At 33.5% G+C, this 144,179-nt stretch overlaps 1 long non-coding RNA gene across 1 annotated transcript; it reads right to left on the reverse strand.

Moving 5' to 3' along the window:
• Positions 1-48,269: 48,269 nt before the first annotated feature.
• On the reverse strand, positions 48,270-94,258 carry LOC129035523 (uncharacterized). The gene is made up of 3 exons (XR_008502210.1): positions 94,200-94,258; positions 49,127-49,196; positions 48,270-48,471 (listed from the first exon to the last, which is right to left on the reverse strand). It is a non-coding gene; the product is annotated as an uncharacterized LOC129035523 (long non-coding RNA).
• Between the last annotated feature and the right edge of the window lie 49,921 nt (positions 94,259-144,179).

Below are 144,179 nucleotides of genomic sequence, written 5' to 3' on the forward strand. Positions count from 1 at the left end.
ATGTCATTGTGATCAGAATTTTTAAAAAAGATGGGAAAAGTATTAAAGAAGTCATAATATGTTCAGTAACCACTTAACGTATTGACATACAGTTTAGAGTAAGAAGTCCATGTTTTATTCTAGAGAGTTTTGGGTAGCCATTGGAGGTTTTCTGGGGAAAAAAGTATATAATAAATGTCAGTTTTAAAGAATTGAACTTCTGTGTGAAGAACGTATTATGTGTGTGTGGAAGAATATAGTCATGTATCTCTTAACCACTGGGGTATGTTCTGAGAAATGAATCATTAGGTGATTTCTTTATTGAGCAAACATCAGAGAGTAATTACACAAACCATGATAGCATAGCCCCTCACACGTCTAGATCATATGGTATAGTCTATCACTCCTGGACTATAAACCTGTACAGCATATTACTGCACTGAGTACTATAGGCAATTTTAAGACAATGATGAGTATTTATGCATCTAAATATAGGAAGTTTACAGTAAAAATATGATTTTACAAGCTTATGGGACCACTCTCCTGTATGTTGTCTGTCCTTGACCAAAACATCATTTTGCAGTACATGACTGTACTTAAAATTGAAAGGAGAAGACGAACTGGAAATCAACTTCAATAGTCCACATGCAGATGTTGGTGGCTGGTGCTCTTGTGAAACGAGAGAATGAGGACAAATTTGTTTAGAGTTGAGGCATACTTTGAAGATTTCATTCGTGGGAACTGGGCATGATTTCATTTTGCTCAATGTTAGACATATAAGATACTGTTATTCATGCTTTGCTTTAAAAACTTAGAGAATAAATATTGTTGCTCAAGTTTACATTGTGCTGAACTCAGAACTAAATTTCCTTGTTTTCTCAATCTTTAGTAGATTTTTTGTCGATATTTCTTTTTCAGATTTTTAGAGATGACTGTCTTTACATTTTACTATACTTATTATGGTAAACTACAATAAAAGCTTGATAAAATTCAGTGAGACCCAAATGAATTTTGAAAAATGCAGTCATTTTTAACTTTGATGTTTGAAAGAACTATGATTAAATTTTGAGGCAAATTATCTACTCAGCAGACCCATCTACCAATTACAATGCTGAAGAAAATATACTTAAATAAATACCAACTGTTTGAGGTAGATTATATATCATTGAGCTATTATGTTTGTTCTGAATTTTTACTATATTTCGTACAAGGTTTTATGAATAACTAAAACAGAAATATTCAATTCCCAACTAAAATAAATGGCAACTCCTTTTGCAATTGAATTAACTTTTCTGATACGCCAAATGCTTTGTTCATTCACTGACAAAATAAAATTACCTGAAATTCTAGCTTTACTGTTAAAATGTCAATGGCAAATGGCAAAATTTTTATAAAAATGTGTTTATAAAGTATAATTCATTAACAAATTTTAAAATAAAATTATACTAATTTATCATTTCCATAAGAGTGGCCATTGTTTGCTGATTGCACTTTACCAATTTTATCTTCTTATTTTTGTACCACTGCTGTATATAAGATTATCACGTCATTTGTATACCATTAAAATGGAGAAGGTATGTGCAAATAAGTATATAACCATAACTATGACTTCATATTTGTGTCAACAGACATCCAGCAATAGATAATTTATTTTGCTTGAAGAAACAAGCTCTGGGAAACTTAATTTAATCATATGTTTCCTTATAAACATCTAAAATATAAAAGGCTATTATTCACTAAATCTGCTGTTCTGAATCTTGATGTCAAAGACATACAAAGTAACAGTGAAACATTTCAAGCACATTTTTCTCCACTGGTTTCATCTGACAGCAGATTAAAAATACTTATCTCTCCATATAAATGTTGCAATACAATCATCAATACACTGTCAAGATATCATTAAATACATATTGCTATCTCATCTGTCTGCAAAAGAGTTTGACATTACTAATGTTAATAGAAACTTCATGATATATTGTCAAATGAAACAACAATCAGTGGATGTTACTCTAAGCTTTTTAAGATGATTGTGATATCTTAATATTTATTCTTTGCCAATACAGATTGCTAAAAATTGCTGATAAACATACAAAATAATGAAACACTAAGAAAACATTACTGATAGACTTTTAATGTGTATCACTTTTCCATCAGCTACAGTAACAACTTATAATAGTGGAAAGTTTCTGATGTTTTTGTTAAGATGTTTTTCATCTACCCTTTTATCCATGTCTTATTCTATATCTTTACTAGATTAGAAAGATCTATCAAAATGCTCTTTTAAATACATTTTTATAGAATTACTCCTATTAACTTATTGATACTTTTGTTTAAGATTAACTTTAGAGCCATTTATAATGACCAGTAGTCTTTCAGCAGCTGTATACAATGTGTAAACTATTAATTATTTCCCAATTTGCCTTATAAATCTCTCATTCCAAAACACAGTCTTGCTGAGGTCTTCATCTATTCTTGCTTGATCAGTCTCTGCTTCCCAGGCTCTAATCTTTTCTTCAAACACCACAACTTCCACACTGAATGAGACTTATCAGTATAAATCCAGGTAGTTCCTGTCTCTCAACTCTTTTATTTATATTTCTGTCATTAACTCAGTATTATCTAAGTAAAAATGTTCAAACCATTGGGATCACTAAATTCAATGTCCATTAGAAATTGATTATAAATCAACTATTTGGCCTTTTATTTCCACCACTTTTTCATAAATTCTTTTATCTATTCACACTGCAACACTTTTTATGGATACAAACTATATCCACACAACTTAATACTTTTATTCAAATTATTTCTTATAACTCATATGCATTATATTTTTCGTGGGAGACATCTTACTATTTGTTGGATTTCGTTAAATTGACACTCTAAAGTTTGTTTGCGACCTTCAAAAATCTGTGGTTAAATTAATATTTGTTTTCTTTGTACCCTAAGGATATATTTTTCCAATCCAACTAACTTGTGCTAAAGTCAATTTTTAATAACTTATTTTCTTTCTATATTGAACTGCTTAGATTAAAACCATTAATTGGAAGAGCTAACTTAAGTATTTCCCTAAAATTTAGGACAATGGGAAGAAAAGACAACTATATGAGCAAAATATTAAGTGATAATAATAAATTACCCAGCAAGCATAATATCTTTCAATAGGAATTCTTACAGGAGAGAAGAAAAATAACAAAGGTTATTGATTATTAAATGAAAGAAGTTAATGATCCTGGATTATTGCACATTTTACTTAAATTCTTTCAATTCTGTATTTGGTATTTTACCAAAACTATTAATTGTTTTGCTATCCTCATCAATTGTGATGCTATCCTCATCAATCTGTGCACATAGTCTATGCAAAGCCTGAAAGATGTTCCCAAATATCCACCAATTTTCTTCTTCAGACTTAGCTATTAAGTGTTGCAATTTAGCTGATTACATTTTTGTATAGAGTAAAGACTGTATTTCCCAGAGTTCTTTGTCATAGGATTATCTCCCAAATAATGGAACCAACAGACTTTGGCAGATCTTTAAGAAATAATAGTGCTTTCACATCCTCTTTTCCTTCATTCTCATACATTTCACATTCTCATACATTTCACATTCTCATAGAATGTGAACATGGTGGTGAACCATTTTGGAGCAAGGCAGAAATTCAAAGTGAAGATATTGCAGTGATTTATAATTTTCGATTCTATTATTTTCCATTTTATTCCTATCTACTTATCTTACCTATTTATGCATATAATGACATTCAATGTAAAATATGTATAACCCAATTTAATGCAACTGATAAAGATAAAAAGTAAAAGGTCCATTTATAGGTGCTACAATTAAAAAGATGTTTTCAGATAGTGAGATATTATATATACAGTTATAAATTAAAATGTAACATCCAAATGATTATTTTCTTCTTTTGTAAATTTATTTCGGAATTAGCGTATTATATATAGGTTTGAGAAAAAAATAATTTTCTCATAACATACAGAAAATTAAATACTATACTAATAAATATGCATCTGATTTTAAAGTTTTAATTTTGGATCTCTAGTTTTATGATGAGCTGTTAACCCCGATACAATCAAACCAACCTCCTTATTTCAGATAGAGACAATGAAGCAAGTGACATGGCATCAGGGGTGACCAGCATGGCTGCTCAACTCAGCACTCTCACCACCCCAAAGTGACCTCAAATGCCCTTTCTCTCTTCCCATAATATCTGTGTATTTATATATTTTCTGTATGAACCTTCAGCCTTTATCACCTAGACATGTAATACTGTTTGGCACTCCACAGCATTTCACAAGATCCCTTGAGAAATTATATACGTTTCTAAAAGAGAACAGAATGGCAGGTATGTGGGTCACAACCATTTATTCCAAGACTCTGTAATAGAGTAAGCTCAGCTGTACTTGCTTTATGTAGACATGAACAATGTCTCTGAAGAAATAAACCCACAGTGGTTTTCAGTGAATTGGAAAGTGCAGCAGAGCCTGATTTCAAACCTGTCTTCCAAATTTCTGCATGAAACTGCTTCATAGATGAAGCCAAGCCATAATGATGACAATTTGTTTTATTAGTAACCAACCCTCCTAAATGTGATCTAAAAGGGGTCAACTTCATATTGTTCATTTTATAGTGAACTAGTATTAGAATCAGCTTCCAGGGGTACATATTTTCAACCCAGCATATTTAAAATGCACTTGATTTTAATCTAGTGTTTTCTCTAATATTCTTTAATTTATTTTAGTATTCAATTTGAACAAATATATACATAACTCTTAAAAGATAAAGAGATGTAAATGCATTATTATTTTTTTTTTGAGACTGAGTCTCGCTCTGTCGCCCAGACTGGAGTGCAGTGGCATGATCTTGGCTCACTGTGTAAACGTAATTCCAAATAGCATAAGCAAATAATTTTATAATTTTATACCTATCACATTAGAATATCTACACATCTGTATGTAATTAGATGCTTTAACATGATGCATCTATATGTAATGCACACTTTAATTTGTGCTAGCCAAAACCATTATAATATGCTTAACACATTTCATTCATGAACTTATATATTTCAACAAAAATAATAATTTAAATTAAGTGATTTATTTTATTATAATAGGTACTACCAGGGAAGGTATAGAGAGGGTTATAAAAGATTGTGAAATTATGCATGGAAAAGAAACATGAGCATTAATGATCTGACTTGGAACGTTCCCAATGCAAATAAATGACCAACTTTTGATGTGATGGGTATCCTTATTACCCTGATTCAATTATTATACATTGTATACTTGTATAAAAATAGTATATGTAATGTGTAAATATGTACAACTATTGTATATCCATAAAAACTAAAAATTAAAAAATTATAAATAGTGTGCTATTTAGGGTTTAGAGGGATTATTCTCTCTGCTGTTTCAAAAGTAAATGTGTGACAGAAAGCCCAGTTAGGTGCTTGTTAAATAGTAATTTAACCAGGAATTGTTGACCTGCACTAAGTTATTGGCATTGGGTATGTAGATAGTGTTCATCTATATTTATAAAATAGTTAAAAGATTACAGGAATGTCAAGTCAATCTCAGTCTTGAAAAGTATCCTTATCTTCCAAAATATTGGTATTGGGATAACCCACTCTAACAATGATAAACTTCATATGTGACTTTCTGTTTAAGTATAATAAGACACTTTGGAGTTTCATATTCTGTCACTTCTTGTAATTCTATATTTCAACCTAGAAATATAAAGCTTAATACTGAGCCATAAAAATTCAAAGTTTGTATGTGTATGTATATACATATATAAATATGTATATATATTTCTACATATATATTTATATATAAAATATATGTAAATATATATATTTCCAGTTATTTCTTTTGTACTGACATTTCAAACCTAGGTTATAATTTTTTTTCACATATTTTTTACCAAAAACTTGACAGAAATAGAGACCAGCACAGTGCCTGGCTAATCACCATGGTGCCCAACTAGCCACATTTTGCCTGCTACAGTGAACTTTCAACAGAGTACCCAGAGACAGCCATCATTCTCAGCAAACTAACACAGCAACAGAAAATCAAACACCACATATTCTCACTTATAAGTGGGAGTTGAACAATGAGAACACATGGACTCAGGGAAGAGAACATCACACACCGGGGCCTGTCAGCGGGTGGGAGCCAAGGTGAGGGAGAGCATTAAGACAAATACTTAATGCATGCGGGGTTTAAAACCTAGATGATGACTGGTTGATGGGTGCAGAAAACCACCATGGCATGTGTATACCTATGTAACAAACCTGCACGTTCTGCACATGTATCCCAGAACTTAAAGTAAAAATAAAAAAAAAGAGTTACAAAAGTCTCATATACCACTTTGACTGCTTTCATACAGTAAAAAGTAATTAATTAGTTAAATAAAGTCAGAACATATTGCCTGATCGAAATCAACAAATGATTTCCTATTTCACTGAGAGTTAAAAACTAGTCTTTACTTTGACATACAAGGCCCTGCTTGTGTTTTGCAGATCAATCTAGACTTCTGCTACTCTCCTCTTCTCTCTTCACATATGTTGTAACCACACAGCCCTCCAAACTGTTCCTCCAATACATCAGACATGCTTTAACTTCAGAGCCTTAGTCTTGCTGTTTTCTGACTGGAACTCTCTTCCTCCCAAATGTGGCTGATTGTTTTCCTCGTTGCCTTCAAGTCTTTTCCCAATTAACACTGTCTTAGGGAGGACTTTCTTAAACACTAATCTTTGAAGAGCGACCCTCCTCATCCCACGTTGATAACACTTTATCATTCTCTTCCTGCTTTCTTATCTATTTTCTACATATACTTACCCAAGCTCATGTTATACACACAGAGTTTATTTATTGTTTTCCCTCTTCTGCAGCCTCTGAAGGAATGAGATAAGCATTATTATTTTGGCCATAGTTTTTTACCTGTAGAGTAGGACAGTTCCTGTCATTATAAGTGGGGAATGTAGGGAGAGACAAAAACTTGCTGCTAGTGAGTTGAAGGTTTCCCCAATTGATGGACTATTACTTTTGTTCTTTTTGGTCTTTTCCTTTTTCTATGAAGTAGTAGACAAGGACAACTACAGACAGTGAAGGTTGTGAAAAGTTGAAAGAGAAGGAAAATCTATTTTTGCTTAAGTTTTAAATCAGAAGTAACCCTTTATGTTAAAATTCAAATGCATCGTAAATGTTCTCATTGTTTGAGCAGAAGAACAAAGCAGCAGGGCAGAAAACACAAGTAAATTAATTATTGCTTTTGTACACACACCATGGGCAAATCAAAGAAACAGGCCACAGCCATTCTCAGAATTTTCGAAAGTACATGCTGCCAGCTCTTTGCCAGCATATCTCAGTGTAATAATTGGTAAAAAAAAAAAAAAAAAAAAAAAAAAAAAAAAAAAAAAGAACGTTATACTTAAGAAACATAACTGGTCATCAACCATGTGAAGATTTAGATTGTAAATTCAGAAACGAAATATTAAACATTCTAAAAACAGAATGATGTTGGGCAAGAACCAGGGCATCTCTACATTGAGTGAGATCCAGGTTGAACCAGAACAAAAATTGTGCTCTCAGAGGTCTAAATAATAGCTATACATCCTATGAAAAAAATTTTGGCTTGGCCCACAATGTCTTAGGGAATTGTAGTAAGCAGAATTCTGATATAGCACCATTTTCCCAAGATTCCCCACCTAATTCTGGAATTAAAATATGTTGGATATTGGAGTTATGATTATACGTTACCTTGAATGACAAAAGGAATCTTTTCTATGTGAGGATTTTTTCAAAGGTAATTAAGGTTACTAGTATGTTAACTCTCTACTTTAATTAATAGGGTGATTAACTGAGTGGACATAATCAAATCACGGAAGCCCTCTAAAAGGAATGTTAAACTTTCTGGCTTTCTTTGGCCGGTAGCAAAAGAGAAAGTCAAAGAGACTCCAAGTGTGAGAGGTATTTTACCTGCTGTTGCTTGTTTATACATTGACGGGGCCATGTGATGAAAAATACAAGTGTCCTCTAGCAGCCAAGTGCAATCCCCAGCTGACAGTCAGCAAAGAAAGAGGGACTTCAGTACTATAAACATAAAACAATGAATTTTATCAACTTAACTGTGCCTTGCAGAAGATTCTTCCTCAACTCCTCTCTACATTAGTCTAGTCTTATCAGCAACTTCATTTCAGCCTTAGAAAAACTTAAGCAAATAACTTTGATGAACCAGTTAATTCTGACCTACAGAACTATTAGCTAAGAAATGAGTGTTGTTTAATTCACTAAGTAATTTGTTATACAGCCAGAGAAAATCAATCCAAGAATTTTGCTCAATTTTGAAATAGGAGTTATGGCTTTACTTGAAGAATAGAAAAATTTCGGAAAATCCAGACTTTTTCTGGATGGTACAAAATGCTGTTTACTTTAGATGAAGCACAATCACTGCTACTGTGACTGTTTCATTCTGGACACGCTATTCCTTTAGGTTCAACATATAAATATTTGAGTTTTGATCCCTGCTCTAAACCATACTGACAAGAGATTCTCACAGGGATTCTTTACAGATGGTAAAATATATTTTTCTGTAGTACTATGCTGTATATCTTATTAGTAGATGCATACGTATAGGCTTACTAATGAACATTTTAATGTATATGGTCTAGAAAATTCTGTTTCCAGAGTGTGATCCAAAATTTTAGCCTTTAGCCTTCACAATGTATCAAATTCTCTTGTAGTTCATATTTGAAACATAAACTAGTTGACTAACTCTCTTTCAATATAAAAGAAAGAGTCTGTCTTAGGATCTGCAAAGCTAGCTAAAAAACACCTCTTACGCAGCATTTATAATATTTAGCTTTAAAATAAGAGTTTACACTATTAAGTTTGGATGACAACATTACTTATATGATGAAAGGCTTAAACTTTATAACAATCCCATTTGAATATTTAAAAATCAGTGATACAGATCAATATTTTATAATGGCGTATATATTTACAGGAAAGTATAAAAGATTAACTCCCAATCAATGTATCCAACTCCACAAGTTGAGAAGGAAAGTTAAAGTTCATGCGCAAGAAAACAACACTGTCTGCAAATCTTAAATTAAATGTTGTACCACGGTTCCTAGTAATGAGATTCTGGTAAGTAGAGAAATAGTTGTCAAAGTTGTTCAGGTTGCATGATAACAAGGGTTCCAGTAACACTGAAAGTTTTTTGGGGGGATTGTTCAACCTACATAAAATTTTCAATGCTGAGCTCTTCATTTGGTAAGGAGAAAAAAATCTATGAATTTTAAACAGGCTTGACCATACCATCTTCAGGGCAAAATGCTTGTCAATGTGTGATCTGAAAATAGTACAATCAAGCACATTGAAAATTCAGCAGTTTTTCTCATAGGAATGGATGTCTTCCTGACAAGTGAACACAGGGTTTTATTTTGGCCTGGGGATTTGTTTTGATAGAAAAATTTATTTACTCCAGATAAATCTTATAAACTACGAAAACGAATCAAAACTTCAAAGTTATTTTCTATGCAAAATGCATAAATGAGCTGATTGTTTTTTATGATTGTGATCTTTGAACAAAGACATGATTACTCATCGATCAAATTAGGTTAAAACTCCTATGAGTCTAATTTTTTGGTTATACATAGTTTATGACAATACAGGTTACATTTTCTAATTTGAGTGCCATATGATTTATTGATAAGGAATTGTTTTCTTTTCCCTTTTAACATCTTGTTACATACATGTTAACTATTCAAAGAGCAAAGTATTGATTACTTTATAAAATCAAAAAATAAATATATTTAGTTTGTAGGTATTATCTGATGACAAACACATGCATTGACAGAGTTGCAACACAGGAATAGAGGTAAATTATTGTAAAACAGTGTAAAATACTTACTATTTGTATGTTGAGATGATAGTGCCAAAATATCATCTTTGTTGCATTATATTCGAGTGTTGAGAAGTATCAACATGTGAAATTTGAATTAAATATTTTAGAAGCTAAAAATAAGCACAAGTAATAACTAAAAATAATGAGGTGGGAGTGAGGAGAAACAAAAATGTTTCTTTTAAAGAAATATTCTCCAGAATGAACAAGTGATTAATGTAGGTGGCATATTTTGTATTTGTTTTGTAGTTCTGGATCTGGCCTGATGGGAATAACAATTTTACCCTTCCTGGTTACACCATGTTATTTCTCGGCTCAAATACTCCAAGAATGAATCTCATTCAGATTAAAAGCCAAAGCCCTACGATGTTCACAAGCTCTGATTTCTCTCGCATCTTTGAATTAATCCACTGTCTTTCGCTATTTGCTCACTCCAATCCAGCCATCCTGGCTTCCCAGCAGTCCCTCCAAACCCAGAGCTTTCCTTGAACTATTGCTCCTAGTTAGATAGCTCGTCTCTAGAGAACTGCATGGATTAACTCATTTCCTTCAAGGGTGAGCTAAAATGTCATCTTTTGAAAATACTTCTTTGGCACACTTTTAAAAGAAACGAACGTACCTGCCCTCACCTCCCATTTCACACCAGAACTCACTCTTCCTCTTACCTACTTTCTTCACTTCTGTAGCATGCATTCATATCTAAAATATTTTACACATATAACTTATGTGCATGTTAATTTTATTTGTTTCTTAAAGAGATTGCAGAATGTCAGCTCCAGAAATGCTTACTAAAGAGAAGTCAGCAACTAAATATTTGTTCAGTAAATCACATATATAGGTTGGTGCAAAAGCAATTCTGGTTTCTGCCATTATTTTCAATGGCAAAGATTGCAATTACTTTTGCACCAACCTGACATATATTTTATAAGGAGTTACATATGTATCACACCTCCTTTTCTGTTGTGTATGTGATATGTATATATCACTCTTTACAAAATGATATATATACATATCACTCCTTAAAAAATGCTCATCACTTTAAGAAGTATAGAAATTTCACTATTAAAAATAAATTTAAAGCAAAAGGTAATGAAGATGGTGGTACCGAAAACTAAGGGTGTAAATTAGACTCTATACCAAGATATGTTAAACTCAGATATACACGTAAATTTTCTTTTATGCCTGGATTATCTGGAAAAAGCTGACAGGCTTAGCCTGTCAAAAGTAAAACCGCAATTGCTATGGACTCACTGTTTATGTCCCTCCAAAATTTATATATGCATTCACGAATCCCCACTGCAGTGGAATTTGGAGATAGACCCATGGAAGTTAATCAGGTCACAAAAGCAGAAACTTCATGGTAGGATTAGTGCCCTTATATGAAGAGGCATTAGAGGACTTGCTTCCTCTCTGTCTCTCTGCTATGTGAGGACACAGCAAGAAGGCAGACCAGGAGAGGGTCCGCGCTAGGAATTGAATTGGCCAGCACTTTGATCTTGGGCTTCTCAGTCTCCGGAACTGTGAAGAAATATTTCGGTTGTTTAAATCACCCAGTCTCTGGTAGTTTTATTATAGCAGCCTGAACTGACTAAGATAACGTGCTTACTTATAGCTGACCAAGAATATACTTCAAACCCGAAGGATGAAATAAGCAGTAATTTATAGCTCTTGGTAGGTGTCTTTCAATTGGTGCAGTATGTCTTAGATGGCTATTCACAAATTCTTCTTCCCTGAGTCTCCCTGCCTTTTACTGTTTCTAATCATCTTCATACAGTGTCTCAGTTTGATGACTCTACTGTTCCCTGTTTTCCAGTGTATGCTGCTTCCATGCTTTATCTCGTTCATGTATTAGCATTCTGTTTTGCATTCTCACATTATTCAATCTGGGCAAGTCACAAGACAATCAATCTATTCACTTGATAATGCTAATTGCTTCCCAGCTAAATTATTCCTCCTCTGCCATCATTTTCAACTAGATTTTTAAAAACTTTTAGCTAGCTAAAGTATCATTGACAATGATAAGAATACTTGACTTTTTGAAACCTGTCCATGAAACACTTCCCATGGCAACCAAGCCTCATAATTTCTCCCTTGTCAGAATGGACCTAAGAATTGGGTTTCAAACTCTGAAATTTTACCCTTGATCTGCTGATTCTGGACTTTTCTGACTTGTGTTAGTGTATGCCTATTATAACGAAAGAGGTGCTCAGCTACTGTTAACTGTGTTAGCTAGATTTTGACTCTTGGTTACTATAGAATAAAATGTTACATACTTTATTAAAAAACAAGTTTCCTCTAACCAGCTGTCACCATTAGGCAGTGTTAGGTTCTCTGACTAGATCTCGTGAAAGAGCTTTGCTGTTTCTCTGTATCCACACTCTATGCCCAAATCTGCATTGGTTTCTAGAGGCTGTTACAACAAATTCCCGCAAACTGAGTGGCTTAAAAACAGCAGAAAGATTTTGTCTCACAGTTCTGGAGGCAAAAATCTGAAATCAATATCAATAGGCTGAAATTAAGGTGTTGGCTGGGGTGTACTTTCTCTGGAGTTTCCAGGTGAGAATCTGTTCTTGCCTTTTTAAACTCCTCCTGGCATTACTTGGTTTGTGACTGCCGCAGTCCAATTCCTGACTCTATCTTCACAAACACCTCCTCTTCTGTTGTGTATATTTATATTTATAATGTAGAATGCTACATTCTTCTACATAACACTTAATGGAATAGGCATAATTTCTTTTTATAGAGTAAGATTTTTCTCTGCTTACAGAGCACATTTGCATAAGTTGTTTCTGTACTTCTTTCATCAATATATCCAAAATAACCTCTGGGGTTGGAACACTTGAATTTTTATTTTTTATTATTATGAATAGGTAATAGTTGGACATATTTACAGGGTAGATGTGATATTTTGATACAGGCTATAGTGTACAATGTTTAAATCAAGGTAACTGGGATATCCCTCTCCTCAAGGATTTATCATTTCTTTGTGTTAGGAATATTCCAATTCTATTATTTTAGTTATTTTTAAGTACACGATAAATTGTTGTTAACAAAAGTCACCCTATTGTTCAATCAATCACTAGATTTTATGCATTCTAATGGTAAATTTTATCCCCATTAACCAGTCTCTCTTTATTTTCTCCTCCCTACTTCTGTTCTCATCCTCTGGTAATTATCACTCTACTCTATCTCAAAGAGTTTAATTTTTTTCCAGCTCCTGTATATGGTGGTAACATAGAATGCTTGTTTTTCTTCACTGGATAGCCAGTTTAGGGTTTCTGTAATTGCAAGTTGCTTGAATTCAACCACAACAGTTAACACTAGGCTGTTGTCTGTCCTACTCATTTTGAAGCCAGTGTTCTATTACCTGCAACCGGTATTTTCCCTTCTTTTACTAAATATGGTGTCATGAGAGCTAGGCTTGTAGGATATAACATTTTTATTTCTTTTGTTTAACCAAGATCTATATTTTGTACACAAATTATGGCCTAATAACACAGTAACTGTGCTGTCTTATAGCCTGTCTCTCATGGTTTACAGAATTATTAGTTTTCATCCATCAAAGTGTTTTCCATATATTTAAAAATTTTTGTTTATACTAGTTTACTTCAATTCCAAATCTGTGATCTTCAGATTTTAAAGAAATAATAGAATTATAGAGTTAGATTGGCAAATGCCATGACTCTTTCTACAGTAAGCTTCCTTTTGTATTACTTCATGAGGGTTTGGTAAACATGAAGCCTTTCTAAGATATTAATAACATTCCATTTCTTCAGCTAGAAGGTGAGTATATTATTATTTATTTTATTTGTATTATTTCCCTGTCCATATGCAGTGTGTATCTTATTATGTATGTATTATGCCATTCACAATGTAAGTAAAATAAAACTAATGCACGTTTTCCAAAGGTGCATTAACTAGCCTTATTGCCATGGGGAAATGCCCAACAATCTGGATCCGCCCAACACCATCACTGTTATTAGACATTCCTGAGGATGCAGTGCGCTATGGGGATTCTCAACACTGTCAGCCCTGACAGCTGAGACACTTTTTAACAGTAGTTCCTGTCAGATTTTTCTCCATGGCTTTTTCATCTTTTCCTATGCTGATTCTTTGTTTAAATTTTTTTTATGCCTCTTCTCTCATTTCTTTAAAGAAAAGTAAAGGACAAAAAACAAAACTCATCACCACCAAGATAGAGGAAAAATTTAATCAGTCATTATTTAAAAAGGGTAAAAAATATTCATGTACACCTGAAGTATAAAAGGAAAAGCTTCTGTGGGTTTTTTATCCATATAATAATGTCTCAATAATCCAGATTGCTATTTATTTTAGTGTTCTGATAATTATGGGTAGAAAAATTACTGCTAAGCTCTAAATGCTCATGTTGGCTGTGTTTATTTTTTAAATGTGTTAATCTTCCTAAAAAAGGATTAAAGACTTCAGAAATTATATAAAAATTATGAACTGTTGAATTTTGTTTAAAATCTATGAGAGTTTTAAAAATATATATCTCTCATGGTGTGTGTATAATCTGTTTCGAATTTTAGTCGTGATAACATTTTGAGATTAAAAGACACACAGAGTGAACACTGTTCAAGGAATGATGCCACTATTTGCAAAGAGAAAAGAACTCTTTTTAGAAGAATACATCAGTGGCATAAATGAGAAAAATTTTTCAAAAAGATTTCCTTACAAGGAAAAGGAAGAACATAGAAAAGTCATAGTATGTCATATAATTTGAAAATAAGGCCGGGCGTGATGGGTCCCGCCCACTTTGGGAATCCGAGGCAGGCAGATCACTTGAGGTAAGGAATTCCAGACCACCTTGTCCAACTTGGTGAAACCCCGTCTCTACTAAAAAGTACAAAAATAGCTGGGCGTGGTGGCAGGCATCTGTAATCCCAGCTACGCGGGAGACTGAGGCAGGAGAATCCCTTGAACCCGGGAGGTGGAGGTTGCAATGAGCCGAGATTGTGCCATTGCACTCCAGGTTGGGAGACAGAATGAGAGTCTGTCACAAAAAAAAAGAAAAAGAAAAAGAAAACGAAAAAGAATTTGATATTAAGTCTAATAAATCTTACTTATTGCTTTGCTTTTGGCTTCTTGTTTTATCTTCCACTCTTATTTGTAGATGTTTATTTGCCTTCTTGATGCTCTAAAATAATTGTTTTGAAAGAAAAAGCATCTGTTTAAAGTAATTTATATGTATATTTTTTGCAGATATGTAGGATTGAGATTTAGATTGGGTAAGAAAAAATCTCATGAGATTCTTGTCTGGGAGATCAATTACATAATTTAGGGATTATGGGGTGAGAATCAGCCTTCCTGAGTTAGATCCTAGCTCTTACCTTCTACTTATTTGGGGTATGGATTTGGAAAATATGAAAGTTGTCAGTACATCTGTTTCTTCATAATTAAAAAGTGACAGTAAAAGTAATATCCTCTAATTGAACAGTTGTCAAGAATCAGTGAACTAATATACTTTCTTTATTACTTTTATAGAGATTACTCATGAATAAATAATAGTTATTGGACTAAAGATTACAGTTAACACAGAATTGAATAGAAATTCACTAAAATGTCATCTTTAATTTTTATTACTTCAAAACAATATAATAAGTAATTTTTATTAGTATACCAAATTCCTTCTAAACAGGGGTGACATTGCCCACATGAGACAAAAAAAAATGCTTTTCGAAGTGTGAAAAATATTGCTCTTTTTGTGTATAAAGTACAGATACATAAACAGTACATAAAGAGATATATATTACATCTGTGGTATTAAAATTTTATGAGAGTATATGAAGAAAAAACTTTCTTAAAAGGCACCTTGGGGAAAGGGTTATAATGGCAAAAAGTTTAGAACCACTGGTTTAACACAAGGTAAAGTAAAGAAATAATAATTTTTTAGAAATGTACTCATAAAAGAAAAAATCTTTAATTTTTAATTTTTTTAGCATGAACAGTACACTGGTTGAATAAACAATGGTTGTTAGTTAACAGTTCTCTATGACTCTTTCACATTTCTGCACACCTTATGAGCAGAGGCTAACTTTTTTTTCTGGAATAGACACATCAAGGACGTCTATGTGTCTATGTGTCAACAGTCTTAAATATGGAGTGTCTCCCTTTGAAGCAATTGACCAACATACTTGCTGTGCAGAATAGTATCTCCAGGTTCTCTACAGCCTACTTTATGCATACATGTCACCTGACAATTTTAGCTTACTCAGTGGATATTGGGGATTAGGACCCTAGTGCCATTTAATAAATTGTTGATTCTCTGGCTACTGCTATTGCTGTGAGTAATAACACTGTTTTTCCTCTGGCCCAGGAATCTCATGCCTTCCACTAGCATCCAAGCATCAGGGGTGGACTAACTTGATAGCTTGAATATGGAGGAAAATTTCAAACTGTTTAATTCTTAACAGGTATAAGACTTTAATTCAAGCATTTTTATTTCTAATTGTTTACACTGTAAAAAAATTACGTACATTTTCTTTCTTACATGAACGTTAGATTTGAGCACGATGTTTTTCACTATCTTGAGTGTTACAATAATTGATAATTTTGGTTGCTGCTTAATTGTATCACAGACCAATTTTTTTCAATATTTAATTCATTCATATTCAAAAACAGCATTTGAACTAATATATAGATTCTATAAGGTTTATTTGTATCTTTATTATTACTAAAACTATTGTAAGCAATTGTTTCAGTGTTTACTGTTGTACAAGACATTATCCAGATATAGCTTCATAACTTTTGAATTTTTTCAATAAAGTTATTGTTTTTCCAACTCATTATCTTTTATCACACAAATGATTATTCCAGTAAACTGAAATAAAGATTTGAGTAGTCTAATAATAATTGCTCTTATATTTTTTTAAGTTGTTCAACATTAATGGAGATTGTTTCCTATCCCCTCCACCCTAGGGAGAATTATGCTCCGAGTTTACTGTCCCATCGACTTTCTCCAGCTGCCTAATTGGTAATCACCAAACTTAGATTTCTTATGTCAAGAAAAATAAATTTATTGCCATAGACTTTTCTGCTGCAATGATCCCACTTGTCTACACTTATGTCAAATTCTGTAATAGTTATTCCCATGACAGGGTTCATAGGGGATTTCCTATTAAGTTGAATTCAGAAGTCAAGTTTCCCCTAAGGATTACTGAATGCCAAGTTGACAAAGTAATAGAGAGTTTTTGTTTCTTTTTCTTTTTTTTCTAGTCTTCTTTTAACTCTGTTTGCCTTTAAACTAATGATAGTTGTTAAATATTAGGATTTTTTATAAAAAATGTTCAGTAGAAGTAATAATGAGTGAATATCATATTATCAGGAGTTCCTTTTTTCTATTTTGTTATTCTGATATAAAACACCACATATAAAATTTTTTTCAAATAAGTATGTAGTTACCAACTGTAAATTAGGCATTGCACTTAAAAGTGTCTGTATACAAAATGTTCTGAGGGCATCAAGTTCAGTGAGAGACCTGCATTCAATTTGCTCCAACATAGGTTTCTCCTTCTCTGGGAAAAATGTAATTGCATTTTCCTGCTTCAATTTCTTGCTATAATCTAGCCTTGTGTTTCTCTTTGCCTCCTTTAGCATGTCTTCAAAACTAAATGAGATTTTTATGCTCCTTCCACGCCCTAGTCTCTTCCATCTCTGTCTCAAAACTTCCGCTTGGAAGTCTTTGAGTGAGGTAGGTGGAATATTTTAAACCATAACTTTTACTTTTCTAGAACACAGAAATGCACATACAGTGTGAAATAGAATGCTTTAAGAAAAAGCTAGTCCTGTGCTTAATTGTGTGTGTTTTAGTAAAATCACCACAGGGAATATCTTGAAGCAGATACTTAGTAATGATTACATACATTGAGTAGTGCATAACTCCTCCAAATTACTTCCTCTCATCTCAAAAGAAACAAAAATATGGTAAAAGAAGTGAGTGAAACCTAGAGAAGAAAGTGAGATCTTTAATTGCTGTCATTAAGTAGTAAGAGGGACCAAGACGTGTTTTGTGTCTGTTTTTCTACATTGGAAGTCTAGGCTCATTGTCTAAAGAAAACAATGGGAAGCATTGTAGCTTTTACCTAATTTTATAGTGGCTGAGATTCAGAAATTTTTCAGAGAATGTAGAGTAGGTCACAGAAGGAATTCTCACTGGGAATTTATCACAAATGTCTTAGAGAATAAGAAAAGCAGACAGATTTTCAGATTCAAAATTAGCATTTTTCAAACATGTTTTAAGCGGATGTCAAGAATAAGAAAACAATTCCATAGGCTAGACCTTATGATGGGGCTGATTTGGGAAATCTAAATGCAATGGGAGTATTTGGATCTCATGGTGGCAGGCACTGACACTTGTATCAGCACTCATCCTACAAAAGCATGATGGGTATGGTTACCATAGAAACAGCAGAGTCACAGCAGCAGTCAGATTGGTGTGAGTCATGCAGCCCCATGCTGTTGGCTAGTTGATCATGGTGTTTGTAGAAGTGAAATAGATAGGAAGCCTCTTAAATCCTTACTTGACCTGTGTAAACAGAAAAGTTCCAGGTCAAGAGAACAAAAGTCTAATCTGAATCATAAAAACAGTCAAGGCCCCTCACTTGAGACAATTTACAGGCCCTGAACCTCTTGAATGAAGGGCAGCTCAGTCCCCTTAAGGAAAAATCCCAGTACATGGACAAAAATTTATATAGTGCATCTTTTTCCCAGTCTTTCACGAAGGGATCTACAGCCTTTTTTCCAGGATAACTGTGCATTGGGGAAAATGAAATAGCCAGACCTTTCAGGGACTACTGAAACTGCACTGGCTCTGAAGTGTACTCATTCCAGGAGACTCAAAACATTACTGTGGTCTACTAACCAGGGTGGGAGCATATGAAGGTCAGATGATGAAAAGAGTTTGGTTTGAGTAGTCCTTACTGTGGGATTTGTGGAATCCTGCATGTAATCTGTGGTTATTACTATAGTTCCAGAATGCAAAATTGAAATAGATATATTCAGTAGCTGGTAGAATGCCCACATTGTTTTCCTGACCTATGGAGTGAGAGCTATTATAATGGAAAAGACCAAGCAGTAGCCATCAGAACTGCCTTTTACCGGAAAAATAGCAAATCAAAAGCAATACCACATTTCTGGAGGAATTACAAAGATTAGTGCCAACATCAAAGCCTTGAAAGATGCAGAAATGGTTAGTGGCGTCGCATTCTCATTTCACTCACCTATTTGAGAAGTGCAGAAAACAGATAGATATTAGTGAATGACTGTGAATTATCACACATTTAACCAGACATGTCTCCTATTGCAGCTGCCATGTCAAATGTGTTTTCATTGCTTGAGCAAATTCACACATTTCCTGGTACCTGATATGCAGCTATTGATGTGGAAAATGCTTTTACTCCATATCTGTATACAAGGTCCACCAGAATCAGTTTGTTTTCAGCTGAATAGGTAAGCAATGGACCTTCACTGCTTAGCTGAAAGTATATGAACTCTCTAGCCCTATGTTATAATTTATTTCACAGGGGTCTTGATCACCTTTCTCTTCCAAAAGGTATCATACTGGTTCATTACATTGATGGCATTACAATTGATTGGACCCAGCGAGTAAAAACTAGTAACTACTCTGAGCATGTTGGTAAGATACTTTCATGTCAAAGGGTGGGGAATAAATCTGACAAGAATTCAGGGATCTGCTATCTTAGTGAAATAACTAGACATCCCATAGTTTGGGAAATATAAAGATATCACTTCTAAGATGAAAAACAAGTTGATGCATCTTGTCCCTCCTGCAACCAAAAAAGAGGTGCAAGGCCTAGTGGGCTTCTTCGTATTTTGAAAGCAACACATTCCTTGTTTGGGTATGTTACTCTAACCTATTTATTGAGTGAGCCCCAAAGCTACTAGTTTTGAAGAGAGCTCACAAAAAGGAAAGACTCTGCATCAGGTCCAAGCTATTGTAAAAGATTCTTCTGCCACTTGATTCTACAGATCCAATGAGGCTTAAAGTTTTGATATGAGATAGGAATGCAATTTGGAGCCTTTGGAAGACCCTTATATGTCTATTTCAGTGCAGGCCTTTAGCATTTTGGAACCTAGTGTTGTTATTCTCCAGATATCAACTTCAATATTTTATAACTAGCTCTTCATCTGACTGGACCTTCATGGAAATTAAATGCTTAACTATTGGCCACGAAGTTTGTATGCAACTCGAGCTGCCCATCATGAACTAACTCTTACCTAACTCACCAAGCCGTTAAGTTGGGCATGCTCAGCAGCATTCCATCATCAAACAGAAGTGGTATGTATGTGTCCAGGCCTAAGGAAGCCCTGCAGGCATAAGTAAGTTACATGAAGGAGACGCCAAATGTCTATAGCCTTCACTTCTCTTACACTGCCTTTTCTCTTCCAGCCTGCACTTACAACTTAAAATCAGTTGAGAAGAGGAAGAAATTAACCCTGATTTAGAAATGGTTCTGCACAAAATGCAAGCATCATCCAAAAGTAAAGAGCTGCAGCACTACAGTCCCTTTCTAGGACATCCTTGAAGGATAGTGATGAAAGAAAATCCTCCCAGTGGACAGAACTTTGAACAATGCACCTAGATGTTTAATTTGTTTAGAAACAAAAATGGCCAGATGTATGATTAGACACCAGTTCATGGGCAGTGGCCAATGGTTTGGCTGTGTGGTAACGAGTTTGGAAGAAAAACAATTGAAACATTGTTGATGAAAAAATTGGGAAAATGACATGTGAATAAGCCTCTGTGAACAGGTCAAAAACATGCAGATATTTGTGCCACATGTGAATATACACCAAAGTATGACTTCAGCAGAGAAGATTTTAATAAACAAAGCAGATGATATGGCCTGTTTTGTGGATAACAGTCAGCCTCTTTCTCCTGCCACTCATGTCATTGCATAAGGGCCCAAGAACAGATAGCCATAGTGGCAGTGATGGGGTTGATATATGTCCTTAGAAGCATGAATTTCTTCTCAGTAAGATTTACCTGCTTACAGCTACTGCTGAGTGCCCAATCTGCCAGCAAGAGACCAACACTGAATCCCAAATATGGCACACTATTCCCATGGATTATCAAACTGGTGACCTGGTGGCAGGTTGATTACATTAGACTACTTCCACCATGTAAAGGCCAGCATTATGTCTCTTCTGGAATAGAAACTCTGGATATAAATTTGCCTTCCCTGCATGTATTGCTTATGCTAAAACTACCATCTAAGGACTTAAGAATGTAATGCTTATGCCAAGGGCTTCCCTGCATATAATGCTTATGCTAAAATTACCATCCAAGGACTTATCCACTGTCATTGTATTCTGCACAGCATTGCTTCCGATCAAAGAACTCACTTCACAGCAACATCCACAAAAAAAAGTGTGACAAAGGACTGTGCTCACAGAATTTACTGGATTTACAATATTTTCTGCCACCTGAAGCAGCTATTCTGGAAGAACGGTAGAATGGCCGTTAGAAAATTCAGTTACTTTGTAGGGACATGGATGAAATTGGAAATCATCATTCTCAGTAAACTATCGCAAGAACAAAAAACCAAACACCGCATATTCTCACTCATAGGTGGGAATTGAACAATGAGAACACATGGACACAGGAAGGGGAACATCACACTTCGGGGACTGTTGTGGGGTGGGGGAGCGGGGAGGGATAGCATTCGGAGATATACCTAATGCTAGATGACGAGTTAGTGGGTGCAGCACACCAGCATGGCACATGTATACATATGTAACTCACCTGCACATTGCGCACATGTACCATAAAACCTAAAGTATAATAATAATAATAATAATAATAATAAAATAAAAATAAATAAAAAAAAAGAAAATTCAGTTACGGCACTAGCTAGGTGACAATAACTTCCAAGTACAGAGTGATATGAGGAGATTTCTTATGGGAATTGGCTCACAATTATGGAGATGAAGTATTCCCATAATATACTCTCTCTGAGCTGAAGAACCAGGAAAACCAGTGGTATAATTCAGTCTAAGTTCAAAGGTCTGAGAACAGGGAGCCAACTTCAAGTCTGAGGCTGAAGTCCTGAGAATTAGAAAGAGTAGGGGGAGTCCTAAGGGCCAAGGCCCAAGGCCCAGGAGCTTTGGTGTCATAGGCAGGAGAAATACATATCCCAGCTCAAAAGAGTGTGAGAGAATTTGTTCTTCTCCTATTTTTTTGTTTTATTTGGGTCCTCAATGTATTGGATGATGCCTGCCAACATTAGTAAGAGTTGATCGGCTTTACTCACTCTACCAATTCAAAGGCTAATCTCTTCCAGTTACACCTCACAGACACACACCCAACCAGTGTTTTACCAGTTTTCTGGGCATTTCTCAGACTAGTCAAGGTGATGCATAAAATTGATTATCACAAGTTATATATGCTCTGATTCTGTGTCTAATCTATAATGTTCTTTTTCCCATAGCTAGGATTAACAGCACCAGGAATCAAGCATTAGAAATTAGAATAGTATTACTAAAAATTACTTCACTGATCTTCCAGCCAAGTGTTTGATTCTTGTTCCCATGAGTTTATGCTTCCTGGCCTATAGAGGTCTCAGTTTTAGAGAAAGGAACGCTTTTACTAGGAGACATAGCATTGATTCTACTGAACTGGAAGTTAAGAGTGCTACCTGGCCACTTTGGACTCTTTATGTCTGTCTCAACATGCAAAAGAGAGTTATTTTTCTAGCTGAGGTGATTCAGCCTGATAACTAATTAGAAATTGAAATATTACTGCATTGTGGATGTAAGGAAGATTATGTCTGAAATTCAGGGTGCCTTTTAGTATTTCCACGCCCTGTGATTAAGGTCCGTGGACAGCTACAACAACCCAATACAGAAAGAAGTACTCTTGGCCCAGACTCTTCAGGAATGAAAGTTTGAGTAACCCTACAAGTAAAATAAACACAATTAGCTGAGGTGCTTATAGAAAGCAAAGGGAATACAGAATAGGAAGTGGAAGAAGATAGTTATAAATACCAGTTACAACTGCGTGACCAGTTACAGAAAGGATGACTTTAGTTGTTATGAGTATTTTCTTCATATTTTATTATGCATTTGTATGTGTGTATAAATACATATTTATTTATAAATATTTATGTACCATATATAGAAATATATTAAACAGATATATTTGTGTTTTCTTTTCTCTCATTTCTTCAAGTAATATAAAACAAATTGATTCTATATCATTGCATTTATGTGTTGTAATTTTCCATTGAAATATTTAAGTTATAGACTCTAATACTTTCTCTCTCTTAAAGGAGTTAGTGTGTTTTCTGTTGTATTCTGGATAGTTGAATTATATTAATCAGATTATGACTTTGCCATTTTCTTTATTTGCAGAATAAGTATCGTTTAAGGAATTGCATATGGGTTCCAAGTTGATAAGGAATAGACCTGTTATTGTTAATTTCATGTGTCAACTTGACTGGGCCATGAGGTGCCCAGTCACACTGTGAAAGTGTGTTTTTATGAGATTAACATTTAAATCAGTACCCTCAGTAAAGCATAGTATCTTCTTTAATATGAGTAGCACTTAACCAATCAGTTGAAGTCTAGAGCAAAAAGGTGACTCTTCCATTAACGCAAAAAAAAATCCTCTCTGCCTGACAGTTTTTGAGCTGGGACATTGAACTCTGACTTGGATTAGAATTTACAGTATTGGCTCTCCTTTTTCTCTGACTTGGATTAGAATTTATACCATCATTTTTCCTGGGGCTCCAATTTGCTGACTGTGTATCTTGGAAGTTCTCAGACTCCATAACCATGTGAAGTAATTCCTAAAATAAATATCTTTAGATATAGATATAGATATGTACAGATATCTGTCCAGATATTTGATCAAACTTTATTCTGGGTTATTGATCTATTGATTGATTATATCTACATATGTGTCTCCTATTAGTTCTGTTATCTGTAGAACCCAGATTAATACAACATTCTAACCCAGAACACAGAAACACATGTATAATCATGTCAAAGCCCAAAAATTAGAAAGTAGTACTTAAACTAACTCTGTGTTGTATTTTTGTATTTCTTCTTTTATTCACTTTAAATCTATATGATTGCCAACTAAATTGATTTTATTTTCTATGATTGGGGGCAACTCATAATTTGTAAAGCACTGTCATAAAACCCAGTGGGGTAGAAGAGGGTAGTGCTAAGATAGCAGAAGAAGGTAGAATTTTGCTAATAAATGTCTGGCCAACAATTATAAAGCAGACCTACGGTGCCAAAACTGCAGGAGATGGGTTTGATAAGTTGTGTATCTCTAGCAGAGAAAATATGAAATGGCTCTCATTATTGCGATAAGGCTAAAATCATTTTTGAATCATGTATTGCTGAGAGGCTCATGGAACAAATTGAAACAAGCCCCAGTTAGTGCAAAAGAGTGCTAGAACAAGCTATACTTAAGTTTATGCTGTGTGTAATGAGGTCCAGAAAAATCTCCCTCCACCTTTCCTTTGAGAAGGTGAAATTTGGAAGTCTTTGTACAACTTATTTCTCTATTACTTAAACTCTCCAATATGGGCCAAGTAATACAGTTTAACAGGTGAAAGTTTAAGTTTCACCTGATGGGGGAAGTTTTAATTTATCTCACTAGGCATTGTTATCAGGCATTTAAGGAATCTTGATTTTCTCTGAGCCTGTTTTCCCCTCCCCATCCAATAAGTTCAACTAAGTGAAGGGACAAAGAATACCTAGAGCAAGGCTAATCCCTGTGTGATTGCTGTGCTTGGCTCTGGGGAAGTGAGAAAAACATGCTGGCTCCAGAAGATAATCTCTCGTCATGTTTTCCAAAGCCATAGTCTAATCTCCGTTCTTAGCTCTTCCTTCAGAAAGAAGCAGGAGAACCTGAGATACCTCTTGCAAAAACAGCATAACTTCCCTTCGTGGCTTTGTGGAACTTATTTAATTGGCTTTGGATTCTCCATTATTGGCTGCTTATCTCTTTTAGATATGAATATGAAATTCAACCATTTTTAAAAGCAAAATCTTGGTAAATAAATCTCAAAGGATTATGCTAGTGACCTGAGTTGCTACTACTGGAATCATTCTTTATACTATAAAAAATTCAGTCATTTTGTAAACTTAGAAGATATGAAGGAATGTTAATGGCAACCTTCTGTGATCAGTTCTTTCTTCCATATGATGACTATTTTGTATTTGTCTCTGATTTTTTTAAATTTATGGCCTGTATATGATGAGCATCTACTTTTGGTGGAGAATGTGTTAATTAGACTGTGATAACCATATGCTACACCATATTCCATTTTACAAAATTTTAGTCATCAGTACTCCTTGAATGCACACAGTGCTTCTCATTTTGGCTTTGCTCCAATATTCTGAGTATTTTATTCTGTGATTTTTCTACTATAGCTGGACAGAACTTTCACATACATATAGAATCCTGCTCTCTATGGAACCCCTTGAACTTGATGAATCAAATGATCTATGTAGCAAAGTAGATTTCATGGAAATATGGAAAGACCAAGAAAAGAGGGCATAGTAGCAAAAGGTGCAGACTTGCAGTGCAGCTCTAGAAGTCTCAGCCAGGTTGATATTCAAAACAACACAAAATATTTCAATATCCAAAAACAAAACAAAAAATTTGAGTACCTGTATGCTGGTTCAAAGGTATTATGTGATATATCATTTTTCTTTTCATTAACGGATAATAATGTCTATTATTTTAAAGATTTCATTATGTTCAGACTAGATTTTTAAAACTCTATACCTTTAAAATTATCTAAAATATATACTGTCACATATCAAAATTAATCTATTTGCTTGTTACATATTTTAAAGCAACATTTTAAATTACATACACTTAAGTTGCGATAATCACATTTAAATTTTATTCATTTAACTTGTTATATCCTGTAGAAAAGTCATTATTTTGGGAAAAAAATAGTTCATATTAAGGAATAATTTATAAAGTTCTTCAAAAATTATGTTTTTGAACAATATTTTATGAGTGAGTTATAATTAGAACCCCCTCCAAAAACCCTGAATCTTTGTTTGCAAATAATTTCATTTGCATTCCTCCATATTATTGGTTATTATCTTTGAATAATGAATAATCAAGTTATTAAATTAATTTTGTCTTTATTTTATTTTTCTATGTTTTTCACCAAGGATACTGACTTAGCTTAAACGTACACTGTCGCTTTTAAAACAAATAAAACCAAAACCCTCAAACTATTCTTTGTTGTATGTAGGGATTTTATTCCTTAATAAAATTTCTAACTTTTGATAAATATTTTTGCAAATTTACCATCTGCATGCTACATTGAACAATTAATAATGCCTCCCCACAACAATAAATCAAGTCACAGGTGATAATGTGTGTCTTGACAGAGCATCACCCTTAATAGAATATCATAAAAGGAACTGTTTATGGCTGGAAGTAAGGAAAATATAGAACCAAAAAGAACTAGAGAAATAATCATAGGGCTAAATATATCCATTAAATTATGGGATAAACAATATTAAATTAACATTTTCAAAGCCTAATTTGATGTGATTATTAAATCCCTTTTTGTATTCAGCAATTAAACTGGAAAACCAATTTGTGTTCCCAGCTATTGCAGTTATAATAGAAGGTCTAGTAATTAGTGAAAAGCAGAAAAGTGTGGAAAAGATGGAAAGAAAAGAGAAACTACCAAGCAAATTCTTATAAACCTCACAGCATAAAAATAAAATACATTTGTTTTTGCAGAATTTAGACCTTATTTCGTGACTTTAGATTTAGATTATTTGCATTATTTTAATGTTTTATCATCTTATTTATGCTCTTTTTAGAGTGTTTTGTGTCCAGGAATTTATGCATTTCTTCTAGATTTTTTAGTTTATTTGCATATAGGTGTTTATAGTATTCTCCGATGGTAGTTTGTATTTCTGTGGGATCATTGGTGACATCCCTTTTATCATTTTTTATTGTGTCTATTTGTTTCTTCTCTCTTTTCTTCTTTATTAGTCTGGCTAGTGGTCTAAAGACTAAACCAGGAAGAAGTCAAATCCCTAAATAGACCAATAATAAGTTCTGAAATTGAGGCAGTAATTAAAAGCCTACCAACCAAAAAAAGTCCAGGATCAGACGAATTCACAGCTGAATTCTACCAGAGGTACAAAGAGGATCTGGTGCACTTCCTTCTGAAACTATTCCAAACAACAGAAAAAGAGGGACTCCCCCCTAACTCATTTTATGAGACCAGTATCATCCTGATACCAAAACCTGGCAGAGACACAACTACAACAAAAAAGAAAATTTCAGGCCAATATCTCTGATGAACATCAATGCAAAAATCCTCAATAAAATACTGGCAGACCGAATCCAGCAGCACATCAAAAAGCTTATCCACCAACATCAAGTCAGCTTCATCCCTGGGATGCAGTCTGGTTCAACATACACAAATCAATAAACATAATCCATAACATAAACAAAACCAGTGACAAAAACCCCATGATTATCTCAATAGACACAGAAAAGGCCTTTGATAAAGTTAAACACCACTTCATACTAAAAACTCTCAATAAACTAGGAATTGATGGAACTTAATTAATAGCTCAAAATAATAAGAGCTATGTATGACAAACTCACAGTCAATATCATACTGAATGGGCAAAAGCTGGAAACATTCCCTTTGAAAACTGGCACAAGACAAAGATGACCTCTCTCACCACTCCTATTCAACACAGTATTGGAAGTTCTGGCCGGGGCAATCAGGCAAGAGAAAGAAGTAAAGGGTATTCAACTAGGAAGAGGAAGTCAAACATTCTCAGTTTGCAGATGACATGATTGTATATTTAGAAAACCCCACTGTCTCAGCCCCAAATCTCCTTAAGATGATAAGCAACTTCAACAAAGTCTCAGCATACAAAAATCAATGTGCAAAAATCACAAGCATTCCTATACACCAATAGTAGACAAACAGAGAGCCAAATCATGAGTGAACTCCCATTCACAATTGCTATGAAGAGAATAAAATATCTAGGAATGCAACTTACAAAGGATTTGAAGAACCTCTTCAATGAGAACTATAAACCACTGTTCAAGGAAATAAGAGAGGACACAAACAAATGGAAAAACATTCCATGCTCAGCTATAGAAAGAATTGATACCGTGAAAATGACCATACTGCCCAAAGAAATTTATACATTAAATGCTATCCCCATCAAGCTGTGATTGATTTTCTTCAGAGAATTAGAAAACACTGCTTTAAATTTCATATGGAAGCAAAAAAGAGCCTGTATAGCCAAGACAATACTAAACAAAAAGAACAAAGCTGGAGGTATCACACTACTGACTTCAAACTATACTACAAGGCTACAGTAATCAAAAAAGCATGGTACTGGTACCAAAAACAGGTATATAGACTAATGGAACAGAATATGGCCCTCAGAAATAACACCACACATCTACAACAATCTGATGTTTGACAAACCTGACAAAAACAAGCAATGGGGAAATGATTCCCTATTTAATACATTGTGTTTGGAAAACTGGTTAGCCATATGCAGAAAACTGAAACTGGACCCCTTTCTTACATCTCATACAAAAACTAACTCATGATGGATTAGAGACTTAAATGTAAGACCTAAAACTATAAAAACCCTAGAAGAAACCTAAGCAGTTCCATTTAGGAGCTAGGCATGAGCAAGACTTCATGACTAAAACACCAAAAGCAATGGCAACAAAAGCCAAAATTGACAAATCGGATCTGATTAAACTAAAGAGCTTCTGGAGAGCAAAAGAAACTGTCGTCAGAGTGAACAGGCAACCTACAGAATGAGAGAAAATTTTTGCAATCTATCCACCTTACAAAGGGGAGATATCCAGAATCTACAAGGAACTTAAGCAAATTTACAATAAAAAACAACCCCATCAAAAAATGGGTGAAGGATATGAACAGACACTTCTCAAAATAAGACATTTAAGCCGCCAATAAACATATGCAAAAAAGCTCATCATCACTGGTCATTAGAGAAATGCAAATTAAAGCCCCAATGAGATACCATCTCATGCCAGTTAGAATGGTGATCATTAAAAAGTCAGGAAACAACAGATGATGGAGAGGATGTAGAGAAATAGGAACACATTTTGTGTGTGTGTGTGTGTGTGTGTGTGTGTGTGTTACAGCTCATAAAGGCGTCACAGACCCAAAGAGTGAGCAGCAGCAAGATTTATTGTGAAGAGCAAAAGAACAAAGCTTCCACAGTGTGGAAGGGGACCCAAGTGGGTTGCCCAGAAATAGGAACACTTTTACACTTGGTGGGAGTGTAAATTAGTTCAACTATTGTGGAAAACAGTGTGGTGATTCCTCAAGGATCTAGAACCAGAAGTACCATTTGACCCAGCAATCTTATTACTGGGTATATATCCAAAGGATTATAAGTCATACTACTTTAAAGACACATGCACACATATGTTTATTGCAGCACTGTTCACAATAGCAAAGACTTGGAACCAACCCAATGCCCATCAATGATAGACTGGATAAAGAGAATGTGGCATATATACACCATGGAATACTGTGCAGCCATAAAAAAGGATGAGTTCATGTCCTTTGTAGTGACATGGATGAAGCTGGAAACCATCATTCTCAGCAAACTAACACAGAAACAGAAAACCAAACACTGAATGTTCTCACTCATAGGTGGGAGTTGAACAATGAGAATAGAATGTACACAGGGAGGGGAACATCACACATCAGGGCCTGTTGGGGGGTGGGGGCTAGGGGATGGGTAGCATTAGGAGACATACCTAATGTACACAATGGCTTGATGGGTGCAGCAAACCACCATGGCACATGTATACCTAAGTAACAAACCTGCACATTCTGCACATGTGTCCCAGAACTTAAAGTATACTAATAATTTAAAAAGAATGTTTTGACCCTGTTGTTAAAAATAATGTTTTCCCAGTTGTCCAGTGGACAATAAAACCAGGTCATATTTAACACCTACTTACACTTGGGAGCTGTATGTCTCTGTCCCTCAGTTTTCTTATTTGCACATAGAATTTTTGTGAGAGAAAAAGACAGGTAATGTAGGTAACTTAGTGAACTTTGAAGATTTTCATTGAATAAACACTCTGTAAATGTTAGTTGCTTTTATGAAAATTATAATTAAAGAGACTTGTTAAAAATCACAGAACACAAACTTGGGCTCTAGTTTGAGCTCCACATTTCCTAGCAACATGACCTTCTTCACCAAGGTACATAAACTTCTTGTTTCCTAACTTTATTGTCAGTAAAGCAAGGCTAATAGAACCTGTTGTCTGCCTCACAGTCATTTGGAGAAAAACCTTGTATAAGTTTTGTAATAGCTTAATTATATCGTATCATAAAGGAATATAGAAGAACACAAAACCACTTTCTGAAGTCCTGTGGAGAAAAGATAACATGGAATCCTTTAAAGACTTGATTGGGAGAGAGAACATATTGGAAAGCAAAGAAGATAACGTTTTTTTTTAACAGATTCTGTTCAATTGCATCTTCCTGATGATTGATCTCTGCTTTCCCGTCATTTCCCTGCCTCTTTCTGTTATCGTAATTCATTGACTGAGTGGAACTATGTCACTCGGGCTCATTAGTATCTTTGATAAAAATTTTATTCAGTTTTATTAATGCTTTCATTCCTTTAGGCAATGCATATTTCACAGAAAGGTAAGTGACAGAATCTTTGGTATATTCAGTAATTTCATATTTCAATGTAAAGAACTTGAAGTTCCATTTCACATATGAGCTTTCTTCTAAATGTTCACATTATTTTTATTTTAAGGTGGAAGCAGTATTCTATCCAGAAACTAAACTCACTACTTATTAGGTATGTGTTGAGAATGGGGTTGTACTTACATTCATCTGTATTTCATAAATAAATAACCACAGTAAGTCTATGAAATTTGTTTTCTTAGGGTCATTTTGTTAAATGTATATAATTACCTATGGCAATATTCTTGAGAATATTAGCAAGCCCTTTTCTTTGGAAATTTTGATTAAATATTTTATGTAATTTATATAAATAGAAACCTCAATGAAAAGAGAAAGTTATTTTCATTACCACTATAGTTACTATTTTTCAATGCATTTATCTATTTTTCAAGTCACAATACTTAAAAAATTCATTGAGCCTTAGTCTGCTCTGATTGTATATACCTCATAGTTTTATTTCTTTCTTTTTTTCTTAAAATTTGAGAATAAGAAATCAGGAAATGCTCACAGCAGTCACCAATAATATTAAATTCCACTAGCATCTATGACAAACACATTGTAAATAAATTTAATCTCTACTGTAAGTTTTACTTGATATTAGGTCCAGTTAACAACTAGAAGCCTGCGGTAGAGACCACATACACAGCCAGCCAGCTCTAGTTATTCTTTGCTTTTGAAATGCAAGGTGGTAGGGGGCACTTCTTAAAATTTTTTCTTTGCAAACAAGTTATTCTTTGCCTTAACCCACCACGACTATGATCACCAACACTCAATGATTCACCAAAACTTGGGTAAATAATGATCTTACTTGTTTTTAATTAACTTTTCTTAAATATATGTATATCTCACACTGATGGTAATGTTTGATAATAGAAGTGTTTTGAGTCTCAATTTAGAAGTTTGCTAATGTTTTTGTGAGCAGAAATATGCCACAGGAATTTAATTCTTGTTTATATCAGTTAGCCCGTAGTAAAATTGATCTCCTTATATGTCGCTTCTCTTAAAGATGCGGTTTTCAAAAACTTATCAATAACATTAAGCGAAGACTTGCTATATATGTGTCTGTGGTTGTATGCTTTTGCATGTATAAATTTGGTGTAAGGGAAAACACAAGAACTCATTAGAGTCCTTAGAACTGGATCCTCTCTTATTTTTCCATAATATTTTTCAGCAAATAACAAAATGTTTCTTAGTTTAAGTCAATCTAATTAATGTATTTAAACTAAATTCAAATATCTATTATATTGGATAAGAATATTGACATTGTTTTCCATTCTCAATTTTAAACTTTTAAGTAAAATGGGTAACTTGCATTTTTTGACATTGCTTTCAATATGCCAAAAGTGATACTGACAGACAGTATTAGAATATAAATGTTATATAAGAACAATTGATTTGGAGAAATATATTGTAATGGAATATTTGTTTTTCTAAGAAAAAGAAGTGGCACTGAAATTAGAACTATAGAGTAATTCTACTTTCTTCTTTCTTTCTAGCATAGATTAATTCTGGTTTTATTAAACTTATCTTTGACTGTTGATTTCTATATATTTATGTCCAGTTAATGAGTAGACAGAAGATTTCTATTTTGAGTTAGAGCACTGATATTTATACAATGTTGTGATACTTCTAACCATAATTTATTTATAAAACAAGTGAATTTTTTTTCTAACATTATATTTTAAGGGATTTGGAAAAAAATCAATTCATTTAATTAATATTGGCTAATATATTTTCCATATATTACAAAAATAATACTATGATATTTCCTTTAAATTGCATGAAAAATATAGCATATATTTTCCATTACTATATTTATTCATGAAAACATTAATAAAATGACTGGGATGTAATAGAAAAGAAAATGGGTTTGTCTTTGTCTTTGGGTATTTTCTTGATCTAATGAATTTAGTGGTGTGTGCAAGTTTCTGAAATCTCTTGGTCCATTTCTCTTCCTACATAATGGGAGTAAAATTTACTTTATATCTTCCATCATGAATTATATATGATGAAACATTAAAAGGCATGAGGCAATTGTTGGCACATATTAAACATTGAATCGTTGTTAATAGCAATACTGGTTGTTAATGGTGCTGTTATACTGCTATCCCTTCTCTTTTTTCAACAAAAATGTGCTCTGGACTGGATATAACTGAAATTAATTCATTAAACTGAATTAGTTCAGCATTGTGATTAGAGTATGTCACAGTTTCTCTGGGTCTCTATTTCCCTGTGATAAAAGTGACAAACACATCTTATTCAGAATTATTGTGAGACAGTGCTTAGCATGATGACCTGAAAACCTCAGCACACAGAGAGAAACTCACACATGTCAGATGTTTACTTTTTTTATGTTTTAGGGAACTAATGGTCCAAGATTAGAGGAAAAATCTGTCCTTCAGGCTCTTCTATTCTAAGGTGGTTGAATGAGGGTTTGTTGGGGGAAGAAATTCTATACACACACACATGCGTGCGTGCACACATACACATACACACACACAGACAGCCCCCCACACACAATGCAAAAAAAATTGATGCATGTTGTCTTAATGTATACTGTCACAAAATCCAAAGTTATTTTCTATTTTTGGCATGATTCTGAGTAAAAATTCACTAATTCTCCTGCTGTCTTTCTTTGCATCATCTGATTCCTTGAGAGTGTGGGTATAAACTCAAATTGCAGTTAGTTGACTGCTAATCACAGCTGCTGTGCTTAAGGAGAGATAAAGTTTGTTGTCATACATATCCACAAAGCTTGAACAAGGTAAGAATCTCAGTGCCCCAGCTTATAATCTCATTTTTTAATTGAAAGCACTTTTTCATTTTTGATTAGACTTACTTCTGAGAGAGATGGTAACTTAACTTCAGCCATGCTTGACATTGTCCTCTCTCCACTGGGTACTGTGATACACATCTTATTTAATAACTGAAAATATTCCATTGTATGGATGTACCACAGTTTTTTATTCATTTTCTTATCGAAGGATATTTCGGTTGCTTCCAAGTTTTGGTAATTGTGAATAAAGCTACTATAAACATCAGTGTGTGGGGTCTTGTGTAAACATAAGTTTTTAATTCATTTGGGTAACTATCTATGGGCACATTTGGCCTGCCATTTACTGAAACTTCTTTTCTCAACAGTCACAATAATTTAATGGTGCACCAGGCAAGAATTTTTAACACTGGCCTTGGAAAAATCAAGGGAGAAGATTGGGCTCAGTGTCATTCTTATGACATAGCCATATATAATTCACTGCCACGTCCTTATCTTGTAGATTAAACCTTTGTGAATTACATATATGCAAAAATACTATTAGTATATGCAATTTTTGTTATGATTTGCTGTATGAACTATATGCATGCTCAATTACTGTACAACATATCCAAAGCTACTGGATTAATCTATAAAATATAGATTCTGAAAGTACGTATTAGATTTTTCAGATGTTTTAATATTACAGTGATATTCATTCTGTGATTCCTATAATTCACTTATAGATATATAGACTCATTCTACCTTTTTAATTTAGTTTAATTTAATTTAATTCTTGAGACAGGGTCTCACTCTATCACCCAGGCTGGAGTGCAGTGGCACAATCTAGACCCACTATTGCCTCAACCTCCTGGGCTCAAACCATCCTCCCACCTCAGCCTCCCATGTAGCTGGGACCACAGGCGCATACTACCATGCCCGGCTAGTTTTTGTGATTTTTATAGAGATGGGGTTTCACCATGTTTTCAAGGCTGGTCTTGCCACAGTTATAGTGTTATAATATTCTGTGTTTTTCTGTGTACTTGCTATTGCCAGTGACTATTTTGTATGTTCAGGTGATTATTTGTTGCTCATTAATGTCCTTTTCTTTCTGATCGAAGTACTCCCTTTAGCATTTCTTGTAGAACAGTTCCAATATTAATGAAATCCTTCATCTTTTGTTTGTCTCGGAGAGTCTTTATTTCTTCTTCATGTTTGAAGGATATTTTTGCAGAATATACTATTCTTAAAGTTTTTTTCCTTCAATACTTTAAATATGTCATGCTGTCTCTACTGGACTGCAATATTTCTATTGAATGGTCTGCTACCGGATGTATTGGAGCTCCAGTATATGTTGTTTGTTTCTTTTCTCTTGCTGCTTTTGGAATCCTTTCTCTATCCTTGACCTTTGGGAGTTTGATTACTAAATGCATTGAGGTAATACTCTTTCAGTTAAATATGCTTTGTGTTCTATAACATTCTTGTACTTGGATATTGGTATCTTTCTCTAGTTAAGTTCTAGATATTCAGAAAACTTTGGGAAGACATTCAGAGAACTTTGGGAAGACATTCAGAGGACTTTGGGAAGTTCTCTGTTATTTTCCCTTTGAAAAAAATGTTGCACCCATTTATCTTTCTCTACTTCTTCTTTAAGGCCAATAACTCTTAGATTTGCCCTTTTGATGCCATTTTCTACATACTGTAAGCATGCTTCATTGTTTTTTATTATTTTGTTTCCTCTGACTGTGTGTTTTCAACTAGTCTGTCTGCAAGGTTACTAATTCTTTCTTCTGCATGATCCCTTCTGCTATTAAAGGACTCAGACACATTCAGTGCACCAATTGCATTTTTCAGCTCCAGAGTTTCTGCTTGATTTGTTTTTAATTATTTCAATCTCTTTGTTAAATTTATCTGATAGAATTCCAGATTTCTTCTGTTATCTTGAATTTCTTTGCGTTTTCTCAATACAGCTCTTTGGAATTCTCTTTCTCAAAGGTCATATATTTCTGTTTGTCCAGGATTGGTCTCTGGTGCCTTACTTAGTTCATTTGGTGAGGTCATATTTTCCTGGATGGTGTTGGTGCTACTAGAGGTTCTTTGGAGTCTTAGCACTGAAGAGTTAGGTATTTAATGTAGTCTTAACTGTCTTGACTTATTTGTAGTCATCCTTCTTGGAGAGGCTTTCTGGATATTTGAAAAGACTTGTGTGTTGTGATCTAAGCTGTAGCTACTTTAGGGTGCACCCCAAGCCAAGTAATCCTGCAGTTCTTACAGACTTGTAGAGGTACTACCTTGATGGTCTTGGATAAGACCTGAGAGAGGCTGGGCACGGTGGCTCATGCCTGTAATCCTAGCATTTTGGGGGACCAAATCGGGCAGATCACGAGGTCAGGAGATCAAGACCATCCTGGCTAACATGGTGAAACCATGTCTCTACCAAAAATACAAAAAAAATAAAATAAAATAGCCAGGCATGGTGGCGGGTGCCTGCAGTCCCAGCTACTTGGGAGGCTGAGGCAGGAGAATGGGGTGAACCCAGGAGGCGGAGCTTGCAGTGAGCCGAGATCGTGCCACTGCACTCCATCCTGGGCGACAGAGCAAGACTCTGAAAAAAAAAAAAAAAAAAGGACCTATGTGGCAGAGACTCTTCTTTTACTTTCTCCCAAACAAGAGAGTCTCTCTCTCTCTCTCTCTCTCTGTTCTGAGCCACCTAAAGCTGGGGGTAGGGTGACACAAGCACCCTTGTGGCCACCACCACTATGACCGCGCTGGGTCAGACCTGATGTCGGTACAGCACTGGGTCTCATCTAAGTCCTGCTGTAACCACTCCCTGGTTACTGCCTGGGTTTGCTGAAGGTCCTGGGGCTCTACAGTCAGAAAGGGCAAAGCCAGCCATCCCTATGTCTTTCCTTTCAGGATGGTGAGGTCCCCCAGCCCCCAGGTGCCCCAGGTGGGTCCAGAAGTTCTGTCTAGGAGTCAGGGACTAGAGTCAAAAACTTTAGAAGTCTACCTGGTGTTCTATTTTATTTCAGCTGAGCTGGCACTAGAAACAAAAGATGCAGTCCTTCTCACTCTTTCCTCCTCTTTCCAGAGGCAGAGGTACCCACTGCAACCTCAGGCCATGAGGAGTTCTGCCAGACTACCACCAATGTTTCCTTAAGGCCCCAAAACTCTTAAGTCAATTTGTTGTGAAGCCGCCAGGCCTGGGCTCATCATTCAGGGCAGTGGGCTCCCCTCTGGCCCAGGGCAGGTCCAGAAACGCCATTCAAGAGTCATGTCCTGGAATCGGAGCCCCCAAGAGCTCACTGGGTGCTTTACCATTCTGTGATCATATGGATACCTAAGGTGCAAGACAAAGTCTTCTTTGCTTTTTCTCTATTTTTCTCAAGCAAAATGAGTTTTGCCCCTTAGCCACCACAGTTAGTAATGTGCTGAGTCTCACTTGAAGTCAGCAAGTTTCATAGGCTCATCCAAGGCCCTTGATGTAATTCCTGGGTATCACCGGTGGTTATTCAGGGCCCAAGGGCTCTTCAGTTAGCAGGTGATAGATGCTGCCAGGGCTGAGTCCTTTCCTTCAAGGCAGTGGGTTCCCTTCTGGCCAGGGTGTGTCTAGAAATGTCATCTGGGAGCTAGGGCCTCAAGATGCTGACGGGTGCCCTATCCTGCTATGGCTGAGCCGGCATCCAAAATGCAAGACAAAGTCCTCTCCACTCTTCCCTGTCCTCTCCTCAGGTGTAAGGAAGGGGTCTCTTTTAGAGATGCAAGCTATGCAGCCTGGAATTAGGGGAGGGGTGGCTGCCCCAGCTGGTGCCTCAGTATGTCACGAGCGCAACCCCCCCGCCCCCACTGCCACCGATTCCACTGTCCCTGGGCTTAGTTCAGCACTAGGACTTGACTAACAGTTGCAGTCCTTATGACCTAGACCGCCTTTCAAGTTTACTTGGAGGCACAGAGTGCTGTAGCCCTCACTGGTGAGACACATTTTATTTTTTTTAAAGTGCCTCATAATCTTGTTTGTTTGGGAGTGCTTACCCCTTTATATTGTCATAGTATTTTGAGTTTAAATTTAATTATCGTGGATTGTTCTAGGTGTACACTTGTTTCTTTCTTTTTGAAATCTTTGTATCATTCAGACTATGCCCAAGATTCTAGAAATCAGATTGTTACTTCTTTGAAGTCTCTAATATAAGAATAATTCCTGCATTTAAGATAATCAGTGTGTTTACAGTCATCCCTCTTTACAATTCTTTTCCTTGGGTATCTAAATGTTCTGGAAAACAATGACAGACTTTCTTTCTGTCTAATTTAATAGAAATACACAATTAGATTCCTACTTTCAGTTCAACATAGCCAGTGCAACTTAGAATCAGGGACAGAAAAGTGAAATAATTCAATATTGTTTGCTTTCATCCTGGGGCCTATCATTTTCTGAAGTTGTTCTGAGGGTATAATTTCAGTCACAGTCTGTGTCATTAGTGATCTTTTTACTATGGATTTCTCTTGTCTATACTGTCTGGTGACATTATGAACATTTTAATAAAAATGTAGAAAGAGGCATATTGGGAACATCAAATTTGCTAACCTGATGGTATAATGACTAAACACACTGTTTCCGTTTCATCTTCTACATTACACATAATTGATACTAAAGATTTTTTTAATGAAATAAATCAGCAACAAAGATTTTTTTTCTTTAAAAATTTAAACCCTTATATTCTCATGAGAGCAAAGGCCTACCTTAGTTTTTAATATTAAGATTCTATTTAAGATTTAATCAGATTTTTTTCTTATAGATATAAAATTTTTCGTGATGTAAATCTAAGGATGCTTCTAAGCCTCAATCCACTCATAAGAAATGCACTTTTCTCAAATGAACAAAGATATCATACAAATATAAAAGACTGTTTATAAAAAAGGAAAATGTCAAAAATATACATTATAAAAGGGAGACGATTTTAAATTTCACTAAAATACTAATTCTTTGCTAATTTTATTCTTCAGTCAAATGATTTATAATTAATTTACTGTAACACAGTGCTTCATAATCAATATTTAATAGATTATTATAGTAATACAGCAACTTTTCCAAATAATTAAAGATATTTATAAGTAATTTGGAAATGTATGTATATTTTAAAAATATTAAATTAAGAAATAACAATATACTTGTTTGCATGATTTTGATTATTATAATTACCTCGGTCTGAAAAATTTCTGTCTCTTGTCTTCTCTTTCTTTTAGATATGACTTGGCCAAAAAGAAAACTTGCAACTAGCGTTTTTGAATCACAGGTAGTGCAATGTGGTGGATAGGGACATAGCCTATAGAGCAATGCTGCATGTGTGCATAGTTGACCTCTGTCTCTTCTTATCTGTGAGATTTTTGAGTTACTTTAACTCTCTGTGCCTCAATTGCCTCAACACAGAATGGTTAAAAATACCCCCTACACTGGGATGACCCTATGAAGATTAAATATCCCAATATATGTAAAGTCCTTACAAACCATGCGGCTTCTTACCTTGGACTCACAATTTTTTAAATGGCCAACACGAACATAGGGCAATTGCATTTTACATTTGTTTCATGTAATATGGAACGTATTTAATTCATGTTGGTATAGCGAGTGCAAATTCATCAGGGTATGTAGCCTATAAAACCAAATAGATTAAAAAAAAAATCTCACACCCAAAGTCTTGTTTCCTGAGTTGATATGCCTAAAAAATAAATTTAAATTATACTTTCTTTCATATTTTTGCCAAAGAAACAGAAATGCTTTGTAATTCTGTGGTGAGCTGAACTCTGGGAGTAAAAGTGGGAGATGGCCATGAAGAAAGGGAATCTCTATGTTCGAAATATCTAATTTCCAACGAATCTCCAAGCACAATGTTTGATTTCAGGTAGAGAATGCATACACTATGGCTATGTTGAAAGATGTTTACAGAATTAAAATGTTATGAATTCTAAATTTGATTTAAAATGTAGTATCTATTACTCACCCAAATCATGCATGTTATAGGGAAGAAGTCTGCCTCCAGAGAAGGTTAGTCAGCTTCTTTCTTGTTCTTGCTTACTGCAGCTATTTTTTTCTTTTTTTTTTACTATACTATAAGTTCTAGGGTACGTGTGCACAACGTGCAGGTTTGTTACATATGTATACATGTGCCATGTTGGTGTGCTGCACCCATTAACTCATCATTTACATTAGATTTAATTAAAGCTTCTGACCATTCCTTGGTTTGCCTGTAGGAAGAACAATAGGAACTGAGCCAGTTATTTCCTTCCTGGCTGATACTGTCACAAACTGGTGGCACAGCTCTAGTATCAGTACTTGCTGGACTTAGGGCATATTTCAATTTGTCTCTCGTAGACGTGTTTCTGCTGCACAAGCTATTCCACATTGAGGCATTATTGATCTACTCCTTTTTGATGGAGATAAATGCATCTCTATTTTTGCTGGTCACTCATTAAGTCACCAACCTGTAGAATCCAGACATACCTCAGCTTCTACCTATTATGATTTGTTCACATTGAGAAGGCTTTATTGGAGAGGTTCTAATATATACTACAATGAATATTTTTGTGTGTTATCACCTACAGCTGTTACATGGGAAAAGCTCCCCATCTTTGCTCTGAATGAAAAGGTAGGTACCTCCTAAACTACAACCCTATTTTGTTCATCTCTTATGATTTTGATTATTATCCATGACTTAGACACCAATTTACTTTATCATACAAGCCTCAATGTATAAGTATTGAGCTTTTAAGTGACTGCTTTCAGAACCTTCCCTTTTGTGTTGAGTACGTATCTTGACAGTGAGAAAGGTAAAATTTCACAGTACTGCTATAGCCAAAAAATTATTCAAATCTTCCCTTCATATACACTCATTCTATTGTATTATAAAAATAAATTCAAGATTTTCAGAATAATATGAGAAGTCATCACTTTCTGTCATTTCTGGAATATCCTTACGGCCACACAAGTCAGCCCTAATAATTATGGTGGGAACTTCACAAGGCCCCTCAATACCCAGAAGCAGAAATCACTTGGGGCTGTTTCAGCAGCTGGCCAGCACAGTGTGTCCTCTGGCCACCAATGATTCCTGTTACCCCTACATGCAATATACACTCACCCTCCTCCTAGGCCGTGAAATGTGTCATCTTATTAAAATTGTAATATCTTATTATCCAAATTAAGTTTTATGAGCAAATTCTCAAGTAGTTTATCTCATTCTAGGTTCTGTGAGTTAAAGAAACAATTTGTCTCCTATTTACATACACACAGCTAACACAGTGAGGTGGTTCTAGGGTACTGCTATACACATTCCTTTCCAAAGAAGGGTGGCTGTGGGGAAGAACACAAAAATCACTGTTTCTCAGTATTTTTGAAACTATGACAGGCCAATTGAAAATTTTATTCTTTAAGACTAGTCATACACTTACCATGGACTGATTTTCCGTGATTCTTGTCTCTGCCCTCTGGATTTATGAATTCTTTGTTGCAAATACTTCAGCTGAGTATAGCTTACAGCCCACTCAGAAAGTGACTTTGTTTTTACTCTCTTTGTCTCTTTTAGTGAAAACTGGAACAGTTTATGCAAATATAATTCTCTTAAAAATGTGTTTATTTATTCCTATTGAACTCTTAAAAAATTAAATTGTATGTTTTTAAAATATATTCTGAGAACAAACTTCTACAACTTTTGTGTGTTACAAATATCTTCTTCAACTGCATGGCTTGCCTTTGAAATCACATATATGTATTAATTATATATTTATTTATTTACATACATAATATGCTCAATAATATATTTTATTATATTAATTATATATACACATTTACATATGTAAAATACATATATTAATCATAATATATGTGTTTTACTTACTTTTCTTCAATTTTTAATCATGATTAATAATTTTTAAGTTCTATTTATGAAATTTTAATCAGAGATCAAGTTGATATTTTCTTATATACTCCACAGAGCTTATTTTATTACATAGTGCTTTTAGAACTAAAATGTATTACAGGTCAGTGGTCTTTTTTCCACATATGCACTCCAACTCCATAAACAGAACATGTTCCTTGAAGATTACTCTCACCAGGCAAGTCTCAGCAGAGAAGGTGGTGGGAGGGTAATCTGAAGATTCTGAAAGTTCAGCTAGCTTTCAGCAAGTAAGTGAGATCCCAATACCTCTGTTTTCTATGAATTACTCTTCTGAGGGCCCCCTCACCTGTCTGCCTCTGAGTAGCCTTTACAATATGTTTCCAAAAATCTTACAAAGTCTATGTCAGCAGCTCTCAACTCTTTATCCCCAGTCATTGTTGCATAAAGTTTGGGGATAAGAGCTGGAGAGCTACCATTGTGGAAAAATGGCAATTACAGTAGGAATAAATTCCATTTTCTCTTTACTAATCCCTAAGGGTCTTCTTTAGAACTGGATACATATCATCTCTTGGTGGCAGCTGTGGGTCCTGATCTCCATGGCAGAAGTTTGCTAAGCCTCAATTACATGAGTGAAAATGAAGATCACCCTTGTTCCTGAACGTTTGTTTATCTGTTGAGTTTTCGATCAGAATACTATGTGATGGCACATACTGAATTCTAATGTATTATCTTTATTGTTTATGTTGAAGAATAAATTAACAAGGAAAATATTTTCAGGAAAATAATGCATTGAACTTTTGAAAAAAAAAATTATCTCAAACTGTAAAATTACCTGACATTACTTTCCAACAAAATGAGTGATCTACTGAAGTGTAGCATCTGTGATATAGAACTAATCTTCTAAGTGGGTGGGTAGGTAAAAAGAAAAGAATAATTTCTACCAGTATGACTCTTATTAATGTTTCAGCCCTACACACTAAGTTGAAAATTTATTCTTTATTATGTAGTCTTCTATTCAAAATCATTCAGTGAATCTTTCAGTTATTAATTGCACATGGGATTTGTTTTTGTGCTATGATAACTCCTCTGGAAATGAAGTTATAACACAGGCTATGTGAAAATTTACAAGGTGCTAATGAGCTTTCTTCAAGCACTACAAATTATTTAAGTAACTTAATGCTGTTGTTATTTTTACAGTGTCAGAGGAGTTTTCACACTAATGTGAAGCAGCCACACAATTTATTTCTCTGTTTTCAAACTTCCAAGTATAAATTGAAAACATAAGCATAATGTCAAACAGAATGGCATTAATTTATTTCTTTCAAATGCTTGTATGTTTAAAAGTATTTTTATTCCAGGGAAATATAATACATAATGATATAATTGATTTTGATCTTTAACAATCTGAAATGTTTAGTACAGTATTGAGGCAGGGAATGTGTAATAGAATGTTGATATATTTTAATAAAATATTTAATTTCTATTCATTTCAGTTGGATGCACTATATTATAATTTGATCCAGGTGTATGTTTACACCAAAACCTCTCAGTGATAATTGTGCTCATTCCATCACACTTGAAGTTCAATTTGATTCTTGTCTAATATGGGATGTAAACACTGGATAAGCATAATTCTCTATTGTTTTAAGGAACCTCAGAAGTGGAAAGCTAAGTCTAATTTGCAGTGGTATGCGGGGCTGAGGATTCTAGAGAAAGACAGAAAATTCCAAAGCATAAGTGAAAGCTGAGCTTTGAGCTCATGTAGGTTTACCACTAGCTTTGAGCTCTTGAGGAAATTCACTTGTATGGTTGTAAACTTAACAGCTGAGAAAATTGGAAGGGGTGGAGAGGTGGACAAGATTTTTAAGATCTCATTTAGTAAAGATGCCACCCAGTAGAAATTTTAAAACCTAGACACACTTACTTTCTATTTCTTCAGTTACCTATGGTCAACAGCAGTCCAAAAATATTAAATGGAAAGTTTCAGAAGTAAACAATTCATAAGTTTTATGTTGCACTCTATTCTAAGTACTGTGATAAAATCTCACACCATCTCATTCATCCCTCCAGGAATGTCAGTCCTCCCTTTCTCTATCATAATCTCAGTGTATTTGCTACCTACCCATTAGTCACTCAGTTATTAGATCAACTGACATGGTATTGCAGTGTTTATGTTCAAGTAACTCTTATTTTACTTAATAATGTCCTAAAAGTGTATGCATAGTGGTGCTGACAATTCAGATATACCAAAGACGAGCCATAAAAGATTTCCTTTAAGTAAATAGGTCATATCCTGAGGTTGCTATGATATACAGTAAGAACAATTCTTCTGTTTGTGAAATTGTGAAGAAGAAGAAATAAATTTGTGTTAGTTTTGCTGATTCACCTCAAACTGCAATAGTTATGGCCAAAGTGTATAATAAATTCCTAGTTAAAAAGGAAAAGGCATGGAAGGAGAGGAAGACATGAAAACAAACATATTCCTATTGACAACAATTAGGTTTGGTACTATCTGTGGTTTAAGGCATCCTCTGGGAGTCACAAAATTTATCCCTTTTGGATAAGGGAGGGCAACTGTAAAAAAATAATAATTAGGTTAACACTGATCTTTTCAACGACTTACTTTCTGAAGTGATTTTCTACCTATGTGGCAATATATTTAACCCTTCTGAGAACAAGACTTAAGATCTGCCAGATTCAGGATTTAACTCCAGGTTCAATGGTTACTAACTGCAGGGCCCTGAAAAATTTACTCACAATCTCTAAAATTTAATTTCTTCTCCTTTGAGATGGGAATAATAATAATAATAATAATGTGTATTTCATCAGGTGGTTTTCAAGTTTTAAATGAGTTTAGCTGAGTGCCTGATACAGATTTCAGTTTCACTGAATTTTAATAGTTTATTACTTTTGCTAAATGATATGAATGACCTAAACCAGAATATAATATCATGTGATATAATAATAATTACATAAGATGACAGAAATCATTTATTGAGATTATAATATTTGCTTATATAATTAACTCAGTCCTTTAGGTAAGTTTAGTCATTTCAATAACTCTAGATAGAGATAATTAATAGGCTGAGTAACTGGAATAAAGTCTTAAAATTAGGGAAAAATATTGTAAATCTAACCTCTAGTTAATGTGTTGAAGAGTTTTGATCCTTAAAAGTTGTCAGTGTTATCTAACATGCTTATTATTAACAAGAACATGTGCTAAGTCGTACCTTTAATTATGATTTTTAAGTCTTTAAACTACAGCTTCTTTATTTATAAGTAATGTGCATCCAGACCAGGTATGGAGATGTTGAGCACACTAATTGTCTTCTTATTTTGTTTTGTTTTGTTTTTGTTTCTTCTGAGATGGAGTTTTGCTCTTGTTGCCCAGGCTGGAGTACAGTGGTGCGATCTTGGCTTGTTCCAACCTCCACCTCTTGGATTCAAGCGATTCTCCTGCCTCAGCCTGCCAGGTAACTGGGATTACAGGAGCCCACCACCACGCCTGGCAATTTTTTTCTTTTTTCTTTTTTTTTTTTTTTTTTTGTAGAGACAGGGTTTCATTATGTTGGCCAGGCTGGTCTCGAACTCCCAACCTCAGATGATCCACCCACCTCAGCCTCCCGAAGTTCTGGGATTACAGGCGTGAGCCACTGTGTCTGGCCGGATTCTTATTTTAAATCACGTTTGCAAGCACATGTGCCTTGTGCATTTCAGTTAGGGGTTTGGAAATATAACACAGAGCAACACTTTGCCTTGATATCGCTGCTCTGTAAACAGATGGTAAATTCCTTACTGATTTCAATTAAATGCATTTTTTCCCCAGAAACTTTGAAAATACTAAACAACCAGAAATTGTAGCCACATATACATGTAATGTTATGAAGAGAGCTATTGCAGGATCTGGCCAGCAGCCCGCAATGCAATGGGGCTCTCTCTTTGTTCCCAGGTGGATTGGCAGGTTGAAAAATAATAGACACACACAAGATAGTGAAAGCTGGGTCCAGGAGGGTCACTGCCTTCTGGTCCCATGGTGCCAACAATGCACTGGATATACCAGCATTTATTATTAAGTTTAGTGAGGGCGGGGGTAGGTTAGTGAGGGATTTAGGGTCATTTGATTATGAGGTGAGATGGTCACATGGGGATGAAGTAACATACCATTTAATGTAACATTTGTATGTAGAAGTACAGTACATTTGTATGTAAAAGTACAGTATACAGAGATAAGAATTTACAATATAGTGTGTGCATCAGTAATTTCTAATAGAGCCTTAAAACAGAAACACAATCTTTCCATAACCTATGATTAGCAAGATATTAATCAGCAGTAACAATTGCAACAAAAGCTGGTTACAAACAATCCACGGAAACAGGACGTGAAGCTAGACAACCGGTTAGACCAGAAATTCTCAGAAGGGAGTATGCCTTAACCCTAAAGAGGCCTAGAAGAGCCGTGGCAAGATGAGGGCGTTTATAGCCCTATCTTATCCAAATGGACAGGCGCCCACCATGCATCCATTTATAGGCTCTCCACGAGGGTTGCATTCCATTCCCAGAGCTATGAACATCTGCTTTTCTGGGATAGGAATCTTGGTGATGTGAAACCTCCCTAACTGCATGTCCATTCATAGGCTCTCTGCAGGGGGAAGCACATCACGCGCTGTTGGCTCGTTCTGGCAGTCCAACCTGGCATTGTCTTTACACAATCCTGCATGAAATTTTGTATTTACAATAATCAGGAGCATTTCATCTTTTATTCCATAGCAATAGTTTCAGGGGGTCTTCCTACAGAGAGCAAAATAAATTTTTGATAATATAGGAAGTTTAACTTAGGTAGTTCCTGGACTGATGGATTTATTTTCTCTATGGTTTTCACACTGAATATATAATTGCTTCCTCCATTTAGGCTAGGTTTTAATAAAGGCACCTCTAATTTATAGTGTACCTTTTAATTGACTTAGTTAACTCTGATTATATAACTGCAGATTGGCAGATGTAAAATTTATTTAAATGGTGTTTCTCAAATTTCAAAATAAAAGCATTTCTGTTTCCTTCAACCATACAATTTAAAATCAAGAAAACATGCAAATATTAAATTGGGAGGTTGGAGTTTGACAGTATATTTATTTGATTTTAACAAAAAATGTAGCTTTGCATATAAAGTGCATGAATTTCAATTCAATAATGACATAAGTAAGAATAACAGAGATGATTAAAAATGCTATCTCAATTCCATATTCTAAGTATATCTTTATACCTCCTATTAGCTCTATGCTTTTTTATTTCCCATCATCTTTAGTGATAAATGACCATAAAATTTTCACACCATAAAGGAGTTTCAAAATTATAGTTTCAAGTGTTTCTTGCATAGCTCCAAAATGTAAAAACCAGAAAACTGAATACAATTTTCCAAACTGCTATGGGTAATGGAAAAAGAAATTCCACCCTGATTTCATTAAGATTAAATGCTGTTTCCACCATACAATAAATTGTCTTTACAATTTGCCAACTAAGTAAAAAAAAAAATTGTATCATATTCTAATATTAAAGCTACCTCATATGCTATTGTCTTCACAGGGACAATAAAACATAATGACATTCTATTTTGTGTTTCTGTTTACTGAATATAATTGTGTTAGAACAATAGGTAATGACGGATATTTTAGAAGGAGATATAAAGCCAACACACACAGAACTTAATGTGGAAGTATGTATGTTTACATGCACACACTTATCTACATATAGTCATTAAACACTTGGATTTGCAAGGACTACACAAATAAACATATGTACCCTTGAAAAAATCATAAGAGGCTGTGAAATAAGCTTTCGTGTAAGAATTAAATCTATATACTACACTAGTGCTTATTTAAGAACCATTAATGTGACATCTTAGTTGAAGATCATTTTGTTGTGGAAAGAGATTTGGGCTCTGACCATGACAGAAGGAAAAAAAAATACTCAATACTGCAGGTGTTTCAGCAACCTCACTTCTAATATCAGTTCCTTCTCAAATTCTACCTCATAATGTTCATGATATATTCTTATCTTCATGCACTATGATGTATAGTGTTGCCATTAATTTATAAATTATATCGCCAGACATTTTGGAGAAAGCTTAAATTTATTTTGAATTATTTCAGCAATATAAAATGAAGAAAGAATATAAAAAATTCTCTGTCTCCACTATTAACAAATAAAACTTAAAACAGAGTTGAATCATTCCCACAAACTTTTACTGATTGTATTCTTCTTCCACACAGAGATATTTACATTTCTGAATTTATATTTATTACCCCTTTACATTCTTTATATTTTACTTCATATGTATGAACTCTGAAACATTGTGACTAAACTAGAACTATGTATATGAATATAAATTAATTTTAAAAACATATTTTTAATGAAATATTAAAAGAAATAAGTTGGTGAAAAACTAAGTAGTATATATAACAACAATTACATGAAGTTTTATTCAGTTTTATGTCTACCTATAAACATTGTGTAATTCTCTATGCCTCTAATAGTTTCTTCTACATATAGTTTGCTAAACAATACATAAGATTTTCTTAACAAATCTTGACCCCACCAACTTCCACTCACTAGTAGAGTCTTACCAACTTGATTCTATAACGGAGGGACCATGATCAATCTACCTAATTACTATATTCATTATATGAGGTCCCTTGGAAGCAACTAATATTTTCTTTCTGTCTCCTGACATCTGATATTGCCACATAACATTTAACAGCTTTGTTTATCAAGATATACTTTAGTTCTGAGGGTCTGATTTTTTTTTTTTTTTAGTGTCATCATTCATATAAACCGTTCATTCTTTTTTTGTAAACTGCTGATATTTTATCACTGTATCACTATCTGGCAGAAACATAGAAGGTCTTTTAAAACTTCCTATCACATTACACTGATATAAAATATAACATATAGAATGATAACTGCTCATCAATAGCATTTGACGTCAGGATCTATTTTAATTAAGATTCACATTTTCTGATACATGTGAAACAAACATACTTCTCTGTTAAATGGACTGCTTAATACTTTTACACAAAAATCTTCATAAAGTGTGAGAGACCATTTAAGTATAATAATAATCTGGGTTGCTGCCATTTTTCTTCCTCTGTTTTTGTCACAAAAGGCAATCTGTGTAATCCTGTATTATAGAAGGACATAGAGCATAGAGAGAAAAAAACAATTAAATTAATTACATATTCTAAGCAAGATTAGAAAGCAGTAATAACCCAAAGAGAAAGATAAAATACCACTGAATAGTGGAATTCTAAAAACTGTAAAGACATTTCCCATTAGAATTAAATTACATAAAAAGCAAAGTTACCCCTAGCCCTTATCAAAAGTTCCTGTGTCTTGTGAGAGCAGAAACAATCACATCAGACACATATATTGAGAAAATGTAATGAAGAGCAATGAAACTTAATTGAAGTGCTTTTGGCCATTAGGGTCAGGCCTTCAGTGGATTAGAGGCACATACTATTAGGCATTGCTCTTGCTATTTCCATTTAATGTCAGTTTAATGTAGGTGCACGCACTGTTCTTCTGCTCCAATTAAATTAGTCAAAGTTATATTTTGAAATGTTCCAATACAGAGTTTACCTTGGGGAAATATACTAATAATATTAGAAGGTGATATATTTTAAGAAATATTTTACTAAAAGAAATAATTGCATTATATTAACAATCTGTTATTTCACTGGAATAAATTATATTGGCTTTCAACATGTCTACATTTAAATATTTCATCTGCCTTATTCATCCTGAAGTTAGACACACACACACTCAACAAATATCACCTGTTTGCACCTGTATAATGAAGGTTAGATCTTTTCTTCTTTTCTTCAAATATTTTTTCTGTTCTTTGACCTGAAATAAGATTTATTCTCTTGTGAATTTATCTAGTCATTCCAGTTGTAGCAGTTGCCTATTTGAATAGATAGTTCGAGGTCAGAACTTCACACCAGGAGAGCCTCAGAGGACGATGTTTTCTTTCACTGTGTCTCTCCTCTGGGACATGACTGTCACCCTCATAAGTAATAAATAAATAAATACCAGATATTGCTAAAATTGTGAATTGAGATATGTAAATAATCAAGTAGAGATTAAATAGCAGAATAAATGTGATACATATAAATAAATATGTTATTGATTTTCTTCCAAAAATAAAACTGACAAAAGTTATAAAATTAATAGGTGAAATAAAAAGTGGTGAATTATTGGCCTTCTTTCTAATATGTGATTGTAGAAAATCACATAGATATTTAATAATTCCTATTGTTTTCAAATAACTCTGGACATTTATTAACACTGTTATCTTTAAGACTCCCCACACACTCACAGATAGAGCAATAGTGCTTTGCTATCAACTCTGAAAAGTTTGAGGTAACTTATGAAGAGCAAATTTCATGAGTTACCATAAACAACAAAATAAGATGAAGGAATTGATGTTATTCTTCAGATGCCTTAGCCTTTACCCTTGCTGTTCATTTTTATCAAAATTCAGATGTCAAAAACTTTAGTACTCTGCGAGAGAAACTCATAGTTGAAGATGATCTTGACAGACTGTAACATGTACGTAATATGACTTGTTTATGGTTTAAGAGAATAAATATATAGACTTACTAATACAGGCTAATTGATATGACAAAACTTGAGAAAGCAAAGTCCCTGTGATTTAGAATTAATGAAAATACTATTGATGGATAGTTAGGTTGATTCCCTGTCTTTGGTATTATAAATAGTGCTGCAATGAACATACAGGTGCATGTGTTTTAAAATAGAATAATTTATATTCTACTGGATATACACCCAGTAACGGGATTGCTGGGTTGAATGCTACTTCTGTCTTTAGGTGTGTGAGGAATTGCCACACTCTATTGTGAGAGCTAAATGATGAGAACACATGGATACATAGGGGGAACAACGTGCACTGGGGCGTTTCAGAAGGTGGAGATGGGAGGATGGAGAGGATCAGGAAAAATAACTAATGGGTACTAGGCTTGATAACTGGGTGATTAAATAATCTGTACAACAAAATCATATGAGACAAATTTTCCTGCGTAACAAACCTGCACTTGTACCCTCAAGTTAAAGTAAAAGTTAAAATAAATAAATAAATAAGAATAAAATAGAAAAAAAAATGAAAATAATATTCAGACTCCCCAGGAGCTCTAGCTACAGATACAGCACATACAACTCTGTATGTAATTTAACCAAAATAAGAATACAATCACAAAATTCACCAATTGACAAGGAATATTAGGTATAAAAAGACAAATATGAATTAAGAACTAAATTTCTAGAAAAATACATTTATTATGGTTTAATATTTTATTTTCAAAGAAAGAATTATTATACTGAATGATAAACCTAAAGACATTAGAAATATTCACCCAAAAAGAAAATGTATAAAGGAGATAGTACAGATAATATTAGGCAACAACGAAATTGGAAAAATAGCATAACATAGGGAAAACAATAAATGCAGTTTGTTCTTTGAAAAAAATAAGAGAGAAAAATCTCTGGCCAGATTGATCAAGAAAAAAAACAGACACATATAAAAATAATATTAGTAATGATAAAGCAAAGATAACTGCATTTAAAAATGAGAGTACTGTATTATAGTAATAACTTGAAGATTTTGATGAAATATCAGAATTCTTAGAAAAAATAGAACTTGCATCTGAATCACAAAAAATCTGAATACCCCTATAAAATTGAAATAATTAAAATATTTCTTATGAAACTGCAAGAAAAACACTAGGCCCAGTGATTGCCAACATAAAGGTCTATAAGACATTCCTAGAGTATATCATTCTAAAGATATCCAAATATTTTAAAGTAATATATAAAGGAATATCTTCTATCTCATTCAGTGAAGCCATATCACCTACATACCAAAAGATGACGGGAATATTATCAGATAGGTATAGTGAATTTCTTCATCAACAAATCTCCCAATATTTTTCATAAACTATTAATGTCCAACTCTAGCAGTACATTAAATGGTAATTCAACATGAAAAGTTGATTTATCCTGGGAACTGGCAACGGGAGGTGAACAAGCAAAATCTATAAAAAAACTATTCAGTACATTAACGGAGTGAAGACAATAAAGAGAATACAAGATAGATGGATTCAGAATAAGTATTCTTCAAGTCTAACATGTCTTCATAATATAAAAACCATCTTAAAAAACAAGAAAACAAAGGGAATTTCTTTGTTATGCTAAGGATTACCTGCAAATATCTTATTGCATAACATCAATCAATGAGGAAATGTTGGGAAAATTCTTTTAAAATAAGGAATAACACAAGGATCTCCGCAATCAAAGCTTACCTTTCACCTTGTCCTGATAATTCTAATAAGCACACTAAAACATACAAAATAAATTAATTCTATAAAGATTGAAAAAAGTAATAAAAACACATTATTTCCCAAGATATCATGACGGGCTGTCATAGAGAAGCCCCCTCCCCAAAAAAAATTTGCAGGTGCATTATTAGGAAAAATTGACAAGTTATATAGCTATAAAATTCATGAAAAGAAAATAAATTGTGTTTCTATACATGTACTTTCCATCTGTTTCTCAAAAGCCAATGATGTGTGTAGCACATAAAAATTACCTCATCTATCAAAGATAACTTTTGCCATCTTTATAAGTCTTGCTGTTATACGTCATTGGCCTAATGAATTACATTTTTTTAGATTTTACTAATTGCATCTCACAAAGGGTATTTTGTTTACTTATTTTTAATGATTCCACTTTAAAATTTCATATGTATTGTAAAAGAATAACTGAAGAACAGAAGTAAATTTTTGTTATGTTTAGAAACATAAAACATCTTATTAATCATGCTTTAGAAATAACCTATTTATTATTAATGTGTTTATTTTTATTTTATCCCAAATCCTATCATCCTTCTTTTGGCTTGACAAGGATTTACCCTTATCATTTACAGTTGGGACAGGTTAGTTTTGAGGATATGCACATTTCACACAAGTCTGAACTGAAGGAAAATATCCTCTAGCACTTCTGAGAATAAATATTTAGCGTGGTAGATAAATGCATTGTCCAACGGTGTTCATACTCTCTAGTCAGTTTTCAGATACCTATGTGTGATAGGAAGTTACACATAAAGCAACAAGCTATCTCAGAGGGTTAACACCACATTACAATGGGCATTCTACAACACACAATATATGAACGTAACCCTGAGATGAGCAGAAAATATAGAGTCCATGGCTCAGTAGTTTCTGTGGCATACTGCAGCCTTTGCTGAGTAAGGTGTACAGTTCCTACCTGCAGGACTTTGGGAACATATAGATAGGCATGCTATCTTTGGCTGTAGGATGATGGTACTTAGTATAAATTAAGATGATATTAAAGCCATGTAGCAAGCCAACAGCGTACATACAGGAAGGCTGCCAAATATGGAGTCAATAATAAGATAAGAGGATGTGTGCGGTAGCTCACGCCTGTAATCCCAGCACTTTGGGAGGCCAAGACGGGTGGATCACCTGGTCTGGCCAACATGGTGAAACCCCATCTCTACTAAAAATACAAAAATTAGCCAGGTGTGGTGGCATGCACCTGTAATCCCTGCTACTTAGGAGGCTGAAGCAGGAGAATTGCTTGAACCCAGGAGGCAAAATTTGCAGTGAGCCGAGATGGCATCAATGCATTCTAGCTGGGGCAACAGAGCAAGACTCCATCTCAATAAATAAATAAATAAATAAATAAATAAATAAATAAATAAAACAAGATATGAGGCACAGTTATGAGACATACTAGTATTGTGCATTTTATTCACAAGAAGGAATGAATGCAAGTCAAATTCATTTAAAAGAATAGATTCATCACTTGAGCCACATCATTTTCTAGGTTCAACTGAACCTAGAAAAAAAAGTAGAAGAGTTATTAAGATTTTTCACTCAGTTGGAATTAGATAATCAGAAATGAATTAATATCGATGTAAAAAGTTGAGACCGAAAATAAATTCCTTCAGTCATTATCTAAACTAGGGAAAATACATATTTTATAATACCTACTGGTGAGGTTTGTGTTACTCAGGCTATGGAAAGAAAGGGACTAGAGAGGCCAGACTAATGACATAGGTTCTTTTCATATTATTTAATAAACAATCCCATTTGATATTAGTTTATAGATAGCTATCAGCTCCATCCACTAAAGATGTTTGTAAGAAGTAAAAGTAAAATAATAATATCATGAACTCAGAAAAAATAGAGCAGAAGTAGATACATCCTTATCATACAACCATTGAATGTTAAATATACTCCTTTTAAAACTTCCAACATGGAATGATTTTTGATATTGTACTTATTTCCTATTAGTCTACACTATTAGCTTTTTACATAAAGGAGCTTTTAGAAAACAATTAAGCGTAGAAACAAAGATCAATTTATAATGAGATTTTGAAAATACCCAAAGACCTTTTATTATTTTGTTTTATTTTATTTTATTTTATTTTATTTTATTTGATTTTATTTTATTTATTTTTTAGGAGACGGAGTCTTGCTCTGTCACCCAGGTTGGAGTGCAGTGGCATGATCTCAGCTCACTGCAACCTCCACCTCCCGGGTTCAAGCGATTCTCCTGCCTCAGCCTCCTAAGACCTTTTATTTTTAACAATGTAGAATGAATAGAAGAGAGGGGCTGCTGTTTTAAATGCCATAAATCACTTTGGGGTTTTTATAATGTCTGTGGGAAATGAATTCAATTTAAAGTACAAACATGATCATGGTGGATAAGCTTTTTGATGTGCTGCTGGATTCAGTTTGCCATTATTTTATTGAGGATTTTTGTATCGATGTTCATCAGGGATATTGGTCTAAAATTCTCTTTTTCTGTTGTGTCTCTGCCAGGCTTTGGTATCAGGATGATGCTGGCCTCATAAAATGAGTTAAGGAGGATTCCCTCTTTTTCTATTGATTGGAATAGTTTCAGAAAGAATGGTACCAACTCCTGCTTGTACCTCTGGTGGAATTCAGCTGTGAATCCGTCTGGTCCTGGACTTTTTTTGATTGGTAAGTAATTAATTATTGCCTCAATTTCAGAGCCTGTTATTGATCTATTAAGAGATTCAACTTCTTCCTGGCTTAGTCTTGGGAGGGTGTATGTGTCGAAGAATTTATCCATTTCTTCTAGATTTTCTACTTTGTTTTCATAGAGGTGTTTATAGTATTCTCTGATGGTAGTTTGTATTTCTGTGGGATTGGTGATGATATCCCCTTCATCATTTCTTATTGCGTCTATTTGATTCTTCTCTATTTTCTTCTTTATTAGTCTTGCTAGCAGTCTATCAATTTTGTTGATCTTTTCAAAAAACCAGCTCCTGGATTCGTTGATGTTTTGAAGGTTTTTTTTGTGTCTCTATCCCCTTCAGTTCTGCTCTGATCTTAGTTATTTCTGGCCTTCTGCTAGCTTTTGAATGTGTTCGCTTTTGCTTCTCTAGTTCTTCTAATTGTGATGTTAGGTTGCCAGTTTTAGATCTTTCCTGCTTTATCTTGTGGGCATTTAGTGCTATAAATTTCCCTCTACACACAGCTTTAAATGTGTCCCAGAGATTCTGCTATGTTGTGTCTTTGTTCTCATTGGTTTCAAAGAACATCTTTATTTCTGCCTTCATTTTGTTATGTACCCAGTAGTCATTCAGGAGCAGGTTGTTTAGTTTCCATGTAGTTGAGCTGGGATGCAAGGCTGGTTCAACATACGCAAATCAATAAATGTAATCCAGCATATAAACAGGACCAAAGACAAAAAACCACATGATTATCTCAATAGATGCAGAAAAGTCCTTAACGGGTGAAGCACACCAACATGGCCCATGTATACCTATGTAACAAACCTACACATTGTGCACATGTACCCTAGAACTTAAAGTATAATAAAGTATATAAAGTATAATAAAATATATATCTATATAAAATAAAAATAAATAAATAAATAAATGCAGCTTTGTTTGCAATGACAAAAAAAAAGTACTAACATGTAGAAAAAAATATTTCAAGTCCTCTTATATTTGAAATGAGTAACAGTGTTTATATTTATAAACTGTCACTATTCACTATAGTTTTTTTTTTTTGTGTTTACAAATAATTAAAATTCATTTCAAGAGCTTGACATTCATAAAAATATAAATATTTACCATTTAGACCAGTCAATCTCTGTAATAAAACTAGTCAACCAGAGTTCATATTTATTTCTATTGAACGGAAACTAAAAACAGCAATAGAAATAGAAAAACATATCCTTTTTGATAAAGAGCTTAAAATTTTAATCTCATCAAGAAAATTTCTTAAACTGATTAGTGAAATAAGGTTTTCTGTTCAGTAATAAATTCTCCTTTCAACTCATAAAGAAAGTTAAATAATTTACCTGAATAAAGAAAGCACTTCTAAGTTCAAAAAGTGTGCTTCATAATAGCTTTCTTTAATTAAAGCGTTGTTCCTTCTAAAAGGGAGAAATATCTGTGATGCATTTTTCTTTCTCAGAGACTTATACTACATTTTTATCGACAAGAGCATATCAATTTTTCTAAGTATATTTTTTCATTTACCCAAAGGGAATGAATCTATTGTTCTACATTATTCATATTATCAATAACATGTAAATACCATGTTATTTTAGTAATCAAGTATGCTTACCTGTGATTCATCTGTTTATTCATTAGTTTCATTAAATTACCTATAATTTCCTTGTTGTTAGAGACCTACTTTTTTACTTACGTTTTTTCTTGTACTGATTTCAATTTGAGAAGATATAAATATGAAGTTGATTGTTTTAAATATATAAATAGGAAATGCATACGTACATAGGTAGATATAAATATGGGAGATGGTAAATCATCCTCCCATATAAACCATGCTATTGTAGTGTGTGTCTTGACTTCCTGTATTGTTGAAAAAAAAATCTCAAATGACAACATTTAATTATTACTTTCTACACATTTTTAAACATATTATTTCGTCATTTTTTTGATCTTTTAAAAATATTTTGGCTGGACATAGTGGCTCACATCTGTATTCCTAACACTTTGGCCTGGCTAAGGCAAGTGGATCCCTTGAGCCACAGGAATTCGAGACCAACCTGGGCAACATGGCAAAGCCTCGTCTCAAGAAAATATACAAATATACAGAAACATGTGCACTCCTGTGGTTCTATCTACTTTGGAGGCTTAGGTAGGAGGATTGCCAGAGCCCAAGAGGTCGAGGCTGCAGTGAGCTGTGATCAGGCCACTATACTTCAGCCTGGGCAACAGAGAGAGACCCTGTCTCCAAAAAAAATAAAAATAAAAATAAAAATCTATATATACATATATATTTATTCTTAACACACAGTCTTCTTAAAAATGGGTTTTCAAATATATGCTTATAATTTAAAATGCATTTGTCCTGTAAATAATATAACCCAAAGTATACTATATAATGAATGCAGACATCAATTATAAATTAACCAGATTTATTTTTTTCATGCTCAACAACTCCACATTCATTCATCCTATAAACCATTTATGCAAAAATATATAATATATATTGAATGCAGCTCTATACGTTTTCCTAATTAGTGCATGTTTAATTTATCAGGTTTGAATACAAAGCCTCATGACTTTAATTTTTAAATAAGTTAAACATGGTTTTTATATTTCTGTTAACTTCAGCATACAGTGATACTATATTTAAAAGTTTATTGAATTTTTAACAAAATCAATGAATAATTCACATTTACTTAATTACTTTCTTCAGAAGCAGTAAACCCTTCATTAACTAAGGGGTTATGGTTTATGTAAAACACTATAGATTCATTTCAATTTTTATAAAATGTTAAATAGGTACACATAAAACTTTTATAGAATTTGAGCCACGGTCAACATTTGCTTCACCTAACCTTGTAATTCAGCTGTATGGTAGGTAAATTATTTTGCTCAATAATACTCAAAAATAAACTGCCATTACTAAAATCTGCTGAGAACCTACTGGCTTTAAGTATCTAATTCTTTACCTATTGGTCTATCTGAAAAAGCAATGTTCGTATTGAGTTGAAAACATATTTATCAGACTCCTGATATGTACCTGGAATTATCTACCCTTGACACTGAAGAAAAGTTGCTGAATAAAAAAGACAAAGTTCTTGTCATATTAGAGACTAGATTTGGAGCAGGAAGAGAAACAAATACACGTACACACTCATACAAATATGGCTCAAAAATACAGCAGCATTCATTCTAATAATGATAAGCACAATAATGCGATAGATGGAGTCTAACAATAGGTGTTCTATATTCATGTGAGCAAAGGAAGATCTCAGATATGATGGCATTTGAACTAACACCTAAAAGATTAGAAGAAGTCAGGCATAGAAGGAAGGAAAGAAAGAGGAATGTGGCAGAAAGAAAAATTAAGTGCACGAGTTCTAAAGCAGAAATGAATATGATGTATTTGAGAAACTGAAAGAAGACCAGAGTGACTGGATCATGATAAGAGGTAAGAGATGAATTCAAAGAATCTGGAGAATACAAGCTACAATCAAACTAATCCATGTGTAAATACAATGTTAGAGGTCAGCTTTCACAAATACATAGAAATATAAAGAAGTATGTTTCTCAGTAGAAGCAAGGTCTCTTGTGTAGGATAAAGTTAAATGACTTGAACAGGCTACCATTACTAACAAATATACCCCTCAATGTGTAATGTTTCTAGACTATAAACTTATTCTCAATCAAGTATCCAGATCAAGGAATGTACAGGTTGGAGGAAGTGCTCAGTTCTATGTAGTAATTCAATAGCAAAGTGTCAGCGACAATACAACTTTAATATGTCTCCTGGAAGAATTTCCTAGTCATCAACGTTCATGTGACAGAGGGAAAGAGCACAGAAGACCATGGATGGAAAGTTGTTTTACGTGTCTAAAAGTTCATAGGTTACATTCATTCGCCTCTACTTGAATATAACTCATGGCCACTCTCAACTGGAAGGGAAGCTGGGAAATACAATCTCGGGAGAAGTACAAATGATGTTTTAATAGACCCTGCCACAGTGCGGCAGTTCTAAATTTGAGATCATGTAATTCCTGTATTTATTAAAGGGACTTTGCTTCCTTATTGTTTGGGGAGTAGGCAGGACCTGTAATCTGCTTCAGCAGATTACATGTAAGTTGTTTTTAGCTGATACTTATAGTTTATGATAGCTAATAAAACAACAGTATTTTAAGTATTTCTTGTCTGACAGCTACATGAATACTATGCATTTAGTGATTTAAGACAAAAAAAGAATTACAAGCCTGGTATATTTTGTTCATAGAGTATAACAAAGAATATGTATCTTGAAATTTGAGTTAGCAAGAAGAAATATTCATACACTAAAATGACTTCCCTGGAATTTTGATGAAAATAAGACTAACTGTGCATGTACAAAAGAAATCTGTACTTAAAGCTTGACCTCTTCATGATCTTCAGCAACTACTTTGAACCACCTATGGTCTAAATTAAAGCGACCATCAGCTCTAGAGAAATTTCTAATTATATTTGTGCATTGTCAATTTTAATGCATCTGAATGCACCTCCATTAGCATTTCAGAGTCAGTGCTCTAGCCTGTCATCTGAGAACACACTTTTCTATGTTGTTCATCAGTCGCCATAAATATATTGAATTGGAGAAATTATCTGTGTTAAATGCTTTAGATGATATTTAATATAGCCACTCCTCTATGTGATTTTTTGTCTGTCGTTGAAAGCCAAACCACACAAACATAAGCTCACTGAGTTTTACTTTAGCATTCAACACTTGGTTGTTGTCTAAAGAAGTTAAAATATCCAGCCATTTGAAATCTGTGATTTCATTATCTGCATGAAGACTGCAGAAAAAAGTTTCACTCTGTGCTCTTAAGACAAAGCTTCAGGTGAAGATTTAAGTTCATATTGCTTTTAGAAGAGGTATGCAAGGCACAATTCACATCCCCTAAGGAATCAATGTTCTTTCTCTTTCTGATGATAGTAATCCCATAAGTGACCACATGATACTGTTTCCTCTTGCCTGCTTTTAAAAAAATAAGCAAATAATTAGAAACTAATTTATGGCCTATGAATTTGTGGTCTTCGTTTTCTTTGTTATATTTATCTCGTACTTTTTTGAGACTAATGCTATTTTTTATTTCTATTATAACTTCCTTTGGCATTTTTACTATTATTTGTCTCAATGCTTTCTTAAAAAGATTAAGAGCTGCACAAATAAAAATGTTACAAACTCTTTCTGAGGCAATTGTTGAAGGGGGGGTTTCAACAGGATTGCTCAAGGTTCTCATCACCCCACATGTCTATCGGTACTATAGCCTGATTTTATGTTCCTCCAAAATTTATATGTTGAAACTCCAACCCCCAATGTGATGATGTTAGGAGATAGGGCCTTTGGGAGTTGACTAGAGGCCAAGAAAGCGAAGCCTTCATGAATGGGATTAACTCTATATAAAGGGATGGAGAGATCAGAGTTCTGCCCTTCTGCCATGTGAGGACACGGTCAAAAGATGGCCATCTATGAACCAGAAAGAGAGCAATACTGAATTTTCCAGTGTTTTGATCTTGGACTTCCCAGACTCCAGAACTGTGAGAAATACGTATCTGTTGTTTATAAATGACCCAGTTTATGTTATTTTGTTATAGCAACCTGAACTGACTAACACAGTGGACAACAAAACTTACTTGGATGGATACTTTAGTATTGTTTCTATTCAAACTTATTTGAGGATTTACATGGCAAGTTGTATCTCCATATTGCTCTGTTCTATATGTATTAAAATAATGCAAAACCATTTCCTGGAGTGGATGAGAGTGCTGTCTCTAATCGTAATTTTACTGTTTCATGTCTGTGATGTCCCACCTTGTACTAATGTGCAAATACATGTATATGAGTGTTGTCCTTGGGTTTAAGCAAATCTAAAGATTTTTCAAACAAAAGAAAGAATAGACAAATTAAGAAAGTCTAAAAAGAACTTTCAATTGTAGAGCCAAAAAGGAGAACCAAAATTGCTTTGAAGTAGGTTTCTTTCAGCATTAATGAAATGCAGACTCTTCTGAATTTGTCTTTCTTAAATCATGTCTCTTGTCAAACTCTTAGAGCCACTGAAGTCCTGAAAAAATTCTGGAACTACTGAGCACTGAGTATCTCAAATACCTGCTAAGAAATCACAGGCTGGGTGTTCATGCACCAGGAAGCTTGAAAAGGGGGCAAATGTAACAATATCCATATAGTGATTTACATTTTACAAGTTGTTTTTACATAGAATATCTCATTTGATTCAGGGAAAAAAGAGAACAATAAAAATGAATGAATGAACAAAGAAACATTATGAGATGAAGAAAGAAAAGCAGAATTAGTCTTCAGATTTTATGTTAGTAGTTGTGGAATTTGAATGTCAGAGAGGTTAAATAACTCCTCAAGATTCCATGGTTGAACAACACTACACTAGGTTAGTCTGTAGATAGATCGCCTCATTCAAGACCTGTGTATAGTTTCATAATTAAGCTAATTACTTTTCCAGTTCCCCATGTCTGAACACACATGAAAGATTAAATCTAGCTAGACTTACCCTGATAATTTTAGTAAATAATTGTGTCACAATTGCATTGCAGTTTTAATTTTAGGTCACATTAAAGAAGTCATTTTCTTAAAAGTCCCTATATTTTTACTGGAAGATTATAAACACTAATGTTTGGAAGACTATAGTGCAAAGTTAACTTTCATCTTGGTTTTCAAAGTTGTATTATCTACTATTAGTATCTACTACTAGTATCTATGTTCCAGGTCTCTTTGCTTGATGTTATCTGTTTGCTTTTCTAGACCAGAAAACAAGAATTTTCATTTTAATATTAAGACAAACTTCCAAGTAATATGTCAAAAGAGAAAATACTCTGGTCTAACGTGCAAAAATAGTACTCTGTAGCAAATTGCTTTTTTTCATTATATAAAATAGGAAAAGTAGATTATGTGCTTGAGAAGGAAAAAAGACATTGGAATAGTAATATTCGAATGAATAATTTCATCTTAAGGAATATTGCTAGGAAAAAATATTAATAAATATCAATTTTCTAATTTTCCTAAAGATTTGTGTGCATGTAATTGTCAATTTGTGAATTATTTATAAATAGCTATAATTTCAAATATTCACTGATGTAATTGTGTCTGGCTGCAGTAAAGTTGCATATAGTACTCTGTGTATCCCTCACTCATCATGAAGCATGTCAAATGCAATGAGCAGTAGAGCATAGCTGACTTGTGGAAACTTCTCTCCCTTTCTATGCTTCACTGCTTTCTGTCTTGACCCAAGAAAGAATACCAGCATTTTAACATCACAACTAAACTATCAAACAGTACAAGTTATATCACTAATCAAGTTGAGGGAGAAAAAAGAAACTATTGTTATTTTGCTTTATAAATCAAAACTGATATTTTTTAGGAAATTTATGAACCACTTTAGCAATATTCATTAAATTCCATAAAATAATTATTATGAAGTGTAGGAGCCCCAATTTTAAGTAATATAAAAAGTTTATATTTCTCAGCAAAACACTTTCACTAAGAGCAAGATCTAAGAATTAAAGATGAATAAGATATAGTTTTAAATTACATTCACTATATAACACTTAAAATGTCTACATCAGATGAGAAACATTTGAATTTTCCCTTTCATGACACAAATGCTGTTGGGTAAATATAATTAAAAATAAAATTTACTCCAACCCTAGAAAACCTCTCTGCAAATGTAGAAGTAAAAGAAAACAACTTTTATAACTGAATAGGTATCAAAACAGAATGTGATGTTCATCACAGACAATCTGCTAAGAAAATGCAAAGATGGGAATAAATATTATTATTTTGTATAGTGAAGCAGATCTAATCCATTACATATGTGTTCTCAAGATAAACAATAACTAGTGCTCAAATAAGAGGTCCCAACAGCACCATTTAACCCACAAAGGTCATTCCATAATCAACTGGTCATTGAAATGGCCATCTGTGTTTGTTAATAGGCTAATCCAAAATTAATAAATAAATCAACTTTTCACATCCTTCTCATGAGAGAATTTTACAACTTGGAGTGAAGCACCCACTGAGTTAGGCTCCTTCCTTCACAAAAAACTGGGATATAGAGGCACTATCTTTCTTGATGATTACATTTCAAAGAGAAGATTCCCAAGACCTGGAGAAGGATATTCTTGGGTTTTAAACCTGACAGGAAGCTTATTTAACTTTTAAAAAGATTTCCATACATTTCAAAAAGACAGAAAAATAACTTAAAACTGTATTATAAAATAAATGCTATAGGAAAGGGGGGAGTCTCTTATTTTAAATATAAATAATTAAGCCTCTTATTTTTTATTTGTTAGGTTTTATATTCCACATAGATTATGTATCTATAGACTGATTAAGCTTTCGATACATTCTACTAAATCATGCCATATGACAAAAAGCTAATTTTTAGGCCATTTTTCTCATAGGCAAATTTTTTTTGGAAATACATTATCTAATGTTACTAATAACTACTATTGGTTATTAGTAACTACTAGCAACTTTAATAACTATTCAAAACTCGGTGACGGTGGGGGAAAGAGATGTCATGCATCATATTAGTGGATGTTGCTTTCAGTAGGCAAATGGAAGCATCATAATGAATCTGCCCTTTTATTATTAAATAACATGCTTTCCTCTGAGACCCTTTAGGCTATCATGCTATTTAAATGATCTGATTTCCTCATCATCTTCTTGGACACCTTGCAGTCTGTTTATGGATGTATATATGCATAAGCATTCAGTAATTACTAATGAAGTTCAGTATCTTTTCATTCATTTCCCAGAAAGGAGGAGGGGACATTTACATTGAGCTGGACTTATCAAGCCCAAACATGATAGACATTCATACTATTTTTGAAGAGAATAGTTGTTTGCTTTAAATTTATAATTCAGTTACTTTCCAAAAGTTAAGCCTGCAGTGATGTAAGTTTACTATCATAATTAAATTGAGTTGACTATGTGCTAAAAATTTTGGATTTTAACGAAAACTTCAGGAAAGGTTATGATTCAGGACTTCAGCTTTAAAAGATATATTAGTTACGGTTTAAAGATTGAATGACATCTTCATCTATATGTGTTGTGTGTGTGTGTGAAATTAATGTCTGTATATATACATATATAGGTAAAATTACCTATCTATAGGTTAAAAATTATATATATATATATATGGCTATTCCCTTATCCGTAGGTTATCAATGTCCCTTTAATACTCACAGTTTATTCAATACAGAAGTTTATTACTTTACAAAAGAGACAATGTATTTGAGGCATTACTTTTTATGATTGTTGCTATGTCCTTCCAACTTTGAAACAGTAACTACTGTTGATTAAATTTCCTGATTTCTAATTTTAGATTACACATAGCGTTGAGATAAAAATCAGATAAATTGTAGCCCCGTTGCCTAGAGTCCTAGTTCCAATAATTATTAGCTGTATGACCTTGAGCAAGTTAAGCTCTATGTCTCGGCTTCCTCATCTCTAAAATGAGTATAACAATCATAATTTCCTCATAGGTAGTTGCAAGAGTTCAGTAAGTTAATACACATAGGAAGGGAAAGTGTAACTACCAAAGGGATTGTGGGGCATGATCCTAACCTCTATGTCTAAAGTTCTTTTCTCTCCTTTAAAAAAATAAAAATTAAAGATTAAAAAAGACCAATCTTTGGTAATTGGTAATCACATGTTCTTTAATTCTAATTGGCTATGAATTAGAATTCTATTTTCTTCATCTCAAAGACAATACAAAACAAATATTTTTATTGCATATCATGGCTGAAAGTATCTCATAAATTGCAGATATATTGACAGCATATGACAAAAATAACAAGATTGCACTCAGATATCAAAATATAATTTCCTGTATTCTTGACTTCAAATTGTAGTTTTAAAATACTTGATTACAGAACACTTTATTTATATGAATTCTTATTCATGCTCGCAATAGTTAGGGGAGATAGAAGAGCCCATTCACCCCTTCCAGCCTGTCTTATACACCAACCAAGACTGCCTTTCATGAAGTGCTACAGAATTCACTGGTCTAGTAGAGTTTAAACTTGTATTTTGGCCACCATCCAGTGCAATAGATCACAAAAGCGTATTCCTCCAGTCTAAATGAAACAATATACCTCTGACTAATATATCTTATTTTCCCATTCATATATGCAATTAATGTCAATTAAAATTAATTATTAATTATTAAAACAATAAAAGTAAAATACACAAAAAACTGTGATTTGTATAAAGTGAAATAATTACTTATTATTTATCAATGTAGTGTCTTTTTGGTACTTGCAGCTACCAAAAATGGCCATTGCTTTTATAGTTATTTTAAGAGTACTATCAGTAAGATAAAAGAATCTTATTAATTAGAATTACAAAATGCATAAGGTCAAGCAATCAGAGACACCATGTTTTGTTGGAATGCAGCAAAGCAGATGGAGTGCAACATAAACTAAGAAATCAGAATTCTAAAGCTAGGATTTTACCAGGATTTGTTTTGTTATGTTAAACAAATGAAGCAAACTCCATCAATTAACTGACATTTGTTTTAAACAACAAACAGTTCCTGCTCCTTCTTAGGTCTCAGCAAAAACTATTTTTAATATAGTGTATCGGATCCCTAAAACAATTCTTAAAAATATACTTTTTTAAAGGAAAAATACTGCAGATAGGCTCCGACTCACAGATTGCTGTGTTTGGTATTATTTTTCTGTACTGCATCTAGTATTTACCTGGATCTCTGTTCAGAGTCCTGAGTATCTATTAGGTCAGCAAACTATGACCTTTCTCCTGCTCTCTTGTTTTTCTTACCCGTTTATATACCTATTTATGACTTTTATTCTAGTCCTCTCTCCTAAGTTTCAACCTAACACTCAAAACCATTAAAGCCCTCTGTTTTTAGGGGATACACTCTGTAATCCTCATTTCCTATTTTTTTTATCACAACCCAATCCAATTAAATACAAGTGTCCCATGATGTATTCTGTGCACTTTGGAAATGTTGTGACTATGCCTCCCTCACTAGCACAAGTCTCTATTAGCTTAGGGGCTTTGGGCATAGCTGAAACCTAAGTCTGTCACACTCATTAAATATTATAATGTGAACTTCTAATGGGTAACTGCTATTGATTTCTCTATTTCTGCCTCTCTTATACCAGGTTTTCTCTTTCTATTATGACCTGTGTCCTTAAAGCCTCACCAGGCTTCACCATAATCTAAGGTTTAATATAAAATTATCTAACATGAATTTATTATGAAGATATATAAGACCATTTTGTTAATATTAAATGGTACATAATAACATTTCATTTGATTTTATATGAAATTTCTTAAAATAATACATTCAAATGTATTACACAAATAAAGAGAAACATAGGATGTTTTTCTCATAAAAATCAGTAAAACAGTGATGTTGACCATCTTGTAGCAGCAGCAGACAAAATATCCATATATCCATGTCATAATCAAAAGTGTCCTATTCATTTAACTTTCAAGCGACATTACACTTTTGGCAGAAGATAGAGTCTCGGGTAGAGCTTCAGGGTCTGAAAATAATGGCTAACCACTAGATAGATTAAGCATATATACAGGATGGCAGGCAATGACTGAATTTCACACATCAGATGTTTTCAGTTGCACTATACACATGAGTGATTTTGCATCACATATACATAGATAGTAATTGTAATTTTCTAATACAAAGGACATAAGCATAAGCGAAACTCTATTTTTTTTCCTAGCATCTTGGGTAGAGATAGAAAATTTCTTAATATTAATGCTAATTTTAACAACTCCTAGCATTGTAAAATGATTTATATCACAAAATAGTAACAGCACAAAGAACGATGAACCAGAAAACAAATTGGTCATGGTTTTGTTATTGTCTTCTAGGCCAAACTCACCTTCCCTTAAGCAATTGCTCAGTGCTCAGTGAACTGAGTTTAAAAATGCTCATCACCTTCTTTTTCCAATCTTGAAGGATCTAGGAGAGACAGCATATTCAAGGATGAACAGGGTTTAATAGATTTTAAATTGTTCCCAGAATTCAAGAAACAAGAGTTTTTCATTTGCTTTTCATGCTGTGACACTCAAGGCATTTACGGAATACATCGTGTGTGTGTGTGTGTGTGTGTGTGTGTGCGCGCACGTGTGCACGCATGTGTCCACTGGGATGGGGAAAGGGATAATATGAAATATTTGGTAAGGCAAAATGATCAGTCCAACAGCTCAGTTCATATCACAATATGTGCCTTAGTGGCTTGGTTTGACATAATATCTTTATACCTGTTAAATCCTGTAAGACAATCAATTTTAAAAAGTTACAACACAATGTAAATATAATTCAATAAACCTTGGTTTGTTAACATTCATTGACTATTCAATTACCTAAATAGTCTTTGGAGGATCTTTTTAGAATACTAGATTTTATTCTCTTTGTTCTTTTTGTTTTAACTGTTTCAGTTATTTAAGGACCCGTGATCTGAAAATAGATTATTTTATTTATGAACAAATGAGACTTGGAGGATGAATTGGAATGTCAGAGGCATAAAAACATTAAATTGCCTAGGATTTTGGCCAGGTGTCTATTCACAGTATATAATCACTAAGCTTGGTAAACACAGAATGAAATAGCAGAGGCTGTGAAGAGATTGCATCCCTTCTTGCTCTAAGCCTAAGATCACAACTAAACAAAAGATCTTGTATACCTCATAAATATTGTACCAAAACTTTCTTGACACGGGATTTTCAGAGGTTAGTTAGATACAGGATCTTGAGAAAGAAAGTGAAATTATGAATTTAGAAAACTTCAAAGTACAACAAAGCAAAACTTGGGAAAAATAAATAATCAAACAGCTATTTAGCTAGCAGAATGGTGTTCAACATTGCAGATTTGCACATACATGTATAGATGCCCTAAATATCTTTGTGTCCAAGAAAAGAAAAAACCAAGAGTAGGAATACTATTAGTAATAACGAATACTAACTATCTCTTTTCTCACTGTCTGTCTGTGTGATCATGGGCAAATAACTTATTTGGACCTCATTTATTTTTACACGTGTTTTAAAACTTACAAAAATTAAAGAATAGTAATACATGAACTGAAAGATTTCTAAGAACAGACTGCAAAACAGCATTTTTAAAATGTATAATACTAGCACACACAATTACAAATGTCAAAAATTAGGTGGATTTTGGTTAAATATAAAATATTCAGCTAGTTATTATATTAGTTCATACTAATAAAAGACAGCTCATGACAGAATTATCTTTTTTTCTCATTTAGAATTAAATATCCACAGCTGTAGTTACACAAATGCACTAAACTTCTCTTTGCAGAGTTTGCATATTATTCAACAAATATTTTAATGCTTGACACCCCATCTTGGTCAAAATCAGAGAGACAAAATGTTTAAGACAAATGATAATGCCAGAAGCACATACAACAGCTGACAAAAGAAAAATGATAACTGCTGTTCCTAATCGCCTGTTAAAAACCAGAAGTGTTTAAGTTCATAAGTCAATTTTTCTTTGTGAAACATGGAGTCAACAGTTTGCAACATTAAATTTGGAATATTCTTGTTTGCATTAGTAATAAGGGAACATCCCTTTGTTTGGAAAAAGGTTTAATGTATTTTATTTGGGGCCTGATTTATCAACAAGTCACAGAGTCATTGTACAGAATTGTGCTGAAATTAAATGAAATGCGTTGAATGAGTACAGCACAGCACTACATTTTGTGAGGTACAAATATAAAATATATTATACTAGACACATAAACATAAAGATTCTGAGAAAATAATAATATGTGAACACATGTAACAGTGTAGGAAAAGGAGCTGTTGATATTAAATTTAGTAGACAAAGAAGATAATATGGCATAATGGATTGGTTGAGAAAAGAACAGAATTGGTAAGAATTGAAACATGATAATAAAAAGTAGAAAATAGTGTAATTATGGTAGATTTTTTTCATATGAGAGTATTGGTTGGATAGCTTTTCATGAAACATGTCTGTAAGAATATACATTAGATTTGGCAAATGTATTAGTTTTCTATAGCTGCAGTAACAGATTACCACAACTTGGATAGTTTACAACAGAAATTTGGTCTCTCACAGTTCTGGAGACTAGAACTTCAAAATCATATTGTATTTAGTAGATAAAGAAGATAATATGGCAGAATGGATTGGTTGAGAAAAGAACAGAATTGGTGAGAATAGAAACATGATATTAAAAAGTAGAAAATAGTGTAATTATGGTAGATCTTTCATATGAGAGTATTGGTTAGATGGCTTTTCATGAAAAATATCTGTAAGAAAATACTTTAGATTTGACATATGTATTAGTTTTCTATAGCTGCAGTAACAGTTTACCACAACTTGGATGGTTTAAAACAACAGAAATTTGTTCTCTCGCAGTTCTGGAGACTAGAACTTCAAAATCACATACCAGCAAAATTGGTCCCTACAGAGCTCTGAAGGGGAGTCCGTCCCAAGCTTCTTTTTCTGCTTCTGAGAGTTACCAGTTAGTCTTGGCCTTCTTTGGATTATAAATGCATAAGTGTGAGCTCTGCCTCCGTCCACATGCAGAAATCTTTGCTCTGTGTCTCTGTCTCTTCTCTTTTTACAACAACAGTAGTCATTAAGGGCTTACTCTATGCAATTATTGCTTCATCTAAACTAATTATATTTGCAATGACTCTATCTCCAAATAAGGTCATATTTAGAGATTCTGATGTTTAGGAATTTAATGTAAGTGTTGAGAAGGGAAATGTTTACCTATGACAGAAAGTAAATATTTTATGTAATAGGGTTGTATAATATCAATATTAGCTTGAAGTTTACAGGAACTCCTTAGATGTACAGATTATGAGAAAAGCAATTTTGAAGGTGGAACTTTGGGATTATTCAATTGCTTAGGAGAATTCTACAAAAATGCAAACATGAGATAATTAAAACATATATATAGTAGAAATGGAAAGAACATATTAAACCAGTCTTTTGTTAAAGAATGATCTACCCTAATGGTACTGCTGCAAAACGAATAAAAATACCAAGAAACTATTAAAAAAGCATAACATGAAAACAACTTCGCATCTATCAATGATATGAAAAATAATTTAAAAATTCTCAGAGGCCAAACAGAAAGTAAAAAGAGGCAAAGATTCTAAAACGGTCATCTGTCAAATTCTATTGATTTTAACCTTCAATTTTTGCTACCATGTAGCAGAAGACAAAGTGTAGAAACTGACTTTGTGGGAAATCTGATAGAAAACTCAAAAAACAAAGCTGACACCTGTAAAGACTATTCTGTTAGTATGACTGTGAACTAAAGAATAATAGCAAAATAATAATAGCAAAATTTGATGTGCAAATGTGACTTAAATTATTGATTTTATTTCTTTTCTAAAAAGAATATTAAGGCTATGTAATAAATTTAAATCTTTTAAATTATGCATGTTGAAATGCTGATGGTAAACACTTTAAACAAAACAAAAATGGTGTATTTAATTTCTAAATTAGAGGAAGAAAGTAGAAAAAGAAAGCAAAATAATATCAACAAACCAAAGTTATTACAATGGAAAGAAAAATAATAACATAAAGCAAAATAAAATGTTGAGCCAAAGAAATAAAGTTGTAGAATACATACATTGTGATTTAATTTATATACAATTCCAACTACAAAGCCAAGTAAGATAAAAAGGAATGCACATATATATCCCAAAACCACATAAAAAAGAAAGGGAGTGGTTAACATAGAATTGGGGTAATACTTCTCTCCTGAACAGGGAAAGGGAAAAAGAATTGGAAAGGAGGCATACAGGGGATCTAATACAGAAAATTAGGAATTTGTATTACCCACGTTTCAAAGAAGATACACAGTTATGTGTTTTATTATTTGTATTTAAAATTAACAAAAATAATTTGTGCATATTCAAAAATTAATAAAATATTTTAAAAGAGAATAAAAAGATTGTAAAATTATACTAAATTTAGACAGATACCTTTGCCAAAAGTGGAAATTTGTTACAGGATTTGTTCATACACTAGCATTCTCAAACGGCGAATTTCGTCCTTCAATGTCACTTTCTGGTTGTTATGATTGTTTCTAGACAGAAAGTTGAGGTTTGATGCAGCAAGCTTGTCCTCCTCTAAAATTGCTTTGCACAGTCTACCAAGAAATCTAATTTTCAGGTGTAGTGAACTCATCATAGAAGCATATATGTATGCATATATAATCAAATATATAAATATATATTTCCAATCAAATTAGACAAAGACATTGTCTTTAATGATACCATTATTTAGTATGCTTTATGGTTCTTAGAAATTATAGATTTGTCCCCTTAATCTTTGGTAGAGTCAAAAGTAATGTCTTATTAGTGTCTCTTGAAAAATAGTAAGAGACATTGCCATTATTCTTAATCTTTTATATGTTTCATTTAATCTCATTCAATATTATAACTTTATTCAGCTCTTGTAAAATTTGATATAGTTGAAATGAGGGAGATACATACTGAAAGATACATTTTTAGAAGGAATTATGGAAAGTATGTATATATGTTCTATTCACTGATACATACATATTAATATTAAACATATATAAAAAGAAAACTACATAAAATAAAGAAACATATTCACTATGAAGTGAATTGAATTACTGCAACTAATATTCAGTTTGAAACACTTGCCTAGAGTAAAAATCTATAGTAAAAAAAGAAATCTGACAGAACAATTACACAGCTCAATATCAAAGAGAAGAATTTCAATTATTCAAGAATGAACTTTTATTTTTATGGCCCTTTAAAATTTCTTTATACAAACATTTAAAAATACAATCTTTAAATCTATAGATAAATATATAAATAAGATACTATCAAATGTACTATTCTTTTAGTAGTTTTTTTCCTTTTACTTTCCTTTTTAAAATTTGTGTAAGTAGCCCCTTCTCTTACTTTTCATAAAACTGCTACCAGTTGTTAATCCATATTAGTTCACTAAGATACCTTCTTGTATTTGCCCTTAATTTGTATATCTGAAAATACAGGAAGAATTAAGATCAATTATGACTGTTCAAAAATTGGGTCATCTTACCCATAATTAACTTAATCACAGAAATCTCTCTAAATCAACTGGTATATATCTACCACTGTTGGTTTTGACATTAAAAAAAAAACTGTCTGTAATGATGGGTATTTCTTTGCTTGTTTGTCTCACAATGTATCCTTTTTGGGTGATTGTGTGTGTTTGTGTGTGCATTTAAATGAATAAATATATATTTGTTAATATATGGTACTTTGCATTTTTGAAAGTGATTATCGGTTGTTTAATTGTGGGACCAGAGTTTGTGCTACTTAACCTTGATTTTAACAAGTTGCTAGTTTTCAAATGACTGTAATAGTTAATGTATATGAATACTCCTTAATCCACCATATACAGGCATTTCTAGTTTGGGAAATTCTGGTCGTATATTGTGACAGGCCTGATATGTCACTAATGTTCGTGTTGAGAATTTCACTATTGATTGAATAACTAACCTACTTCTCACTGAAATAATGCTAACTTCATAATGCAATCTTTTCACACATTTTAAGTTCTATTCATATTTTTTGTGTAGTTTATTTTGTTCTTTTGATCTGCATACCTTTTCCTATGCAGTTACCATGTCAACTTGTTTTCAGAGGCTTTATGATTTATTCTCTCAATTCATATACAGTAAGTTTTTAAATATTCTTGCCAGTTGTTCAGTATTCTAGCACAGCTGTTATGCCCTTTGATTTTAAGATCATTTTATTAAATTTCAAAAGCAACAACTAAGAGGGTCTGAATCTAAAAGTAAAACTTTAATAATGGAGCTTACTTAAGAAATGCCACTATAATAGAGATTATTCATAAAAAGTTACCATAAATGCATAAATAATATTCAGATATGTAATGTGCTAAAACATCATTAATTGTCATTCTTTGATTAAAGCTCATATATTTTACATAACTGTTAGTCAAAATGCTATAAGTAATAAACATAGATGACTTCGAAATATATTTCTAATTATCTCTCAAGTGAGATTTAGATAGAATTGATAATTGGATAATTAAAAAATATGCTGTCTGACAGAGATTGGTACTCTACAATTCTCTATAGGTGATTGAAGAAGGATACACTTGTATTTGAAACAAGAACATTACATGGTATAATTGAAATTGTCAATATTTTTTTCATAAAGAAGTACATATTTCAAAGTTTAGTCATAGAAAACATATGAAATAATATAATTAACAGTGATTTGAAAGAGAACACAAAAATGAAAAAAAATGTATAAAAATGTTATAGTCATTGGTGGTTCCTGGAATATGTTAAGTTTACTCAGTTGAAGGAATAGAATTATACTAAGGGAGTTAAGCTGAATGGGCACGTTCTCTTATTTTTGTGGGAGTACTGGTGAGATGGTTTGTTGCTACATTTCTTTTTTTCTTCCATCTTCATTCATTTTCTGCTGTACTTTATTCTATTTCTGTGCTTTCCCAGAAAGTCAACAAGATAATTGAGTCAATGCTCATGTTAAAAAATATGTATGTTTATTTAATAATATGATTTCTAATTATGATGCTTCGGTCTTCTTTTATTATGCATGACTTAAAACTTTTTTATAATGAACATGCATATTTTCAGTGCATTTAAACCGTATTCTAAAAGTAATTTAGTCACTAAAAAGTATTCGCTCAAACAAAAAAAAAACAAAATATCTAAATTGATTGTTTAAAAAATTGCTACAAACAAAGCCATTCTTTATTTCTGGATTTTAGGATTCATTTATTAGAGTGCCTTGATGTTATGTTTAATAAATAGTTACTCACCATAACATAATAGCATTCTATTTATATGATAGTTATTCTATATACTAATGATTTATTTTGTATTGCATAAGTACATCTTGACTGTCAATTTTCTTCTTATGTCTGTCTTGCTGTGCCTCCCTTGTGGTCCCTCAGAGTAGTTTTGTCCATGATTCTGTCCTTGGACTTCTTCTCTTTCCACTCTTAAATTTTTCAGCTCATTTGAAAATGACCTTAAATATCAACAAATACCACCTACAAACTCATCACTGCAGTAGTCCCCCATTATGCATGGTGTTACCACCATGGTTTCAATTACATGTGGTCAACTGAGGTCAGAAAATCAGTAATTACAGTACAATGAGATATTTTGAGAGAGAGACCAGATTCACATAATTTTTGTGACAGTATATTGTTATGAGTGCTCTACTTTATTAGTAGTAATTGTTGTTAATCTCTTATTGTGCCTAATTTGTATACTAAACTTATCATAGGTATGTATGTATAAGAGAAACGTGGTAATTATAAAGTTTGGTACTTTCTGTGGTTTCAGACATCCAACAAGATCTTAGAACACATTCCCTGCAGATAAAGGGGCATACAGCTGTACTTAAGGAGTAATTTCTAGCCAAGAATCTCTCTTCAAGTCACAAACGACCATCAGAAAGATCTATCAAACGTAAAGATAAAAATTAAATATAATCATCATTTTTACCCTGATACTTCTCCCAGTGTGAATGCAAATCAGGTCCACAAAATATTCTTCCTTCTCTAACCTTTTTCCCTTTGAAGAGTACTATCCTCCAAGTCATTCGAGTCATATAGCTAGCGCCTTCCTATTTTATTTATTCTCCTAGCTTCAATCTCCATCCGTCATTAAATTCTATAGGTCTTATCTCCTTTATACTTCCCATATCTAGTCTGCCTGTATCCAGTACTCCTATATTATTCAGACAGGTATTTAGTCCTGAGTTATTGTCTTCTAAGCATGCTGCATGCCTGCATTCCCACATCACTCACAAACTTCTTATACCTGTTCCAGAGTAATTTTCTTCCAACATAGGCATGATTATACCACATCCATACTTGAAACTTTTTCATGGGTGTTGAGCTAATTTACACCCCTAACAGTGTTTAAGCATTTCCTTTTCTCCACCGCCTTTCCAACATCTGCTATTTTTTGACTTTTTAATAGTAATTGTGCTGACTGATATGCGATGGTATTTAATTGTGGTTTTAATTTGCATTTTTCTGATGATTAGCGCTGTTGAGCACTTTTTTCATATGTTCGTTGGCTGCTTGTATGTCTTCTTTAGAGAAGTGTCTGTTCATATCTTTTGCCCATGGAAAAATTATGGGTCTTTGTCAAAGAACTAAAAATTGATTTACCATTTGACCCAGCAATCCCACTACTGGGTTTCTGCCCAGAGGAAATCATTGTATCAAAAAGACACCCGCACTCATATGTTTACCCAGCACTATTCACAATAGTGAAGTCACGGAATCAACCTAAGCATCCATCAGTTGTACATTGTATTAAGAAAACGTGTTATTTATACAAAATCGAATACTACACAGCCATGAAAAATAATGAAGTCAGGTCCTCTGTGCCAATATGGATGGAACTTGAGATTATTATCCTAAGTGAATTAATACAGAAACAGATAATTATATACTGCATGTTATCACTTATAAATGGGACCTAAACAATGGGTACACATGTGCATGAGGACAGAAACTATAGACACTAGGGGACTCTAAAGGGAAGAATGGAGGGAGAAGAATAAGAGTTGAAAAACTTCCTATTGAGTACTATATCCACTATTTTGGTGATTACTTCACTAGAATCCCAAACCCCAGCAAAATGCTTAAAAATCTGATATGTACTCCAAAATGTAATTAAAAATTTTTTTTCATAGCTTCTTCACGTTCTAAATCAGGAACTAGTAAACTATGGTGCGTGGGCCAAATCTGGCTTCCAGCAGTTTTTGCAAAGTTTTCCTGGAACTAGCCATGCCCATTCATTTATAATTGTATGTAGCTGATTTGGTCTATAATGGCAGAGTTGAGTAGCTATGATAGGGACCATGTGGTCTACAAAGCTTAAATATCTGGAACTTTACAGAAAGTTTTGATACCCTGCTTGAAATCCTAAACTCTTAATGTTTGACATCTCCTCCATATAAATCTGAGTTCTTTTCAATACCTTATGCTATAGCTATCAGAATATACACTGATAATAAATATGTATCAGAACATACACTGATATCACCTGAGGTCAGAAGTTGGAGACCAGCCTGGCCAACATGGCAAAACCCTGTCTCTACTAAAAATACAAAAATTAGCTGGCATAGTGGCAGGCGCATGTAATCGCAGCTACTCAGGAAGCTGAGGCAGGAGAATTGCTTGAACCTGGGAGGTGGAGATTGCAGTAAGCCGAGATCTTTCCACTGCACTCCAGCCTGAACAACACAGCAAAACTCTGTCAAAAAAAAAAAAAAAAAAAATTCTACACTTTTCATGTTGCAACCTAAATCCTCAACTTCTTGATCATTGGGTAATCTTTTAAGATTCAGAACAATTTTCCACCTTATCATTGAAACCTAACCCCAGGGGAAACTAAATTAATTTCTCCTTGCCTTATTCCCTCTTTTCCTCTCTATGCCCTGCACAAGGTTATTTCCCACACATGAAGGGTTCTCCTCTACTTAATTCACGTGGCTCTGTCTTAGCCTCTCTACTACCCTGTGTAGAAGCAGGGGGCATGTTTTATACTTTTTTATTATTCCCAACAAATAACCCAGTGCCTATCATAAAGTTAGCACTCAACACATAGTTGCAGCATGCATGTATACATAAGTGAATATCTATACATATTTTGGGAAAAATATTTTTTAGGAACAAAGGTAATTAGTATCTATGTTATTGGAAAATTGTTGCTCCCTATCTTTCTTTCCCCATACAAACTTTTCTTCTTAAAGGAAAAAACTGCAGTCCTGAATCAATTTTCTTTCAAGTTCCATTTGATCCCATACTATTTATCTTTGACACTGTTTCCTTTTTTCATACTAATAGGTTACATTGGCTTATAGGAATAAAACTGCATTCCTCTCATTTATTTTTAAAAATATTTTTCTTTCTTTTGAAGTTGATTTCTATTCATTTTTTATTGGACTTAACTTATTCAAGTCTTAACTCATTCTAAGAACTTAACATTATTCAAGCTTTATTGTAGCCCCGGCACTCATGTTTCTAAGAGAACACATTAATGATTTGCTGCTAAGAACAAAAGAACAACAAATCTGCAGACATTACTTTAATAGTTGTAGAACAATACTTTAATAGTTCACAATTAATTTTGTTTGCATTGTATATGTCTCTGTAGGAAATATAGAAAGATGCCGTATTACATATTCAGTTCACAACTTTTTCTTCCCAGTGTTGGTTAGGTATTTTTTTCCTTAATGATAAAATGAGAAAAGATAGGTTGAGGATAGAAGTAAAGTTATTGTTTAAAACAATAAAATTTTAATGGAATACTGTACAAGGGAAAGGATAAGATCACACATCTACTCCACTTGCCACTTCTATTATTTATGTAAATTAAACAGGATTTCCTCTATCCCTCACTAAAAATAATCATGGGTGAACACAAATTTAGGCATACTTATGAACACAGTTTAATTCCCTGTATCCAATTTTGGAAAGAAAAAAGTAACATATACATTAATCAAACTGTTTCATATTCTTAATAGGTGGGTAAGTAGACAAATGCATATTATTTCTTTAAGAATATTTTCCCATATTATAGTCATGATTGCATCTGAAGAATCAGACACTATATTTTGGAGAATTAGTTCAAAGATAAATATTGCAATTAGTTCAAAGATAAAATAATTCTTCAGATTGTATCTGAAGTATCAGACACTATATTTTGGAGAATTAGTTCAAAAATAAGTAATGCAATTTATAGGTGGTAAAATATGTACTTAAGGAACTAGTACACTACAGAAGCCAGTTTATCCTGGACTTTACATGCATGTGCACATACACATTTTCAGCAAAATGTTTACAATAAGATAGACAGGTGTGTATTTTATAGTAATTTATTATAGGTTGGTGAAAAGTAATCCTAGCACTTTGAGAAGCCAAGGTGGCAGGATCGCTTGAGCGCAGGAGTTCAAGACCAGCCTGGGAAAGGTGGTGAGACCCTGTTTCTACAAAAATAAAAAAATTAGCCAGGTGTGGTGGTGCATGCCTGTGGTCCCAGCTACTCAGGAGGCTGAAATGGGAGAATTGTTTGAGCCCGAGAGTTTGAGGCTGAAGTGAGCCTGAGCAACAGAGGATCATCCTGTCTCTACTTTTTTAAAAAAAGAAAATTATAATAAAGAAAGTGCAAGTTTACATTTATGCACTGTCTAATAACAGAAAATTATTTTAAAGGTCCTGTTACATGGACCTTAATTATATTTAATTATTTGAGACACTAAACTTCACTATGCGTACACATATGCACATGCACACATGACTAACTTTATAACTCTAAGTATACAGGCAAATCAAGTTAGTTTGTTTTAGCTACCTCATTCATAGCAATAAAGTAAAGTGACTAGAGCTATGCATTCACAATTCCTATTTTCATCAATGCATTAGCAATTCCTGTTTGCATTGAAAAGTATTTATCAAGTAAATTTTTAAAAATATTTCTGGTATTCATTAATTCGTTATGTATACTGTTTTATATACAGTCAAGCCATACATCCATCCAGCAATCTATATCTATATCTATATATATCTGACATACCATGTCACGGGTGCTGTTATACTCTCATAAAGGTTAGAATAGATCAGTGAATAAAAACAGGCAAACACATTATTCTCATTGAGCACACTCTTCAGTGAGTGGAGACAGACTCTAGACAAGATAAATAAGTAAAATATATAGTACATTACATGGATATTAATGTTATAAAAAAATTATATTACAAATGGAAGTTGGAAGTGAAATTTAACATTAATTTAACATTAATTAAATTTAGTTAATTTATTATTTAGTTAGTTTATTATTTAGTTAATTTATTATTATATAGAAGTGTAATTAAGAAGGTAGGGTCTTCTTAAAAAAGACCCCAAGGACACAAAGAATAAATGTGGAGATTTCTGCTGTAAGAATGTTCCTGTCAGAAGGACCAGCACACATTGCTCACAAGAGTGGCTACAGGAACAGCAAAGAGGCATGCATAACAGAAGTGGAGTGGAATGAGTGAAGTAAAGGAGAGAAGGTACGGGAGGTGGTTAGGGGAGAAAACTGGGCAAGAAACTCTAACATTTGATTCTGAATTGTTCTTTTGTAGAGGTTGAAATAAACTTTATTTTTACAGCAATAAAATATAATTTATATTTTAAATAAAATTCTGCATTCTTTTTTTGTAGAAACTCTCTCTATTGCAGTTCTACATCACTTAGTATTTTGGTCCTGTCTTCCATTTACGCTAGTGCAGTGGTGTGTGATCTGCTGGTTTTCTTCCTTTCAATGGGGAAACTAACTAATATGTATGTTTTCAGAGACTGTATTCCACAAGAAATATTCTTTTGGGAGATTTTGAGGAAGGAAGTGCTATCCTCACTGTAAGGAGTGAGTCCTTAGCCTGTTAGTTCCTGGGAGAGCTGATTATTTAAAAAACTCTGGTACCTCCTTTCTCTCTGTCTCACTTTCTTCTTCTCTTGCTATGTGATCCCTGCTCCCCTTTGCCTTCCACCATGAGTGGGGAGCTTTCTGAAGCCCTCACCAGAATCAGATGGTGACACCATGCTTCTCGTGCAGTCGGCAGCACTGGGAACAAAACAAAGTTCTTTTGTTTATAAATTACCCACCCTCAGTGTTTTATTTATAGCAACACAAATAGGCTAAAATAACAAATTGGTACTGATGAATGGGGAATTGCTATCCCTAGCATCAGTGTCAAATCCAGAAAAATGTATTTCCTGAAAATACCAGATAGATACCAGAAAATGTATAAAGACATTTGGAATTAAGCAATGGACAGAAGTTGGAAGAATTCAGAAGGCTCAGAAGAAGATAGGAAGACAAGGGAAAGTTTGGAATTTTTTGAGGCTGGTTAAGTGGTTGTGACCAAAATGCTGATAGATATATAGATAGTAAAAGCCAGGCTGATGAGGTCTCAGATGGAAATGAGAAACGTATAGGGAACTGAAAAAAAAAGAAGTCATCCTTGTTCTGCCTCAGCAAAGAATGTGGCTGCTTTGTGTACATGTCCTAAGGCTTTGTGAAAGGCCAAACTTAAGAATCATGATTTAGGTTATCTGGTGGAAGAAATTTCTAAATGCTAAAGCATACAAAATGTGGCCTGGCTACTTCTAACAATCTGTGACCAGACATGGGAGCAAAGGAATGATATAAAGTTGGATCTTGTAATTAAAAAGAAAACAGAGTGTATAACAGGGAAATTTGAAACCTGGTCATGTGGTAAAGAAGGAAAAAGCATTTTCAGGACGGGAATCCAAGGGGACTGGGAAGCAACAACTTGCTAGAGAAATCATTATGACTAAAAGCAAGTCAGGTGCTAATAGTCAAGGTAATGGGTAAAAATCCCTGAGGGCACATCAGAAATGTTTAAGGGAGCCCCTCTCAACACAGAGCAGAGACCTAGGAGAATAGAATGGTATGGGGGGGAGGCAAGCCCAGGTTGCCTGTGCTAACTCAGAGTGCTGTTCCCCACCAAACCCCTGACCAGGCTGCTCTGGATCTAGGCTCAGGTCAAAGGGTCCTAGGTACTGCTTGGATAACTGCTTTGTGGGGACACAAGCCATAAGCCTTGGCAGCTCCCATGTGGGATTAAGTTTTAGGTGCCTAGAATGCAAGAATGGTAGAAGCTTGGCCATTTCCACCTAGATTTCAGAGGATATACAGAAAAACCTGGGTGCCCACACAGAAGCCTGCCGTAGGGACAGAGCTTCTGCAGAGAGGCTTTACTAAGGCAGTACTGAGGTGAAATGTGGAATTGGTGGCCCCACAAACAGTTCCCACTGGGAGACTGCCTGAAAGAGTTGTGAGAATGGAGCCACATCCCTCCAGACCCCAGAAAGTTAGAGCCACGAGCAGCATGCACACCTTTAACCTGGAAAAGCTGCAGGCAATTGCCTCAAACCCTAAGAATAGCCACATGGCCTACACACAGCAAAGCTGGGGAGACAGAATTGCCTGAGGCCTTGGAGCCCGCTTGTTACACCAGTGTGCCTAGGATGCCTGACATGGAGTCAAGGGAAATCGTTTTGGAACTTATATTTAATGTCTGCCCTGCTAGGTTGTGCATGTGGCCTGTTACCCTTTTTATTTGTTTGATTTCTCCCTTTTGAATGGGAATGTTTACCCTCTGCCTCTACCACCATTGTATGTTGGAAGTAAATAACTTGTTTTTGACCTAATAGGCACAGAGCTGGAAGGAACTTGCCTTGACACTCAAGGCTTTAGACTTTGGATCTTTGAGTTGGTGCTGAAATAAGACTTTTGGGGATGATTGAGGAAGGGTGATTGTATTTTGCAATGTGAGAAGGATACAAGCTTTTGGGGTGAAATGATATAGTTTGGATGTGTGTCTCCTCAAAACCTCATGTAGAAATTGGATCACCAAGATTGGAGGTAGGGTCTGGTGGGAGGTGTTTGGGTCCTCAGGGTGGATCCCTCATGAATAGCCTTGTGTCATCTCTATAATAAGTTCTCACTCTATTTGTCCCTGCAAGAACTGATTATTAAAAAGATCCTGGAATCTCCCTTCTGTCTCTTGCTTCATTCTGCTCTCACTATGTGATGTCAGCTCCTCTTCACCTTCCATCATGAGTGGAAGTTTCCTGAGGTCCTCACCAGAAACAGAAGCCAGTGCCATGCTTCTTGTACAACCTGAAAAACCATGAGCCGAATAAATCTCTATTCTTTATATGTTACGCAGCCTCAGGTTTTCCTTTAGAGCAATGCAGACTAATACAAATTTACACCCAGCATCTCCTCTTAACTGCTGGCCCTGTGGACTCCTAAGCCCAGCATCAGACACACACACAAAAAAACAGACTTACCAACCTCCACAAATGCTTATGGCCTAAGCAAATATTCAAATTCATAAATGACAGATATGGATAAATTGATATATAATTAATTTACTTTGAAAAGTGAATAAATGATTGATATTTTCCCCATATGCAATTGGTTAAACTTTCAAAAAACAGAAGTATACTATGCACAAATGTTCCCAGGGCAGAGAGAAAATATTATTTTATATCAGCATATTAAAATGCCAGTATATTATCTACTAAAATACTGAAATATTTTCATGTCCACTCATAAAAATAATATTACCTTTATTAATTACCTCCACACGGTTATAGAAATCAGACATACATTGCAATTTCAAGAAATACATTTTTCTGGATTTGACACTGAAGCTAGGGATTCTACTGTGGCTATTTTATTTGCTTCAGTTTTCTGGCATTGCCACTAGATTTAGTCTTCCAGAGGAAAGGGGAACTTCCAAGTCAAGTTAAAAGGAATATATTGTGTAAATCTTTGAGAGAAATGCCTAAGGGGAAAGCTTGACTTAGTTCAGATTGCCTCTGCAGAATGTGTTGCGGTCTATGGTGACAGACAAATGTTTTCATGATAGCCTACTCCTGATGATTTGTGATATTTGAAAAAAAAAAAAAAATCCCGTAAGTATAGGCAGTGCTTTCTATCCATTTTCAAAAGTTATCACAAACAAGCATCAGTCTGAGACCTTGTTTACAAACCTTTGCAAGTAACAATGGATCCACCCCTTCCACCCTCTTATCACGGGTACCGTAGTTGCATTTGTGTACATATATAATTTGTATAATCACATTATCTTACGTATATGTATATATATACACAAATATACATTTGTCAAATTAATTAATAGACAAAAATTTGAAAACTACACATGCAGAAACATAAAAGTTTAATGAAATTTATGTCTATAGAATAACATAGTTAAGTATTTGGGAGGTATAGCTTTCTAAATATCAATTTATCTGTTTATACCCATCCATTTACCATTTATCCTTCTATCAATTTATTCATCTATTTCTCCTTTTATATACTTATCTATCATTTTAGCTGTTTTCCTGCATTATAATTGCTAAAACAGAAAATCACGGAAGACATTCATTGGCTTTCCTGCCATTATTTACTATTTGTTTAAATGTTTATTCTTTCAATAATGAGTTATGCAGAAGAGAAGTTAAAAAATAAAAAAAAAGTACTGCAAATAGAAAGTAAACATTTAGCTATTTTTAAATGAAATTTTGTGACAAATGATAGATTCACAATAGAGTAAATCATTCAGTGACTAGAATATTTATCTTAAATTATACCATTATTTTTCATATTTATGGCTATTGTTAGCAAAATCATTTTGGTCTGAATCATCATAAAGTGATTTACTTTATGCCATCTTTGCCCCAAGCCCTAAGGAGTAACAATATCTTTTAAATAAGCAAGAACTACAATAATTCTTAAAAGCAATATACAATGTTTTTCTTGAACCAGATAAAGTAGAATTAAAATTCTACATGGGTTTTTGCCCAAGTTTGTCATTTATATAAATTAAGTTTTAGCACTTCTACTATTATTACTATAAGCTTGTCTATAAGAGAGCACACTTTAAAATCCCACACAAGCCATTGAAACAAGAGGCATTAAATCTGTACTTCATAATTCATGTATGTAGTAATGTTATCAATAAACATACTGTGTTTAACGAAGACACGTAGCTAACTCTATCATAAACCTATGTCGTCATGAAATAACTATCAGCCATTTGGTCAGTTATGAGTCTTGTTTAGAACATAAATGTAAAGAACAGATACATTTACCAAATAAAAATAAAATCTCTGCTTTGAATCAAGTGAAGGTTAATTAATCTAAGATTCTAATTCAATCCAATAGTTAATATGCAACAAAATTTGTACCTCATCTCTCTCAAAACGTATTATATTTTTATATGTGAATAGTTAATGAAATTCCACATTCTCATTATTAAAGAAACTTGGAAAAATTATTGCATTTTAAATGCACTGTGAAATACAATCACATTTAACCTTCATTTAAAAGTGTAAATATATAATTTCCTGTTAATATAGAATAGAAGAACTCTGAAAAATTAATCAAAACATTCTGACTTAATTTCTTAGGGCATCAACACAAATTAACATAAAATATTTGCTCAATAATTCCATAAGGCAAATAATAACAAAGCTCCTAGCAGAAATAAGCAGAAGAGGATGAGAAACAGTAGCATATAATTTTAGGACACGCTGTATTACAAGAGTGATGTGAAAGTTTATAATTCATTAATGGACATTGTACCATAGACCAAATCCATTAAGCTCTTATTTATTCTGTTACCATACTCTGGTTTATAAACTGGAATATTTAAACACTATTTCAATTTTAGAGGAAAATAGTGGCTAGCTAACAATCAATTCTACATTTTGTTTTGCATTATATTTTTTGACCAGGGATGTGGTCTTTGATGACATATATTTGAGGTCCCTGTGGCAGAGCCCCTGTGGTATTTCCCTGCATGCTGTTTGTCAGTCCAGGTAATCTATTAAAACAGTTGATTTCTTCTTTGCTTAACAGCAACAAAAAATACTTTTTTAAAGATTAATTTTATAATGTCATGAAAAATATTTTTAAAATATACTATTTGAAATATCAATATAGTTGCTTAGAGATTAATGTACTTGTCATTGAAACAGCCTGGAATTTTTTTATTAATTTTTCAATGCTCTAAAAAGATATTATAGAAATGTTTTCTTTGTAGCATGTCTAATGTTTTGGAACAGTTATTGGATTACTTTAGAACACTATTTGTTAATGCTAAGAAAGAGAGGCATTTTGATTAGATATGTTGAAGCTTGTTTGGAAAGACAAGTGATAAGGCAATAATTTCATTTTGTTGTTACTCTTTCTTTTGAAATGTTTTGAATTTATAAGAGCATAACAAAATAATGCAGAAATTTTTTTCATGAAATTAAGTGTTCTTTACTGCTGCCTTCGTGAGGTGGAAGTGTAACAAATCTATCCTTTTCTTAGAATAAACATACATAGGCCAGGCATGGCGGCTCATGCCTGTAATCCCAGCACTTCGGGAGGCTGAGGTGGGCAGATCACGAGGTCAGGAGTTTGAGACCAGCTTGACCAATATGATGAAACCCCGTCTCTACCACAAATACAAAAATTAGCCGGGCATGGTGGCATGCACCTGTAATCCTAGCTAGTAGAATTAGCAAATATGGACTCTGCAAATAATGAGGATTGACAATACAACATTAGAACATCATAAATAATGGAGGTTTCTCTTCTTTTGAAAGCAGAGTACAATGAAGGAGGTCATAAGTTCCCAAGAAAGGTGTAGTTGTTATTTTAAATGGGTAAATCAGGGCATCCCAGAAAAAATGAAATTTCAGAAAGGTCTGGAGCAGGTAAGGAGGATGGGTATTTGTTATCTGGTGTGTAACATTCCAAGCAAAATGAGTAAAAATAGCCAATGTGTGAAGCTAGAAGCATTCCTGAAATATTAGCCCAAGAGAAAGGAGGACATAGGGCCTGGAAGGACAGAGAGAGAGAGAGAGAGGAGTTGCAGAGGAGGTCAGAGAAGTAATATGAAGAATCAGTTCCTGTGGGTTTTTTGTGCCCCACTAAAGATTTGTGCTTATACATTAAACACAACAATAAGTCATTGCACAAGGACTGACTTACATTTTAAATCAACCTCTCTGGGTGTTCTGTGGTGAAAAAACAAAAGGAGGAGGGAGGGATGATGGTCAAAGGAAAAAAGCAAGAAAACCTGTATACATTAGGCATTCTTTGTGGTGTGTGGAGAGTAGGGGCAAGAGGTCATATTCATATTCATATTCATATCAGTGGAAGTGTTAAGAACCAGTAATGCTCCAAATATAGTTTTAAGGTATTGAATGTAGGACATGAGAAAAATAAAATAAAAAGAGAATAGGAAAAGAAGAGGAACCAGTCAAGGTGACTGAGAAGGACTACTAGTGATGTAGAAAAAAAATGAGAGAGTGGTGTTTAGTACACAAAGAAGTAGTGCATCAAGATTGAGCATGTTAAGCTTTGTCAAAGACTACTAATAAATAAATTATATTGAGAAGGGAACATTTTGACACTTGATTTGACAGCATAGAAATTATTATAGTATTTATGTGGAACTCTAGGAGGGAAATCTTGGTTGAATTGGATTTAAGAGAGAATGGAAAGTGAGAATTTGAAGGTGGTTAGCCTAAACTATTTCTTAAGAGATTTGCAAAAAAAAAAAATGGAACAGCTTTGGTATATAGTGATTAAAGAAAAAAATGTGTTTAAAAAAGTGTAAGATAGGAAAATAACATTATGTTTTTATGATGATGAAAAATCTTTTTTTTTATGTGGGGTAGAGCCAAAAGTATTCCCAGGCCATGTATGTAAGTAGTCAAAAGATGAAAGAAGAGAAGGTAAGCTCAAAGAAAAGGAAATATTGAATTTAGGCAGAATCATGATAGTATTATATCTATAGCAACATCAAGAATACAGTCAGTATTTGCAAATACTGGCAAGTAAGAAAAATGTGCTTGTGAGAATATGTAGATACTTTTTTAAAAACTTTTAAGTTCAAGGGTACAAGTAAAGATTTCTTACATAGGTAAACGTGTGTCATGGGATTTTGTTGGTACAGATTAGTTAATCACCCAGGTATTAGGCCTGGTACTCATTCATTGTTTTTCCTAATGCTCTTTCTCTTCCCACTCTCCACCCATCAAAAGGCCCCAGTGTGTATTGTACCCCTCTATGCGTCCATGTGTTCTCACCATTTACCTTTTGCTTATAAGTGGGAAAATACCATATTTGATTTTCTGTTCCTGTGTCACTTTGCCAAGGATAATGACCTCCAGATCCATCCATGTCCCTATGTCCCTGCCAACAAACAAAACAAAACAAACAAACAAAAATTCATTTTTCTTAATGGGTGCATAGTTTTCCATGGTCTTCTTTTGAGAAGTGCCTGTTTATTTCCTTTGCCCACATTTTAATGTAGTTGTTTGTTTTTTTCTTGTTTGTCCAAGTTCCTCGTAGATGCTGGATATTAGACATTTGTTGGATGCCTATTTTGTGAAAAATTCTCTCATCTGTAGATTATCTGTTTACTATTTCGATAGTTTATTTTGCTGTGCAGAATCTTTTTAGTTTAATTATATCTCAATTGTCCATTTTTGCTTTTGTTGAAATTGCTTTTGGCATCTTTGTCATAAACTCTCTGCTCATAGCTATGTTCTGAATGGAATTGCCTAGGTTGTCTTTCAGGGTTTTTATAGTCTTGGGTTTCCATTTAAGTCTTTAATCCATATTGAGTTAATTTTTGTATATGGTGTAAGGAAGTGGTTCAGTTTCCATCTTCTGCATATTGTAAAACAGTTATCCTAGCACCATTTATTAAATAAGGAATCATTTTCCAATTGCTTGTTTTTGTCAGGTTTGTCAAATATCAGATGGTTGTAGGTGTGTGGTCTTATTTCTGAGTTCTCTATTCTGTTTCATTGGTCTATGTGTCTGTTCTTGTACTTGTACCATGCTGTTTTGGTTACTGTAGCCTTGTAGTATAGTTTGAAGTCAGGTAATGTGATGCCTCCAGCTTTATTATTTTTGCTTAGGATTGCCTTGGCTATATGTACCCTTTCTTGATTCCATATGAATTGTAAAACAGTTTTTCTACTTGTGTGAAGAATGTCAATGATAGCTTAATGGGAATAGTATTGAATCTGTGAATTGCTTTGGGCTCTACAGCCATTTTGTTGATATTGATTCTTTTTTTTTCATGAGTATGCAATGTTTTTCCATTTGTTTGCGTCATTTCTGATTTCTTTGAGGAGCTGTTTGTAGCTCTTCTTGTAGAGATCTTTCACCTTCCTGGTTAGCTGTATTCCTAGATATTTTGTTTCTTTCTGTGGAAATTTGAATGAGAGTTTATTTGTGATTTGACTCTTGGCTTGACTATTGTTGGTGTATATGAATGCTAGCGACTTTTGCACATTGATTTTTTATCCTAAGACATTGCTGAAGTTGCTTATCAGCTTAAGAACCTTTTTGGCTGAGATGATGTGGTTTTCTTGATATAGGTTTGTGTCATCTGCAAACAGGGATAGTTTGGCTTCTTCTCTTCCTATTCGAATGCCTCTGCTTTTCTTTTGCCTGATTGCCCTGGCCACAACTTCCAATACTATGTTGAATAGGATTGTTGAAAGAGGACAGTCTTGTCTTGTGCCAGTTTTCAAGGGGAATGCTTCCAGCTTTTGCCCATTCCGTATGATATTGGCTGTGGGTTTTTCATATATGGCTCTTAATATTTTGAGGTATGTTCCTTCAATACCTAGGTTATTGAGAGTTTTTAGCATGAAGGGATATTGCATTTTATCAAAAGCCTTTTGTGCATCTATTCCGATAATCATGTGGCTTTTGTTTTTAGTTCTGTTTATGTGATGAATCACATTTATTGATTTGCAAATATTGAACCAACTTTGCTTCCTAGAGATGAAGCCTACTTGATCTTGGTGGATAAGCTTTTTGATGTGCTGCTGGATTCAGTTTGCCAGTTTGTTGAGGATTTTTTGCATCAATGTTCATCAAGGATATTGGCCTGAACTTTTGTTTGTTGTATCTCTGCCAGTTTTTAGTATGAGGATGATGTTGGCTTCATAGAATGAGTTAGGGATGAATCTCTCCTTTTCACATTTTTGGATTAGTTTCTGTAAGAATTGTACCAGCTCTTCTTTGTGCATCTGGTAAAAGTCAGCCATGAATCCATCTGATGCTGTCATTTTCTGATTGGTAGGCTATTTATTACTGCCTCAACTTTGGAACTCTTTATTGGTCTGTTCAGGTATTGAATTTCTTCCTGGTTCAGTCTTGGGAGGGTGTATGTGTATCTATGTATCTATTTCTTCTAGATTTTCTAGTTTATGTGCATAGAGTTGTTTATAATATCCTCTGATAGTTGTTTGTATTTCTGTGGGATTGTGGTAATATCCCCCTTATGGTTTCTGATTGTGCTCATATGAATCTTGTCTCTTGCCTACTTTATTAGTCTAGATAGTGATCTATCTATTTTATTAATTTTTTTTTCAAAAAAAATGGCTCCTGAATTTGTTGACCTTTTGAATGTTTTTTCATATATCCATCTCCTTGAGTTTAGCTCTGATTTCGGTTATTTATTCTCTTCTGCGAGCTTTGGAATGTGTTTGCTCTTGGTTCTCTAGTTCTTTTAGTTGTGATGTTAGGTTGTTAAATTGAGATCTTTCTAACTTTTTGATGTGAGCATTTAGTGCTGTAAATTTCCATCTTAACCCTGGATTAACTGTGTCACAGGGATTCTGGTACATTATATCTTTGTCTTTATTAGTTTCAGAAAACTTCTTGATTTCTGCCTTAATTTCTTATTTCCCCAAAAGTCATTCAGAAGCAGGTTATTCAATTTCCATGTAATTGCATGGTTTTGAGTTAATTTCTTAGTCTTGCATTCTAATTTGATTATGCTGAGGTTTGGGAGACTGTTTGTTATTTCAGTTATTTTGCATTTGCTGAGGAGTGTTTTACTTCCGATTATCTGATTGGTTTTAGAGTAAGTGCCATATGGCAATGAAAAGAAGTTGTATTCTATTGTTTTGGGGTGAAGAGTTCTGCAGATATCTACCAGGTTCATTTGATCCAGTACTGAATACAGGTCCTGAATATCTTTGTTAATTTTCTGTGTTGATGATCAGTCTAATATTGTCTGTGGGTTAAAGTTTTCCACTATTATTGTGTGGGAGTCTGTCTCTTTGAAGATCTCTAAAAACTTGTTTTATGAATCTGGTTGCTCCTGTGTTGAGTGCATATATATTTACGATAGTCAGCTCTTCTGGTTGAATTGAATCTCTTTAATGCCCTTTTTTTGGTCTTATTTTATCTTTGTTAGTTTAAAATCTGTTATGTCAGAGACTAGGGTTGCAACCTTTGCTTTTTTCTGCTTTTCATTTGCATGGTAGATTTTCCTCCATCATTTTATTTTAAGCCTATGTGTGTCCTTGCAAGTGAGATGGGGCTCTTGAAGACAGCATACCAATGGGTTTTGGTTCTTTATCCAGCTTGCCACGCTGTAATATTTTTACTGGGGCATTTGACTCATTTACATTTAAGGTTAGTATTGATGTGTGTATATTTAATCTTCTCATCATGATGTTAGCTAGTTATATTGCAGACTTGTTTATGTCATTGCTTTATAATGTTACTAGTTTGTGTATTTCAGTATATTTTTGTAGTGGCTGGTAAGTCTTTCCTTTCCATATTTAGTGCTTTCTTCAGAAGCTCTGGTGGTAACAAATTATCTCAGTATTTACTTCTCTGAAAAGGATCTCTGAATCATTTTGAACATTGTTTTCCTGAATTAAATTGTAACTGATAGACATAATTATGTGTTTTTTTCTAGTCATTTGTGTTCATAAATTTGCATGTGTGGAATAGGTGATGTGTTTAATCTGAGTTTTAGTTTTGCTAATAAGTAAGACAAAACACAGAACATCAAGGGCCAGTGTTATATTTATTAAACATTAAGCATCCAAGACTTCATGGTGATCTCATCCAAGATATCATTTCCTTAAATTTGCCTGACACACACACACATAAACTTTCTGCTAACCAGGGAGGTTTTATCACCTTATTAAAAGATTCAATGATGCAGTAGCTTTCCAAGTGATGGTCTACCTTTTATATCTCAATGTGCCCCTAGTTGATATTAATTTATTCTATACATTGCCAGCAGATTAATCTTTATGATACACTATTTCACAAATAATATATTTTGTAATTACAAAACCATGCATGTCTCCTTTGTGAGAAATCACAGAATAACATAAAAGCTTTGTTCATTACTCTTAACATGAGAGAAAACCAATTCACCTCCTTTTTGCATTTTTTTCTGATAATTTCATGGAAATTATTATGTGTCAGTGACAGAAAATATTTTAATACTGTTTAAGTAGTGATAACTGTTAGTTAACAATCATAAACAATTTATTTGATCTTGCCCAATTAAAATATTTTAGTCATTTTATGGTTTAATTTTTTTTAAATATTTGTAATTTTTGTAGTTAAAGCCCTTTGTTAGATTCCATTTTTATTTCCCAAAGATCCACATAAGCTACTGATGAGAAATCAATTTATTTCTCTAGTAATGACTCATGCCTAAGCTCAAAATTTATATATTTTACTTAGTTTTACTTCCTGCTTGATTTTTCACTTGGATATTGAATAGGAAATTCAAGCATAATGTCTCCAAACATCTTGTTTCAACTCTACCATGTCCCTGTCGCAACCTACTCCCTGTGTCTTCTGCATTGCAGTAAATTGTACCATTATTCACCTAGATGTTCATTCTCAAACATGATAATGTTTGATTTTACTCTTTCTACCTCACCAATACACCATCAAATACTGTCTGTTCTACCTTCATACAGCCTCAACAATACAATCTCCCATTTCACAGAGTTCAACTCAATTCCTTATCTGGAGTTATGCTTTCAAATATCAAACCCTCTTACAGCTTCCCATCTCTCTTACAATGAGTTTTAAACTCCTGCAATGCCCTGTACAAACTGTCTTCTCAAAACCTTTCCAAATTAATATCTCATTTATCTTCCCATTATCACACACTTCATGTTAGATAGGCTTGCTACTTTTCACTCCATAAGAATACTAAGCCAGTTCCGCCTTACCTAGGAAATTTACTCTTAGATTTTTTCACCAGAGAAACATTTCCCTCAGATCTTATCACAGTGTCACATCAGTATTTTTCAAATGATACTTCCTGAGAGATGTCATTAGTAACTTTCCTGTGTAAAATAGTCATCAACCTTGTGAGCCTCTCTCACTTCATTCTGCATTTTGCCTCTTCCTTTTTTCCTAATCTACACTTAACCATCAGATCTCATACTTCTATCTAGATGTACAGATTTATTATCTCACCTTCAATTTAACACACACACACACAGACACACACACACACCCATACTTTGTTGTAGTTACTTCTATTCATTTCTAGCCTCTCCATCTCATAACTTTATGACTACAGGAAGATTTGTTTTTTTGTTCACTATTCTATCATCAGTGCCTAAATCGAGTTCTTCTTAATATGATAAGTGTTTAATAAATATTGGTTGAAAGAAAGAGGAAAATATGAAAGGAGAGAAGAAAGGAAAGGAAAAAAGAAGAAAGGCACTGCAAAATCTGAATCCCAAGGTATGATTATTTTTTAAATGCCACTTAATTTTAGTATCCTTCTTTGACAAAGCTGGAACAACAAAAAAGATGACTTCTTTGCTCATTTATCATAGGAAGTGTTATGCAAAAAGGAGTATCATAGTAAGGAAAATGCCATTCAATGAGGCATCTGGAAATTTGTATGAGCATTTTGTTGTCACATGTGGATGGTATTTAACGTATATGTATGAGGACTGTTAGGTATTCTGCACTGTGCAAAAATAGATCTTTGTCATGTACATATTTTTAATGATCTGATATGTATTTATATATGATAAAACCTAGAACTAATCTTTTATGCATAAATAAAATGTTTTTGGAACCACATTTTGGATGCTTATAATTTTCTAACAATATTAAAACTGTATAAATACAGAAAATAATTTTTTGTGGGGGCATATGATAAAAAACTGTTCAGTATTTCCCCAAACTTATATCAGCAAAGGCAATGCCACTCTTGATATTCACCTACCACTATCAGTGGCAATTTTCTGTTTAATATGATGCAAAGGTTTGTGTCTTCTCCCAAATGTATGATTATTAAAGGACATATTATTTTTTTAACTTAAATTTGCTTTTATGTTTCCTAATACAGTTAGGGCATTATTTCTTTTTGTAGCTGCCTATGAAGTTGGGTTACTGTTTCTCTGTTTATCATTGCATGATAACAAATTCATTACAATATGTGAGAAGTTAGTTTGAAATGATTGAGAATGAATGGTCTAACATTTAGCTTGTTCATATTTGTATTTTATATATGTATTTTATTGCTATTTTCATCAGCTACATCTAATATCACTACTACTTTGTAAAGTAAAATAAAATAATAACAACTAACTGCTGTCTTTTTCTAGGGGTCTTCTGCCAATCGCTTTATGTTTATTATTCCATTAATCCTCTCAAGACCTTATACAGGTCTTGAGAGGATTAATGGAATAATCATCTGAACAAAGTGAAGTTGAAAGAAATGATGTCTTATGCAAATATAACAAAGCTAGTAATCATAAGACATGACTTGGTCTCTTGTCAATGTCCTTCTTTTCAGACATGAACTTTGTATTTTTATGCTCCATAGCACATTCTAAAGGGTATTATGCAAGCTATTCCAAAAAAACTCCAATTTCCTTTCGTGGAAAAAAAGTGGGAACATGGACAATGTTATGACTCAGACTGAAACAACACCTCAAAACCATTTTAAGTGGAGACTTGCTCATGTTCCAGCTCTTGGAGATATTTGGTCTGGGTCACCTGTTTTCTCTGCTGGCATTCCTGTGACTGCCTGTATAGCAGTTGCTCCTATCATGGTTTCACCAGAGAGCAAGCCCTGTGTCATATGCTTCATACGGAAGATGCTCACAACATTTGTAATATTTTTGATAATAGTAAACCCCAGTCAAGAAAGAAAACTCTGTTAAATGGTATATTGCTTACTTAATGTGAACTCTTTCAATCTGTGTGTAAAATTCAAATAATTCAGTAAATGAGTCATTCTTTAAATTAAACCTTCAATCGATTAAAATTGTTTTTCAATTGAAAGGAATCCTAGTTTGAATTAAATGTGTGACATAATGTCAAGACAATGTTTAAATTTCTTGAATAAAAAAATGGTAAACTCACACTGAATTTGGAATTTGATTTTCCAAACTGATTTAAAACAACTGTTATCTGCTTGTAGCTAAGCATTTTAAATGGTTTGAAATATTATTTTTTAAAATAAGACTAGGTATCTAAATTACAAATTTAAAATTATTTTGTTCAAAATATCAATGAAAAGAAACTAATATTTTATTAGTTAGATATATGCTAACATTTAAAAAGTATACAACTGCATTTCTTCAGGTAAAACAGGAAAATTCAATCCCTGATTTTTATCAGTCTTTTGATTTGGAAATGTGACAGTAATTGTAAATCTTGTTGACACGATTTCCCCATGTTCTGGCAAATATTTGAGCTTGTATTTAAACAGCCAACACTCATTATCTGTTACTCTGGTTTCCTTTTCATTTTGGGGAATATATTCTTTTTTCTTGTGTTGCAGGGTCATTCTAACTAATAGGTTTGTATGCCAAGTACGAAGAAGGTGACTGCATAGACGACATTGATAGCATGCCATCATTTCTATATTTGTATAGTCTGTGAAAAGCAATTTTTTAAAAGATAAGAATTCTTAAGTAAGTATTATAGGATTAGTAGTAACAGGAATAGATTGTGTCTGTCATGGCTTAAGCTGAGCAAGGGAACTCATCTCTGCTTTCTTTTTTACATTTGTTTAGCTTTAGCAGTAATGAGGCACTATTTGTCTAACAGATCCTCACTAGGTAAGAGGCTGCATCCAGCCTATGATATCAGCATTTTCACTTAAAAATGTATTTGATTAATAACATAGTATCCCAGATGTTGCCTGATATATCTTAGCTCAGTGACTAATATTTATTTTGAAATGATTGGCACAATAAATCAGAAAAAATTAAGTCCATTTATTTTCTATTAAAGCTATTCAAAATAATACTTCTAATTGAATGATGACAATAGGATTGAGGGAACAAAAGAAAGATAAAATGTTCTATAATCCTTCTGACCAGGTTTGGCTGCAGATGACCTCTTGTTCTTTCTCTGATTTCTCATTGTTCCACAAGAGCCTGTACAGAACAGAACAAGAATTCTTTAGTCCCTGTTGTGCAGCATTAATAATGCCTCTTATCTCTTATGACATTGACCTATAAATAAATGGGAGTTAAAGACTACACAGCACAAGATCAAAAGTATATTTTATGTAATGACTGCCTAACCATCAGATACATTAAAATATTGAATATATACCAATCCTAGGTCAGTAAGCAATTTCTGGTATGGAATAATAATAAAAATCTCAATATGTGAGTATGAGTAGGAATTATTGATTAGGCTCAATTAAAAATTAGTGTTCAAGACATAATTTTTTTTAGATTTATATTAAATGTCCCTCTTTATTTCTTGTACAATGGCTTGTCTTGAAGTTTATTTTGTCAGATATTAATATAGCAACACTAGTTTGCTTATGTTTAATGTTTGCATGGGATACATTTTAATGTTTTACTTGTGAGTCATTCATGTCTTTACATTTGAATTGCATCTTATTGAAAGGAATAATTTTGTATGGTTTATCATTTTTTGTTTTCAGAGTTTGGGCTGGCAATTTGGAACAATCTGTACATTTTAATTGAACTGTAACTTCAATTTATATTTGATGTAATGCAGTTGTATTTATATTTACAATTTTCCATCCATATCTATTGATTCATTTTTTTAATTTTCCCATTTGTATTTGTCATTTTCATTCTTTTTCTTGAATTGATCAACTATTTTTTTAATATTCCACTTAAGTTCCACTAGTGGACTTTCTGCCATATCATTCTGTATGTATTGTATGGTTTCTGTTGGGATTATTTTGTGTTTGTTTATCTCAGTATAAGGTTAATATTTTAACACTTTATGCAAAATGTACTAATTTTATAATATTTGTATTTAATTTACCTCAAATTTGTTGTACCATGGACATATATTTTGCATCTACATGTGTTATAACAAGATTACATTTTTTGTATTAAATTATAACGTATATTAAGGTAATCAAGAGAAGAATAAAAAAGTAAGTCTTTTGCATTTATTCAATATATTTATCTAGTCTCAGCCTCTCTTTTGGTCAGCTCCATTTGGAGTCGGAAAATTTCTCATAGTTTTTGTGGTACAGATCTTTTGATGATAAATTGTTTTAGCTTTCATTTTCTGAAAAGATTTTTAATTCACCTTGCTTTTTCAAGGCATTTTGACTGGATATAGAATTTTTGTTTCTTTTCTTTCATTTGTTTCCTTGTTCACTTTTCCTATAAGCACCTTCAAGATGTTGGCCCATTCCTTGTGTGCTTGTATTGATATTTTCTGATTCTTGGGAATTCCACCATTATTTGTATCATTTCTATTTTACTCTGACTGCTTTCAAGATTTATATTTAGTTGTCAGCAATTTAATTACAATATGTCTAGGTGTGATTCTCTTTGCATTTGGCCTGCTAAAGGGTTCCTGTACATCTCAAATCGGTGAATTTGTATTTTTCTTCTTCTTTGGGACATCTTTGCCATTACTTCCTCAAATACACAGGCACGCACACGCACGCACACACATACACACATATATTCCCCTCTCACATTCTCTCTTTCCTAAGAATCTAATTACACGTGTTCTGAACCCACTGGATACATGCATCAAATTTACTCATTTTTCAATCTGTTTTGCTGCCTGTTTTGTTGCCTGTACTTCATATTTTATAGTTTTTATTGATTGATTAATTGATTTTTAGAAACAAGGTCTTGCTCTGTCTCCCAAGCTGGAGTGCAGCGACATAATCATAGTTCACTGCAGCTTCTGACTCCTGGGCCCAAGTGGTTCTCCTGCCTCAGCTTCTCAAGTAGCTAGAACTATAGGTATGCACCAGCTAATTTCTTTAAATTTTTGTAGAGATTAGGGTGTCACAATGCTGCCCAGACTCATCTCAAGTTCCTGGACTCAAGAGATCCTCTCTCCTCATCTGTCCAAAGCACTGATATTACAGGTGTGAGCCACTTCACCCAACTGTATACCTTCTATTGCTTTGTCTACGAGGTCGCTGAATCTTTCTTCGACATCTTTAATCTTTTGTTAGTTACATCCAATAAATTTTTATTTTAACTTCTTAGAAATGTCGTTTTGTTTTTGTAGTAGTTCTATTTTTAGTTTTACTTGTTAAGATTTATTGTTCTTAAAGTGTTTGCACATATTTCAAACAACTGCTTTAAAACTCCGCCTACTAATTTCTATCACTGGTTTTTCTTGGGTTGTTTATTTATTTATTAATTTTCCTTCAGTCATGTTTTCCTAGTCCATCACATATTTAGTCATTTTTATGTATTACTAGACACTTCGGATGGTATACTGTGCAGGTTCTCATCCCAGATTAGCCATGACTTTGAGGAAAGGTTATACCTAGGTATGGATATCTTTCATTAATTTTTTGAACTAATATGTTAAAAATAAGGTTGATTAGACTTTAAAATACGGTTTTCAAGAAATTATCTTACAAGAAATTTATGAAATTTTTTCTTTAAATACAGAAAATGCCTATATACATGTAGGTATATATGCATATATTTGCACATATATAACCTTTATAGTGACTAACATTTTATAGCATTATGTTCAACGTTGATCATGGTAACAATACTTGAATAAAATCAATCCCTGAAATGTAATTCTTTCCCATTTTTGTATAAAATTACTTATAAGTATAAGTAGTGCTGGGGAAATTGGATATCCATGTGTAGAAGAATAAAATTATACCCCCACCTATCATCCTATACAAAAATCAACTTAAAGTAGAAGAAATACACAAATGTAAGACTCAAAGGAGTTGAAGAATGAGAACACATAAACACAGAGAGGGGAATATCACACACCAGGGCCTGTCAGGGGCTGGGGGTCTAGGGGAGGAATAGCATTAGGAGAAATAGCTAATGTAGATGACAGGTTGATGGGTGCAGTAAGCCACCATGGCACATGTATACCAATGTAACAAACCTGCACGTTCTGCACGTGTACCCCATAACTTAAAGTATAATTTAAAAAACTTAGAATAAAACATGTGGGAAATTTTTCAGGCATTCATATAGGCAAATATAAGACTTCAAAAGCACAGACAACAAAAGCAAAAAAAGAAAAAATATGACTTTATATCAAACTAAAATCTTCTGCATAAAAAAGAAACAACAGAGTGAGAAGACAATTTACAGAATGGGAGAAATATTTGCAAACTATTCATTCAACAGGTGTTTAATATTCACAATATCCAATGAACTCAAACATCTCAACACTAAAAATATCTGATTAAAAAATGGACAAGTTATCTAAACAGACAATCTCAAAAGAAGAAAACAAAAGTGTTGTGGGCATGCTCCAAAAGACAAAAATATAAAATGCTGGAGAGGATGCAGATAAAAGGGAACTCTTATATACTATTGGTTTGAATGTAAACTAGTACAGCCACTATGGAAAACAGTATGAAGATTCCTCAAAAAACTAAAAAAAAGAAAGACCATATGAGTCAGCAATTCCAATTACTGGGCATTTATCCAAATGAAAAATAAGATCAGTATGTTGAACATTTGCATCCCCATGTTCATTGCAGAACTATTCACAGTAGTGAATTAACCTATAGGTGTCCAAAAACAGATAAATTGATGAGGAGAATGTGATATATACACAATATCACATTGTGTGATATATACACAATATCACATTGTGTGATATACACAATGGGATACTATTTGGCCATAAAAAGATTAAAAGAATGAAAATATGTCGTTCATAACAACATGGATGTAACTGGAGGGCACTATATGAGTGAAATAAGCCAGGAATAAAAAGTTAAACACTGCAGATTCTCACTCCTATGTGGAAGCTAAAAAAGTTGGTCTCACAGAAATTAAAAAGTAGAACAAAGGAAGGGAGGAATAGGGAGAGATTTATTAAGGGGTATATAATTATAGCTAGATGGGAGGAAATTTTCTAGTGTTCTGTACCACTGTAGGATGACTATAGTTGACAATGTGTTATACAGTTTCAGATAACTAGGAGGATGTTGAATGTTCCCAACACAAAGAAATGATAAATGTTGGAGATGCTGGTTATGCTAATTACCCGGATAATAGCATACATGACTAACTGCTGTTAGTGGTCTAGTCACTATACAGTAATATAAAATTACTAATAGTAATTAGTTCTTCAATTAATATTAGTGATCTAATCATTTATATATATCAAAACATATACTCCATTAATATGAACAATTATTACATGTCAGTTAAAAAATTTAAATGCCACAGTACTTACTTTTCCTATAGTCTAAGATGAAAGCATAACATTTTCTTCTACCTATAATTAGATATTAGTACTAATTCTCATAAAACCTGCTAACCTTCCTGGGAAAGTCCCATTTAGACCTCTAAACTACAGAACCTTGAACACATTTCGGCAACCATGGTAATGTGAAGGGGTGATCCCTTCACATTTATGATATTCATTAGAATCTCTACAATTTGTGCAGATCATCTTTAAAGCAGAAAAAGTGTTGTGGAGATTTACTTGTTAATAAACACTATAAGCTTCTTTTCCATACAGGATCTCTTTCCTGTTTTTCTTCACATTTCCCTTAAATAATGTGTTTCCCCTTCTGCTGTTAAATTAATTTATGTTTATAAAAGTTAATCTACTTTCTTTTTTTTTTTTGCTTTTTTACTTCTAAAATAAGTGTGAAATTATTTTGAGTTTCTCTAAAGGTTGTTTGTTATGAGATACAGTAAGGCAAAATACAACGAGATGAAAGAAGACAAAGCCTTTGCTTTAGAAGTAATGAGATGTCCAAACCACTGAAAGACCCAAAAGTAAAGGACTCACTGTCACTTTTTGTTCTGGTGGCTCCTATGTGTACAGAACCAGCTTAATGCTGCCCACAGGTAATCCAGAGAACATGGGTTGAAACTAATCCACTTTTATATTTTGAAAGTATTTACAATGTTCATTTTTGTTACGTTCTGGCTTAAGATAAAGAAAATAATTTTTAAAAATAAAATTTCAAGGTACCCAGAGAAGATATACTCTATTTTAAATTCCACAGAAGCAAGACATTTCAGATTTTTTTACAAAGCAAAGAGAGCTGTGTGACAATAACAAACACAAATAAATAATCACAAACATTAAATAATAATAATAGTAATAAAGATAATTAGTAATCAGACTGATGTAAACAGGTGTTTTATGAAAGAAACTCCCCATCAAATTATTGATGAATAAGACAATAAAAAGCTGAAAAGTTAGGCAAATCACCAATTTCTAATGGAAATGTACCAGTTCATGAAATTAAAACAAACTAACCAACCAAAGCCAATTAATAAAGTCTATTAAGATTTGTTTCAGGCAGATGATTTCAATGATTTTTATAAACTCATGATACATATGTAATGTTTCTCACTCCCCAAATATGGAACAACTTCTAATGCTCTGATTCCTACATTCAGACATCATTCCTGGTTCTATGCACTTGAATTTATAAGCTTTTTTTGAGAAGTCTATTAGACATTAATATTTATTTATTTTATTATGTTTTCTGTTAAAAACTTTATATCTATGGCATTAGACTCTTCATATGCTATGATAAAGTTGAGCAAATGAGAATTTGAAAATTGAATTTTGTTTAGTGTGAATTTATTTCTCATCTTGGTTATTTAAAGTATAAATAATCAAAACTTATCTTATATATACTTTTCTAATATAGACAATCATCTTAAACAATATAAAATAACAGATATCTATAAATAGATAACCTAAAATATAGACAAAGATATCCCAAAGTACTGAATAAACTCATTCTCAATATTCATCTGAAAATTGACATTAACTTTTGTATTTTGGCCACTACTCATCTTCACACCCATTTCTGGAAATCCCTCTCATATGCTCTTTATTTCACCTGTGGTTTGATAAGAACATAGTGAATGTAGAGCATACTTGGATTCCACGAGAATATGGTTGAATCATAAATATCTCTATAGCAGAATCCATTTAAAAACATATAAATGAGTATTTGGTTTGGGGTGTGTTCAATATTTTATGTGAACTATATCCCTAAATATTAATTACTTATAGCAATGCTTTCTTGAAAAACCAAATGCTACAAATAAATATTGTAAATCAGAATTAGTACCAATATTAGAATGTTATATATAGTAACTATTATGCATAATTTATTGTAGGTAATACAAAGTACATATGATAATAATATATTGTAAATATTCAAAGTATGCCTAGCTCCCCTTATTATTATTCTCCACTATGTTTTAGAGTATTTTAAATTCATAATCTAAAAAGTTAATATTCTATTTTTCTTACATCAGAAGTTTCATGAAAATTAGAAATTGTAGAATATACATTATCAGGATTTTTAACCAACTTTCTTATATTACATACGAGTGCTCTTTACTATGTCTTGGCCTGAATTATTTTATATTTTATATTTGTAGGATGTGGGATTATTTTTACTTCCATAATTGCTTTTAAAATTATTTTTTAATCTGACCTTTGAAGCATTTTTACAGAAAGCATGGCAAACATAATTTGATTCTTTTCTTCAAATTGTTGATGCAAGACTAAGAACAATCAAAGAATGTGGTTAATAAAATTACTGCAATGATTTTTAAATAATTATTTGAAATATGCATTCAACATTTAAAAATGTAATTAAAAAATTGAGTTGAGTATTTTCGCTGATGCTTTTTAGAATAATAGTATAATGGACTATTTTTTATTTATTCATTTATAAATTAAGAGTACAAAATTTGGTAAGAATTTGTTGAAAATATGTTATATGGAAAGCTTTGAGAGATATAATTTGTGGAGTTTGAAAATTACTTTAGTCACAATATTAATTCAACATAAGTAAAATTAACAATTATATTTAAAATGTGATAGTTATTTAAAAAACTCGCAATTATAACTTATTGTGCCTTAGCAGTTACTGGTGTAAGTAATGAATTCTTTGTCAACTAAAACACATCTAGGCACATCTACTGATGAAAAGCTGCAATATTAAAGGTTCAATATAACTAAACTGTCCCCTGAAAAATTTTAAAACATCTAAAATTTATTAATATCTTCTTCCTTCCAAACAGTAATGAGATTGCCAACTTTTATCAGTATTTTAGTGACATATTGGTATTTATATTTCCTAATTTGTCATAGTTACTATTACTGTTTACAGTCAGCACTTGTTTATTATATAATCAGAATAGAGTTTCAGTATTAACCATTATATAATTTGAAGATAAATAATCTTTTGAAAAAGTCTATGATTTCAATAAGTTGGGTCTCATAAAAGTGATACTAAAAATCTAATGCTTTACAATCTTTTTCTGTCTTAGTAATCTAAACTAAAGTATCTGTAGCTAACATAGTACCAAGCATGGCAGCATATGTAATAATATTTTCTTGGGCTTTAACTTACATATGTGTGAATTATAGAATTAGTTACAGGCAAGGGTAACTGACTCTGTCTTAAATCAGACTGCTAACATTTACAGTCACAGCCACAAGATAAAAAATACAACTAGCACTAACTGGAGCACTTCCAATAATGGCCTTTTTGAAGAGGATTTATTACTGTGGTGCTAAGGCCTGTTCTGGGGTGTTGTGTGCTAACCAGTGAAAATGTTCATTGTGAATTATATATACTGTGTGTACTTGCACATACACTGTGTGTATGTAAATACATAGCGCATGTACCTAGGAAAATATAAGAAAGATAATATAGATTTCACTCAGACCCACCATACCCTAGTCCATATATTTTAAAACTTGAATTTGTCTATTGTAAATTTTTTATTTTTGAATTAGTTAGCTCTTTCATTGTCATTAAGGTCTAAATAGAAACAGGCAGGTGAACTGTTCTTATGACCCATTCTTTATTTGCATAATTTTTCCTGAATTAATTTAAAACTCAGCTCCAAATCTTTTTTTATTGAGTTATTAGTCAGTACGTTGCAACTCATTCAAAGTCTTCTAAATATAGTTCTCTCTTGCTTGGCCTCCACATCCACTTTGAACCCTGCCAAACCTGTTTTAGACTCAGGACACTGACATATGTGGGCTCTATCAACAGGACTCCAAGACCCTCTGACTTCTAGTTGAGTCCCACCAATGATTAGCCCCAGTAGGAAATCTAAAGGGTGTAGGAGAGATGGGTCAGGAAAATTATCCTCAGGCTCCCTCTTAGTAAGATCACAACAGTTGGCTGTGTTCCTTTACTGAAGACAACTAATCCTCAAAGCTATATTTTTTCTTGTTCCTATAACCTCACCCTTCCTTTATTGTTTAAAAATTTCAGCTAGTGCAGGAATCTGCACTAATACTTGAATTTTCTTACACCTTATTCACACCTTTATAATTTATTCTTACATAAATAAAACTTCTTCAAATTATCTTAACTGAAATGTGCTATGTGTCTCCATTTGGGATGTAGATTGATACATTTTCAGTCATAGAATACATACTTTGTATAGTATGTACATAAGGATACATCAATGTGCTTGAAATCTAAGACAATATTAATGGTGATCTAATAACTTTGTCAAAACCGACAGTTGATAATGTGTTAACACCTACTGCAATACAGTTATGTAGTTTTCAGGAGAATTCACAGGGCAAAGCACAGAATACTGTGAAAATAATTTGAACGTATTACTAATAGACAAAATTTTTTTCAAATGATTACTTAAAACTAATTATATAATTTATATTGTGGAACAATTTATCAAATGTTAGAAGATCATCTTCTGTGATCAAGATTTCTACTTAAGCCCTATAAATGCATTTAAAAATCAGTATAAAAAATTAAGTACTTTTATTAATTACTGTGTTCCCTATGTTCAAAGAAATAATGAGGTTGTACTACTTCAAAATTTTTGTTTAATTGCTTTTTAAATAATAAGAATAGATTTAGATGTTATCTCAAAAGATAGATCAGCATGAAAAGATTTTTAAAAATAAGTGTTTAAAATACATTTTATTTCATCTTCATGAAATATGTCACAGTCATAATAAAACTGAATTAATAACACCTGGATGGAAAACTGAATTAAGTACAGAAATACTAGCTATTTCAGTTGAAATTTGAGTATGTTATTTCCTTTACTTTTCATTTCATTGTGTTTTCTAAACTGGGACCTAAGTACTAATTTATCAATTTCCTTCTCCAGTTCCACTTTATTAATCACTCAGTGTGTGAAGTGTAGGTTTACAGGATCTGGGCATTTGGCTCAATTGGTAGGTATATTCTAATGAAGCCAAAGATATATGCCCAGTCCCAATAGAAGCCACTTTGTTTCACATAGGAACAGTAACTACATAATGTATCTTTAAACTCAATGCTAACTGGAAAAAATCAAATTATTCATATGCAAGCTTACTTTCATATTTTTGCTTGAGGAAATAGTCTCTACTTCATTACTAAATAAAATAATAATAATATCAATACTGCTACTACTGATAAAGCATTTTAGCTTATCATTTCCTGAACACAGCACTTCATCTTAAGCTCTCTCAAGTAGAAGGTGCTCATTTTCCACCTCTCACAAAATTGGGGGTCAAGGAGATTATATAAGAACCTCCACGATCCCTGCTGCTGTGATTCTATTTCCAAATTATAACTTCTCCACTTTTATGTGAAATCATCTGTGAATTAGAAGCTCTTAGCATTGTGTTATATATCATATTCTTTTCAATTTTTAACAGTGAATTTTGAGACATTCAATTTATACAAAAAAATTAAAAACATTAAAAAGAACATGTATACAAGTTTTACTTGTATCCTATGTATTTTACCAAACTTCTGTTCAATTTCTGTGTATTTTCTCTCTCACACACACATACACACATTTGAGGGTAAATTCTAAGTGAGCTGCTCCTTTACCTGTGAATGATTTTGTATATAATCGTGTGTGTGTTTATTAAAAGGACATTATTTCAGCTGGGAGCAGTGGCTCATGCCTGTAATCCCAGCACTTTGGGAGGCCGAGGCGGGCAGATCATGAGGTCAGGAGATCGAGACCATACTGGCTAACACGGTGAAATCCCGTCTCTACTAAAAATACAAAAAATTAGCCAGGCGTGGTGGCGGGCGCCTGTAGTCCCAGCTACTCGGGAAGCTGAGGCAGGAGAATGGCGTAACCCAGGAGGCGGAGCTTGCAGTGAGCTGAGATAGCACCACTGCACTCCAACCTGGGCGACAGGGTGAGACTCCGTCAAAAAAAAAAAAAAAAAAAAAAAAAGGGCATTATTTCAAATAACCACAGTTTACTGACAGATATCACAAAATCAAATTGATAAAGTACTATTTATATAATGCATAGATTATTTTTTAATTTTACCAGTATGTCCCACTGGCGCTCTTTTTTTTTTTTTTTTCCCTAGTCTAGAATTCAATTCAGGTTGTCATCATTTGTCATTCTTTTAAGGCCTCTTTAAGATGATATAATTTTTCAATCTTTGTTTTTTCATGACCTTGGTATTTTTACTGACATCTCCTTAACTCTTCCTCATTCATTAAATTACTGAGCACTGGCCTTACATCTGCCTTTCCATGCTGACATCAAGCTGGGTAACTTAAACAGAACCTACAAAATGGGAGAAAATTTTCGCAACCTACTCATCTGACAAAGGGCTAATATCCAGAATCTACAATGAACTCCAACAAATTTACAAGAAAAAAACAAACAACCCCATCAAAAAGTGGGCGAAGGACATGAACAGACACTTCTCAAAAGAAGACATTTATGCAGCCAAAAAACACATGAAAAAATGCTCACCATCACTGGCCATCAGAGAAATGCAAATCAAAACCACAATGAGATACCATCTCACACCAGTTAGAATGGCAATCATTAAAAAGTCAGGAAACAACAGGTGCTGGAGAGGATGTGGAGAAATAGGAACACTTTTACACTGTTGGTGGGACTGTAAACTAGTTCAACCCTTGTGGAAGTCAGTGTGGCGATTCCTCAGGGATCTAGAACTAGAAATTCCATTCGACCCAGCCATCCCATTACTGGGTATATACCCAAAGGACTATAAATCATGCTGCTATAAAGACACATGCACACGTATGTTTATTGCGGCATTATTCACAATAGCAAAGACTTGGAACCAACCCAAATGTCCTACAATGATAGACTGGATTAAGAAAATGTGGCACATATACACCATGGAATACTATGCAGCCATAAAAAATGATGAGTTCACGTCCTTTGTAGGGACATGGATGAAATTGGAAATCATCATTCTCAGTAAACTATCGCAAGAACAAAAAACCAAACACCGCATATTCTCACTCATAGGTGGGAATTGAACAATGAGAACACATGGACACAGGAAGGGGAACATCACACTCTGGGGACTGTTGTGGGGTGGGGGGATGGGGGAGGGATAGCATTGGGAGATATACCTAATGCTAGATGACGAGTTGGTGGGTGCAGCGCACCAGCATGGCACATGTATACATATGTAACTTACCTGCACATTGCGCACATGTACCATAAAACCTAAAGTATAATAATAATAATAATAAAAGAAAAAAAAAAAAAAAAAAAAACCCAGAAATCCTGCTGTTTATAACCTAGACCAGAAACTCTTGTTCTTATATCCCAGCTGATGTACATGAAGGTGTCCTCTGCAGCATCGTCAGAACAAGGGTAACAGTGAAATTACCAGCGTTCATCAACTGAGAAATGTATAAATAAATTATGGTATAATCCGATTAAAAATGCTATTCAGCCATTAAAAAAAAAAAAAAAAAAAACAGAACCTGACATTATCTCTAATACTATTCACCTTCTCCTTATTTCAGCTCTCCTTTATCGTGGCTACATCATGGCCTTAATCAACACCCAGAAGTTTCCTCACATCTAAAATATTAATGCTGTGATTCCTTTCCTGTGTGACCACATTCTTGCTATTGACAGTGGTTATCAACCACTTCTCCCAAAACTCGAATCTCTAGTCTTTATCTTTTCTGGATCCCTCCTTCTTCATTTTCCTCTTTGTTCAGTAAATATTTTACAGTATATCACTCTACCTAAAGCTTTTCAGCACTTTAAGTTCCTTTATTCAATTCACTTCTGTGTCCTCAGGTGACAAAACGCCTATTTCACATTTTGCAAAGTCTTGCCTCTTTGCAAAGTCTTGCCTCTATCATTAAAGCAGACATAATTATGACCCTAAAAGTTTACGATTTGCAAATATTTTGCAAAGTCTTGCCTCTATCATTAAGCAGACATAATTATGACCCTACAAGTTTATGATCTCAAAGACCAATTAGATAATCAATACTCCCAGTCAATTATTTCTATTTTTCTTTCCAAGGAAATAGAAATTGACCCTATGGGCAACCAAATGTGAAACACAGCAATCGAAAAACTGTCTCCTCTTCCTATGCATAGCACTCTTGTTTTTGAATTATCACTACTTCCTTACCAGTGACAGACCTCACCAAGCTTTAATATTCCAGCCTACGGATAAAGATTATTGAGATATCCAATCACCAAATTAACATCACTTCAAATTCAGAAAATGGCCCATCTTTTGAATTACTTCTTTAATATTATAAAGTCCCTCCCAATTGCTCCATATTAAAATCGTCCTGGCTGTTCCCTGGGGTGTGTTTCATCTTATAACAAACTAAATAAACCTGACTTTGTTTCAATAAAATTTGTCCTGGATTTACTCATAAGATGCTCTCCATTTTCCCAAAGGAAATACAATAATTATTATCTGTCTTCAGATAATAATTTTCTGTCCTCAGATAATAATTTTCCCTGGCTGTGTTATAGGGAATAGGTTGCAAGGGAGTTAAACTTAAGATAAGAAAAATGGTTCAGGCTGAGCGTGGTGGCTCATGCCGGGAATCCCAACACTTTGGGAGGCCGAGGCAGGTGGATCACCTGAGGTCAGGAGTTTGAGACCAGCCTGACCAACATGGTGAAACCCTGTCTCTACTAAAAATACAAAAATTAGCTTGGTATGGTGGTCGGTGACTGTAGTCCCAGCTACTTGGGAGGCTGAGACAGGAGAATTGCTTGAACCTGGGAGGCTGAGGTTGCAGTGAGCCACATCGTGCAACGAGACTCCGTCTCAAAAAAAAGAAAAGAAAGAAAAGAAAAAAAGAAAAGTGGTTTACATTTTCAGGCCAGAGAAGACAACAGTTGGGGTTAGGCACTAGGGTGGAGTTTCAGAGAAGTAGTCGGAATTCAAGGAAATTGAGGAGACACAGCCATGAACTTAACAGCCAATCACTACACCCCTTCACTCCTACTACAAAGATTCACAGGTTTGAGATAGCTTAGAAGAGAGAGGAGACAAAGTGAACGGGAGTTCCCTTTAAAGACACTGGCTTGGACATTTTGTTAACTGAGTATAGATTCTTCTTGGCTGAAAGTGATGCTATTGTACACCAAAATTGAAAGGCCAGTTGGAGAGTTCTTTCTAAAATGGTGAAGAAGAAATAATCCATAGAGTATTCAGAAAGAGAAAGAGAAAGAAAATATAAAGTTTTTTTTTCTAAGTTTCACCACATTGAATTTAGCTCATCCAGTAGGTTATTTATGCATGCCATTTTATTATTTCTGATTTTCCAGTTTAAGTATTATCTACTGCCTCTTCACTGTGTATCATGATCCATGCTGGGGCAATAGAAAGGCATCATTTTCTATCTCTCCATCTCCATCCACACACACATAGACAACTGAAATATTCACACATTTACAAAGATTTTTTTGACGTGTTTCTGATTTTCATTGGAAAAATAGCTGAAAATTATTTCAAGACTTGGATAATAAATTATTCCTCCAGAATGCATAGGGGTTTACATCTTTCAGTTAGTCAACTGGGCAACTATTAGTCCATGACCATTTTAAATAAATTCATGGCTTGATGTTTTTAGTTTTATTTGTTTTGTTTTTTGCATAGTGCAGATAACATGAATTTGTGCTGCAAATCCACATGAGGGCATGTTTATGATGATAACTTCGCACGGATAATTATTTTAATTCCTTGACTGTGTGATAGTATTTTCACTGCAGTCAGCTAAGGTTGTGAGGTCAAATTTGTTTGCTTCCAGAAGGGATAAACCTGTGGGATCCCTGCTATAAAGGATTTGTCTCGTATTTAACTCTCCCTTTGGTTTTGGGCTTTGCCTTTTATTCCCAGCAGCCTAAAAAGGAAACTAAAGCCCAAACCTGGTTCTGTAAATGACCCCAAAGCAAACGATCTCTGGTTCTCTGCTTATCTCTGTGGGTTCTCATTTTCTCTAAGACTTTAGCATAGTAAATAACTATCATACAAAGTTTGTAATGTCTTTACTGAGAAATATATATATTTCTTCTTAAAGTAATTTAACTTGCCTTTTTTACCCCTAGTATATTTGGCTAAGTATGCTTTTAAAAACATGCCGGGGCCTGTTGTGGGGTGGGGGGAGGGAAAAGGGATAGCATTAGGAGATATACCTAATGTAAATGACGAGTTAATGGGTGCAGCACACCAACATGGCACATGTATACATATGTAACAAACCTGCACATTGTGCACATGTACCCTAGATCTTAAAATATAATAAAAAAAAATGAAAATAAAAAAATGCATGAAGACATACCTAGACAGCTATAAATTAGAAAGAAGAACTCCAATAACACACTGATATTATTTTGCGATAAATGAGATTTAGTGTACAATACATGGTTCAATATCCACTTTCCAGAAAGTATAATGCACAAATGTTCTGAAAATTGTATTTAATATGTATGTATGTATATATGTATATGTATGGATGCATCTGTGTATACATATGCAAAAATGTACACATACATAGCAGTGGTAATTTCAACTTATAAAAAAAAATAAACTTGCCAAAATTACTATTCTTAATACTTATTATGCATGATAATACTATAACAGACACTGAAATAAAAATGTTGATCATAAATTATAAGCAAATCTTTTCAGAGATCCGTAGTATTTTACATAACAGCTATATTTTAAATGAATGTTTCTTGAATTAGGATTTAGGGTCTTTACTTTGTAACAATTTCATTTTTTTTCCTTGCCAATGTTGAGAAATAATAGATTTTTATTGCTACAATGTACTCATAAGAATAAATCATGATATATTCATTGGGATGACATTTAGAAATGTCTCATATAACCCTACTTTTAAAGATTTCTTTTATTATTAAAATAAATTCCCTCTTTAGAATGTGATGGCCCATGAACACAATCAATCCACTAAATTAATTCTAGAAAACACAGTAGAGTTGAATCTCCACATGACTAGAAAACTGAAATGTATAGGTGCTTTTAGCAAGGATTCAGGATCAATCACATGGGGCTAGCTTCAAAGGAACTGTATAAACACGAAATAAAAGTCACTCTGTTTGCAGTATTAGTCACAAACCACTTGTTTATTTGTTCAGTTTATTTCACAGTGAACATTTATTTCTTTTGCAATTTTCATATTTCAAACTCTTCTCCTCAGTAAAAGTTATCTGTCCATAAGTAAAATCTACCTTCTATATTCCTGGGCTTTAAAGTGTAATAGAGAAACTACTGAGAAATTAAACTCCTTTGGATGTTTATCTGTCAATGCCAAAATTAATCCTAAAGGTTGTTTTCCCAGTAGGTACAAATGTTTTATTTATTTAGGTTACACAGTTTAAAAGATACAATAGTCCAGCTTTAGTGCTTATTTCACATAGAATTTTTTTAAAAATATGCTAACACGTAAATCCATTTGTTTAGCAATAGGTCTCAGGAACATACCTTCTCTTCAAAAATAACAAAGTTAAAAAGGAGGGATAAACAGAAAAAGTAAAGAAGAAATGGAGATAAATAAGAAAAAGGAAAAGAAAAAGGGAAAGGCTTCATTTCTGGGACAATGAATTCATGATATTTTGAAAAGTTATTTGAAAATTATGACCACCACAAAATATATTTTTGTATTACTATGATAAAATTTGAGGGCTGTATTAGAAAATTAAAGTGTGGTACAATTTGTTGAATACTTGGGTTTATTTATAACTTAGAATGTACTCACAGATTCAGCACTAACAGATGAAAAGTAGAGAGATGAGGCAAATTTGAAATTGCTTCCCATCTCAAAATGTGTAGCAAAGGATATTTCTATATGAAGCCAACACTAAGTAAAAATGAGCCCCTAAAAACTATCTTTTCAGGTTCATCCCTTTTTACCCTTTGGCCAATAGCTAAATATATTCCATTACCATGAAACTGGTTTTCCATTTCCCCTTTGAAGCATGTTTCCATCATGCTTTTGTGCATTATTGTAAGCATATTTATCTGCAGTTTTTCTGGGTGGTGAGGATACTTGATATAGAGGAAAAAATAAATATTGACTGAAACGATGGACAAGTGATAAGATTTCCAAAGGAGTTTTTCTGATCTTGAATGACTATTTCATCATGTAGAGAAATTAGAAATAAAATATTCAAAGTAGAGAAAAATTATCCTCAGGGCTATACTTCTTTTTTAACAATTTTTTTTTTATTTTTTTAAGTTCTGGGGTACATGTGCAGGATGTGCAGGTTTGGGACATAGGTAAAGATGTGTCATGGTGGTTTTCTGCACCTATCAACCCATCACCTAGGTGTTAAGCCCAGCATGCATTAGCTCTTTTCCCTAAGGCTCTCCCGCACGCCCCACCCTCCTCCAATGGATGTCAGTGAGTGTTGTTTCCCTCCTTGTGTCCATGTGTTCTCATTGTTCAGCTCCCACTTATAAGCGGGAACATTTGATGTTTGGTTTTCTGTTCCTGCACTAGTTTGCTGAGGATAATGGCTTCCAGCTTCATCCATGTCCCTGACATGATCTCATTATTTTTTATGGCTCCATAGAATTCCATGATCTATAGACACCACATTCTCTTTAGCCAGTCTATCATTAATGGACATTTGGGTTGATTCCATGTCTTTGCTGTTGTGAATAGTGCTGCAATGAACATACACGTGCATGTTTCTTTATAAGAGAATAATTTATATTATTTTGGATATATACCCAATAATGGAATTGCTGTGTCAAATGGTATTTCTGGTTCTAGATCCTTGAGGAATCACCTCCCTGTCTTCCACAGTGGTTGAACTAATTTATAGTCCCACCAACAGTGTAACAGCATTCTTATTTCTCCACAACCTCTCCAGCATCTATTGTTTCTTGACTTTTTAATAATCACCACTCTGGCTGGCATGAGATGGTAGCTTATTGTAGTTTTGGTTTGCATTTCTCAAAGATCAGTGATGTTGAGCTTTTTCATATGTTTAGCCACATGTGTCTTTTATTGAGAAGTATCTGCTCATACACTTTGCCCAGTTTTTCCCCTTGAAAACTAGGACTAGACAAGAATGTCCTCTCTCACCACTCTTATTCAACATGGTGTTGGAAGTTCTGGCCAGAGCAATCAGGCAAGAGAAATAAATAAAGGGTATTCAGATAGGATGTGAGGAAGTAAAATTGTCTTTGTTTACAGATGACATAATCCCATAACCCAAATCCATTGAGCCTCAAAATTTGTTAAGCTGATAAGCAACTTCAGCAAAGTCTCAGGATACAAAATCAATGTGCAGAAATCACACACATTCTACATACCAAAAACAGACAAGCAGAGATCCAAATCATGAATAAACTCCCATTCACAATTGCCACAAAGAGAATAAAATACCTAGGAATTTAGCTAACAAGAGAAGTGAAGAACTCTTCAAGGAGAACTGCAAAACGCTTCTCAAGGAAATCAGAGAGGACACAAGCAGATGGAGAAACATTTCATGCTTATGGATAGGATGAATCAATATTGTGAAAATGGCCATACAGCACAAAGCAATTTATAGGTTCAATCCTATTCATATTAAACTACCATTTACATTCTTCGCAGAATTAGAAAAAAAAAAAACCTATTTTAAAAGTCATATGGAACCAAAAAGGAGCTTGTATAGCCAAGACAATTTTAAGCAAAAAGAACAAAGCTGGAGACATCATGTTATCCAACAGTAACCAAAACAGCATGGTACTGGTACAAAAACAGGCCCATAGACCAATGGAACAGAATAGAGAACTCAGAAATAAAACCACACACCTACCACCACCTGATCTTTGACAAATCTGACAAAAACAAGTAATGGAGGAAGATTTCCCTATTCAATAAATGGTGCTGGAAGAACTGGCTAGCCATATGCAGAAAATTGAAACTGAATCCCTTTCTTATACATCATACAAAAATTAACTCAAGATAGATTAAAGACTTAAATGTAAAACTCAAAACTATAAAAACTCTAGAAGAAAATCTAGGCAATACCACTCAGGACCTAGGCAAGGGCAAAGATTTTATGATAAAATCACCAAAAACAATTGCAACAAAATTAGAAATTAACAAATAGGATCTAATTAAACTAAAAAGCTTCTGCACAGCAGAAGAAACTATCGTAAAAGTGAACAGGCAACCTACGGAAAAGCAGAAAAATTTTGCAATTTATCCACCTGACAAAGCTCTAACATCCAGAAACTACAGGGAACTCAAGCAAATTTTCAAGGGGCCATACTTTCTACTCTTCTTTGAAAAAGATCAGACACTGTTCTTTTTTAGGGATTTTAGATTTTATGTACCCTCTAACTGGAGTTGCAAATAACTGCATTTCCTCTTGAATAACTCCTTCAAGTATTTTCTTAAATGTTTTCTAGTAAGGGCACTTGTCAAAAATTGTAAACTTCTATTCCAACACTCTTTATTTTGCTTCTTTATTTTTTCTTCTCAAATTTATTACCATTAATACATAATTTATTTTTTAATTTATTTTTCTATTTGTCTTCTATTTCTGGAAGGCAAGTTTTTAGGCACTTCTCTCTTTCTCTCTCTTGCTCTCTTTCTCTAACTGCCCTAATCACAGTATCTGGAAAAGAACCTAAGCCCTCAAATAAATCTAGCATACAAATGAATAAATTGGCTTAGATAAATATAAAAGAAAACTCTGAATTAGTTTTAATTATTGACATTATTGTTGTATTTCTATTACTTGGGATAAGCTAGGTTTTACTGCATTCAAAAACAAACCCTGAATTAATTAGCATAAAATAGTTATCATATGCCCACAATAAATATTCAAAACAAGTCTATGGGAAGTTCTGCCATCATAGACAGAAACTTAGACTGACAGAGGATGAACTTGAGCTTTTTTAAAGTGTTTCACCCCCAACTAAAGGGCCAGTTGGTGTACCTTGTACTCTGTACTATAACGAGAGGCACAATTCTTTATTGGCCACATTTGATAATAGAAGTGACACAACCACTTCTGCATGTGCTGTGCCATTTGCCTGGAATGTCATTCTCCCAGAATAACCCATTTACCAAGTGGCTTGTAAAGCTTTCAGCTCTGAATGGCAGGCAAAGAAAGAGAAGGCTTCCTATCAAATATAAGCAAAAGTGTCAGCTCTTCTGCTCCTTTGGCCAAATGATCTAGTGTATCTTATACAATTTCAAGTTTCCTTGGCAGATAAGAAAGCTTTATGGAAACTGTCAATTACTGATGGAAATATCATGGCACAGACACTTAGTGCTATGAGAAAGCTTTGGAGAAGACTCATGTACTTTTCTTTTTTTTTATTTTATTTACTTTTATTTTTTTATTTTATTATTATTATACTTTAAGTTTTAGGGTACATGTTCACAATGTGCAGGTTAGTTACATATGTATACATGTGCCATGCTGGTGTGCTGCACCCATTAACTCATCATTTATATTAGGTATATCTCCTAATGCTATCCCTCCCCCCTCCCCTCACCCCACAACAGTCCCCAGAGTGTGATGTTCCCCTTCCTGTGTCCATGTGTTCTCATTGTTCAATTCCCACCTATGAGTGAGAACATGCAGTGTTTGGTTTTTTGTCCTTGTGATAGTTTACTGAGAATGATGATTTCCAATTTCATTCATGTCCCTACAAAGGACATGAACTCATCCTTTTTTATAGCTGCACAGTATTCCATGGTATATATGTGCCACATTTTCTTAATCCAGTCTATCATTGTTGGACATTTGGTTTGGTTCCAAGTCTTTGCTATTGTGAATAGTGCCACAGTAAACACACGTGTGCATGTGTCTTTATACCAGCATGATTTATAGTCCTTTGGGTATATACCCAGTAATGGGATGGCTGGGTCAAATGGTATTTCTAGTTCTAGATCACTGAGGAATCGCCACACTGACTTCCACAAGGGTTGAACTAGTTTACAGTCCCACCAACAGTGTCAAAGTGTTCCTATTTCTCCACATCCTCTCCAGCACCTGTTGTTTCCTGACTTTTTAATGATCGCCATTCTAACTGGTGTGAGATGGTATCTCATTGTGGTTTTGATTTGCATTTCTCTGATGGCCAGTGATGGTCAGCATTTTTTCATGTGTTTTTTGGCTGCATAAGTATCTTCTTTTGAGAAGTGTCTGTTCATGTCCTTCACCCACTTTTTGATGGGGTTGTTTGTTTTTTTCTTGTAAATTTGTTGGAGTTCATTGTAGATTCTGGATATTAGCCCTTTGTCAGATGAGTAGGTTGTGAAAATTTTCTCCCATTCTGTAGGTTGCCTGTTCACTCTGATGGTAGTTTCTTTTGCTGTGCAGAAGCTCTTTAGTTTAATTAGATTCCATTTGTCAATTTTGGCTTTTGTTGCCAGTGCTTTTGGTGTTTTAGACATGAAGTCCTTGCCCATGCCTATGTCCTGAATGGTAATGCCTAGGTTTTCTTCTAGGGTTTTGATGGTTTTAGGTCTAAGTTTAAGTCTTTAATCCATCTTGAGTTAATTTTTGTATAAGGTGTAAGGAAGGGATCCAGTTTCAGCTTTCTACATATGGCTAGTCAGTTTTCCCAGCACCATTTATTAAATAGGGAATCCTTTTCCCATTGCTTGTTTTTCTCAGGTTTGTCAAAGATCAGATAGTTGTAGATATGTGGCGTTATTTCTGAGGGCTCTGTTCTGTTCCATTGATCTATATCTCTGTTTTGGTACCAGTACCATGCTGTTTTGATTACTGTAGCCTTGTAGTATAGTTTGAAGTCAGGTAGCGTGATGCCTCCAGCTTTGTTCTTTTGGCTTAGGGTTGACTTGGTGATGATGGCTCTTTTTTGGATCCATATGAACTGTAAAGTAGTTTTTTCCAATTCTATGAAGAAAGTCATTGGTAGCTTGATGGGGATGGCATTGAATCTATAAATTACCTTCGGCAGTATGGCCATTTTCACGATATTGATTCTTCCTACCCATGAGCATGAAGTGTTCTTCCATTTGTTGTTATCCTCTTTTATTTCATTGAGCAGTGGTTTGTAGTTCTCCTTGAAGAGGTCCTTCACGTCCCTTGTAAGTTGGATTCCTCGGTATTTTATTCTCTTTGAAGCAATTGTGAATGGGAGTTCACTCATGATTTGGCTCTCTGTTTGTCTGTTATTGGTATATAAGAATGCTTGTGATTTTTGTACATTGATTTTGTATCCTGAGACTTTGCTGAAGTTGCTTATCAGCTTAAGGAGATTTTGGGCTGAGACAATCGGGTTTTCTAGATATACAATCATCTCATCTGCAAACAGGGACAATTTGACTTCCTCTTTTCCTAATTGAATACCCTTTATTTCCTTCTCCTGCCTAATTGCCCTGGCCAGAACTTCCAACACTATGTTGAATAGGAGTGGTGAGAGAGGGCATCCCTGTCTTGTGCCAGTTTTCAAAGGGAATGCTTCCAGTCTTTGCCCATTCAGCATGATATTGGCTGTGGGTTTGTCATAGATAGCTCTTATTATTTTGTGATACATCCCATCAATTCCTAATTTATTGAGAGTTTTTAGCATGAAGAGTTGTTGAATTTTGTCAAAGGCCTTTTCTGCATCTATTGAGATAATCATGTGGTTTTTGTCTTTGGTTTTGTTTATATGCTGGATTACATTTATTGATTTGCGTATATGGAACCAGACTTGCATCCCAGGGTTGAAGCCCACTTGATCATGGTGGATAAGCTTTTGATGTGCTGCTGGATTTGATTTGCCAGTATTTTATTGAGGATTTTTGCATCAGTGTTCATCAAGGATATTGATCTAAAATTCTCTTTTTTGGTTTTGTCTCTGCCAGGCTTTGGTATCAGGATGATGCTGGCCTCATAAAATGAGTTAGGGAGGATTCCCTCTTTTTCTATTGATTGGAATAGTTTCAGAAGGAATGGTACCAGTTCCTCCTTGTACCTCTGGTAGAATTCGGCTGTGAATCCATCTGGTCCTGGACTCTTTTTGGTTGGTAAGCTATTGATTATTGCCACAATTTCAGAGCCTGTTATTGGTCTATTCAGAGATTCAACTTCTTCCTGGTTTAGTCTTGGGAGGGTGTATGTGTTGAGGATTTTATCCATTTCTTCTAGATTTTCTAGTTTATTTGCATAGAGGTTTTTATAGTATTCTCTGATGGTAGTTTGTATTTCTATGGGATCAGTGGTGATATCCCCTTTATCATTTTTTATTGCATCTATTTGATTCTTCTCTCTTTTCTTCTTTATTAGTCTTGCTAGCAGTATATCAATTTTGTTGATCCTTTCAAAAAACCAGCTCCTGGATTCATTAATTTTTTGAAGGGTTTTTGTGTCTCTATTTCCTTCATTTCTGCTCTGATTTTAGTTATTTCTTGCCTTCTGCTAGCTTTTGAATGTGTTTGCTCTTGTACTTTTCTTGAGAAAACTATTCCACCTTTTAAAGACAGAAACATCTTATGACTGGGTCCTTATGGAGACAGAATACTTTATTGTGGGATACAAAACTTATGAACCTGAGCTACTTAACCGCTATGTATATAATCCCTAGGTTACACCAAGTATATGGCATGTAGCAGAATCCTGTCTTTAGAAGACAATTGGATTCCTAACGATCCTGAAGGAACCAGTATTTGCTTAAGTAAGTGGTTATCGTTCCTATAAACCTACTGCTTCTTTTCTTTTTCTTTTTAGCTGTCTCTTATGATATCATAGAGTTCCCCCTCAGCAGCTTAATAAAGAAACAAAAACAAAACAAATATATGTTTGTATATGTTAAGCGATTCCTCTCCTTTCTTTATGCTATCATTTTACATGATTTTATCTGGGATAGTTAACTTTGCATTTGAGTCTTTATACAAGTTATCAAAGGACATTGTTACTAAGTTTAGTAAGTTTAAATGACATCTAGATAAGCATAAGGAGACTAATGGGACTACTTGCCTATAATATGATAGAGATGATAAGCAAGTTTTAATTTGTACTATAGTGGTTGATAGTATTAAGTAGAAGACTGATAGAGTAGTTGATGTTTAACAGCTCTAATATAGATAGAAGTTTGTATAGGTTAAAAATGGAACAAACATAAAACATTGGAGACTCAGTATCATTTCTATAACCTTTTTCCTTCTCTCCTATGTCATATGGAAAGAAGTTTGAAAATGAATTTCCCTAAATCTCTTCACAATATGTTTATAGAATAGAAGGTGACACTTAAAAATCTAAAAGATGAGAGAGAAAGAAATCTCATTTTCTGGCAATAGCTGCATATAGGTAGTTGAATTTCTAAGCTGTGGCTTCCAGATGTTGTGGGATTAATCCATTTTGGTGCTTTAGGTATATGGGATTATTTGTAGCAGTTCCCTTGCAATTATTATGGAATATCTTTTGCCAAAGAAGAATTAAGATGAGTGCTAGTTTATACAGGATATGTTAAATAGTTACTATGTAAAAAATAATAAATGAAGATACATGTTTAGTTAAATGAGTAGAAAAAACAATTTGCACCCTAGTATTAAAACTAAGAGAAAACAATAATGTTTTACTCATTTAAACATACCTTTGCAATAGGTTAAAACTAGCGTTTATTCTAATGTTTGTAAACATAAAAATACAATTGACAAATCTGTTAATTAGGCTAAAGACCATAGTACTATTATTCAAGATAATTGTAAGGTAACTAAAATCCCATAGATTCAACAAAACTGACAAAGTAAAATAAAATGAAAGAGTGGTTTGACTCTTGAACACAGCTAAGGTAGGGAACTTATGAAGTGTGTAGTTCAAACATTTTAGTTAATTTCATGAACATTCTTTGTTTCAAAAAAAATTATAAAATTATAAAGAAATGGCTTATAGTAAAAAATATCACATAAACTTATGCAATTGAAGAGCTTCTCCTTACTTGTTCACTCTATATATTAACTGGAATATATTTAAGTATAAATTTATACATCAATACATATGCATGTATATGTCTGTGTCTTTATATATCTTCACTGTGTACTCATTAAAAAATTAAATCTCAATTTATTAGTAATTTAGGATCTTTCATTGTTTTTGTCTTATTTAAAAAAAGATATTTTAATTTTATTTTTCTTTTTAAATATATCTGTATAAAACAAGTAAATGCATAGCATGCTGTATTAACAACATATTTACTTGAAAAAATAACTTTGAAATTGTAAAAACTACATAAAAATAATGCTGTGCAATCTTTAAGTATGCCTTTTTAAAAAGCACTTAGTAAAATGATAATAATTGACTATGTAATTTAAAGATGAGACATGTTATAAACATCATTTGAATATATAATTAAGAATATAAAAAAGGTAATAAAAATAGCACAAAAATAGATTCCACTATGCCTAAGCCTCATCCTCCTTTCTGCAGATGGTCTGTTGAGGAAAACATCTCTGGGAAACTAGCCATTAATGGAATCAGTGGAAGTGGACAGTTAAACATTAGCTGGAGGATTTAAAAATTACTTGGGTCTGCTTGGCAAGTACACTATAACTGATGTTATAAACCCAATGATATAAAAAGTCTTGCTTGAGTGGAAGGGAGGCATTCAAGGACAAATGGGATTCTCAACTTATTTAGGTGGTATCACTGGTGATGATTATCTTCATAAGAATTGAACAGAAAAAGATGCTCTTTTAACCAACAAGATAAATGTATTTGTTTGTTAAGCTTTTTTTCGCAACCATTTTTATGCAATTAAGTTATTTATACTTTAAAATTGTAAATTATTTAATCTCTCCATGCATTAGTTCCATCTTCTATGAAATAGGGCAATAATTTTGTCAAACTCATAGAGTGCTTTTTGGATTAAATGATATAATACAGGTGGAGCATTTAGAAAACGTACCTAGAAAATCAGCATTAGTAAATACTACTGTAATCAATATTTTATATATATTTATGTAATATATTGTATAATATGTAATTATTTTATAAATAATAAAATTAAATTATATTGGGAACTTGTGTCTCATAAGACTGTCTATTGTTAATCTTCCACCTTCTACAATCTCCCAAATGAGAATAATCAAATAAAACTCAAATAAATCAATAAAACCATAAATAAACTTTAAAAAAAATGCAACTGATTTTTAACAAAGGTGCATAGTCATTTCAGTAGACAAAGGAAAGTCTTTAACAAACAGTGCTACAATATTTAGTTACACATATGCAAATAGTTAAGCTTCAATCTATAACTTTTAAAATGTACAAAAATCAGAGCAAGTTGTTCATAAATCTAAATGTAAAATCTAACTCTATGAAACTTTTAGAAGAAAATATAATGAGAAAATCTCCATGAATTTAACATAGACAAAATCTCAAGATACAACACCAAAGCATGATTTATCAGAAAAATATGATAAATGTCACTTCATCAAAAGTAGGCAAATTTGCTCTTTGACAGAAACTCTGAAAGAATGAAAAGGCAAGTCATAGAGTGGGAAAAAAAATGCAGTACAAATATGTGATTTAAAAAACCACAAAACCAAAAGCCTGGTATCTAGCACATATAGAGAACTCGATAACAGTGATACCACAACCCAGTTTTTCAAAGTTTACAAAACATGTGAGCATACAATTCACAAAAGAAGATAATGCATTTAGTAAATAAGCACATCTATAGATATTCAACATTAGTAATCATTATGGAAATGCAAATTGAATTCACACTAAAAAGCATTAGAACTCTATTAAAATATCCAAATTTAAAAGATTCATAATAGAAAGTGCTGCTGATGATGAAGTACAACTGAAACTGTTATTACTTGTAGGTTGAACCTGAAAGGGAACTACCACTTTAAAAAAAATTTAGCAGATCCTTAAATAGATAAATATCTCCCTACCACATAACCCAGCCATTCCTCTATTCGTTTGTCAATTCTAGAGAAATAAAAGCATATGTCTATACTAAGATTTTTACACAAATGTTTATAACAGCTTCATCTATAAAAGCTTCAAACTGGAAATAACCCAATTGTTGAGCAATATACACTGCAATATTAGATGCTTGGCAACAGTGGAAAAAATATTAACAGTTGATACATGGACAATCATGGATGGATATTAAAATAATTATGCTGAATAAAATAAACAAGAAAAAAGGGTACACGTCCGACGGCGGAATCCTCGCCAGAAACCCCGCCCTTCTCCTCCTTGCACTTCCGTGCCCCACTCCTGCATCAATGGCATGAGTTTACCTATATAACAAATTTGTACATGTAGCCTTGAACCTAAAACAAATATTAAAATAAAAAAGCAGAATTACCATTAAATCCAAAGATCCCACTATGGTGTATGTATCCAAAGAAAAATAAATTGTTTCTCCAAAAAGACACATGCACTCATATGTTCATTGCAGCACTATTCACAATGCCAAAAACGGAATCAATCTAGGTGCCCATTAATGGTGGATCGGATTTTAAAAATTTGGTACACATACAGCATAGCATACTATGCAGCTTTAAAATCAGATTTTTTTTTCAGTAATATGGATGCTGCTGGAGCCCATTAATCTTAAGCAAATTAATACAGGAACAGAAAAACAAATACCACGTTCTTACTTATAAGTAGGAGCCAAACATAGGGTACACACAGACACAAAGGTGAGAACATTTGGGACTACTAGAAGAGGGAGAGAGAAAGTGGAGAGAGGACTGAAAAACTACCTCTTGGGTGCAATTTTTCAGTACCCGAGTGACAGAATTAATCATACCCCAAACCTCAGCATCATGCAAAATACTCATGTAACAATCCAGGACATGTACCCTCTGAATCTAAAATAAAAGTTGAAAGTATTTTTAAAAATTGGAACCACAAAGAAGGTAAGTTACTTTGATAAGGTCTCACAGCTCACATGTGGCAAGGCAAAGATTTGTCTGTCTCATTGCAAAACACACCTGAAAACTGCAAAGTACTAATAACTGTTTTATTATAGTGTTGAAGGATGTTTTGTTATTTGTAATGTTTTCACTTGGAAATTATAATAATAATTTACTTTAGAAATGTATATATGTAGAATTTCTTATGTACTGTCATTTTGATTCAAGTAGAAATCATGCCTGCTATGACCCATCTGTTTTGGAACTGAGACAAAGAAACAGAGAGATGGGAAAATTCATTTTCTCTCTAAAAGCCATCTCACATTCCAATGTGATTGATCAGATGACACTTCAACATCCAGCTTTAGTGCAACCAATAGAATAAATTCAAACAATGTGTTTTATTGATTTGAAAATCGGAGAATTACATGTTTCAACTCACAAAAAAGTTTCTAGGGAAAGACAATGGAAGAGACAAAAATAAGGACCCAAGAGGAACATATAGCCTCTGACAGGTACAGCTACAAAAAAACAGTGAGCACAGCATAATCTCTAGCCAGATAAACATAAAACTTCATTAAAGGCCTTTTGACCTCTCTTCCTTTCACCCACTAAATCATATCCAGTTTTCAACAAAAACTTACAAGGCATACTAAAAGACAAAAAAAAAAAAAAAAAAAAAAAAAAAAAAGAACACATTTTGAAGAGACACAGAAAGTGTCAGAACCAAGACTGTGACATGAAAGATGTTATTATTATCAATCCTGATTGTGAACATAACTATAATTAATATGCTAAGGACTCTAATAGAAAAAGTAGACATCATGCAAGAACAGATGGATAATGAATGCAGAGATGGAAACTCTAAAAAAATGAAGAAAATGCTATAAATGAAAAACACTGTAACAGAAACAAAAAATTATAATTACTACTTCAGTTACAAAAATAGCAGGCTTTGTTTGAAGCCTTTTGTGTGAAAGTTTGTGAATGTCTGAGAACTTAATACTTCTAAATATCACTTGGATTTTGGAAGAAAATTAAAATTAAGAGTTCTAGAGATTTTAATATTTTTTATTTGCTTATAAGTCGTAAAGTGACTAGTTAACATTATTTCTCTTCACACATGTATGTACTTATTTTCTATGGGAAGTGGTAATAGTTTGATTTAGTTCTAACTTTGATTCAAAGCCTTTTTCTGGCCCTGTGAGCACATGAAAAAGGTCTCCATGCCAAAGTTGTGATTAACTTTATAGATTCAGGGGAATTATGGAAATGCATCATGCAAAATGCCTACTTGCCAAAATTATTCCATGACCTTGTGCTTAGGCTGAGTTTTAAATAATTCAGTGATGTATTGAATGAATAAATTTGTATTGCTTGTTACTCTAAACAGTCATGCATTCACTTTTCCTTGCCATTTTTAATAAAGCCTAGTTTTCTAATATTCATGAAATATTGCATTTCAATTAAATTACATAGGTTTTGAAAAAATAGTTTGCCCTAAGCTGTTTAGTGTTGACACCAACTGTCATTTACTTTTTCTTTGGTATAATGCTCAAGGAGTCTTTGAGTACAACTAATGCAAAATACTGTCACTTTTCAATGAGATACTTTTTGATCATGTATAACAGAACACTGTTGGAGGAACTGGATAATAAATACAAATGGTATTTTGTGTATGGGGCATATGATGTATTAAAATATCCAGAAAATTTCAACTTAAACTTTTGCTAATTTATTGGAAATTATAAGTGTATACTGTCCCAAATCGTCTTAATTTCAAGTGTATGCACATAAATACATTATCCTCAAAGTTTTCCTTTTTCTCCCATTCACATTACACATCTTCATAACACAAAAATAACTGGACAAGACCAAGTGGCTTTTTGGATTATTAGACTTATTTGCTTTTTAAAACCATGCACTGTCATGTAGCTGTTACATTTTACTAACCTGTTGAATTTGTCCTATATTTAATGATATTTATGCCTCAAATAATTTTGATGTTCTCAGGTTATTTCTTAGTGAATCAGAACAGTAGTTCTTTAATTAAAAAAAACTTTCTATGATTAGAAACAGCAGCAATAATAATTCTAGTTATTATATGTTGTACTTTACAGATATTATCCTATATTTAATTATAATACACATAGTTAATGAACTGGACCTTGCATAGCAGCATATTTTTATCCAACTTTAGGCATAGTAAAACTATAACAGCCATCCCATTAAACAAAAGAAATATAAAATTGAAATGTGTGACGTTTTACACATGAAAAACCATGAATTATTAGCATCTACATACTAATAAGCACTTTGCACATGTCTTTTTAAAAAATGTATACGATACCATTGATTTTGGTAGCTTTGAATCATTTCACATTAAAATTATTGGCATTTTCATAACAAAACATCCCTTTTAGGTACCCTCCCATTCACCTTAGCTCTCTTATTTTATAAAGGCAGGTGATTTCAGGCAGCTGGGATTTGATGCCACAAAAGAATTTTAAATGTATTCCTTTGCAGAGGGCTTAGAAAAAGACACAGTCAGAGTCTGTCATGAGGATTTTGTAAAGCATTTTCATTTTTATAAAAATCAAGGAAATACAATCCTATTCATTTATTCTCTTTAATCCACTCGATCTACACTGTAGCAGCCATTAGTGTAGCAGCATCAGAAAAGGGTAACCTCAGATACCCCAACTACCACACACTCACTCATTTCTTTTGTGTAGATAATTATTAAAATAATATATATTATATTAATATAGCCAAATATAGTGTAAAATAAAATCACATCTGTATAACGATTTTAGATTTATTAAAGTTGATCTCATTAACATACTCTGACATTTCCCTCAGCCCCTATGCAAAAAGACTCATTTTATCTCTAGCCACATAAATGAGCAGACTTCTAAGGTAATCCCTAGACTCCTGCCCTGTTATACATGCCCTGTATGTATAAATTTGTGTACATACCTTGTATGTGTTAAATTTCCTCTTTTTGAATATGGGGAAGCTGTTAATATAATATGATAGCACCTCCCTTGATTGTCCCTTCATATGGCAAAAGTGATGATATAGTCACCCCCATGATAATGCCACAAAGACTCCTGTTTATTACACTAGATAGCAGAGACACTTTTCTGCTGTCTTTGAAAATGTAAACTGTCATGTTGTGACAGAGCCAAGTAGCTACGATCTGAGGGTGGCCTCTGGGGCCTGAGAGTAACCCCCAGAAGACAATCAGAAAACAATAAAGACCTCAAGTTGCAACCACAATTAATGAGTTCTGCCGACCACTCGAGTGAGCTCGAGGAACCCAAGCCTTAGAAAAGATTGCAGCTTCAGCGAACACTTCTATATCCGTCTTTTGAGCAAAGAACACGGGTAACCCAGGTTAGGTTTTCTTACCTACTGGAACAGTGAGACAAATGTATGTTGTTTTTAAGTGCTGAGTTTGTACTGATTTGTTATGCTACAATAGAGAATGAGCCCAACATACAAGGGTTTCAAATTTGAACAGGTATCAAAAAATCATAACAAATATTTCAAAGTGTCTTTCAAGATATAACAATATTTATCTTTGCTTTAATGTATTGGAAGTTATAGATGTAAATTCTAAATAATATACATTAGAAAATATTACAGCCCAGGATATTTATATACATATATGAGTGTGTGTGTATGTCTGTGTAAAATGACACATATGCGTCCCTACATATATTCATGTTTACACACACACACACACACATCACAAATATTCATCACTAAATGATATAAGGAGAAATATTGCCCTAAATAAAGTGAAAGTTTAAAGTTAACCAATGTTTTATATCTTTATCAGAATTAAGGGAGAATGCCTGCAGCAGAAAAGATGAAAGAATTGTGTAAGTTAGAGGTTTATTACCATTTTTTACTGCAGAAAATCAATGTTGCTGATAATGTACCTTTACATTTTCAGCGTAAATACGAATATAAAATATTTAATTGAAAAAATAGAATTATGTTTCAAGTGATGGAATTTTTAATTTAAACCTTAAAAATAATTTTAAATTTTAAATAATTTTATTGCATTACATTCTAAAAAGCAGATACAAACTTAAATCATTTTGAATCATTTGTAAATTGAATAAGAATAAAAAGTTTAATGCATCAAAGTCAGTGTATAAAATAATAGATTAGCACCATCCTCTTCGTGCTGATCTGGGATAGAGACTGATTTCTCATGAAATCTGGCTACTTAAAGTGTATGACACCTCTCTCTCTTTGCTACTGTTTTTGCCATGTAAAGGGCCTGCTCTACTTTGCCTTCTGCCATGATTGTAAGATTCCTGAGGCTTCCCCAGAAGCAGATGCTGGCACTGTCCTCCCTCTATAGCCTGAAGAACTGGAGCCAATTAAACTTCTTATAAATTATTCAGTTTCAGGTATTTCTTTATAGCAATGCAAGCGTGGCATAATACAGAGCCGTCACGTATGCTGCATTCGAATTTGTATTTCTAATACAATGTGGTTTTTATGTATTACCAATATCATTGATTCATATATTCTAATTTAAAAATAATAACAAAGTCTTCTGTTAGTGTTAAGATAACTATAATATCATTCTATTTATGAGCTAATAGAAATTCATCTAAGATATTGCTTACATTGCATTTAGAGATACTGAGAAGAAAATAAAACTTAACTTTGGTTTATAAATACTGAAATTTGTGCCATAGTCTAGCATTAGGTGAATACTGGAGTATTAGATTTACTCTATAAATGGACTAAAATTTAAAAATCTGAAAATATATTTGGAGATATTAATTGTAAACTTACATTGGTTATTCTTAATGGAATCACTGCCTATTAGGAGAGATTCTGACATAAATTATTCCTTTAATAAATTATATTTTTGACAGCAGAGCATAAAGAAATTTAAAATAAATAAAGGGTCTAAAACTGATTAAATATAAGATTATGTAGAAAAAGTGAAGCTTTAAGATGAGCCCTATGTAAAAGTTACTAATCCTACCTTTCGGCCTAACTTTTGATTTTTGGTTACTAAATATAAGCCAATATTCAACTCCAAAGCAATCTGGAATAATTATAAAGTTAAGCACTTTATCGCTTAACACTTGAATTTTCAAAGGAAATAACATAATTTCTGAAGGTGGTTGTAGTTATGTTGTTCTTATTGAAATACATGATGATTTCTTATTATTAATTTTACCTGTATTGCATCATTTGACATTGTAGTTTTGGGAGGTTTTGCATAATATTTTAATGTTTAATGTTACTAAATATCTCTTTACCAGCATGCCTTGACATCAAGCGATGGTGAGCCTACGGCTCAGATCTAGACAGTTCTTATTTTTGATGTTCGTATATTCTTTAGAAGAACCTTATAGTTTTTTTAACTAACTTGTTTAAGAAAATTCAAAATTCATACACTTTCTAAAATATATATTTTGTTGTTATTACTATTTAATGGTACACATTTGTAAAAATATATTTAATTTAATTTTATATTTATGAGTACATTTAATTTTGATTGGTATGTTTGCATGGATAGTAAATCGTTCTAATCAGTCTCTGATAAATTTGAAATGCATTTCTTAATTACTACTCTGAGAAATTTGTTGATATCCTCATCATTCCAGTTTTATATGCAATGAATTAGACACTAGGGAGAACCCAATATTTTTCTATTGCATGTGAATATTGTTCCTTAGCTTTTTCAACACCTGTTTTGTATTTTGTTATTCTCACTGTATTTTAATTAGTAAAATTAATGCTAACATTTCATAATATTAATTTATGTAGCATTTAAAGGTACTTTCATCTTTCACCTGGAATTTCCAAACGCTACATATTCATATCATAATTGATATTCATGGTTAACTTCTAAAGCAATTAAAAAACATTTTGTGACAGGGTGTATTCTTCAGTTGCCTGAATCTATACAAGTATTATTTCTTAAAATTTTAAACTTTATAGAGCATAGTAAACTACATTGAATCACAATTATATACGCATTGTACAAATTAGTATTTTTCTTTACAGTTAATACTATTAATTTTCCCTACCAGATCTGTGGTTATAGTAAAGCCTTCCTAACAGCATATATAAGAGATGTCTAAATGGAACTATAAAATTTATTTGGGAGTAGTAAATGTCATTTTTTTCAAAATTATTTTTATAATAACATGGTAAGAATATTGGAGCTACATTTTGTGTTTTTTGGAGGTTAAATATGATCTTTACTGAATGCATATATAAATAATGATAATATAAGCTGTGCATCTCAGTAGTTAAGTATATTATAGCAATATGTATTTTACTAATAAAGACATTGCTTATTAGCATAAATAAGGAATAAAATCATTTATTAGGACTTCATAAAGTGTAATGATAAAAAATGCTCTCATTTTTCAAAAAACCTTTTTTTATTAATGGAAAACAAATATTGAGACAAAAGTACATAATGCTACATATTTATAGTACATGTTAGTAGTATTTTAGTATCAATTATTTATTTAAAAAAGAATTATCAGATAATAGTTTTAGAAAGTAATTACAGAAAAATGACAAACCCCACGTTAGAAGCTGAGATGTGTGAGAATAACTTTCTTTCAACTTAGCACCTTCAGCCTATGCTCATATTTCTTATTCTTCTTTGTGTTTACATTAGCATATTTAAACACAGACCATCTACTGTGTCAAATATACATTGATGACAGTGGCAGCTTGAAACTATAGAATATTAGTATAAAATTACAGCAAGTTACCAAGTAAGAACACAACAGAGAAATTAAATAGTGGTAACTACCAGTCTTCAGTTTATCACTTTCCCCCAAATCCTGAGAATCTCTCCTTCTTTGATTCATTCCACTTTAATTTTATTTATCTGGAACTGAATAAAGTAACACCTAATTTATCTATAAGCTATGTTTTAAAAAAACTGGGAGTTATCTATTCAAATGTGTCCAGCTGTCTTGCTTGTTTGTATTTTAATTGATTTATAAATGTTATTTTCATGTATTTTAGGACTCTTTGCTTATATGTGATATATTGAGGATTGTCTATGTGTTCACTGGTTATACATGATTCATGGTATATATGTTAAAGCTTCTAAGAAATGTACTGTTGTTAACGGTGCTATGCTTGGCTTAAGTTAAATCTGGCTAAAAGTAAGTTTTTTTGTGTATTAGTTTTAGTTCTCTTTATATTTTCTCCTCAAAGGAATGTGCAAATTCAGAGAATTCTAGATGGCAAATGCTTTTTTCTTAACTTCTTAGAGTTAGCAAATAATTGTATGCTTTAGAATAGAAAAGAATTTGGTAGCCACCATACTTAACTTTATTCTTTAAATTGATCATTTTTTTAGATAGAGTAAAATTATTTGAACATGAGGATATGATTAGCTGATGGAGTAGATTACATTTTATGTACCATTGAAACAGTTATTGATGCTTATTTGATTTGGGCAGCTTGTAAAGAAGTCTTGTGTGCATCAAGAGACACACAAGGAAGCACTCGCACAAACACACACATACACACACACCTGACATATAAACATTTAATTACCCTTGCTATGTAAATTAACTAAACACACTAAGAAACAGCAGATGGTTATTAATAGCTTATAGCTGATCTCTGTTTATGACCTAAACACCAAGGGAAAAATCTGGCAAATGAATTAATTTGTGTTGCTTATATATCTTTTATTAAATATACTTATTTGGTTGAAAATTTGGTTGGCTTTCTTCACTTATTATAAAACTAGAGTGCCCAAAAGAAACTAGGAATATGAAATATAACTAAAGCTCTAATTTGGTGTTCACTTGATTTCACAGAAATTACTAGTTTTGGTCAAAATTGTTGCAGTCTGAGAGAAGGCACTTCATGAAGATATAGATTATAAAGGCAATAATTTTGAGTATTTGGTGCTCTATTTTTAATATAGTAATCAGTTTTATGTCCAGGATAATTATGAATGATACTTTTATTATTCCATAAGGTATGTAGAAGATCAGAAGTACTATTTTGTCTCATCCATCACATTAAAAACTCATTTTACATACAATACCAAAAAAATTAAGTGGCATTGTTTGATGAAATTATTTTTCAAGGACATAACATTTTGCAGGATCCTATTCATGCATATTTTACCATCAATGGTGACTGATCCTTTGCAGCTCCTGCAATCTACCCTGCATTTGACTTTTAAATTCTAAGGTCTAAAAGTAAAATCTATTTATTTTTATTATCTAGGACATAATCATGCTGAAAACTAATTTACATTATGTAGTGATTTCCTTTCCTTAAATATTATTTGGTGATAGGGGGAAGAACTAGAAAAGCAAAATGTACATCAACTTATAATCATTTAATTTACAAGTGAGAAATTTAACCTAAAGTAGCAAATAAAAGGTAGTGTAATAAAATTGGCCTTAATGAGCTTTGCATATTTAATCTGTCCAAAGAACATTTCTTACAAAGCAAAGACAGAATAATATTGACTATACTACAAAAGCTAGATGACCTTCTGACTATATTAAAGTTCTACCCTCCCTGCCTTTATTTGAGGTAGCTTAATGCATTTTTCTTCAGGTAAAAAAATACTAATCATTATTCCCTTTTCTAGAATTTTAAACATGCCTAGCTAAGCTCGTATTCTTTCTCAAAAGCACTAAACCTATGAAGTTAATTTTTTTTTTTAAAAAGTCTATCCAGTTTGGGAATACTAACATTAAATCCATTGAATCATAGTTTCAGATAAAAAACACTGAAATTTAAGTGTATAGACAGAACTCAGAAAGTAAAAACACTCAGTACTCTGTATCTTAAAAATACATCTTTTCACGATATTAATGTAAAATTTGCGTTGATGGGTTTTAAAGCTACTTCTATTAGAAGACATCATTTTCACAGCTTAAAGATCAATATAAATGACAATTAAGCAGGAAAAGTTATTAAAATGTTACTTTTTATGTAAGATTATATTAAATCTGTAAAATATATTATTTCCCCATTTTCAAAGTAAAATTTGAATATTTAATGAAGAACAAGAGGATAAATCAATTTCAATATTTACTTTAAGAGCAAAAATATTCATGTACAGTTTGGATTTAGATACAAAATTTATGACATTTTTATCGTAAAAGCTAATAAGAAATAAATCAGTCATTCAAAATAATATAAAACATAGTTGTTTATGTAAAAATGGTTTTCTTTGAGAAGCTAAATTTAATAGATCATTGTTTTAAGTTCATATCTGATCATAATAGTTGAGCTGTAGTATGGGAATTTTAGGTAATGTTGGTAAGAATAAATAATATTGAGTAATTTAGAATTACAAAGTATTCTTTACCCTCTTAAGAAAATATTACTTCTGACTGAGTTTTTAAATTCCGTATAGTCTTCATAAGAACAGACCTAATTGGATCTTCAAACAACCTCAATCTTCTTTCTACCTGAAGGCCTTCACATAACTATTGTGTCATCATCGTATTCTATTTTGCCACTTCTCTTCATGACTCTGATCCATCAGGGGCTAAAGTAAGTATCACTTCCTTGCTGAAGATTTCCCTGAGCATCTATTTCCACTTTCTCGGAATCAGTTTAGTCCGTCTATTACACACTCTCTAAACATCATGACTTTGATTATTATTGGTGACACTTATAAAATAAAATATATTTTATTAATTTGTATTATATTAAATTTCTTTCACTTTTCTACTATAAGTGTAAAGGCTCATAATATCAGAGATTTCTTTCACCTTTTCTAGCTCTGAATCTATGACTAAACATTCACTAAGTAACACAAATTTTGAATAGAATTATTTTATTTCAATAGTTTAAATATAATTCTGGTGTTGATAGATTATGTATATATCTATTTATAAATTATATAACAGATTGACGGCCATGTGTATATTTAAAAACCACCATTTCAACTATTTTCAGCTTACTTGAATCACGTTTTATTGCTAACCATAATTCAAAAACTGCCATAAATATTCTCCGGACTTTTGGGTTTAAAATTTGACTTCTTTTAGAAGATGTGGCTCTTATGCCATCAGGATTCATAGTGTGAGTGAAAATATGTAGTACCTATGAATCACTAATCAACACTGATGAAAATGAAATATTAGGGAGTCCCAAATTCAGATTCTTTGTTCCCAGCTACCCTCACCACGTTGCTTGGAAACTTATCCTGCAAAACTCCATTTTAAAATCTCCCCTAGGTAACGCTATTCCACTGAACGTCAGACCTCAGACCTGCCCTGTAGCTGAGCATTCCATCCTGTTCATCTCACTTTATCTAGTTTATAGATTCGTTATATACTGTTGTGAAGGTTATTACACAGTGTTTCTACTTTTTGAACACTTTGCCTCCAATATTATACACTGTTGAACTAAGAGCAGGGACACTGTTTGATTCAATTTTATATATCTCACAAATCTTTCATTTTAAGTAACTAAAAACCGTACCACTATTTTGACAGAATGAAAAAGAATTATCTAGATCAATTTTATAAAAAAAATTATTAAAATTGTATTTATTAGCATGCTTTTGAAATTCATGATTTACTGATTCATTGTGAATGCTGGTAACTTATTCTTACAGGTCAGTAATAGCGAAATGTAGTAGGCTTCCAATGTTTGAATCCATGCCCCCTGTTTGACAATAATAAGAACCTCATCCAAGAATATTAATTTAATTTCGTCTGCCACATCTCAATAGTTTTAATGGAAAACAATTAATTGGATGACCCTTTATTTAGTAGAATAACATAATGCAGAACCCAATCTAGATTCACAGACAGCTTTTATAGAAGGGGTTGAAGTGATGAGATCCCACTTCCTCCTCTGTTTCCTAAGATAGCAATCTCTCTTCCTTTTTACAAAATTCTTGCTAATCAGAGGCTATCATACAATGAAAAAAAGGAAAGAACATGAAAACAATAGAATAACATATAGCAAATAAATTAAATTTCTTCTAGTAACGCTCCACGATGGAACACTAAAACTGATGTCATCATTTTGGAACCACATTATATATTACGACTGATGACTCCCTGCTTCTTTATACCTGACACCTTACTAATCAGCTTTTATTTCCCCCATATGTAGCTTTTAATCCAGTCTCCGTTGTTCTTCTCTGTGCTCTTTTAAATGGCATTGCTCTCACAAAGTCTCTATTCTAGGTTAAAATTAAAAGAATGAACAATTTTTGCTAATTTTTTCTAATAGCATTTATTAGTCTTTTATATAATAACATTTTTGAAAGGTTTCTTAATCTTCTTTTCAATTAATGACATATTTAGTTCAATTGTGTAAATGAATTATTTTTATAAAACATCAATTTCTTAATATCAGTACTTATTTAAAACTGAATTTCACTATTTTACATTACTACCAAATTTAGTAACATACTACATATTATTGTGTATTTTTTGTCAAATTTCTATTAGTGATGTGTATTTAGTAATATAAGAATATGTTTGTATTCATTTGTAATCTTTATAGGTTTTACTTTATAGGTTACTATAAAGTAAATCCCTTTACTTTTATAGGTGTGAGAAAATTAAATAGTTTGCCTTTTCCTCAGGAAAACTGGTTTTTAAACAATGCAATGAGATACTTTTCTAAAGTGATTGCATATAGCTTGTTTGAGTGACTTAGAAATAAATGGCAGAAAGTCTCCATCAACTTTTTATTCATGACATTATCCAATATGTTCACTGCCATTCACTGATAATGTCACAAATCACTCTGTTACCTACCACTGGCTTCCATTCAGGATGTTATTACTTACTCTCACATTTCTGCAGCCACTTATTATATAATTCAGTGGAGGGTAACCAACACATTTGAAAGCTTTCCCTTTCACCCCGCCCCTTGATTGACAGAATTCCTGATTTCTATTAGGAGTAGACTCATTTGTATGTAAAATATTCTGTAACATCCAATTGCTTGCATAAAAATGTAAAACAAACAAGAATCAATGAAATTTTGTCCTAGTTTCAAGTGACAAGTACTGGATGTTGCACACATTGAAGAACCCATCAGAGGAAATTTTGTGTATATGACTATTTTAAAAGAGTTTAAGAATATGTATTTTTAACTAAAATCCAAAACAAAATTTTAAGAGAGGAAATATCAATAACAGGGGCATCCTGGATTATTTGATTTTCAGGCTTGAAGGTAAACATAATTCAAGTGACAGATGAATGTACGCCTCCAGCTATACCTCTGAACATTGAACTGCATAATTTTTAATGTGACAGCAAAATGTTGGATGCCTACAGATTGTATAGTTAAATAACACAATCTATATTCACAGCTTGCCGATAGAACAGTTAGATCACAGAAACCATTCACTTACTAGTATTTTAATGTTTTATTTTTGCAGCCTTCTTACATTGTATTACAATTTAGGAAATATGCTTTATTTTTCATTCTAGAAAACAAGTGTCTCATTGGTAATAACCACAACCCAGACTATATTACTAAAACAACAGAAGGCAAAGCTTGCATGTTAAAATAATGTATATATTCACAGTTTTTATGTTGTTGAAAGTAACTAAAGATTTTTACCCAAAGTTCCCCTTGTTAAAAATTATATTATCTAAAAAGACTAAAATTGGACCCTCAACAGCAGTAATGTTATATTCTCTTTAAAGCTTAGGAATATAGTGTCCAACTATGAGAATAAACTGGAAAATTCTATCATTTAGGAAAGAACACACTCTATAAAGCAGTCTAATTAACCACAAGAAATGTGTTTGACTATAGATTTTATTATACATTTAGCCATTTGGATGGTCTTCAAAAATCTGGTGATTCATTGGGGAAAACGGCAATGACTGAGTTTAATAACTAATTAATTGAACTGCAGAAACTGACTAAGGATTAACTTCCAACATAACTCTCAAATGGAGTATGAAGTAACACAAAGAACAAGTGGATACATTCTAGAAATATTTAAAAAATAAATTGAAAAGGGCTTAAGCATTTCAACTGGTTCCCCTTCTAAATCATAACTTCTCTGATTTCATATTATTGAATAGGTTATTTTGATGTCAATTAAATAACAAACCCTCTCTATCTGCTTAATGTGCGTGCATATGTAAAACACTGATGGATAATTGTAATGACATCACCAAAGCTATTAACTAGCAATTAGGTAAAATATTACACTATGGAAGAAGAAAGGCATAACCAATTGTCACTTATCACCCAACATCATCTAAGTATCTATGATATATCCAATTACTATGTTGCCTAGAAACATTTTATAAACTGTTTTCTACTTATTACTTGCTTTACTGGCCCTGTAAATACTATAATCATTTTGGGGAAAAAATGCAGGATATATAATTCTGTCAAATTCTAAACATTAGGTAGAGCTAGGTTGTCAGATTTCAGTTATTCATGCTTAAGTATCAAATAATGATTTTTAAGCCATTTATTTTATTTTCAAACTTTGAAATTTTAATTAGTTAAATGATTTAAATGTGAACGTGTGAAAAATAGAATTGTGAGTTTATACTTTTGTTTGTTTATTTGTTTGCTGTTTTGGTAGCATATCCTTTTTATCAATGAGTTTTTTGCTGCCAGAAACAGATTAAATGGGAATTCGCTTTTGCCATTTTTTCATTCACCTCTCATGTTTTAAGGTATGAAATAACTGTAAGGTATGAAATATGCTGATCTTGTGCTCAAGTAATGTGTCAATTGTGAAGGAAGGTGACCAAATATGCAAAAGGTAAAGCTTAGAAAAAATTAATTGTAATTGTGATACATAGCTTCTCAATACATGAGCTGAGGAAATCTCAGCATAGAGAGACATCACGTTGGTAGAAATAATCAGAAAATATTTTGTGAGAACTGTGACCTAATGGAAATTGTACATAGGTAGAGATAGTCAATCCATAGATTAGATACTCTAGAAAATAGGGCAAGTAGAATTTTACCATAGTGGTAAGTTAGGAAATACATTTGCCTGCTATTGACAAATTCCAAAAGTAATAATGGTTAAAATTAGGTAGAAGTTATTTTCTTCTCAAGTTAAAAAAATAAATAAATAAATAAAGAGCACTGAAAGCTCTGTTCATTTCAGACAAAATGCCAGACACCGAAGTCAGAGGTTTCCATATACTGCTTAGTTAGCTTTCAGGATTGTGTAAAGTGCAATATTTATAATCAATTACATATTAAATAGTATTCTGCTTTCCTTTTGTTTAATCTTATTCTATTTCCCACACTGGAGTGCAGTGTCAAGATCATAGCTCACTGAAGCCTCCAAATCGGGGCTCAAGTGGTACTCTCACCTCAGCCTCCAGAGTAGCTGGGACTACAGGTACATGCCACCACATTCAGTGAATTTTATTTTTATTTTTGTAGAGACAGGGCCTTGCTATGCTGCCCAGGCTTGTCACAAACTCCTGGCCTGACGTGATTCTCCTGCTTCAGACTCCAGAAACACTGAGATAACAGGAGTGAGCCACTTCACCCAGCCTTCTGCTTTCTGATCGAAGTCTGATATAGAATTTGAAACAAAAAATTATTTTAGGCTGGGGATGGTGGTTCATGCCTGTAAACCTAGTACTTTGAGAAGATGAAGCAGAAGGACAACTTGAGCCCAAGAATTGGAGACCAGCCTGGGCAACATAGGGAGACCCCATCTCTACAAAAACATTAAAAAAATATAGTTGGGTGTAGCAGCACACGCCTGTTGTTGCAGCTGCTTGGGAGGCTGAGGCAGGAGGACTGCTTGGGCATAGGAGGTCAATGTTGCAGTGAGCTGTGATCTCACGACTGTACTTTAGCCTGGACAACAGAGTGAAATTCTGTCTTAAAAGTAAATAAATAAGTAAAAATAAGATAGGTTGTTTCAGGAAAACAGAATCATACAAAATTAGTTCACTGAATAGATTTTGGATTATATAGAATGAGTTCTCTAATTTAATTTGACTACAAATTATATCAAATTTTGATCTTAGTAGATCATTGATGACATTATTTCCAGAGGAAAAGTGGACAATATATTGGAAAATCATTACTTAAAGTATTACCTGCGGATACTTATAATGAAATTATCATTGAAATTGAGGCTTGGGTTAAAAAAAGTCATTCTCAGAATATTTTTGCTAAAATAATGAATATAATGCAATTGGTTGCTTCTATGTTCACTGGAGAATGTGGGGAAATAAAATAATAAGCTCAGTGCTTTAATTCTTAAGATAAAATATTTGAGTAAGGAACAACAAAAGGTCTATGATTGTGCTTAACAGTCATTATTGGCTGTGGCTGCAGGGCTGATATTGCTCAAATCCATAGTAAGAGTGTAATCCTATAGGTGGCTGAGTTACAATACAAATTGAATTTACAACCTTGCTAAGTCTATTATTATAAAATTAGAACATTGGGAAGGAATGGAATCCTGAAAACTGGAATGAGAGCATGTGGGCAGATTCTTTTCAAATTGGAGATATGAAACTCACAAATTCCTTCTGATTTTCCTGGTCAATAAAACCAGACTTTTTTCCTTTCCTTGAGGAATTTAGTCTGCCATTGTCTAAATAATCATTAAATTCCTTCCATAAGGAAGTTGCCTACTGGAATGCTTCTGATCACCTTCTAGACCCATTCATGTAGGCTCTTATGGCCTCTAGTACCTCTCACCAGATTCAACTGCCAGCATGTCCCAAAGGGAAAAGTAAAACATGGAACCCATCAGGCATATTATGACAAGTTACCTCAATAAAAATGGGGAGAAATGTTCAGAAAGAAATCTTAAGGGTATTGTGTTAGAGTAAAATCAGTGCAGTGTTTTATCAGGTTGAAATCATTGATAGGGATACACTGATAAGGCATTCTAGGTTTATCATGTTAGCTAGAGTGAATGGGAGTGGCTCTCACAGTTTGATATGCTAAATAAAACCTAGACTCAAAGGTTACCTATATTAAATAAAAGTAAAATGCTAAATATTTCTTAGCATATGGTAAAGAAAGTCCCCAGAAGACTGGGGACACTAGAATGTTAGAGTAAATTTATCATGCAATAAGCCCAAACCATGTCCTTTGGAAAAGTTCAGAGAATACTGCTTTGTATAGGCTGTTATATATATATATATATATATATAGAGAGAGAGAGAGAGAGAGAGAGATTTATCTCAAAACCTATATATATATGTATATATGTGTGTGTGTATATATATATGTGTGTGTGTGTATATATATATATAGGTGTTTTTTTTGAGACAGAGTCTTCTTTCTTTTTTTGAGATGGAGTCTCGCTCTGTTGCCCAGGCTGGAGAGCAATGCCATGATCTTGGCCCACTGCAACCTCCACCTCCAAGATTGAAGCAATTCTCCTACCTAAGCCTCCCAAGTAGCTGAGAATACAGATGCCGCCACCACGCCTGGCTAAATTTTGTATTTTCAATAGAGACAGGGTTCTTCCATATTGGCCAGGCTGTTCTAGAACTCCCAACCTGAAGTTATCTGCCCACCTAGTACTCCCAATGTGCTGGGATTTACAGGCATAAGACACTGCTCCTGGCCTTGATAAATATATTTCTAAGAAGAATCCTAGCATTCTCAAACTCCAAATTGTCTCTTCTCTGTAGTTCAAAATTTATTATCTCTTCTCTGTACTCCAAAAATTATTGTGCAAAAATTTGCATTTGAACTACCTAACTCCTTAAATTTAATTTGGATGATGGCCCCCTGTGTGGTAAGGGCCAAGTGGTAGCATGTAATTGTCAAAGATAAAGTAGTTGTAGTTACTTTAATGGAAAGCACATATACACCATAACCACAATGATTTGCCCTGCAGAAATATTTGACATTGTCTAACTTATCATGGTGACCCTAGAATTGAAATAAATGGTCACTTTACATATTTCTTGAGTTATATAAATAGAAAAGCTCCTGATCTGGTGAACACAAGTATGAGTAAATTACTACAATAAAGAGTCACAAACCCTCAAAATATTTTCAAATTTAAGGAAATTCACAGCACAGAAATTATTATTTTTTAAAGACAGCGTCTTGCTCTTGTTGCCCAGGTTGGAGGGCAATGGTGTGATCTTGGCTCACTGCAACCTCTGCCTCTTAGATTCAAGTGATTCTCCTGTTTCAGCCTCTCAAGTAGCTTGGATTACACGCACCCACCCCATGCCCAGCTATTTTTTTTTCTATTTTTAGTAGAGATATGTTTCATCCTGTTGGCCAGGCTGTTCTCAAACTCCTGACCTAGGTGTTCCACCCACCTCTGCCTCCTAAAGTGCTGAGATTATAGGCATGAGCCATCACACCCAGACAGATGATTGAATGAAGAGGAGGCTTCATCCTCTTGAGGAAGTATCCTACACTGACAGAAATTTATAATGTAAGTCTTCCTTCAGCCTTCCCTTAAAACAACCTCACATTATTCACCAAGATGGCTGTATACTGAAGAAAGAAAATAATCAGAATATTGAGGCCCACCTAATACTGGTTTTAAATTGAGGCCCCAAATATCTCTATAGTGTGCTAGTCAAAACACAAGTTAATAGAAGTCAATCATTCAAAAGAGTTTTGTCGAGACCAGCTCAGTCGTGGAGCCCCTAACCCAGTGGTGCTAGAGAAATTAAAGGTACACATACAGCAATGTAGAGAGTGGAGTGGGAATCGGGGGGCTGACAGCCTTTAGAGCTGAGAGCCATGTACAGAGTTTTACCCACATATTTATTGACAACAAACGAGTGATAAGCATTGTTTCTATAGATTATAGATTAACTAAAACAGGAAACAAAGGGATGGGCTCTGGATAGTTATCTTCAGCAGGAACATGTCCTTAAGGCACAGATCTCTCATGCTATTGTTTGTAGTTCAGGAATGCCTTAAGTGGCTTTCAGCCCTGGGTGGGCCAGTTGTTCCTTGCTCTCATTCTAGTAAACGAACAACTTTCAGTGTGGGTGTCGTAGCCGTCATGAGCATGTTACAGTGCTGCAGAGATTTTGTTTATGGCCAGTTTGGGGGCCTGTCTATGGCCAGATTTGGGGGCCTGTTCTCAACATTTCCCCCTTTTTGTTTTTGCAAGACGATAAACGCAAAGGTGGCTTTATCACAGTGAGCTACTTCTTGCAGGAGTTGGGATCCACATGTACAGACTGTACAAGGACAAAAAACATAGATTAAAAGCACAATCATCATTGCCATCACAGAGCCTCCAATTGTTTTTATCCATTTTAATGGGTTAATAGCTGCTAATCTGTCTGTAGCTCTTCAAGCACTCCAGTTCCTGGCATTAAGTTCAGGTGTGCCTGGGATGATTTAAATATTTGTTCTTTTAATTTTGCAATATCCAAAGACAAGTTTGTAGAGTGTCCTTCTAGATGCTTTTTTATTCTTTCCAAAATTTTGATCTTATTAACAGCCATTAATAGTTTCCACAAATCCTTATGTTTAGCTCCTAGAGCGGGCCACATCATTTGAGGTTGAGGTGCCACTATACCTCCATGTTTCCTGATAATAGGAACTCTTGCCATACTTCTTACCGTTTCTACCATATGACTGTTTTGTTCAGACCAGCTGAACACAGTGTGTCCATGGCACGCAGACTGAGAGGTGCAATTCAAGCTAAACATTCCCTCAGGAGACCAGTTAATGATGATTCCATAGGAATCCATTGCACAGCACCTCTGCCTGTTCTGCAATGCAATCTTCCCAAACAAGTGCATTCAGTTTTTTCTGACCAGGTCCAATCCTGTTTACAAATAGGGTTTTGAGAGCAGTATGCCTCAATTATAGGAGCAGATTTATTATGGTAAATACTGAGACCACAAAGTATGTGTAACTGTGTCATACTGTGATTACATCCAGGCATTATTGCCAGTCAAGATTGATAGCGAGGGGGTAGGCAACTAGTGGCCTTTCCCAAACAGATAGGCAGGTGTTCAAATCCTAAAGAAATATTCATAACAGTTCCTTCCTCATGTGGGAGAGATGGGCCTCTACCATCTAAAGGACCGAGCATCCAAGAGCTATCATGATTGTAAACCTCCATTGGGGGGGTCTAGCCAAGTTACAGGCCATAGAAGTGGTGGAAAAGGTAAATATCCCCACTAAGTATAATTGTTCTCTGTGCCAGCCCTTGCTAAAGGAATACTCATGGCAATGGTGATCACCGCTATCATAGCTGTCATTAAATTACTTACTGTGACTGGTTGTCCCACTTTCCTCAGGTTTTCTTCCACCATCTGTGACAGCTTGTTGATCTGTTCCCAGGTAGGTGGCTATGTTCAATGGGTGTTGCTAATGACAGTCGGGGTCCTCCTCAGCATCAGTCTCAACATGGCTGCAACTGGGTTGTCTTTGGGATCCTACCAAAACCTCTTCCTGTGTATCTGGCTCATGATAATGTTTCAGGTGTCTTGATGGTATCCAAATCGGCTGCTGGTTCCGGCCTAGAGAAACACAAGCATAACCTCTATCCCAAGTTATTATTTTACCTATTTCCCAACTTTTTGTTATCGGATCTCTCCACCAAACCAGTTGTTCTGCTTCTGTTTTTTCAGCTGGTTTCTGTAGATGCTGTTCAGCTGCTGATAGCACCTGGCCTTTAGGCAGGCTCAAAAAATTTAAAGTCAATAATGCCTATGTGGTGTCCCATAGTCCCTATTTCCCCCTTTTTGCTTTTGCAACTGCTGTTTCAGGGAGAGATTCATTCTTTCAACTATGGCTTATCCTGGAGAATTATATGGGATACCAATAATGTGTTTAATATTCCATATAGAGAAAAATATAGCTAGAGCTTGGCTAGTATAGCCTGGGGCATTGTCTGTTTTAATAGAAGCTGGAGTGCCCATCATCGCAAAACACTGCAAAAGGTGACATTTATAACATAGGCAGAAGACTCTCCTGATTGGCATGTAGCCCAGACAAATTAAGAAAACGTGTCCACACATACATGTACATAAGCTAGTCCCCCAAACAAAGGAACATGGGTGACATCCATTTGCCAAAGAGAATTAGGTTCCAATGCACCTTTTGGCAAGTTGGTCATCACTGGATAATAGCTTTAGCTTCTTGTCAGGTAATGCTCTACCTGTGTTTGAGACCAGAGGCATTAACATAGGTAAAATTGTGCAAGTGTCTAGCATTAGATATTGCAGTAGCAACTAGCGATCAGCCATTTGATTCCCTACAGTCAAAGGTCCTGGGAGAGATGTATTAGCCCTAATGTAAGTGATGTAAAAAGGGTGCATTCTACTCCTAACTGCTGTTTGCAATTGGGTAAATAATATCATCAGTTGTTGATCTGTATGGAATCACAGCTGAGCATTTTCAATTAATTGTGTGGAATGAACCACTTATGAAGAATCAGAAATCACGTTAATAGGCATATTAAATACCTCAATTTCAGCTACAAGCTACGCTTTTTGAGCTGAAGTATAGGGCGTCTGAAAATCTTTAACTTTCAAGCCAGAATAGGAAGCTTTACCATTACTAGACCCATCTGTGAAGACATTTTCAGCACCTTCACTTGGTTTAAATTTAGTTATTTTAAGGATAATCCAATTAGTTACTTTCAAAAATTGAAACTTTCATTTTAGGAAAATGGTTATCGAGAATACCCACAAAGTCAGCTAAATGGGTTTGCCAAGTAAGACTATTTATAAAGGCTTGCTGTATTTATGCCTTTGTGAGAGGGACAATAATTTTTCCACAATCATATCCATGTAATTTAACAATCTGAGTTCTCCCATTTCCTATCATAATAGTGATTTGATCAAAATAAGGAGTTAGAGTCTGTGAATTAGTATGTGGAAGGAAAAGCCACTCTACAAGATCTTGCTCTTGAACAATGACACCAGTAGGTGAATGCCGAGTTGAAAAAATTAGCAAATCTAGAGTCTTCTCTGAATCTGTTATATGTATTTGAGTCTTATGCACTTGCTTCTCAATTAGCTGTAACTCTGCTTCAGCCTCCTTTGTTAATTGCCAAGGGCTAGTGAGACTAGGATCTCCTCTAAGGATAGAAAATAGATTACTCATGGCATAGGTAGGAATGCCTAGAGCAGGTTATATCCAATTAATATCCCCTAGTAACTTTTGAAAGTCATTTTATGTTTTCAATTGATCCCTATGTATGGTTACTTTCTGTGGCACTACTGTAGTGTCATGTACTAAGGTCCCCAACTAGGAGTACAAAGTAGTAGTCTGAATTTTTTCAGGAGCTATAATTAAACCAGCACAAGAAATCTAATTTTGCTAGTGATCATAACACTGGAGTAATATTTCTTGAGTGGGGGCAGCACAAAGTATATCATCCATATAATGGATAATGTAACACTGTGAAAATTTTTTATGAGTAGGTTCAATTGCTTGCCCTACATATGTCTGGCAAATTGTTGGACTGTTTAACTTGTCTTTTGGCAACACTTTCCAATGAAAATGTTTAGCAGGTTGCAGGTTGTTTATCACAGGAATTGTAAATGCAAACCGTTCACAGTCCTGCTCAGCTAAGGGGATAGTGAAGAAACAGTCTTTTAAATCTATGACTATTAAAGGCCAATTTTTTGGAATCATAACAGAAGAAGGCAGTCCTGGCAGTAATGACCCCATAAGTTGTATAACTGAATTAATGGCTCTCAGATCTGTCAACATTCTCTATCTACCTGATTTTTTCATAATAACAAAGACTGGAGAATTCCAGGTGGAAAATGTTGGAGCTATGTGCCCTTTTTCTAATTGTTCAGTAACTAAGTTCTCTAAAGCCTCCAGTTTCTCTTTACTTAGCAGCCATTGTTCTAGCCAAATTGGTTTATCTGTTAACCATTTTAAAGGTATAGGTTCTGGAGGCTTAACAATGGCCGCCATCAAAAATGATACCCTAACCTTGGCGGGAACTTTATCTTTCCACTTGAAGTGGTTCCTTCAAACCTTGCAAATTTTTTGCTAGTCCCATACCAGGGACATACCCCATTTCATGCATCATATGTTGACTTTAAGGGCTGTATAATTTTTCTGGAATTAGAACTCGTTCTCCCCATTGTTGTAATAAATCTCTTCCCCATAAATTTATAGGTACAGAAGTTACAATTGGTTGAATAGTCCAAGGTTGTCCATCGGGCCTATCACAATGCAAAATATAACTGCTTTGATATACTTCAGGGGCTTTACCAACTCTAAATATGTTAAATTGAGCAGGTTGAATTGGCCACGTGGATGGCCAGTGCTGTAGAGAATGATTGAAATGTCTGCTCCTGTATCCGCCAAACTTTTAAGTTTCTTTCCTTGAATAGTTTTTTCACAGGTAGGACATTTATCAGTAATTTGATTCACCCAATAATCTGCTTTGCCTTGTTTATTTGTGCTTCCAAATCCTCCTGTTCATTTAGTTTCACTTTTCCCCATTTCCACATAAGGCACAATCAGGAGCTGTGCTATATGCTCTCCTGGCTCTGTTTTCCAGGGAACAAAAGTAGATATAATAATTTGAATTTCCCCATTATAATCTGAATCAATGACTCTTGTATGTACTTGCACTCCTTTTAAACTTAAACTAGATCTGCCTAGAAGTAAACCTACCATCCCCATTGGTGTCATCTGACTGGAGACAGCAACATTCTTTAACAGTCCCATTACAAAAGGAGAACCTGGTCCATATTGGTTAATAGCTTATTTAAATTCCTTGATTAATTTAAAAGGAAAAGGCTCAAATGTAGCTATAATATTTCCCCATTGATCTAGAGGGGTGTATCCTAACAGGGAACTGCCAAGCCTC

Source organism: Pongo pygmaeus, chromosome 3, assembly GCF_028885625.2.
Source record: "Pongo pygmaeus isolate AG05252 chromosome 3, NHGRI_mPonPyg2-v2.0_pri, whole genome shotgun sequence".
NCBI lineage: Eukaryota > Metazoa > Chordata > Mammalia > Primates > Hominidae > Pongo > Pongo pygmaeus.